This window comes from Bos javanicus, chromosome 14 (genome assembly GCF_032452875.1).
Source record: "Bos javanicus breed banteng chromosome 14, ARS-OSU_banteng_1.0, whole genome shotgun sequence".
Lineage (NCBI taxonomy): Eukaryota > Metazoa > Chordata > Mammalia > Artiodactyla > Bovidae > Bos > Bos javanicus.
The window spans coordinates 1,293,114-1,418,119 of NC_083881.1; the positions used below are offsets into that span (position 1 = coordinate 1,293,114).

The 125,006-nt window shown below is 47.9% G+C and overlaps 3 protein-coding genes and 2 long non-coding RNA genes across 11 annotated transcripts; 2 read left to right on the plus strand and 3 right to left on the minus strand.

Moving 5' to 3' along the window:
- Positions 1-4,544: 4,544 nt before the first annotated feature.
- LY6L (lymphocyte antigen 6 family member L) lies at positions 4,545-10,517 on the minus strand. Of its 5 annotated transcripts, XM_061438398.1 has the most exons (5): positions 9,969-10,517; positions 7,863-8,071; positions 6,459-6,548; positions 6,226-6,342; positions 4,545-5,189 (listed from the first exon to the last, which is right to left on the minus strand). In XM_061438398.1, the coding sequence occupies exons 3-5, from the start codon at positions 6,529-6,531 to the stop codon at positions 4,963-4,965; spliced, it is 417 nt and encodes a 138-aa protein (XP_061294382.1). In that variant the 5' UTR covers positions 6,532-6,548; positions 7,863-8,071; positions 9,969-10,517; the 3' UTR covers positions 4,545-4,962. The 5 variants fall into 5 exon arrangements, with proteins under 5 accessions (XP_061294382.1, XP_061294381.1, XP_061294383.1 ...); XM_061438397.1 differs by lacking the exons at positions 7,863-8,071; positions 9,969-10,517 and adding an exon at positions 7,101-7,856; XM_061438399.1 differs by lacking the exons at positions 7,863-8,071; positions 9,969-10,517 and adding an exon at positions 6,902-7,094.
- A 12,489-nt stretch (positions 10,518-23,006) lies between these two features.
- LOC133260252 (uncharacterized) lies at positions 23,007-30,870 on the minus strand. Of its 2 annotated transcripts, none has more exons than XR_009740703.1 (2): positions 27,363-30,870; positions 23,007-24,533 (listed from the first exon to the last, which is right to left on the minus strand). It is a non-coding gene; the product is annotated as an uncharacterized LOC133260252 (long non-coding RNA). The 2 variants fall into 2 exon arrangements; XR_009740704.1 differs by having other exon boundaries at positions 24,747-30,870.
- A 4,693-nt stretch (positions 30,871-35,563) lies between these two features.
- LY6E (lymphocyte antigen 6 family member E) lies at positions 35,564-40,163 on the minus strand. 2 transcript variants are annotated; one of them, XM_061438402.1, is made up of 4 exons: positions 39,338-39,533; positions 36,877-37,045; positions 36,482-36,601; positions 35,564-36,397 (listed from the first exon to the last, which is right to left on the minus strand). In XM_061438402.1, the coding sequence occupies exons 2-4, from the start codon at positions 36,926-36,928 to the stop codon at positions 36,177-36,179; spliced, it is 393 nt and encodes a 130-aa protein (XP_061294386.1). In that variant the 5' UTR covers positions 36,929-37,045; positions 39,338-39,533; the 3' UTR covers positions 35,564-36,176. The 2 variants fall into 2 exon arrangements, with proteins under 2 accessions (XP_061294386.1, XP_061294385.1); XM_061438401.1 differs by lacking the exons at positions 35,564-36,397; positions 36,482-36,601 and having other exon boundaries at positions 36,930-37,045; positions 39,338-40,163.
- Positions 37,226-91,585, plus strand: LOC133260254 (uncharacterized). The gene is made up of 3 exons (XR_009740705.1): positions 37,226-37,738; positions 37,879-38,778; positions 91,334-91,585. It is a non-coding gene; the product is annotated as an uncharacterized LOC133260254 (long non-coding RNA).
- A 25,206-nt stretch (positions 91,586-116,791) lies between these two features.
- On the plus strand, positions 116,792-120,939 carry LOC133260815 (cytochrome P450 11B1, mitochondrial-like). Its single transcript, XM_061439546.1, has 8 exons — positions 116,792-117,077; positions 117,153-117,338; positions 117,433-117,636; positions 117,908-118,062; positions 119,487-119,653; positions 120,344-120,422; positions 120,497-120,694; positions 120,826-120,939. The coding sequence occupies exons 1-8, from the start codon at positions 116,792-116,794 to the stop codon at positions 120,937-120,939; spliced, it is 1,389 nt and encodes a 462-aa protein (XP_061295530.1).
- The last annotated feature ends 4,067 nt before the right edge of the window (positions 120,940-125,006 follow it).

Sequence of the window (125,006 nt, forward strand, 5' to 3'; positions counted from 1 at the left end):
CAGTGGGTGAGGAGAGTGTCCCCTCCAAGCCAGGGCTGCCTCTGACCCTGTAGCCCCATGCTCTGCACAACACCCTCTGTAGCAGATATGGCACCATCTTCTCTGAATTTACTTCATGACTGAAGGCAAGCATATTTTTTTATATTTATGTGTTATTTCATATATATTTGTTAATTTTTTTCATGTATCGTTCATGTTTGATTCAGCCCCCTTCCCTCACCCTAAATTTTTTAATTTCTTTATATCCTCTGGGGGGTGGTGTGTATGTCATGAAAAATCTTTATATTTGTATGTAAACAAATCGGTCTATCTTTGCTTGCATTTGGATTTTGAATTATACATAGGAAGCCTGTTTCCACACCCAGGTTATGAAGATACTCACATATCGTTTCTCTGGGTATTTGTATAGTTTTAGTTGTCTAATATTTAGTTTATTCTCAGGTATGATGTATGGATTCATGGGTATGGATCCAATTTTGACTTTTTCTATGTAGTCACTTATTTGTTCACAAACCAATTATTTTTTAAAGGTTCATCTTTGCTCCAGTGATTAGAGATTCCTCCTTTATCATACACTAAATTTCCGTATGTTCTTGGGTATATTTCTGGTTTTTTTATTCTACTTCATTTGATTGTCCAGTCACAGAACAGTAACACATTGTTTAAATTTTTTTTTTCTTAGAAGTTATATTTTAACCTCTGGTAGTACTAATTACTCCCACAACTTAATTCTTTTCCTAACTGATCTTGAATGCTTTTGTTTTACCTGTCTTTCAACTTGTCCAATTGAAAAAAAGAACACTGTTATTTTTATGGTAATCACATTAATTAAAAATCTTATAAATTAGAAAGAACTGACATTTTAATGATATCTAATGTAAGGAGTGTTTTTACAATTGTTCAAAGCTACTGCTGCATCTTTTGGGAGTTTGTTGAATTTTCCTCCTTTAGATTGTGCATGTTTTTAGTCAGATTTATTTTTAAATATTAGGTCCCTCTTCTCCAATAGTAAATAAAAAATTCTCTCCTGTTACAGCCTCTGGTTGGCTATCGCCTATGTATAAAATGGCTACTGATTTTCACTTCAGTTTCATGTTCTACTAACTTATTGAATGATTTTTATTGATTTTTCTAGTTTTACCATTGACTTTTCAGGGTTTTTGAGACATACTATTTAGTTGCAATAGGGATTGTAATTCCCGAATTCTCTTGCCTCTACTTGTTTTGCTTGTTTACTTTCGTTTGCTCGTGTCTCAAATACAACGTTAGGGAGTGCCAGTCCTGTCCAGCACCTTCCTATACAGTCAAGCTCCTGCCTCCAGGGCTGATACACACAGAGTCATGATATTGTATCATATGCTGCTGAGTTTGGTTTGTTAATATTTTACTTTATTTAAGATTGTTGCACTGATCCACAAAATGCTCTAATTTCCTTTTTAGTATCATCATCAGGTTTAGCTATCAGTATTATGCTTACTTTGTAAAAGGAACTTGGAAATTTTACTTTTTGGGTCAAATTTGGTAATCTGTATTTTTCACTAGGGAATACTTCATTGCATCTAAATATTTATACCTATTCCATGCAATGACTCTTTGGTGATAATTCAGTCAACTCTGCTAAAGTGATTTATATCCAAGAAAAAGCACCGCTTTGAAATGGACAATTTGTTGAGCTTGACAAATGTAAACACTGATAGAACCACCATCACAGTCAGATAGGTTGTTAGTTCCTTGGTTTTGTGGATCTTCTTTATTTCATTTTGGTTTCCTATTTCACTAAATCACACTCTTGACCTAATTTTGATTTCTTTTGGTTTAATTTTTCTTTTTCCAGGTTCTAGATTTAATCACATGGTTTCTTGATGTTTCAGCACCTCTTCTTTCATTACATAAGCCTGTAATCTATCCATTTTCCTTGCATTGCCCATTTTTTTTTAAAATAGAGCTTTGTCTTGATTTTATCACCCTTCAGTTCAAGGAATTAAAAAAATCATATTATAATTCCTTGTTCAACAGATGAACTAATCAAAATGTAATAATTCAGAAATAGTTGGGATTTAAAAGTTTATCTTCTTTGTTTTAGATGTTTAATTTAAGTGGATATGGTCAGAGAACATGGCCTGTGGGGTAATTTATTGTTAAATGATAAAAATCTGGACATTTGGAACAATGTGAGAGTACGAGACTGCTCTGTTCAAGGTTGAGCAGAAGACCTTGGCGGGGTGGAGGGGGGACAGGTCGTGAAGGAAAGCAGAGTCCTTTGGGCTCTGCGGCGTGTGGCGTTCACATGCAGCCTGACCCGTGGCTGGACCACGGACATGGCGGATGGGAACGTGCAGTGCTTGGGTCTCTCTTTTTAGGGCAAGGGGAGTGGAAGCAGCAGTGGGATGCCCCCACTGCCGGCTTTCCCTCCTAGGGCTTCAGAGTCCCTTTCCCGCCTCCCCACACACACTGCCGTCGGGCTGTCCTGCAGCGCCTTCTTAGAGCCCCGACCTCTTGCGGGCCATCTGGGGGACACTCAGGTTCCATCAGTGGGATCAGGCCCCACGACAGGACTAGGACAGAGAGCACTCTGCAGGCAGAACCGGTGAACAGAGGTCAGGGGATGGGGAATCTATGAACGCTGGCTCACCAAATCCATTTTATAGTTAAAGTTAAGGTAGTACAAACTAAGAGAACCAGAAACTCAATTATGAAGGATGTGGGGCAGAAGAGAAAGGCAAGGCGTGATCAGATGGAGACTGCACTGGGCACGTCTGAGTGTCGGCATGAAGCTGGACACCTGCTGGAATGGAGGGTGTAGCTGGCTTTGAGTTTCCCAGCAGAGACTGTGAAAAAAGACTCCAGTGGCCAAAGAATCTGCGGCAAAAGTCCTGAAGCTGAGGACGGCTGCGGTGGTGCCTGCACATCAGCGGTCCTGCTATTGGCGCAGACCAGCTTCGGGTTGGGTGGCCACGTGTTGCTCAGGCCCCCGGGAAAAGCAGGAAGGTGTGGTGTCAGGAGGCTGTGATCTGGCATTATCTCAGGTCAGAGGGACCGGGGGAAGCCGAGTGGTTGAGGACGGCTCCAGCTTCTCCAACCACATGCTCAGCCACCAGGAAGCAGCTACTCACGGCTCAAGAATACCTTTCTCATGCGGTTGTCAATCATCTTCATCTTTCCTTCACTCAGTCTTTACTCATTTATCCATTTATTCAGGAAAGTTTCTGATTTCTATCTGAAAGTATGCCCAGAAGGCCTACAGTCCCGGGCCCCCTGTCCAGAACAGAGACCAGGATGCTCAGCCCTCAAGGTGCCCATCTTCATGGAGAGGGAAGCAGAGACTGGCTGGCACAGCGGGTCGTGGTGGCCTCTGACCCAGATCACACACAGATTCCTAGCTTGGAGGGAAGACCCCAACTCTACCGGGTGACCATTTCCCTTCTGGACTGGCCTTCTGGACTGGCCTAAACTCAAGAAGTGAGATTCCTTATGCCTCAGTGGGCCAGGAACCTCACGTCGGGAGACGGGAGCAGTAGATGGTGACCAGTCTGCTTGGCCAGTCCAGGGGACCTGGGGGGGTTTAAATTCAGCATGAAAATCCACACCCTGAGTGAGCGGGAGAGAGGCCCCGCTTTAAGGTGGGCATTCTGGGACTCTCATCCAAAGACTTCCGGGTCACCCCGGCAGTCTCCCTAAACAGAGGGGAGCCACGCCCAGACCGTGAACCTACGAAGGCCCCAGAGAACCAAGGGCCAGCCGGCCCATCTTGGTCTATGGGAAGATGGCGAGGAGTTGGAGATTGGGGTCAGGTGTGCAATGGTGAGAGGCAGATGTAAGAACCTGGGGCTGGGCCAGTGTGCAGACCCTGGGTCTGGGGGAAGCGTGCAGACTTGCGGGCAGGGTAAGCCTGAGAAACCAGGCATGGCGAACAGGTGTGTGGACCCAGTGTTCTTCTGGCTCTGGAGGCCTGCGGCCTGGCGACGCTGCCTCCACCCGCTGATTCTTGGTTCCTGTCCTCTGCTGCCTGGTCCTCCAAGACGTCCCCCTGGATGGCCCTTGGGGCCCTGGTGCAGCCTGGACAGCTGTGAGCTTCTCATCAGTTCTGCTAGTCCCAACCTGCTCCCTCTCTGTGCCCTGTCCTGGGTGAGCCCCCACCAAGCCAAGCCTGGACCATCCTGGGCACCTCCAGGCCTTCCATCAGCACCTACCCTGTCCAACCCAGCTGAGCACCAAACATGGGTCCCGTCCACCCCACCACTCAAACGTCCCCTCCACCCTACTGCCCTAGGCAGGCACCACTGAGCCCGGCCGCTGCCCCAGACGCTGACCCTCCCTCTCCACCACTGGCTAGCCGGCCCTCCTGAGGACCTGGACTTGAGCCCGTGGTGCCTGCTCGCCCAGCGCTGGTCCTGTCCCCCATTCGGTGGGCTGCAGCCTAGGTGGACAGCTTTGCGCAGTACTCCCACGCTGGACAGTGCCCAACCACAGAGGTCTGCTGAGCGCTGGCCGAAGAGCTGGAGCCTGGGCACAGCGGGTAGAGATGAGGAGGAGGCAGGAGGGGGTGTGGGCAAGCAGTGACTTTATTGTCTCTGGAAGGAGTGACGGTCACGGTCCCCCTGCAGGACTCTGCCTAAGCCAGGGACAGAGGTGGCCAGGATGGTGGGCGTGGAGAATGCAGAGCGGGTCAGAGCCAGAGCCAGAGCCAGCCTCTGGCTTTCCCCACCTCTTCTCCCACAACACCGGGGCCTGGACCATCCATTCAGGGCAGGGGCTGTTACTCCAAGCTGAGAAATGTGCATTCCCCACCACGGCGGGGGGCTACAATCCCAGGCTGTGTGAGTGAAGGGCCCCTGCTGGGGACAGGAGAGGTGGCCAGGCCCACGGCGAGGTGATGGCACCTCCGACCACCTCGGGGGCATGTGCCACCCAGGGTCTCGAGAGCAACGGGGGCAGGGTGCGCTTTGGGTCGAGGGAAGGTGCTCACAGCAGGACCCAGAGGAGGCCGAGGCTCACCCGAAGCAGGAGCCCCCGTGAGAGGGCCCTGGGGCCCTCCTGCGGGGCGGGGGCCCTGTTGCAGAGAGATTTGGAGCAGCAGTGCCGGACGATCTTGCTGGGCACCCCCGAGTTCGACGGCCATTTGAACTCTATGTTGGTGTTGGGGCACCTAGGGGCACAGCGCTTGCTGAGCAGGGTCTTCACCTGTAGTCCTGCAGGGAAGAGGACAGCATCCGGGAGGAGAAGAGCCCGGGTGGGCGGCGAAGGCCAGTCCCCAAGTGGGCACTGACACCTTCTCCCGACCCTTTCACAGGCCAGGCTCTGCGAAGCGCTGGGAGCACAGCTGCCCAAGGTCACCTTCAAGGTCACAGCAAAGGCAAGGTTCAGGGCTGCTGGCCCTGGTCTGGGCTCTTTCCTGAAACCATGCACAGCCTGGACACCCAGGCAGCCAGGGGCCTGGGAGTCCCGGGGAGATGGGGGAAGCTGAGCAGAGAGAAAAGGGAGGGCAACCGGAGGGCCAGTTGATCCCAGCTGGGGCTCCCGTCCCCTCTTCACTCAGAGACGTGCAGAGACCTTGGAAGGAAGCTCTGGAGGGAAGCAGGGCACTCAGAATAACCCAGTTGCAGAAGAAAAGGTCGTCTTGGAGGAGCCCTCCTCCTCACGCTGAGCTGCTGTGCTGTGTGTGCATGCATGCTGTATCTGCTGCACGCATGGTATTCACTATGTTGAACCTTACTGTATGGTATATATGACAATCACACGGGGCCTCCCAGGTGGTGCTAGTGGTAAAGAACCCATCTGCCAATGCAGGAGATGCAAGACTCGGGTTCCATCCCTGAGTCTGGAAGATCCCCCTGGAGGAGGAAATGCCAACCCGCTCCAGTATTCCTGCCTAGAAAATTCAAGACAGAGGAGCCTGGTGGGTTGCAATCCATGGGGTTGCAAAGAGTCGGACACAACTGAGCGACTGAGCACGCACACATATGACTGTATGCATTGCTTTACATCATATTATGGGCTGCCAAATGGCACCCCAGAGAAGGAGAGAGACCGGCCAGCCCCCCTCCAGAAGCCCTCAGGCTCAACCTTGAGCAGCTGGCCCCTCCCCTGTGCTCAGGATGGGGATCAGGCAAAGGTGGGCGCAGGCCGGGGTCCCCTGAGGGGAGCCTCCATCAGTTCCCCACTGAGACCCCAAAGGATCCAGGGCTGAGTTCCTGGAGTCCCCCTCCACGCGGGCCAAGTACTCACTCAGGGTGATGATCAACGTGTGGGAGACGCAGACCTGGTCAGTGGAGGAGCACATCGCAGGCAAGCAAAACTCCGGGCTCCTGACTTTGAAGCACTGGTAGCAGCTCAGGTTCTTCCCTGTGGGGCAGCACCGGCCCCGCGGAGGAGTGCGCTGCGCACCCAGCTAAGAGCCGTCGCCGCGGGATGTGCCCACCGCCCCCAGGAGCCCCCACAGCTGAGAGGGCCATCCTCACCTGGCTCTCTGGCTCCGCCAGCAGGGTCCAAAGACACCAGCAGAGCCCACAGGGCTAGAACCAGCGCCCCCATGACGCCACCAGCTTAGCCTGCGGGGGAGTGGGCAGGGAGGTGGGGCAGAGAAGGAGGCTTTGCCCAGAGCTCCCCAAGTTGCACCTGCCCATCCCCCGGGTCTCTCCGCCCTGGACCCCTCGTTTAAGGTCAATCAGATCCTAGTTCTCATGGGACACTCTCTCCCACCCTGACCCCTCCTCCTGCCCCTTCCCTTCCCAACTGCAGGGAACTGCCCTTCCAGCAAAGTCAGCCCAGGGAGGGGCTGGGTGCAGGGGCCTGTCAGCCCCTGCTCTGGGGAGGGTCTCCTGGGGTCTGTGAGGATGGCCGCTTCCTGCTGGAGCAGAAAGGGGAGAAGGGGTAGGGAGAAGACGTCTCCCCTGTGGCTCACCCCCTCCGTCAGGCTCCACCCCGCGGTACTTCCTTCTCTTCCTGTAACAAACTCTTCAACCTCACTTGGAGACCGGCGGCTCTCGGGGTCCTGCCTGTGTCCGGGTGTGGCAGGAAAGCTGCCCTCTTCTCTGACCCCCAGGGACCCAGTCTCCCGAGGCTGCACCCTGAACACACAGCCAAAGCCCAGAGGCTCTCACCTGGGTGTCTGGTAGCTAGGTGGGTTTCACACCACTTCCTGCCTGCATGTTCCCCCAGGCCTTTTCTTTTTTCCTTCTTGCCTTTATTTCTTTGATCATGCCCCGCTGAGCACTTGTGAGGAGCAGGCTGGCAGGGTGTGGGTCCCAGATCTAGATTTGCAGCAGGACCCCTGCCCCCAGGGGTCCAGCAGGAGAGTGGGTAGAAGGACAAAGGGGGTGACTACTAGGCAAAGGGGGTTGAGAGGGGTTGCCTCTGGCCCCCAGGTGACGGCTGCGACCACCAGGCCTCGGCACCCCCTTCAGGCCCAGTTTCGAGGGTGTGCAGCTGGTTGGGGTCATTTCCCCTCCCAGTGGTCCAGCCAGAAGGACTGTCCCCCGCCCGTCTTTCCTGGCAGGTCCCAGCCTCCACCTCGGGGGTGGTGGAGCACCCAGAGCCTCCGGTCGGCTCCAGCCCCTCTAGCTGTCCGGCCTTTGGCGGTGCGTGGGCTGGGCTTGGAGGTGGGCCCAGAAGGGGTGGAGCTGCGCCCGCCGGGGGGCGGATCTTGGTTTACATTGTGTGTTTATTCGTTTGTCATTTCATGCAGTAATCCAGTTGACTGTGAGTCTGGGACCTCAAACCGCATGGTGGTGTTGGATGTGGGTGTGATGAAGCAGGCTGGGTGGGCGCGGGGTGGGCGCCGGGACAGCTTTGCAGGACCCCACGCCTCAGGGTACAGTCTCGAGTTAAAGCCTTGGTCCCATTGGCAAAGGGTGAGTCACCACCTGTGAGCTCATGTTTCGGCAAGGTCCCTTCTTCTAGGCCGGGGACGCAGGTCCTGGGGTCTGAGAGCTATCTGCCCGCCAGCGATGTTTCTGCCTTCCTCTGCTGTCCCCGCAGCCCGGTGGCAGCCTCCCTGGACGGCTCCCTGGTACTGCAGGCTGAGAGCAGTGGGAGACGCAGCCTTTCTTCGGAAGCAAGCACCCTTGGCAGGCTTGGTGGCACATGGAAAGAAGGGAGGGAGAAGGGGAAGTTCAGAGCTGCAGCAGCCAGAGAGACTCTTGATGTTGGAGGACACCCACCCCTCCCACCACCAGAGCGCGGACGCAGGGGCAGCTGCACTTCACCGCGCAGCCGGAAGAGGGCGACCCCGCGCCCGCAGGCCGCGACCCAGCGCACGAATCTGCGGGGAGAAGTAAAGAAGATAAAGCCTCGCTCCTGGAAAATGTCCCGGACATCCAGCTAGGGAGCAGAATAAAACTCTCCTGCCCGAATTAAAACATTTGAAAGTGTGAAGGAGCACCTTGCATCAGAACAACAATAGGCAATAAAAAGAAGAAGAGATAAAAAATGACGAACGTGAGGAACGACTGGAGGAAAATCTCCATTTATGGTCTCCGTAAGTAGACCAGCTTAGAAGTGAGCTCACACTTACGAGTTCCAAGGGGGCAGGCACCTGAGACCCTAAGTTGGAAGCTGTAGCATGAGGGCGGGCAAACAAGAGGACAAAACGATCTAACTCCAAACTAAAAGCGCTCACCTGTTCTGGAAAAATGACCCAGAAAAGTGAGCGCTAAGACTACGCTAGTAAAAAATGTAAAAGACACAGAAGCACCCTTTAATGCAAAACCTTCCACAGCATATATGTAAAGAGAGAGAGAGAGAGAGAGAGAAAAGGTTGATATCAGACTTCTCAAGATGCAGAAATTAAAAAAGAAAAACTCAAGAAAATAAAATTTGAACCAAATATTTTAAATATAGTCAAAAATATAATCAAGCATCAATACTATAAGAAAGTTTTTTAAAACTTGAAGTTTGACTTTTTAGTAAAAGGGGAAAAAATGACAATACATGAATTCAAAAATACTGGAGAGGTGGGGTGGGGAGGAACCAAAGCCAACAGAAGAAAGTATGGAGAAGAAAATCATAAGGCTAGAAGCTGAAGTAAATGGTGCAGAGAACAAAACCCAGACATGAGTAATAAAGCAAAAACTTGGTTCTCTGAGAAATTAAAAGAACTAGATAAGCAAACGACTAACCTAATCAATAAAAGAGGGGCAGTACAAATATACAAATAATAAATACTGAGTGAAGCAATTACTGAAAGACAAAATTTTAAACGATAACAGACTATTTCATATACTCTTAAACAAATATGGGACCTCAAACGAGGTGGATAACTACCTAGGAAAATACATGTAAGCAAAATTTATCCCAGTTGAGAGAAAAGCTTTAAGAGATCAGTTTCAGTATAAATAAATATAATAAGAAAGCATCCCAGAAGAAATGGCCCTGATCAGATTATTTCACAATCTGAAATAATTCTACAAAATTCACAAATTCTACAAAATCTTCAAAGACCAGATATTCCTAATGACACAGACTGTTTGAGAACATAAAAGAGACTTCCAAATTATTTTAACAAAGCCAGTATAATACTGATAAGCAACCTAAAAACTGTAAAAAGAAAGACAATTACAAATCAACATCTTTTATCATTGCAAAAATCTTAAAGAAATATTAACAAATAGAATCCAACAGCACATCAAGAAAATAAACGAAGAAAAAGTAGGATATATTCCTAGGATTCAGATAGTTAAATATCATGGAATTTGTTAATGCAATTCATCCTTTTAATAGATATGAAAATAAATGTCATAGGAATAAATCTATAGACTTTGAAATATCTTGGAATAGATTAATTATCCTTCAATTAAAAATATTCAAGAAAAATATAATCTCTTAAAGTCATCACCTTACATTATAAGAAAAGCATTCCCTTCACTACTTGAAATTCAGCCAGTATTCACTGATATAAAATATTAATTAGAGGCTTTAGAATGGAGAACGAATTAAAATCAGGTCCATCTGTAGATGAGGTGGTAGTATACCTGGGAAATCCTGGAGAATAAAGAATACAAATAACAAATTTCGAAAATTAGTAATGAGTCAGGATGCAAGGTAAGCATATAAAACTCAGTAGCCATCAGAGGGCGTTCGGTGTGCGTCAGGACGAAGGAGGCCGGCAGTCTTCTCCCGCGGGACCAAGAAGAAAATACCAGGCGGGTTGCAACTGTCATATTTAAATGTGCTGGGAAGCTGACAGGACCAAGCACCAAGTGGATTGGCTTCCAGAAGTGGGGAACTGAGCCTCCGCGGGCCCCAGCCCCGTCTTGCGGGGGCCTCGCCAGCCACCATCTCGACTGTACCCAAACACCCGGCGGAGCGGCGGAGTCGGCTATGCATGCTCCGTTCTGGGAAAGCGACGCGGCACACGCGCAGGGTCCCGCATGCTGGCGGTGGTACCCAGGGCGGGCCGCGTATAAGGAAGACGGGCACCTGCGGCAGTCCCACAGCTCTCAGGACCAAGTTCCCACCGGAGGAAAGAGGTCTGCTCCGGACACATAGCTGATCTTGCTCTGAAGAGACTCGACAGAGTCTGCAGCAAGGCAGCAGGAGTTGGCAGTGGGAGGCTTAAGGGCACGAAGGTGCGGAAATGCATGTGCCACGCTTTCCGGGATGAGGAGAGGGCCTGCTGAGCCTTCGCTGGAAGCCTGGGAGGAGAGAGATGGGAGGTCGGATGCGCCTTCCTAACTCTGGGGTCCAGCCCAACCTAGCTCGACCCTGATGGAGTTGACCTGGAGAACACCTCGTGCACTTGATCTGGTAAAAGAGGGAACTAGAGACCTTCTAGTAGTCGTGGCCTCTGGCTCTTATTTATACAACGCCGGAAGGTGACAGTAACAATTGGGGGGAAAGACCCAGGGATAATCCAGATAATGGAGTCAGTAGGAAAGGACTTTATGTTAAGTGTGTTCAATAGTAGACTTGAAACTGAGAGTTTTAACAGAGAATGCTACTGCTAAGTCGCTAACAGAGAATAGGACTTTATAAAACATATCGAATAAATATACTGTGTATTGGCCAGGATTTTCCAGAGAAGCAGAACCAATAGAATGTGTATGTAAACAAAAAGTTTATTTTAAGGATGGGGCTCATGACCTCAGGGAGGCTGCAAGTTCAAAAACTCCAGGGTGGGCTGTGTTGGGGAGGAAGAAATTTTCCTCTACCCTTTTGGCTGGCCTAAGAATTAAATTGACATGAGACAGATTAACAGGAGAAAATCAAACAGAAGTGTAATACCATGTCTACATGGGAGAGACCCAGGAGAGCTGAGTAACTCATTGAAGTGGCTGAAGCCCTCACCTTAAATACCATCCTCAGCCAAAGAGAAAAACAGGTTGTTGAAGGCAGGGACAGTCAGTTAAGGGGGAGTGATCAGTAATGCAGATTTAAGTCACTGAGTTCTCCACCAGCATGAGTTTCTAGATATTTGGTCATCCCAAATGGAGATTGCCTTTATACATGTAAATGTTTCTTACAAAAGGTCAACTCCTTACTTGGTTTTCAGAGCCCTTCCCATGTATGCTGTTTCTCAGAAAATAACCAGCTTGAAACAACTAATATGCCAAAGAGACATATTTTAGGGTGGCAAATTCTGCTCCCCTACAGCCAGAAGGCTAGAGACCCAGGAAAAGCTGATGCTACAGTTAAAGTCCAAAGACTGCTGCAGAATTCCCTCTTGTTTGGAGAAAATCAGTCTTTTGGTCTATTCAGACCTTCAACTGATTAGATGAGACCCACCCACATTATGGAGAGCAGCCTGCTTCACTCCAATTTCACCAATTTAAATGTCAGTCCTGGGACTTCCCTGGTGGTCCAGTGGTTAAGAATCCACCTTGCAACGTAGGGGATTTAGGCTCTATTCCTTGGAGGGGGAACTAAGAGCCCACATGCCACAGAGCAACTGAGCCACAACCAGAGAGTCTGTGCACTGCAACAAACAGCCCTGGTGCTGGTGCAACCCCAAATAAATAAATAAATATTAAAAAACGTCAATCTCATCCAAAAATATCCACACGGAAACATCCAGAATAGTATCTGACCACATATTGGAGTACTGTGGCTCAGTCAAGTTAATACACCCAGTTAGCCATTGTATTCAGAAAGTAAAAAATAAAATATCCAAAATTAAGAACTCATTTGGATGAATTAGGAGCAAAAGACACTATGAGCATAGGTAGAGACAGGACAGTATAAAATAGCCCAAAGGAAACTTAGAATAAAAACAATAGAAAAAAATTAATCAGAGCATCAGGGCCTGTGAGATTCAGTCAAATGGTCTAACTTTACATGAGATTGGAGTGCCATAGGGAAGAAAGAGGGGTTAAATAAATACTTGAAGATGTAATATTTTTCAAATTCATAAATGAGAACCCACAGATCCATGGATCGCAGAAAATCCTTAGCAGGATAAGTGCAAAGAATGTCATCCCAGCTGGTGATAATGCAATTGAGATGCTGAAAGCCAAAATGATGGTCTTAGTGAGACGGAGCAGGACAGTATGGTCCTTGCTCCCACCCCACCCCCCGCCACCGCATCGTCTCCCATGCATCAACCTAACAGAGAACTGTGCCCAAGCTGGGCGCAGACCCTGAGACCCCCTCCCTCGCCCGACTTTAAAAGTGCTTTGTTGTAGAGATCAGATTTGTGGCTGCCAAGGGAGAGGGGGTTGGGAGAGGGAAGGATTGGGAGTTTGGGATTAGCACATGCAAACTATTATATATAGAATAGATAAATAACAAGGTCCTACTGTAGAGCACAGGGAACTATATTCAATATCAAATATATGTGTGTGTTTATGTATATATCTGAATATTTGAATATATATATATATCTGAATCATCACATTGTAAATCAACTGTACTTCAACAAAATAAATGTTTTAAAATGCTTTGCTGAAACCCTTTAGGGAGTTCAGTTTTTGAGGAGGATCCGCCTGTTTGCCCTTCTTGGCCCTGCTATAAAACTGTTTGTTTCAAACTCTGACGTTTAGGTTTGCTTGGCCTCCAGGTGTGCTGGGTATGTGGGCTTGCCTTTGGTAACATTGAGGTAAATATGGAAGAATATTTACAGTGTAAAACAACAGCAGCAGCGTCTTGTGGGGTTTATAACATATGCCTATAAATAAGAACTAAGATAACAGAAGTGCGCTGGGGAGTGTCAACTGAAAAAAAAAAATGTGTGACCTAAAATTTGAGAAAGGGAAAGAGGAAAGTGAAAAAGCTGGCTTAAAGCTCAACATTCATGAAACTAAGATCATGGCATCCGGTCCCATCACTTCATGGCAAATAGATGGAGAAACAGTGGAAACAGTAGCAGACTTTATTTGTGGGGGGGGGGCCTCCAAAATCACTGCAGATGGTGATTGCAGCCATGAAATTAAAAGATGCTTACTCCTTGGAAGGAAAGTTATGACCAACCTAGACAGCATATTAAAAAAACAGAGACATTACTTTGCCAACAAAGGTTCGTCTAGTCAAGGCTATGGTTTTTCCAGTGGTCATGTATGGATGTGAGAGTTGGACTATAAAGAAAGCTGAGCACCCAAGAATTGATGCTTTTGAACTGTGGTGTTGGAGAAGTGTTGAGAGTCCCTTGGACTGCAAGAAGATCCAACCAGTCCATCCTAAAGGAGAACAGTCCTGGGTGTTCTTTGGAAGGACTGATGTTGAAGCTGAAACTCCAATACTTTGGCCACCTTATGCAAAGAGCTGACTCATTTGAAAAGACTCTGATGCTGGGAAAGATTGAGGGCAGGAGGAGAAGGGGACAACAGAGGATGAAATAGTTGTATGGCATCACTGACTCAATGGACAGGAGTTTGGGTAGGCTCCAGGAGTTGGTGATGGACAGGGAGGCCTGGCATGCTGCAGTTCCTGGGGTTGCAAAGAGTGGGACATGACTGAGTGACTGAACTGAAATGAACTGAACTGAAAAGTTGAGAATGATGTTTTGTTTGTTGGAATTTCTGAGGATTTCAAGGCCAGAGAACAGCTTCTCAGAGGAGCCAGGATATGTAGGACTTTTTTGTGACAAAGACAAGGTAGTCAGAACTTGAAAAAATTATTGTTAATTAAAGAGGACCAGTTATCTCAAGGAATTTGGTGCTTTTCTCTGTATGGGAAGATGCGAGTCTGGGCTCACTGCGATCATTCCTTTCATAGGCACCTCATCTTCCAGGGCCAATATCCTGTTCTTTTCTGTCGCGAGTCCCCTCAGGGTGCACCGCTGGGGCAGTTGCAGTAGCTAAGGGCTTGGCAGTGGGCATGAGTTTGTCTCTATCCTGAGTTCCTTCAGGGCTCACCTTCGGGGGCGGTGGCAGTGGCTGAGGGCTGTAACAGCCTTTGTTTACTGATACAGCAGCAACATTTTTCATTCACAGGAGGAAGGAAATGAAGTTATGGTCTGCAGGGTTCTTGAGCTGTTCAGGATATGGTGATAGTAGCAATTCGGACATGACAGAGCGACTTCACTTTCACTTTTCCCTTTCATGCATTGGAGAAGGAAATGGCAACCCACTCCAGTGTTCTTGCCTGGAGAATCCCAGGGACGGGGGAGCCTGGTGGGCTGCCGTCTATGGGGTCGCACAGAGTCGGACACGACTGAAGCGACTTAGCAGCAGCAGCATAACAAGTGCATATTGTGATAATCATATAAGAAATATACCTATAAAGGAGAAAAGGAAATATGAAAAATGTTCCATAATTCCGAAAGAATGCAGAAAGAGAAAAAACAGTTGGGAGAAATAAAAGCAAAGGGAAAAGTGGTAGCCTTGACCTGTTAGGTTTTGGCCCAGCCTATCAACACCCAGTGTTGTGGCCAGACCAGCCCTGTGGGTCCTATTAGGGTGGCAGTAACCAGCAGCAGTGTGCGCTGTGCCTGACTGCCCAGTCGTGTCTGACTCTCTGCGATCCCATGGACTGTAGCCTGCCAGGCTCCTCTGTCTATGGGGATTTTCCGGACCAGAATAGCGGACTGGGTTGCCATGCCCTCCTCCAGGAAATCTTCCCAACCCAGGAATTGAACCCAGGTCTCCCACACTGCAGGCAGATTCTTTACCAGCTGAGCCCCAGGGAAGCCCAGCAGCAGCGATGACCCGCAGGGAGCTTTGAAAGGACCAATTGTACTACTCACAAGTCCTGGACTTACCAGAAGCCCCTGAAAGCACAGTGTGGGGTTTTGAGGGGAGACAGTGGGCACTGGCCTGGGGTTCTGCTTTTATGGGGTCGAGGGTGAGGACCTAGGGTCCCCTAGGGTTTGGTGGGATGCTTTTTACTTGTTACTTTGGCTTCCCTGGTAGCTCAGTTCGTAAAGAATCCACCTGCAATGCAGGAGACCCAGGTTCGATCCCTTGGTCGGGAAGATCTGCTGGAGAAGGATAGGCTACCCACTCCAGTAGTCTTGGGCTTCCCTGGTGGTTCAGCTGGTAAAGAATTCGCCTGAAAAGCGGGAGACCTGGGTTTGATCCCTGGTAGGGAAGATCCCCTGGAGAAGGGAAAGTCTACCCACTCCAGTATTCTTGGGCTTCCCTGGTGGCTCAGCTGGTAAAGAATCCACCTGCAATGCAGGAGACCTGGGTGAATAGCTACGCTGAGTTTCTTTGGCAAGCTGATTATGTGGGGTGGAGAAAATAAGGGCAGAATACTCACTGGGGAGGTGAGGGCTTGGGGTCACATTTCCCTGATTTCTTCCCAGCTCCGCCTTCCCAAGGGGGGAGGCCTTCATGCCTGATGGGTACATCTTATCTGCGAGGCTGATCTTACTGAGAATATGAAGAACAAAACATTTTCCAGGACTCTGGAGATTCCACCCTCTTCCCATCTTTCTTCATCTGCTTTGTTTTCTTGTCAACACCCACTGTTTACAGAATGCATGGTTTCCTGCCATGTGTCCCTGTGCCCCACTTCTTCTGCTCACATTCAGCTAACTGCCTGTTCTGACACCACAACTCACTACTCACTTTTTGTGTGTAGACCTGGATTGTGTGAGCTGCTAGTAATACACCATTTGGCAGTGTGTAACCCTTTGTCTCAGGAACGTATAACCCTGCCTTGACTTTTAACAGGTGGAAGAGTCCTCAGAGCTTTCTGAAAGACTGTCACCCCGATTGTAATCCTCAGGTCAGCTCCACTAAACTTCTCTTGTCTTGGAAAGACTGTTGATTGATTTTCCGTGGACAAGAGGACCCTGGGAGGTAGGGCTGGGGGCTCACCCTCACAGCGTGGCCCAGGTCATCCCTGTCCTCCCCTGACCTGTCTCCCCTCCTGTGGACCCAAGGGTTCCTCCTACAGGGACCACAGCTCTTAGCAGGCTCCGGGGAGGAGGGCTGGTCCAGTTGAGGGCAAGTGGACCATGGAGGAACCCGAGTCACAGATCTGAGACCCCACTGGAGAAAGAGTGAGGCCACCTTCCCAGGGTTACTCAGGTGCCAGCCAGTGAAGCGAGCTGGGAGGTCTGCTCCCAGTCGGGGGTGGGGGGTGGGGGCTTTGCAAGGAGTGCTTGGGTGCAGCAGGATATGTGTCGGAGTCCAGCCCCAGTTGGATCCAGGGATTCCCTCAGGATGACGGCGTTGGCGATTAAGAGATAGCAAAGGCTGAGAGATTTATTAGATGCTCAATAATAACTGGTTTACGCGGGAAATCAATAAAGTTCATGACAGCAAACCTGCTCTAACCACGGAGGCCGCAGGCGCCCTCTCAAATAGCGGAAGGTGCCCCACCTTAGGCACCTTCTCGATTGGGTCTTAGAAGCCCAGGCAAATAAGTCGTCGCAGAGGACCCCCGCGCTCCAAATTATTTTGGCATGAAGGAAGAACAGAAGAGAAAAGAAGGAAAAGGAAACAAGAAAGAATGACACGGGCAGGCCAAGCTTTGGTGAGCAAGGCCTGTAGCTTTATTTTCAACAGGGGCTTTTATACCCTAAGTTGCACACAGAGGATAATAGGGGGTGTGAAATCATGCAAAGTCAGCAGTCTTTGATCCTTATCGAAACCAAGGTTTCTTTTCTGCAAACTTATTGTATACAAAGGGTTTAGGTGATTTACATCATCTTCTGGCCAGAAGGCCTGTTAACATTTTATGACTCTGATAAAGGTTTGTCAACCATAAGACTTATTTTCTCTAAGAGTAATTATTTTAAACTTTGGCGCCATCCTCTGAAGGTGTTAGATAAAGTTGCATTTCTACAGGGCAGAGGTGCAGTGGGTTTACAACAAAGGAAAGAATTTATTACCTTAAGGGTCTAAAGTTGTTAACACCAAGGCCACTACTTATTTTTTCTACATACCAACTATATTAATTAATACACTTCCAAGGATACAATACAGGGGATGTGGAAACTTGGCAGCAAGCATTGGCTCAACAATGAAATCTACTAGTTCTATTCTGACAATTTCTAACTCTCCAAGAGGCTCTATACTATTTGAATATCGTAAGCTTCCCGTGCCTCTAGCGGCTGGGAGACTAAACAATCGTATGCATAGCTGTAGGAGTCCGGGTAAACCTGTCAGGCAAGTTAGAGAGCCATCTGAGGGATTTGTGAATTAAAATACTCTTGTCACGCCCAGGAACTTTATTAACTGGAGCTGTAAGTTAACTCTTTTTCAGAGGGAGAGATGGTGGTGGGGGATAGCCCCCTGTAAAGTCAGAGGTGTAGGTGAGAGCACAAAGCAGTAAAGTAGGCAGACTCTGGTTTTGGGGTAAACGCTCAGGCAGGCCCAGAGGGGCACCCCTCGAGTTCTGGCTTGCCTTACCCACCAGAACTCTCCCACATAACCTTGTTATGGGTGGGGACTCCTGTGCTGGCTCCCGGCAGATATGGTGGTGGTGCAGGGACTCGCCAGAGTGGGGAGCCCCTGCACCCCTTCTCTTCTAGGCGCCTGTGACACCCTCGGGGGGGGTGGAGGGCGGGACTCTGCCCATTCCTCTGGGGAGAAGCAGCCAAGGATGCCAATGAGCTGCCAAGAGCTGCCTCCTTCCTCCTACCCCACTCCAGGGATTAATGAGAGGAGGGGTCAGACCCTCTCTGGGTTCAGTAGGATGAGAGCCGCCGAGACCCACCCTACTGGTAGCGACAAAATAGGTGATTAAATAGTTAATCCCACTAGGGGATTGTAAGTAGAAAAATGTGGTGGTGGTTTAGTTGCTAAGTCGTGTCCGACTCTTGTGACCCCATGGACTGTAGCTCACAAGCCTCCTCTGTCCATGGGGTTCTCCAGGCAAGAAGACTAGAGTGGGTTGCTATTTCCTTCTCCAGGGGATCTTCCTGACCCAGGAATCGAACTGGGGTCCCCTGCATTGCAGGCAGATTCTTCACTGTCTGAGCTATGAGGGAAGCCCAGAAAAATATGGCAGACCCCTATAGGTTAATGATCACTCGAGAAAGTAGGTTTGCTTAACCGCAAAACCAAGCAGGCTTGCTTAACAACAAAACCATGCCACAGAAGGACGAGACCTGCCCCCATACGATAAAACGATGGCAGCATGAGACCCACGTCCAGCCCAGTGAGCTCAGTACGTTATGATCCCAGGACATGGTCTCTGAACACATAAAAAACAAGAATTCGTGGACCTAGCTTGACCACAGGGGCAAGAAAACTCCCCTGCTCAAGCTGGAGGAGGAGTTGATGATAGAAGCAGGAAGTCTACTCAAAAGAAAGAAGATTTTCTCCCCCACCCCACTTTCCCTTTGGTTATAAAACTGTAGCCCACTAAGTTCTTGGGGTATGGCATTTCTTGCCTGCCTCCTTGTAAGCCTCACAAATGTCCTATTCTAGTAAATCACGTATCTACCACTTTACTCTCACTGAATCTCTTTACTGAGACATAAGAGACTGTGGTACTGGAGCTCTTCGGAGTCCCCCTGAAATGACACTGTTGTGGAATCCAGAGCCACAAAACACGCCTCGGAGGACACTCAGGGCAGTGGAGTACAGTTTACTACGCCAGCAGGTCCAACGGGGATCAGTTCCCAACAAGGATCCTGATGTTTCTGAGAGGCCCCGTTTCATACCCCCCACTATGTGACTGGTTACATGTTAGCAACCTCTTTGTTGCGTGTGATTGAGTTTTACAGCAAGTAGGTGCTGGGAGAACAAACGATTAAGGTTAAAGGGGGGACAATGACTATACACCAGGGGGTATCTCCGCGGTTAACCTAACAGGCAGCCTGGCCTCCACTAGTCTCCCTTTGTCACGTGTAGGGAGGGAGGCCTCCAGGAGACCTGGTTTTCACTAGCAACGGTGTCCTCACTCTTGGGCAGGGTTCAGGCCCAGGTCACATCCTGTCTTTAAGATGGATGACAGGCTTCAAGATGCAGTGTCTCCTGCTTTCCTCACACGGGCCCCAACACCACCATATATAGGTTTCACTTCCAGCCTCTGAGCCCCTCTCCTGCCCACCCCCAGCCCAGGCCTGGGGGGCTATCCACGTTCCAAGTCCTGACCCTGGGACCTAGTGTGTGTGTGTGTGTGTGTGTGTTAGGGGGTGGTGGGGAGGGGGCCCCAAATGAAAACCGGGCCTGGGGGCTGGCAGAGCTCAGGGCCATTTTCCCAGGGAGAGCCAATCCCAGGCTCAAGTGCCTGCTCCTCTGGCCACCTGTGTCCCCAGTGGCTTCTTCGGCTCCCTATGCAGGCCCGAGGTGGGGGGGGGGCTGTCAGCAGAGGACCTGAGGGTTGAGGGACAGGCAAAGGGGGTGGTCCTGGGGGGACGACCCCTCCAGCCCTCAGGAGGAAGCCAGCTATTAGAAGTGTTACCAGGTCCAAGCTCCCTCTGCTCACTGCACAACAGGCCAATGAATCCGAGGTGTTGAGGCAAGGAAAACGACTTTACTCGGAAAGCCAGCTGACAGGAAAAATGGCAGGCTAGCACCTCAAGATAACCATCTTATTGGGGTCTGGATGCCAGGTTCTTTTATAGATCAGAGGGAAAGAAGCAATAATGAACTAAAGTCAAAAGGCAGAGCAGAGAGGGAGAGGCAGTGGGGAAGTAAAGGGAAAGGGTCTTCAGCCCTGTGAAACAGCTCCAAGGGAATGGCCTGCCTTTGGAAGGGGTGTGTTAATCTCTGTTATTTACAGATGAGCAGGGTCAGATTCTCTCTCCTGCTGCTGCTGCTGCTAAGTCGCTTCTGTCGTGTCTGACTCTGTGCGACCCCATAGACGGCAGCCCACCAGACTCCGCTGTCCCTGGGATTCTCCAGGCAAGAATACTGGAGTGGGTTGCCATTTCCTTCTCAAGCTGAACAAAGGTACTTCAGTTTACAGTTGGGCAGGGGGTCAGGGTCCTCCAGGCAAGCCATTAAGTATCATTATAATAACAAAAGCAACAAAATCAAGTCAAAGAAACAGTTTCCAACGTGGAGTCAGAATGGCAACCCACTCCAGTTTTCTTGCCTGGAGAATCCCATAGACGGAGGAGCTTGGTGGGCTACAGTCCACGGGTCGCAAACAGCTGGACACGATTGAGTGACTTCACTCTCACTTTCACTTCACTTTCAGCAACAGAATCCAGATTGCCAGGAGAAATGTCAATAACCTCAGATATGCAGATGACACCACCCTTAAAGCAGAAAGTGAGGGGGAACTAAAGAGCCTCTTGATGAAAGTGAAAGAGAAGAGTGAAAAAGCCGGCTTAAAACCCAACATTCAAATAAAGGAAGCTCAAGGCATCCGGTCCTGTTAGGTAGTTCAGTTCAGTCGCTCAGTTGTGTCCGACTCTTTGCGACCCCATGAATCGCAGCACGCCAGGCCTCCCTGTCCATCACCAACTCCCGGAGTTCACTCAGACTCATATCCATCGAGTCAGTGATGCCATCCAGCCATCTCATCCTCTGTCGTCCTCTTCTCCTCCTGCCCCAATCCCTCCCAGCATCAGAGTCTTTTCCAATGAGTCAACTCTTCGCATGAGGTGGCCAAAGTACTGGAATTTCAGCTTCAGCATCATTCCTTCCAAAGAAATCCCAGGGCTGATCTCCTTCAGAATGGACTGGTTGGATCTCCTTGCAGTCCAAGGGACTCTCAAGAGTCTTCTCCAACACCACAGTTCAAAAGCATCAATTCTTCGGGCTCAGCCTTCTTCACAGTCCAACTCTCACATCCATACATGACCACTGGAAAAACCATAGCCTTGACTAGACAGACCTTTGTTGGCAAAGTAATGTCTCTGCTTTTGAATACACTATCTAGGTTGGTCATAACTTTCCTTCCAAGGAGTAAGCGTCTTTTAATTTCATGGCTGCAGTCACCATCTGCAGTGATTTTGGAGCCCCCCAAAATAAATTCTGACACTGTTTCCACTGTTTCCCCATCTATTTCCCATGAAGTGATGGGACCAGATGCCATGATCTTAGTTTTATGAATGCTGAGTTTAAGCCAACTTTTTCCACTCTCCTCTTTCAGTTTCATCAAGAGGCTTTTTAGTTCCTCTTCACTTTCTGCCATAAGGGTGGTGTTGTTAGCAGAAGCACACTGATTGAAACTGCCCACCCTGGCCAGGCACCATAGTAACCATTTGCATGAGTTGTTTTAGGACAAGAGATCCTGATAAGGAATACAGAACTAATAAGCTACCACCAACCGGAAGAGTTCGGGAAAGGTCAGAAGGAGACACCGCGTGTCCGTCCATTTCCCAGAATCCCTTTCACTAGCATCCATCTTGGCTGAGCCATGCGTGCGCCACCAGGAAAGACTCTGAATTAGAATGATTGGCCAAAGACCACCCGGAAACTAATCCCATCACCATAAAACCCGAGACTGCGAGCCACGCGTTAGAGCACTTCTCCTGGGTTCCCTTACCCTACTGCTCTCCCCCCGGGTGCCCTTTCCCAATAAAATCTCTTGCTTTGTCAGCAGATGTGTCTCCTTGGACAATTCATTTCCGAGTGTTAGACAAGAGCCCAGTTTCAGGCCCTGGAAGGGGTCTGCCTTCCTGCAACAGAGTCATCTGCATATCTGACGTTATTGTTATTTCTCCCAGCAATCTTGATTCCAGCTTGTGCTTCTTCCAGCCCAGCGTTTCTCATAATGTACTCTGCATATAAGTTAAATAAGCAGGGTGATAATATACAGCCTTGACGTACTCCTTTTCCTATTTGGAACCAGTTGCTGCTAAGTCATTTCAGTCATGTCCGACTCTGTGCGACTCCATAGACGGCAGCCACCAGGCTCCCCCGTCCCTGGGATTCTCCAGGCAAGAACACTGGAGTGGGTTGCCATTTCCTCCTCCAGTGCATGAAAGTGAAAAGTGAAAGTGAAGTCGCTCAGTCGTGTCCGACTCTAGCAATCCCATGGACTGCAGCCTACCAGGTTCCTCCGTCCATGGGATTTTCCAGGCAAAAGTACTGAAGTGGGTGCCATTGCCTTCTCCAATTGGAACCAGTTAGAATAGGGAAAAAGAGTCCAGAATGGTGGTGGCTAAAAGATAAGGAAGAGAAAAGCCCGAGAAAATAGAACAAAGGAAGGTCCGAGGACTGGAGTGAGGACCTCAGGTAAAACAAACACTCCTGGCTGGCCCAATTTACATAGGACAGGCCCGGGGGAGAGAAAGAGGAGCCAAAGCTTTCCACCACCACCTCCCATGCCGCCCCCGCGCTCTGGGGTGCTCTTCCGTTTGCATCTCTAGGTCGACATGCCCTCACGCCTCAAAGATGGATTTTCCTGCTATTATCTAAATAAAATAGAGCTGTAACACTGAGCTGTAACACTGATTTGTCTAAGAGCTATAACACAGTCCATTCAAGACCTGAGAGCTATAACACGGTCTGTCTAAGACCTGAGAGCTATGACATGCAGAGGAGAGCTTTAATGTCCATCACTCCAAATCTTTGTTGTGACAAGACAGAACCGAGGAGCATATACTCGCATGACAGCCCCATCACTTCACAGCACATAGATGGGGAAACAATGAAAATAGTGACAGACATTATTTTCTCAGGCTCCAAATTCACTGCAGATGGTGATTGCAGCCATGAAATTAGAAGATGCTGGCTGTAGCTATGCGTTCCGGGAAACAAACTCACTCAGAAGGACAATGCAGATAGTGGAGTGCAGTTTATTACACCGGTGGGTCCAAGGCAGTCTCCTCTTAGCCAAGGACCCCGACCAGTTTTTTGTGAAAACCTTATATACCCTAAGTGTACGTGCCCAAACCCACCTCTCCAAATTCCCTGAAACTAGTCTGAACAAAGGAAAAGAAAGATACAATCAATGTTAACCCGTGATTCATTTGCTTAAAGCCTAGGTAGTTAACAGTGGACAATTATCAATAGGCCTGTGGTCATATCCCAATTAACATAATGGAATTTACCACTTTGTTCTGATATAGAGATAATTAGCATATTCTTTTAGACAATGGAGAGTCCAAGTACAAGTCCTGAGGCTCTTTTATCCGGGGGTCTGGTTTTCCATTGGTATGCCATTTCTATAGACACCGGGCACAAAGTTCAGAGTCCATTGAGAGGGCGACCATGCGTGTAGCCTAATGTTCACAGCCTGGCCTAAGGTGGAGTCCAGCTATGTCTGTTTCCTTCTTCATTCCCCTCTCTTGATGCTCTTAACTCATATTATGAGCATCATTCATAAGGATATATTGAATACATTGTAAAATCCAGGATCCACAAAGCAGAACTATCAAGGCAACTATAACAATGGTAAATATAGTTTTCCACCAATCGCCCTTCACCCAAGATAGGACCGAAGTCCAGAAAGGAATGTTTTCATTTGACATTGCTTTTACCTGGTTTTTCATGTCATCTAAAGCAGTTGATACATTGTCAGATAAGTCAGGAATGCATACACAACATTCAACCTTAATTATAGCCCAGGTCCCTCCTTGAGGAGCTGTGAGTATGTCCAAAGCCATTCTATTTTGAATTACTGCTTTTCTTATTTGGATTTGCTCTTCATTTAAGGCTTGGATGGCTTTTGTTCTATCTAGGAGGGCCTGTTTTGTGAAATTAGTCAAGGCCTCTACTTTAATCATAATATCTGTTGTCCTAATAGAGGGTATGAATAAGGCAGCAATATACTCATACCATTGAAACACAGATCTTGTCCACCTAGCATGTAAATAAGGTAGATTTACCAGAGGTTGTTGTAGGTTAGGCTTTTGTTACACTGGCATTTATATCAAATGTAACCCTATGACCCGAGTCTATTGACTGTAGGTCTGGCTTACACCCAGAGAGCAAGGAGAGGTTATGATTGTGTCCCAGAGAAGAGCAGAGTGGTTTAAAATCTCCTTGGCGGAGCGGTGACAGCCACCAGGGAAGTCCATCCATCACAGACAGAGGCATAACCCCACACAACAGTGGAGGTATTGTGGAAGTTGGCGTAGGAATGTGCTCGTTGATGAGGCCAAGCAGCAGGAGTTGATTGTGTGGCTTCATCCTGAAGGGGATCGTCCAGGATCTTTTTTTTCCTTCTTATTAAGGATGGTCTTCGTCTTTCGAGGGTCAGCGGGGTCCCTCTGTGCAGTCCACTCAGCGTTTTTGGGTCTGCATGGTATGTTCTCTTCAGCCTCGTGTGATGGATCCACGGGGCAATACCTGCAACTTTAACTGCAGTAGGGGTAGTTAGAATAACATAAAGGCCCTTTCACCAAGGGGCTAGTAAATCATGTTTCCAATCTTTGACCCATACTTGGTCACCAAGCCACTAATCTCATGAATCTGTTCCCCAAGGGGGAACGGCACCCTTTCTTGTACAAACTTAGTTACCCAATTTATTACCTTACCCACTTCCGTCTTCTGTGAAATCCTATCCCCCCTTACCTGAGGCAAATTTGTTGACACCTCTTTTATTATGGGAGGGGGCCTCCCATTCACAGTTTCGTATGGAGAATAGCCTTGGGACCGTGGGGTCATCCTGAGTCTGAGCAGAGCCCTTGGAAGCAAGTCCACCCAGGAGCAATCAGTTTCTATGATCCACTTGGAGAGTCTCTTTAAGTGTCCAGTTGGTTCATTCCACCGTCTCAGAACTCTGGGCCTATGTGCAGTGTGCAGTTTCCATCTTATGTTTAAACTTTTGTTTACTTGTTGTACTACTGCTGCTGCTGCTGCTGCTAAGTCGCTTCAGTCGTGTCCGACTCTGTGCGACCCCATAGATGGCAGTCCACCAGGCTCCCCCGACCCTGGGATTCTCCAGGCAAGAACACTGGAGTGGGTTGCCATTTCCTTCTTCAATGCATGAAAATGAAAAGTGAAAGTGAAGTCGCTCAGTCATGTCCGACCCTCAGTGACCCCATGGAGTCAGCTACAAAAGCCAGGCCATTGTCTGATCCAATACTGGTAGGAAATCCAAATCTGGGAACTATTTCGCTAAGCAGGCACTGGGCTACTTCTGATGTTCTTTCAGTCCAAATACGAAAAGCTCCTACCCATCCCAAGAATGTACATACCACGACCAGCAGGCAATGGTAGTGTCGGTGAGGTTTCATTTCGGTGAAGTCCACTCCCAGGTGTTCAAAGGGCAGCGTGCCTTTCAGCTGAATACCCGGAGGTTTTTGTCTGTGCCGAGAGGCAGCATTGACCTGTGGGCAGGCGGCATGGCCTAGGTGGGTCGCTTGGTGTGTTTGGCTTACCAGAGTGTGTGCCAGCTCCTCCGGGACCAATAATTTGCCACTTGGCAATTCCTACCATCCCTTTTCAGTCTGGATGGCCCCTTCCGCTTTGGCTAACCTGACAGCCACTGTCCTTGTTTTATCAGGCTAGTGCCATCAGTATACAGGACCCAACTAGGGTCTGGACCCTTGTGTTCTTCTTTAAAACAAACCCCAGATACCTTACCTCCTCCTTGTAGATCTGTGCCTTCTTCTTTGACACCCAGTAACCCACTCCAGTGTTATTACCTGGAGAATCCCAAGGACGGGTGAGCCTGGTGGGCTGCCGTCTATGGGGTCGCACAGAGTCGGATACAACTGAAGTGACTTAGCAGCAGCAGCAACCTGCTTCCATCAGCAGCTGGAGCAGTGTTTTTGTCCCTTCCCAACATTTTTCCTTGGTCTTGGCAGCCAGCAGCAGGTCATCCACGTATTGTAGGAGCCAAGATCCATACTCTTTTGGATGGAATGAGTCCAGGTCAGAAGCCAAGGCTTCCCCAAAGATGGCTGGGGAGTTCTTAAACCCTTGTGGGGGAGTCCAGGTGAGCTATTGTTTGGTGCCCCTGACTGGATCTTCCCATTCAAAGGCAAAGATGGGCTGGGGCAAGGTGTAAGCAGAAGAAGGCATCCTTGAGGTCTAGGCGAGTATAAACTTTAGTCCTCGGTGGGAGGAGGCTAAGTAAGGTGTAGGGGTTTGGAACAGTGGGGTGTAAAGTCACAGTAGCCTGGTTGACTCGCCTGAGATCCTGTACAGGCCTATAGTCCTGTCCTCCTTCCTTTCTGACTGGCAGGATCGGAGTATTCCAAGCTGACTGGCACTCTACTAGAATGCCCACTTGTTTCAATCTATTGGTGTGGGGTAGTATGCTGGCCCAGGCCTCTATCGGTAGCGGGTACTGGCGCTTTCTAACCGGGATGGTGCCTGGTTTGAGTTCTACTTTCACTGGGGCTTGATGTTTAGCCAGCCTGGGGGGAGGGGGGGGTGTCTTCCGCCCAGACCTCAAGGAATAATTGAGTTAGTTCTCTATCATGCTCTTCCAGCCCACCCAGTTCTTCCCTTGGAAGCTCATGCAACCTCCACTCATCTTGGGGTGGTACTGAGAAAGCAAATAAGTCACAGTGTTCATCTGGAAGGTGGGCCTCTCCTCAGGGGAGAAAGTCACTTGTGCTCCTAGTTTGGAGAGCAAGTCTCTTCCCAACAGGCGTACTGGGCACCCAGGAATGTAGAGGAATTCATGAATCACTTGGTGCCCCTCCCGCCCCCGCCATATGACAGTTTCTGGGCTGGCAAACCGATTTAATCATCTCTTCTCCCGATACCCCAGTTACAGCAGTAGTCTTTGCGGACAGTGGTGCCACGGGTTTTGTTACTACCGACAGTTCTGCTCCTGTATCCACCATGAAGCCAATGTTTTTGTCCCCCACTTTTAAGGTTACCATGGGCTCTCGGGGACGGCAGCCCTATTTACTTTCCAAGTCAGCAAGCCCCACAGCTGTGGGAGCTTCCTTCCTTGCCTTAGGGCATTCATTCTTCCAGTGGGCAAAACCTCAGCACCAGGCACACTGGTTTGGCTGTAACGGGGCCCAGGGCCTCCGTTGGGACCGGTTGAAGGACTGTCCTGTCCCTGGGGCAGAGGAGGTTTTCCAGAGGGCCCAATATTGACTTTCCCAGAGCAGCAGCTAGCATTGCAAATCTCTTGTGTGTTCTCTTTTGTTCCCTCTGGCTCTCCGGCAGAGCGCAGGCTCTGCTTAATTCCAAGGTCTCCCTCCCCTGCCTGTCAGTACTCACTGGGAGAGGAGGGTATAACTTGGGCGGCTCGGCTGGAGCCGGATCCTGGAAGTGTTGGTCAGAGGCTTCTGCCACCAGGATCGGAGCCCGCCGAGGTGGAGGCTCTACAACCTCTAGGAGAGCTGGCGGAGGAGCCGCGGCTGCTGCAGGAACTTCACCTGGCCCTGGATTGGGCATTAAGGCGGCCTCCGGTCCTGGTGGAGCACAGGGCCCGTGGGTGCGTCCAGTACGGGGGAGAGGCAGGTCATCCTTGTCCAAATCCTGCCAGATCCCAGAGGGAGAAGGGGGATCGGCGTGTCTTCACCTGCCAGTCAGCAAGGCCGAACCAGAACACCATGTGGTCCACGACTATTTCTCCCTTAAAGTCCGTTCTGCCTTGGTGGTCTTGATCAGGTGCGGATGAAAACATAGATGGGTTAAATATCCCATGTCCCAGGCCGTCTCCGGAAAAGCCAATTCATGCTCACTTATGTATCCCCCTCCTTCTAGCCTGAGAATTCCGAGGGGGTCAAGAATTTCACAGCAGACGGGACACGTCCTGCGGGAGGGCAGAATATGAGCATACAAGGGAAAGTTTCCTATTCTAAAAATCCCCTGGCTATCGCTGGTAATAATTTTCCCTGAGATGGCGTGGACACACCTCCTAAATTACCTTTGCAAATTCCCTTCCTAAGCCCTAGCACACTCGTGGCCCTGTGTACCAAGCAATCGCCCTCTGCCTATTCCAGGTCCCTGTGGGTCTGTGCTCCTTCTAGTTCCTCCCAGGGGGGTGATCAGGCCCCCTCTTCCACCCTGCCGGGTGGGTTCCTCCTCACCTGAGTGCTCAGTTTCCCTGCTGCCATCCACTACCTGCTAACGTGAAAGGTCCAGCCGTTGAGACCCAGAATCCTTCCAGAAGGGCGAGGCGTCTTCCCCCCTCTAGAAGATTCAAGCTGCAAGGCCTCAGAGTAGTCTCAAATGGGACTTGTCTCCTCAAAGTGAGGAGTTTCCCGGCCAATGCACCAAATGTTGTAGCCACGCGTTCCGGGAAACAAACTCACTCAGAAGGACAATGCAAATGGTGGAGTGCAGTTTATCACACCAGCGGGCCCAAGGCAGAATCTCCTCTTAGCCAAGGACCCCGACCAGTTTTTGTGAAAATCTTATGTACCCTAAGTGTACGTGCCCAAACCCACCTCCCCAAATTCCTTGAAACTAGTCTGGACAAGGTTAAAGAGAGATACGATCAAAGTTAACCCATGATTCATTTGTCACAAGACTAGATAAAGAGTGGACATTTACCAATAGGCCTGTGGTCATATCCCGATAAACATAATGGAATTTACCACTTTGTTCTGTTACAGAGATAATTAGGATATTCTTTTAGGCAACGGAGAGTCCAAGTCCAAGTCCTGAGGCTCTTTTATCCGGGGGTCTGGTTTTCCATTGGTATGCCATTTCTTTTTTTCTTTTTTAAAATTTTATTTATTTATTGGCCACACTGCGCGACATGTGGGATCTTAGCTCCCCGACCTGGGATCAAACCTGTGCCGCCTGCACTGGAAGCCCAGACTCCTAGCCTCCGGACCACCAGGCGAGTCCCTGGCATGCCATTTCTATAGACACCGGGCACAAAGTTCAGAGTCCATTGGGAGGGTGACCATGCGTGTAGCCTAATGTTCGCAGCCTGGCCTAAGATGGAGTCCAGATCTGTCTGTTTCCTCCTTCACTATGGCCAACCTAGACAGCATATTAAAAAGCAGCGACATTACTTCGATGGACCTTCGGGCTAACCCATGTCCCAGCAGCTCCCATACCTAGCGCACCCCTCATCCGCACTTGGCACCCAGACCTTAAATGCGTTCCTCCCCGGGACTGTCACAGGTTTCTCCAGGGGGCTGTCCTCCCACAGTGCACCCTCTGCTCAGGTTTCTTGTTCAGTCCCTCAGTCGTGTGGGACTCTTTGAGACCCCATGGACTGCAGCACCGCAGGCTTCCTTGTCCATCACCAACTCCTGGAGCCGGCTCAAGCTCATGTGCACTGAGTTGGTGATGCCATCCAACCATCTCATCCTCTGTCGTCTCCTTCTCCTCCTGCCTTCAGTCCTTCCAAGCATCAGGGTCTTTTCTGCTGAGGTTATTTCCTTTTTGTTCAGGGGTCCTAGAAAGTGCCCGTGGTCGGGGTTCAGAGAGGGGAGTCCCACTATGCTGTGGCTCAGTCACCAGCCCAGGGGACGGTCTGGTGTGTCCCACCCTGCCTGCCCCAGACCGAGGGGAGCCAGGCAGGGACCAGAGGAACTCTGAAAGCTAGGGCAGAGCAAAGTCAGGTCCAGCCATAGCTGCTGGACATCCAGGGTCATGAGACAGCCCGCGAGTGAGAGGCCCTAGCCATCGGGTTGGGCCCTTGGAAGTCACAGGCAAGCAGCAGCAAGGCAATGCAGGTGATGCTAAGATTGGGGAGGAGGGGGCGCCGAGTCCTCCCTGGCCTGGGCCGTGGGCACCAAACAGGCATCATGAGAGGAAGCCAGATGCTGGGCAGGACTGTCCGCCTCCCTGGGCCAGCGGGTTCAGGACTCCCTGGGAGGGGCAGGCGAGGGGGCGGGGCCGGACCGGATGGAGCTGAGTTTGGCCGCAGGGAAACGCAGGCATCACACGGGTTCCTGGGCGCTGAGACTGGGGAATCTGGACACCCGACCAGAGTGTGCCTGGACTGGACAGCGCTGCGCCTGGGCAGATGCCGGTGGGGGTGGGGTGGCGGAGAGAGAGTCCTGAGCAGAGCACGAGAGATGCCCCCCTTTCCCCTCCCCTCCCCTTCCGCTCCTGGGGCTCCCTTGCCCCTCCCCTTCCCACCTGCCCTCTCTCGGGCTGTAGGAAATGGAAACTCAAAGCCCTGTGCTCCTCCTCCCGCCCCTGCCCCGCCCAGCCCCACGCAGCCTCCCTCTGCTCCTGCAGAGTCTGGGCCACCTAGCCTCCCCCAACACAGGGGAGGGGCAGCAGGAATCGAGAGAACCGTCAGCTGCTCCCAGGAGGTCTCCAAGGGTCACAGTCACCAGGAGGCTTCGAGGCTCTGAGCCCTGCTTTTCATCTCTCTGTGTAGTTGTGGGTAGAGTAATAACAGACTATTATCACCTGCAAAATAGTCTGCACAGAGATGAAAGCTGAGGTTAGCATGCGTGGGAATAGAGCATTGGTTACACAGCTGTCCTTCCACTGCCGTCTGCCCCTGGGCTCCCGGTGTCCCCTGACTGTGATGGTCACGTCCAGCTGGGCATCTTCCTCTGGCCTGGCCTGTGTTTCAGGACTCAGTCGAGTGTGGGGTCTTCAGTGCAGAAAGAATCCAGCGGGAGGCAGAGGGACAGGAAGGGCAAAGGCTTGTTAGTGTGGGCCACTGGGCGGGGCACTGCCATCAGAGCTGGGTAGGCTACATTGTTTATAATGTAGAAGAAGTTGGGAAGGGAAAAAAGACCATCTTCTTACTCATTCTTGAGTAGATGTCAAACTTTCCTCATCAGCTCCTCCTCCACGTCTGGCAGGGAAGTCTTCTTGTTTCTACATCGTTGAACTGGGATTGTCCTGGTGCTATGGAAATGTGCAAAAAGGCCAAAAAGGCGGTCACTGTCAACTACAAATTGGCACTTGCCGTCTCCAAAGATTGAAGCATGTGCTGCTGCGGCTGCTGACCTCCAACACTCCCTGAAGGAGTTTACATTGGAGATCAAGAATGAGGCATTCTGTACCCTCGGGAAATTGGCACTTCTTCAGTAAGATGTTTTCAGGAGCTGATATTATCAACCCAATTCTTGCATCTCCTCATATCTGGAAAAGCACTAAATTCCCTTATGGTGACATCTGCTTCTCATGACTAGCGAAACCTGCAAAAATATGTGCTTGATTGCAGGAACTCCCTTTCACCAAAATCACATATATATTGATCTTTCCCCACCTGCCTCTTTGGAGCAGTCTCTCAGAGCTCTCTGAGGTGCTGTCTCCTGGGGTGCAGTCCTCATTTTGCCCCAAATAAAACTTCACTTGAAACTCTCACGTTGCGCATTGTTTTAAAGTCGATTTAACAGGATGTGAGTCTCATTTCACCATCGTCTGGGGACATGCCTTGTGTTTCTGTTGTGTGGTTTTTTGCTAAGCAAGCCTGCTTTCTTGAGTGATCATTAACTTACAGAGGTCTTCCATACTTTTTTCTTTACTTATGATCCCTTAGTGGGAGTAACTATTTAATCACCTGCTTCATTTCTTCACTCTGTCCCTGTCACCACCACTGCCCAGCCTTGCTGGTCTCAAAACAGGAGGGAAGTGGGCAGGGCACAAGCTTTAAAAGGATGATACAGCCCAAAGTGAAAGTGTTAGTCGCTCAGTCGTGTCTGACTCTTTGGGACCCTGTGGACTGTAGCCCACCAGACTTCTCTGCCCATGGGATTCTCCAGGCAAGAATGCAGGAGTGGGTTGCCATACCCTTCTCCAGGGGATCTTCCCAACCCAAGGATAGAACCTGAGTCTCTTACATCTCCTGCATTGGCAAGTGGGTTGTTTACCACTAGTGGCACCTGGGAAGCCCTACAGAACTCAAAGACATATTATCATGTATTTCCCCCGAGGAGGAACCAGGGCCCTGCTTTGTATTATCACTGCACTCGTTTGCCTGCTTTTCCTCTGTCCCAGCATCCCTTTGTCCCCTGAAGATCACTGATTACTGACCATGTTCAAGGGCAAGCGCTGTGGCCAGGCTTAGATCACAAAATGGCTTTTCTTATGTCAAGAAAGCCATTCCTGACTCTTTCTCCAGGGACTCCCTAACCTACCTGCTTACACAGTTTCAGTCTTCTTCTGGGACTTTGCTGAGGACTCTATCCTGGGAGATGGCCTCTCAGTAGCTCTGAGGAAATGTTCTGAAAAGGTAGAGGAGAAGTAGGATCTACATGAATTTTTTTGATTGGTAAATACAGGTAGTCAAGTGTTGTTGTTCAGTCACTCAGTCGTGTCTGACTGTTTGCAACCCACGGACTGTAGACCGCCAGGCTCCTCTGTCCATCGGATGCTCCAGGCAAGCACAGTGGAGTGGGCTGCCATTGCCTTTTACATATACCTACTAGCAGGCTGCTAATTAGAGAAAGGAAATGTCTCAAAACTCGGAGAGTGGCACCAGGCCCCTCACCCACAACGTGCATTGAGATAACATTGCCACCAGGTGAGTCATCCTGGGCCATTAAACGATTGATACGAATCTTGAAGAAAGGCAGATTTCCATACAAATATATGGTTTCATTAACATAGATTAGGAGAACATTTGTATGAGTAAAACATACTGGTTTGTTGAGTCATTATTGGTTCTGAGTCTTAGGTGGAACTGACTCGAAGAGAGTCTAGGGTAAATACATAGTTTATTAACATAGCTTAACATAGCTTAAGGAAAACATTTCCATAAGAAAAAGCATTGGTTAGCTCAAGGTTTGAGAAAAGTTCAGTTCAGTTGGAACCAGGTATCATCATGGCAACACAGAATTTAAAAATAAACCCCCTTTTAATTTTGTACAGAGAAGGGAAAAATTGACACTTGTAGTTTGTTTCCTCCTGCTGCTTAAGAGAGAGATGAAAATGTCTGATACTTGGGGCCTATTTCCTCCAGGCCCCCGGACTTCCTGCCTGTGACCCTCACACCCGTCCTTCACTATCTCCCGGAGCTCATCCAATGAGTCGGTGATGCCATCCAACCATCTCGTCCTCTGTCATCCCCTTTTCCTGCCCTCAATCTTTCCCAGCATTAGGGGCCTTCCCAACGAGTCGGCTCTTCGCACCAGGTAGCTTACAGCTAACCACAAAAGACAGACATCTCATGTTAATGATTTTAGTGCTTTCTATGTATGGGAAGTAGCACAAGCTGGAATCAAGATTGCCGGGAGAAATATCAATAACCTCAGATATGCAGATGACACTACCCTTATGGCAGAAAGTAAAGAGGAACTAAAAAGCCTCTTGATGAAAGTGAAAGTGGAGAGTGAAAAAGTTGGCTTAAAGCTCAACATTCAGAAAACGAAGATCATGGCATCCGGTCCCATCACTTTATGGGAAATAGATGGGGAAACAGTGGAAACAGTGTCAGACTTTATTTTTTGGGCTCCAAAATCACTGCAGATGGTGACTGCAGCCATGAAATTAAAAGACGCTTACTCCTTGGAAGGAAAGTTATGACCAACCTAGATAGCGTATTCAAAAGCAGAGACATTACTTTGCCAACAAAGGTCCATCTAGCCAAGGCTATGGTTTTTCCAGTGGTCATGTATGGATGTGAGAGTTGGACTGTGAAGAAGGCTGAGCAGGAAGAATTGATGCTTTTGAACTGTGGTGCTGGAGAAGACTCTTGAGAGTCCCTTGGACTGCAAGGAGATCCAACCAGTCCATTCTGAAGGAGATCAGCCCTGGGATTTCTTTGTAAGGAATGATGCTAAAGCTGAAACTCCAGTACTTTGGCCACCTCATGTGAAGAGTTGACTCATTGGAAGACTCTGATGCTGGGAGGGATTGGGGGCAGGAGGAGAAGGGGACGACAGAGGATAAGATGGCTGGATGGCATCACTGACTTGATGGACGTGAGTCTGGGTGAACTCCAGGAGTTGGTGATGGACAGGCAGGCCTGGTGTGCTGTGATTCATGGGGTCGCAAAGACTCGGACACTACTGAGCGACTGAACTGAACTGATGTATGGGAAGATGCAAGAATTGGGGGTCATTGAAATTTTTCTTTAGACCCACATCTCAGCTATCTAGGGGCGCACGTCCAAAACACAGAAGGCTTCTTCCTGTTCTCCCCACTGGATGGCTGCAATGGGCTGCAATTTAATCCTTGTGGAACTGGACTCGTGGGGAGCAGTATTCTGGTTTTGCTTTTTTTTTGGCCGCACTGCGTAGCATGTGAAATCTTGGTTCCCCAACCAAGGATCAAACCCATGCCCCTTGCAGTTATGTGCAGTCTCCACCACTGAACCACCAGGGAAGTCCTTGAGCTTTCTGCTTTTAGGACTCAGGACTCCAGGGGTAACCAGCATTCCTGGAGGACACTCTGATTTTTTCTCCTTTGTTTCTTGTTTTGGTTTTTAATGCTGGTCTGACCCCTAAATGAATCTCAATATTTTTATCACCCCAGTCTCGACCAGACTGCTGTAATGTGCTTCTAGATCCTTCCACAATACATAGGCTGGGCCTGGATCTCCTTCCCCTCCCCATCCTGCTGGACCACCCCGATTTCTCAGGGCAGACTCCTCCTGCCCTTCCCTGGAGCTCTATCATCGCCTTGGTGCTCAATCTCAAGTGTTGGCTGGAGTCTTCCTTGGTGGCAACGAGGACACTGCCCTCGTGGGCGTCATAGGGCCCGTCTGTGCTGAGCTGCTCACCTGCCCCTGTGACCAAGGCCCAGGACATGGGCCAGAATCCGAGCCCTGCAGTGACCACTGCCCTGCCCTGCTGCACAGTGGTCCTTGGACTTTGGACCCAAGCACATAGGAGCTTCTGGCCGGCCCAGGCCAAGCTCTGCTGCGCTCACTCCCGCCACCCGGCAGTCCTGGATCCACTGCTCCTGGGCCACCAGCCTAATCAAAGAATCCCCTTGGCTTAGAACTCAGGCCCCACTGCAGACCCTGGAGGTCCAAGGCTGGCCGAAGACCACAGTGGGGCTTGCCGGGGAGTAGGCATGAGCAGGGAGGGCTGCCGCCCAGGGAGCAGCACCTCAACCCTTCTGCAGGGGAGTCCCTCCCACACGCCCTTGGGACAGGGGCCTTGCTCCCCCTTACTCAGCTCCTGTGTGCCTCCCCCGACCCGTCCATGCTGTGTGTCCTTTGCAGCCCGACTGGCCCAGATAGCCCTGCCCAAGTCCCAGAAAGTGCGGGGCTGTCTCCTCCCTTCCAATCCCATCCCTCCCTTTGCAGGGTCCTGCCTCCTACCTAGAACTGGGCTACCACCTCCCTTGCCCTGCCCCAGTCTCCCTGTCCACTCCAGTCCTGTCCTGAGGATCAAATGATCCCACCCAGCTGAGGGCAGCTAGCTGTGAACTTGGGTGACCCGGCTCCCCCAGGGCCTCCAAGTGGGCTTCAGGGTGGGGCCCCATCACAGGGAACCGTCAGACCCCTCTACACCTGAGGCTCTGGAGCTCTGCTGCCCCCCTCACTAGGACCCCGACGGGAGGGGTGGTCTCAGGCTGAGGGCCACAGCAGAGCCAGAAAAGGTGGAAACATGTTTATTTGAGGCAGCGAAGCAGCAGGAGTGTGGGGTGGAGGGAGGGGGTGGGCAGCTGTGGGATCTGGGGCAGGAACAGATTCCTGGGTCAGTAGCCTAGACCTGGGAACAGGGGAAGCCCTGTCTCCCCAAAGGCCACCCTCTAAGTGAGTGAAATACAAGGACATGTGCAGAGATACCAGGGACTGGGGCTCTGTGCTGGTGCTTGGGGCTCCAGACACGCTTCTGACCCCCACCCCTCCCCCAAACACACTCACACACGCCCATGGGCACATGGACCACACACCTGTTTACACGGCACATCTTCTGCACTTGGGGGCAGGGAGGGCCTGGGATTAGGAGCCCCCTCTCAGCATGTCCCTGGGACTCGGTTCTGACTCCCGAATCCTCAGGCTCCGTTCCCAGGTCCCCGTGGCAAGGCTGACCTGGAGGTAGGGGGAGCTGACAGGTGTGGGTACAGGGGGCCAGGCCTGCCTGTGGGGACCCAGGGCTGAGAAGGTGGGACTAGTAGGGTGAGGAGTCAGAGGCGGCGGCTTTGAGAACCTCTTGGGTCTGGGCTTTCCTTCCTTCCTGAGTTTTGGGAGCCGGGGCTGGGCAGTCAGGGTCCAAACCGCAGCAGAGCCACCAGCAGGCTGAGCAGGAGCCCCAGGCCCAGCACCAGGGTGCTGGCCCGCGGCCCGCGGCCCGCCGCGCTGATGTTGCACAGGAAGCTCTGGCAGCAGGACGTATCCATGGACGCCACGCCGAAGTTGAGGCTTGTGGAGCCGCAGATCGGGGAGCAGAACTTGTACAGGGAGTAGCCCAAGTCCACCACGTTCTCTGTGCCACCAGAAACGAGACTGTGAGTGGAGGAGGGGTCAGGGGGCTTGGGGGTGAGCCTGGCCACCCAGCACCCGCACTCACTGAGGCCAGCGGATGCAGAGACCGTCACACAGTAACTGTCAGTGTTGGAGCAGATGGTCGGCTTCAGGCAATACCAGTTGCTTTGCACATTCTGGCAGGTGAAGCACACCAGGGAGTGGGCTGCAGGGGAGGGATGCAGTCTCATGCCGGGGAGTCCTCCGGTGCCCCCTCCCGGCCCCGACCCAGAGGCTTGAGGACACCCCCTCTTGCGCAGGCACTGATGGGGCCCCTATGGTACGTGGGGCCCAGGCTGGAGACCTGGAAGGACAAGGACACCAGACCCTGGCCCTGGAGGGGTTCCAGCAATGTCCAAGTGTCGGGGCAGGGGAGGCAGTGAGTGGCACCAGTGACACGGCCACGGCCAGCTTGGAGGCCCGGGGCCCGGGGCACCTCACCTCGCTCCACGCCCAGGAGGGCAGCCAGCAGCAACGGCAGAAAGACCTTCATTCTGGAGGGACAGGCGTCTGGCTGGGCTCTCAGGAAGCTGCAGTCAGCCTTGTTCCAATGAGATGGCGTGCTGGGGGGCGGGCCTTGCTTCTCCCAATGGGGTCCGAGCTGTTGGCCCTGGGGGAACAGTTGGCAACCCCACTTTGTAGATGGGGGGGTGGGAGGTGCCAGAAACAAGGCCAGAGTACAGATGGTCTTTCTGCTCCATTCTGAACCCACCCCTCACTCAGCGCAGACTCCTGGCTGAGACCCTTCCCCAAGTCTGTGGCACTTGTTGCTGGGGGAGGAGGGCTAGAGGTCAGATAAGGGAACTCATTAGGGTTTTCAGAATCTCCCAGAAAGGCAGGCCAAGGGAGTGGGCCCTGCCTATGGTCCTGGCAGCGTGGGTGAGACAGGCTAGGACCTGGGATCCTCTACCAGAATGCTTGCACCTGGACAAACGTCCCAGTGAGCAACACAATACAAAGAAACTGTAAGTGACTAAAAATAACAATGCCTATGCACACCTTGGGCAAAAGGATACAAGAAGTCACAAACAAACTACATTTTTGAGGTGCTGGGAGAACAAGCAGGGCGGTGCTCAGGACCCCCCCACAGCACCACCGAGCAGTGGGACCGACCACCTAAACTACGCCTCCAGCTTCCCTCCACAGACCCGCCCCTGTTGTCTCTCCATTTCAGGACGGAAGCAGCTCCTCTCCGGGAGTGGGTGAGGGTACCTGCTTCTTGCTTTTGCTTCCTTGTGCTGCAGTTTCAGCACCTATAAAGGCTTGTTTGGAATTTTTGTCTGGTCTCTTATCAATTTCTCGAGTTCAAGGGCCCTGGAGGGACGGTGGGTGGTAATATTCTGCATCCAGAACTTTCCATGGGACCAGCGCCATGCCTGCCATGGAGTCCCAGAGCTGAGCTGGGAGCACAGGGCTTATCTAGCTGAGCATCCGCCCAGGCAGCTTCAGTGCTGGGGGAGCCTGTTCAGGGCTCTCCCATTTGTCCAGGGGCAGCACTGAAGACAAGGACCCCAGAAGCATCTGCTGCTCTTGGTGGCTGGAGGGGGGCTCAGGGGGACCCAGCAGTGTGCCACCAGTCACCCCAGTGGGAATAGGCCCAGGCTCAGGCGGACGGGGGTGAGCCCCTGGGGGCTGGCCAGAACACTCCTTTGGGCAAAGATCCTTAGCAGGGGGTGGAGAAAGCTCTCAGAATGCGACCAGCTGGGGTTCTGGACTTCTGTTTCAGGCATGGTGTGGGAGGAGCAGTCTGGTGCTTTCTGCAGGGGAGAGCTGTGGGTGGGGGAGGGCACTAGTTCCTAGGCACTGGGAGGAAGGAGAATGCCAAGGAGAAGACAGATTTTGGGAGGGGCTGGTGAAGACCCGGAGAATGGGCTTCAGGTCTCTCATGCCCAGCTCTGGGCAAGGCCTGACGTCCTGGGGCACAGAGAAGGAGCCGCAGATGTCCAAGAACAGCGCCAAGCCCCCCTGGGGCCTGTGCCCGGATGCAGGCAGTTCAGGGAGGAAGGAGTCTCGGTCTCCTCCTCCATAAAGTGAGAATCCCGCCGGAGGAGCTCCGAGCGGTCCTGAAGGAAGTTCTGGTGCCCACAGCCGCCGGCCCCGGCTGGCACGGCCAGCATCATCACTGACTGCTGCCAGGTTCCTCCTCCCCGCAAGCAGGCTGAGTCCAGGCATTGGACACTAACGCATCCACACTAGTGGGGTCAAGCGGAAGGGAGCCCTGAGAGGAGCCAGTGGGTTTGGGGGGGGTGGGGTTCGGCCAATCGCGGGCTGTGCACTTCTCTGCCAGGCGCACGGACCGGGCTGACCTCTGGCGAAGCCTGGCACTCTGAGCCGGCAAGAGAGGTAGGAGCTGGTCCTGGGCCCCAGGGAAGGAAGGGCGGCCCAGCGCAGGGAGTGGGCTCCTAGGCATCTCCAGTGCTTGCATAATTTATGCCAAGCAAGGTGCTTTCACCTCTTCCAGTGGCAGGCTCCCGTCCCGTGGTCACCCTCCGGGGCTATTAACTCTCTCCTTCCTGCCAGCCGCCAAGATCCCAGCTCTCTCAAGTCTGGAAGGCTGACTCTCCCCAGTTTCCACGTGAGGGGTCGTGGGGGAACCTAGAGTTGGGCGATGGGCCCCCGGCGCCTGCGCAACCCTGGACTACCCAGCCCCGGAGGGCGCCCGCTGCAGTCTCCGTGCTCTCCCGCCTTCGTCCGTCGGAAATATTGGGGAGGGCCGGGGAGCGGGGAGGCCAGGCGGGCAGGCGAGCCCTGGGGCCGGGCTGCTCGCAACCCCGACCCCCAGCCTCCCTCCCGCAGGTTCCTCCCGCCTGCCCAGCGCCCCACTCGCCCGCTCCCCCTCCGCGCCGGGGAGGGCCCCATACCCGCGCCCACGCCCGCCGGGGTCGGCCGGGCCCTGACTTACCGCCAGCGGACGCAGGTCCCCGGCCTGGCGGCGCAGCCCAAACTGCCCCGGAGCGGGAGCCCGCAGCAGCCCTCAGTCGCGGCCGGAGAGGCGGCGCTCGAGCGCGAGAGGCGCGGCTTGCGGCCCAGGCCCCGCCCGCCGGCCCCGCTCCCCCGCGCAGCGCCAGCCGCCGCGGTTCAGTCTGGTCCCCCGGGGAGGGGGCGGGGGCGTTGCGCGCACTCCCGGCAGCCCGGGCAGGGGTGGGGGAGGCCCACAGGTGGCCCGACACTTTTCCGGTGGAACACGGGGGAGGGGAGGCGGCCAAGGAGGCCGAGGCGGCGGTGCCCAGAACCCCTTTTTCAGAGTCGGGTGCGGGCGGCCAGGAGGCTGATAGGAGGCCTTCCCCGCGCCGGCCGTCAGCCGTCCCATGGTGGGGGGAGGTGACAGGATGAGGATCCAGGGGTGGAGGAGGGGGTTTCGGGGCGGTGGTTGTGCACCACAGTGCGGACCGGCTGGAGATCCCGGCCGCACCGGCGTCTAAACCCTCCGCCCAGGAGGACTCATGAGCCCCCTGGGTGCTCCGCTGCAGCCGGCTGGGGTGGGTTGGGTCCCAAAGCCAGCCAAACCTGACCCTCCCAGCGGAGCCCAGAGGCCCCCGGCCATCCTTAGTGAAGCGGGCTCTCCTGGGTTTGGCGTCACTGCCTTTCTGGTGTTCGGTCTCCGGTGCCATTAACTGCCTTTCCTTCAACAACCGTTCATGGAGCATCCCCGGTGTGCGGCTCTGGCCTGGCCTGACGCCTCCCGGGCCTGTGAGCCAGGCCAGCTTCTGCCGTTGCCCCCGCCCTGCTCCTGCTTGTCCCTGGTGGGGATGGAGACCCGAACCGCCTGCCTGCCTGCACTGGGGCTGCCAGGTGGAGCCCCCCCAGGAGTCATACTTCTTACTTTCGCAGCACATTTCCTGTTGGAGCTGTTTTGGTTTTTTTTTCCTTGCACCCTTTCTGGGTGACGTTTGTGGTGACGGGGTTGGGGGTGGGGGTAGGGCACAGGAGAAGTGTCTTCTTAACCATACACCCGCGGAGAGAGATGGCAAGAGGGAGGGGCTGAGGCAGGATGGCAGGGTGGTCAGGATGGGGCAGGGTGGGAAGAGGGACCCTGTAAGAGTGGCCCAGTCCTCTGGGCAGGGCCGGGGTACCCTGGGCACCATGTGATTATGCGTGGATGTGAGTGTATGTGATTGTCTGGTGAGTGGGCTGTGTGTGCAGAGTTCTGCCGGGGATCTGCTTCTTCTGTGGTCTTCTGTGATGTCCAGGTGACAGGAGAGTGGGACGGATCAACTTGGAGAGGCTTCTGGGGCTTTTTCCTTAGACGCTGAAGGTGAGGCGCTGTGTGTCCTGAGATGTCACAGTTCAGGTGTGATGCCATCCTTGGGAACTACACAGCGCTGGGGCCCAGGGACATGCTGTAGGCCGTGGCTCTTGGTTAGTTTCCTTCTGGGCCTCAGGTCTGGGGAGCAGGGACTGCACCAGCTCTGGCCACACTCAACATAACCTGAAAACTGAGGCCAAGAGGCCAGCTGGTTCCCTTGAGCTTGATGCTTGGTTTCAGCCTACACTCCAGTCGGACTTGTCTGATAGGGTGGGGGTGGGGTGGCCTAATTAGCCTGCTGCACTCAGAAGGCCATGCCCTTGAACCCATGGCAGTTCTGGGTTATATCCAGGCCCGGTATCCATAGGCTTGGTATAGCCAGGCTCATCAACCAAACTTATGCCAGGGGGCTTTCCTAAAGGCTCACCCACCCCTGGGAGGGTGGGTGGGGGTGACTCAGGCTCCCTCTTTCAACCTCTTGCTCTGGGGACTTGCTGCTTGCCCACCTGACACCTGCTGGAGTGGCCGGGTGTGTGTTTCCCGCTTCTGCGTCTAGACATTCTGAGGATACATTGGCCTTTCTCTCTGCTTCCCCTCTCCCCTCCCTCCTGTGGACTTAAAGGATATTCACAACCTGAAAGTTGAGAATTCTGTTTTATTTGGCAGGAAGCCTGGGTGTCTGCATCTCAAGTAACCCTGAGAGAACTCCACCAAGGTGGCGAGGGGTGTGTGCCATGTTATATAGAAATTTGCAACAAAGCGCAGGTAGTCTGAACTTCAAAAGATTATTTTTAATTAAAGAAAAGCAGATATTCCAAGTTAAGGAATTTAGCTCTTTTCTATGTATGTAGTTGTTATTGTTCAGTTGCTAGGTGTGTCTGACTCTGTGACCCCATGGACTGCAGTATGCCAGACTTTCCTGTCCTTCACTGTCTCCCGGAGTTTGCTCAGACTCACGTCCATTGAGTCGCTGATGCCATCCAACCATCTCATCCTTTGTCATCCCCTTCTCCTCCTGCCTTCAATCTTTCCCAGCATCAGGGTCTTTTCCAATGAGTTGGCTCTTCGCATCAGGTGGCCAAAGTACTAGAGCTTCAGCGTCAGTCCTTCCAATGAATATTCAGGGTTGATTTCCTGTAGAATTGACTGGTTTGATCTCCTTTCAGTCCAAGGGACTCTCAAGAGTCTTCTTCAGCGTCGCAGCTTGAAACCATCAGTTCTAGGTGCTCAGCCTTCTTTATGGTCCAGCTCTCACATCTGTGCATGACTACTGGGAAAACCATAGCTTTGACTATACAGACCTTTGTCGGCAAAGTGGATGTCTCTGCTTTTTAATATGGTGTCTGTTTGTCATAGTTTTCCCTGCAAGGAGCAAGCGTCTTTTAATTTCATGGCTGCAGTCACTGTCCACAGTGATTTTGGAGTCCAAGAAAATAAAATCTGCCAGTGTTTTCCATTTCCCCCGCTTCTATTTGCCAGATGGTGACTGGAGCCATGAAATTAAAAGAACTTGCTCCTTAGAAAAAAAGCTATGACAAACCTAGACAGCATATTAATAAGCAGAGACATTGTTTGCTGACAAAGGTACGTCTAGTCAAAGCTCTGGTTTTTCTAGTAGTCATGTATGGATGTGAGAATTGGACCATAAAGAAGTCTGAGCACTGAAGAATTGATGCTTTTGAACTGTGGTGTTGGAGAAGACTCTTGAGAGTCCTTTGGACTGCAAAGAGATCAAACTAGTCAATTCTAAAAGAAATCAGTCCTGAATTTTCATTGGAAGGACTGACGCTGAAGCTGAAGCTCCAGTACTTGGGCCACCTGGTTCGAAGAGCCGACTCATTAGAAAAGACCCTAATCCTGGGAAAGATTGAAGGCAGGAGGAGAAACGGATGACAGAGGATGAGATGGTTGGATGGCATCACAGACTCAGTGGACATGAGTTTGAGCAGGTTCTGTGAGATGGTGAAGGTGAATGAAGCCTGACATGCTGCAGTCCATGGGGTTGCAAAGAGTCAAACACGACTGAGTGATTGAGCAACAAAATTTACCATGAAATGATGGGACTGGATGCCATGATCCTAGTTTTCTAATGTTCAGTTTTAAGCCAGCTTTTTCATTCTCCTTTTTCACCCTCCTCAAGAGGTTCTTTAGTTCTTCTTCACTTTCTACCCTTTGGGTGGTGTTATCTGCATATCTAAGGTTGTTGATATTTCTCCTGGAAGTTTTGATTCCAGCTTGTGATTCATCCAGCCCAGCATTTTGCATGATATAATCTGCATAGGAATTAAATAAGCAGGGTGACAATATGTACCCTGCTTATGTGCCATGATGTACTCTTTTCCCAATTTTGAACCAGTTCATTGTTCCATGTTTGGTTCTGATTGTTGCTTCTTGACCTGCATACACGTTTCTCAGGAGGTAGGTAAGGTGGTCTGGTATTCCCATCTCTTGAAGAATTTCCCACAGTTTGTTGTCATCCACACAATCACAGGCTTTAGCACACTTAGTGAAGCAGAAGTAAATATTTTTCTGTAATTTTCTTGCTTTCTCTATGATCCAGTGGATGTTGGCAATTTGATATCTGGTTCTTCTGCCTTTTCTAAATCCAGCTTGTATATCTGGAATTTCTCAGTTCAGGTACTGCTGAAGCCTAGCTTGAAGGATTTTGAGCATTATCTTGCTAGCGTGTGAAATGAGTGCAATTGTTTCGTAGTTTGAACATTCTTTGGCATTACCCTTCTTTGGGATTGGAATGAAAACTGACCTTTTCCAGTCCTGTGGCCTCTGTTGAGTTTTCCAAATTCGCTGGCATATTAAGTGCAGCACTTCCACAGCATCATCTTTCAGGATTTTAAATAGCTCAGTTGGAATTCCATTACTTCCACTAGCTTTGTTTGTAGTAATGGTTCCTAAGGCCCACTTGACTTCCCACTCCAGTATGTCTGGCTCTAATGAGTGACCACATCATCATGGTTATCTGGGTCATTAAGACCTTTTTTGCCCACCAGAAACTCTTGGAGGGCACAAACAAAACCTTGTGTGCACCAGGACCCAGGAAATGAAGCACTGACCCCCACAAGAGACTGAGCCAGATATGCAGATGATATCAACCTAATGGCAGAAAGTAAGAAGAACTAAAGAGCCTGTTGATGAAGGGGAAAGAGGAGAGTGAGAAAGCTGGCTTAAAACTCAAAATTAAAAAACTAAAATCTTGGTATCTAGTTCCATCACTTCATGGAAAAAGTAGAAGTAATGACAGACTTTATTTTCTTGGGCTCCAAAATCACTGCAGATGGTGACGCCATGACATTTAAAAATGCTTGCTCCTTGGAAGGAAAGCTTTGACAGCACAGCATATTAAATACCTAGACAGCGTATTAAAAAGCAGAGACATCACTTTGCCAACAAAGGGCCATACGGTCAGCTAGTTTTTCCAGTAGTCATCTATGGATGTGAGAGTTGGACCATAAAGAAGGCTTAGCTGAAGAATTGATGCTTTTGAACTTTGATACTGGAGAAGACTCTTGAGAGTCCCTTGGACTGCAAGGAGATCAAACCAGTCAATCCTAAAGGAAATCAACCCTGAAATTTCACTGGAAGGTCTGATGCTGAAGCTGAAGCTCCAATACTTTGGCCACCTATGCCAAGAGCCGACTCATTGGAAAAGACCCTGGTGCTGGGAAAGATTGAGGGCAGGAGAAGGGAACAACAGAGGATGAGATGGTTGGGTGGTATCACTGACTCAATAGACATGAGTTTAAAAGTCTGGGAGTTAGTGAAGGACAGGGAAGCTTGACGTGCTGTAGTTCATGGGGTTGCAAAGAGTCAGATGTGACTTAGCAACTGAACACCACCACCACCACCAACTAGGTACTTGCAAGTATGAGCTCCATATATATTGTACATTACTCTGGCTGAGATGTTGATTAGTCAGAGGTTGATTTTCTGCTGCCTCTTGTTTTGTTTTTGAGAGACTCTGTTTCACATTTCATGTTGAATTTGTCAGGGATAAAATTACTTGTGAGATTATGGGCCTGTGTGCTGCTTGTGAGCTTGATTCTTCCAGGAGTCACCCCAGAGGCCTTGTAGCTCATCTTACGTGTCTCAGAGTCTATCTCTGGCAGTCTAAGACCACCATGGTTGCTCAAATTGCTGAATGAATGGCCAGTTCTTATTTGCAGCCCCAGGGCGAATTAATGAGTGGCTTTGCCTGTGTGACCACTGCATGTTTTGAGGACTCAGTCTTCACCCCCATAAATTTCTCAGTCACCTGGGAAAACCTCAACCGGCAGGGGAAGAGTGTTGTCCCTTTTCTTCAGAGCAAAGCTCTCATGGAATATCTTTACTTTTATCCCAACAAATCCTGTTAAGGCAGATGAATTGAGGAAAAGCATCAGATCAGGCCCAACTACTCAGCATAGACTTTTCAGCCTCCTACAATGGAGCAAACTCGGTTTCTTTCAACAGAGCCCTTTATATTCCTCGGTAAACTCAACAGAGCAGGGCAGGTAATTGCTGTAGCCCACCAAACAAAACTCAGGATCATCAATCAGTACGGGAGGTCTGAGAACCAGGAGAGACTCTGTCCATCTGTCTGGACCTTGAGGAGGCCGATGGGCACAGGGGGCCTCTGCTGACCCCAAGGCTCCAGCTCCTCTTGGAGTTCAGGCAGAGGAGAGGAGTCTGCTCTGGGTCCCTTTGTTGTCACCAAAACTGTTGACTAAAAAATAGTCACAACATGAAAGTAGAGAGTTATTTTATTTGGTGGGAATGTTAGGACTTCAAGTCCAGGGGGCAGTTTCTTAGGGCTACAGTAAAGGGATAAGTAGATGCTATGCTATGCTATGCTATGCTAAGTCACTTCAGTCGTGTCCGACTCTGTGCGACCCCATAGACGGCAGCCCACCAGGCTCCCCCGTCCCTGGGATTCTCCAGGCAAAAACAGTGGAGTGGGTTTCCATTTCCTTCTCCAATGCATGAAAATGAAAAGTGAAAGTGAAGTCGCTCAGTCGTGTCCGACTCTTAGCGACCCCATGGATTGCAGCCTAACAGGCTCCTCCGTCCATGGGATTTTCCAGGCAAGAGTACTGGAGTGGGGTGCCATAAGTAGATGATTACATAGTTAATCCTACTAGGGGATTATTTTCTCGATAGGAGGCCCCTGTAAGTAATGATTACTCAAGAAAGCAGGTTTGCTTAACCAAGCAGGCTTGCTTAACGACAAAACCATGCAACAGAAAGAAGCACAAGACATGCCCCCCAAACAAGGAAATAATGGTGGCATGAGTCTCACGTCCTGCCCTGTAAGGTCAGCACATTAATGACCCCTAGGCCATGCTCTCCGCACACAGAAAAAACTAATTTGTGGACCTAGCTTGACCATGTAGGGACAAGAAAACTGTCCTGCCTAACCAGGAGGAGGAGCTGATGATGGACGCATGTCTGCTCAAGAGAAAGGGGGTCTTCCCATCTCCCCTCCCCCACTGCCATCCCCACCCCATCCATATTTTTCTTTTGATTATAGAACTGTAGCTCAGTAAGTTCTCAGGGTGCTGCTTCTCTCATCCACCCCCTTATAAACCTCACAAGTGTCCTGTTCTAATAAATCACTTTATATCTATTACTTGGCCTCTTGCTGAGTTCTTTTCTGTGCTGAGACATCAAGGACTATGGTGCTGGAGTGCTTTGGAGCCCTGAGTCGGACACGACTGAGCGACTTCACCTTCACTTTTCACTTTCATGCATTGGAGAAGGAAATGGCAACCCACTCCTGTGTTCTTGCCTGGAGAATCCCAGGGACGGGGAGCCTCGTGGGCTGCTGTCTCTGGGGTCGCACAGAGTCGGACACGACTGAAGCGACTTAGCAGCAGCAGCAGCAGCAGCAGCAGAATGACATCAGTTGGTTTCATTATGACCAACACATATAAATTCTTGCTGTGTGGCAGGTATTTGATATTTTTGATTCTATCCGTTTCCGCTTTAGGGCCAAAGCCTCACCCAGTTCATGGCATTTATTTTTCAGATGGTTTATTATTAATAGAACTCTCTATAGGAAGGAGAGTTATTTAGGTAATGAAAGCACTGAGTTGCAAAAAGGAATGGCATGTCAAGTGGAAATGCGCTTGATTTGATTAGATGGGAGAGTGACCCTGCCTTCTTTGAGCGGCCCTGAGCAGTAGGGCAAGCACAGAGCAAGGCAGAGAGTCCTTGCTCCCTGCACGTAAGGGGCACACATTAAAACAAGGCAAAAACCCATTCTTCCTGGAGCAAGAAAGGAAAGAACTTTCTTGTCTCTCATTTCTTGGAACAATCACTTTAGAAAACTGGTCATGGTGAATTCTCTCTTGAGAACTGAGCTAACTTGGGATGGCGTTGAATCCTTTACAAGGTGAATTTGGGGTCACCTAGTGTCAGCGCTTCAGGTCAAGTGCGAGGCCAGGTACGGTGGATCTGAAGAAGCCGTGTGAGCAGAGGACCTGTCTAGTTTTGCTGTCTCTCAGCTTAGCAGACAGCCTGTGGTGTACACTGCACTCTGGTGAATGCTGATTCAACAACACGATCCACACACGGAGGTGTTCTGAGTTTGCAGGAGACTGTGCTTTTAATTCTACTTCCCAACTCAGCTGTTATCACCAGCGTGGTTAGGGCACCAACTTCAGTTCCTGGGGGTCCCGGCCTTCAAATGTGTCCCACCTCTACACTGCCCAGTTCCCTCCCCTACAACCCTGTCCTGGCTGGGCTTGGCAGCCCCTTTCTGGGGGAGGCTGGCCGCTCAGCCTCACTGCAGTCACAGCGGAGTCCCTGGTTCCCCTCCCTTCACCAGAGATCGAGGGATCCTAGGTGAGTGTTGCTGGCTCCCAGTGGGTTTTCATGTCTGCCACCACCCTCCAAGGGAGGGCAGGCTGTGGAGGGGCCAGCAGAGACCAGGCCCTGTGACCCTGAGGGCAGCCCTAGGAATTGGCTCTCCCTGCACGGCACCGGTGTTGCCTCCTCCTCCCTCGGAGGACGCCCCCGCCCCCGCCTGAAGGAGGGGCTAGGAAGGTGGGTGGGGAATCTGCCCAGATCTTCCTGTTTCGGGTGGGCAGGGGTGGCTCCTCCCCCACGGGGTCCCCAGCCCATAGCTCGCTTCCTTGGGGCCAAAGGAGCCGCCCACACGTCTTGGTGGCCCTCCCTCTCCACTGTTGCCCAGGCTGGGCCAGGCCCATGGTGGGGCAACATACGGGGGAAAAGGAAGCTGGAGGGCTGCTCTGGCCATGCCCTCATGCATGCCGGTGCTATGGCTCCACTGAGCACACAGCACGCACACATGAGGCCAGCAACCCTGTGCACAGGACACCAACACCACACACAGAGTACACGTGTCCACACAGCACACACAGCACACAGGCACACACAGGACACAGGCACACACAGCACACACAGGCACACAGGCACACACAGGACACAGGCACACACAGCACACACAGGCACACACAGGCACACAGCACACAGCACACACAGCACACACAGGCACACAGCACACACAGCACACACAGGCACACAGCACACACAGGCACACAGCACACACAGCACACACAGGCACACAGCACACACAGGCACACACAGGCACACAGCACACACAGGCACACAGCACACACAGCACACACAGGCACACAGCACACACAGGCACACACAGGCACACAGCACACACAGGCACACAGCACACACAGGCACATACAGGCACACAGCACACACAGCACACACAGGCACATACAGCACACACACAGCACACACAGGCACACGGCACACACAGGCACACAGCACACATAGGCACAGAGACACACACAGCACACACAGGCACACAGCACACACAGGCACGCACAGGCACACAGCACACACAGGCACAGAGACACACACAGCACACACAGGCACACACAGCACATGCACGCAGCTCCCTGTAGTGCCCTGTATGCTGGGAGGCTCTCTCCATGGGTGACCAGAATCCAGGCCATGGAGAGATGTGATGAAGTCAGCCCCAGACAGAATGGGCGCAGAGGGCTGTGGGCTCTTGTTCCTGTCTGGGCAGCGGGTCCATCAGGATAGACAGACTCGAGTCAGCCAGCTGCCCCAAGGTGGCCACCATGCAGGCCTGAGTCCCAGGGCCCAGCAGAATCGGACATTCCCAGGGTGTGCTGTCCAGTGGGGGGTGAAGGGGTGGGACCTGGGACCTCAGTGTGGGTGGTACCTGGAGGGCAAACAGGGAAGGTTGTGATTATCTGAGGGTCTCAGCACAAGGTGGAGAGAAAGCTCTGGAGTGTAAGCTATGGGCATTGGGAGGCTGGGAGTAGCGGGAACCTCTGGGATGGCAGTGGGCTGGGGGGAGGGTGTCTCAGGTGAGAAGACCAGGGGACAGGATGGGGGTGCCGTGCAAGACCCAAGGGAAGGACTGAGGGACAGCGGGGGATTCCAGCCGGGCCTGAGGGTCTGGCACCGGTGTGGAGTTCCTGTTTTGGTCATGGTGCTGTGGTTATGTTAACAGAAGAAGTTAACATTTGTGGAAGATGAGGGAAATGATTCTAGAAACTATTATTTTTGAAATGTCGTTGTCAATACGAACTGATTTAAAGATGAAAAGTTAAAAACATTTTACATAGCTGAAACAGCCCCAGCTGCCATCTGCTGTCCGGGCAGTGTGCTGTCAGGAGGTGGCTAGGAGGGAGGGGTAGCCCTGTACTCAGAAAGCAAGGCTTATAAACATCCCAGGAGACCAACGCCAGCAGGGGTCAGTGATTGCTCGTAGGTGCACCTTGTGTGGTGTGTCTGTGTGTGGGTAAATGTGTGAATCTCTGAGTGTGTGTATGTGTGCATGAGTTTGTATATGGGCATCTGGAGAGATGTGTGTGTGCTGTGTGTGCGCATGTGTGTTACCAAACTCAGGTCCGGCTGCTTGCTGCTCCAGAATCAATGCCCAACAAGCAGTTGTTAATGGAAAGGAAAGTTGCTCGTGCTCAGAATGCTGGCAAGTTGGATGATGGTGGACTCCACATTCCCCACAAACCACCTCCAAAGATACTGCTCCACCACGAGGTTTTTAAAGGGAAGAAGTGCCGGGGTCCAGCCCCGGCTGATCCAGGGTATTCGAAGGAGAGACGGCATAGGCGACCTATTTATTTAAATATTTATCAAAGATATGAAGAGTAATAGAATGAGGATAGCTCAGTGAGGAAATTCAGTGGAGAAAAGAGGCTGAATAATTCAGCCAGAAGGTAAGAGAAAGAACGACATGGTGAGACCAAGTTTCGGTGAACAAGGCCCGCACTTTATTTTCCAAAGTAGTTTTTATACCTTAAGTTATGCATAGAGGATAATGGGGGAAGGGGTAGTCATGCAGCAAGCCAGGCTTTCTTCCTGCAAACTTATCATATGCAAAAGCTTAGGTGATTTGCATCATCTTCTGGCCCGGAGGCCTGTTAACATTTTAAGACCCTTTCTTCAGAAAACTTATTTTTCTCTAAAGGTGACTGGTCAGGAGCCACCCTCCAAAAGCATTAGATAAAGTTGCATTCCTACAGAGCAAAGGTGTGGTGGGCTATAACAAGAAAAAGAATTAACTCAAGGGTCCCAGGTTACAAACATTGAAGCTACTACTTACACCAATTATATCAATCAATACACTGCCAGGGACACAGCAGGTAAGGGATATGGAAACTTAGCAGCAAACATTGGCCCAACAAGTGAAAATCCCTTCACCAATACAATTTCTAATCAATCTTTTAACTACTCAAAAGAATCTGTGTTTACACAGTTTAGAACATCTCGTGCCTCTCACAGTTGGGAGGCTCTGAACAATCACATGTGGCCAGAAAAACCTATTCAGGCAGGCTAGAGGATTTCCAAAGGAGTTTGTAGGTTAAACACTGTCACACCCAGGAATTATTAACTGGAGCTGTAAGCTAACTCTTTTTTCAGAGAGAGGTAGTGGGGGACAGCCCCCCGTAAAGTCAGAGGTGTAGGTGAAAGCACAAAGCAGAAAGTAGGCAGACTCTGGTTTTGGGGGTATATGCTCGAGAATTTCCAGGGGGACTCCTGAAGCTCGATCCCGCCTTTGCGTATGCCAAGCCTCCTTCCTCGTGACCTTTGTCATGGGCGGAGTTCCTCACGCTGGCTCCTGGCAGTGATAGAATTCCAGTTGAGCTATTCCAGATCCTGAAAGATGATGCTGTGGAAAGTGCTGCACTCAATATGCAATATGCACTCAATATGCAATATGCCGGCTCCCGGCAAAGAAGGGAGGTAATCTCAGTGAATCCTCGCGCTGGGGGTCAGGTTGTGGCTATCCCCCGCTGCTGTAGACCTGTCCACTTCTTGTCGTCTCTCTTTAGATGTCATCTTGTTCAGTTTGTCCCAGAGATTACTGATGGGAAGCCAGGGAAGAGATCTGGTCATCAGTTACTTTCTTCATTTTACTGATACTGAAGGAGGAAACAGACAGAACAGGCTCCATCTTGAAAGCAGGACTCCATCGTGAGCTGGACTGTGGACTTTGAGCCCTATGCCCAGTTTCTACGGAAACAACATACCAACTGGAAAACCAGGCCCCCTGGATGGAAGAGCCCCAGGGCGCGTACCTAGATTCTCTGTTGCCTAAAAGAATACTCTAATTATCTGTGTAACTGAATAGAATCATAAATTCTATTATGCTTATTGGGATATTGATAATTGTCCACTGTTAACTACCTAGGCTTAAGGCATATGAATCACAGATTAACTTTGATTGTATCTCTCTTTTCCTTTGTTCAGACTAGTTTCAGGAAATTCGGGGAGGTGGGTTTGGGCACATACACTTAGGGTATATAAGGTTTTCAGAAAAACTGGTCAGGGTCCTTGGCTAAGAGGAGACTCTGCCTTGGGCCCACCGGTGTAATAAACTGCCCTCCACTATCTGCATTGTCCTTCTGAGTGAGTTTGTTTCCCAGAACGCGTGGCTACAACAATACTTTTGATTACAGAAAGAATCAGTAGGTTAGACAAGGTGCTGTGTGATCAATAAATCTGAAAGATAGTCTCATACCAGAGATGAGTAGAGGGGGTTTAAGGTTAATGACAAGACCAAAGGGACTTCCTGCAGAGAACACCTTCCTGTCAAAGCTGCTTACAGGTGTGTGCGTGTGTGTCTGTGTGTGTGTATAGGGGAAGAAGTGCTTAAAAGCCCGTTTCCAAGGCAGGGCTCAGAGGAAGGCTCAATCCCTCCTGCTCTGGTGGGCAGAGCTTGGCACTGGAGACCTGGGTCCTCAGGTGACAGGTGCCTCTACCTCCCTGGGTGGCCAACAGCTGGTGCCTGGACTCCCCCACCCTCCTGTTAAGTATTCAGTGTCCAGAGAGGAGGTGACTCCCAGAGGCTTCCTGAGGAGGGGTCTTAGGACCTCCTTCTGTTTATGATTTACTCAATCATGCCCAATTCTACCCCTTTGGACCAGATCTGGGTGCACCAGGAGCAGGGAGGTGAAATTCGGTGCCTGAGCTTGTCACACCCTGAAAAACAACAGGTAGATATGCTGGGGGGGTGGTCCTGGGGGGCACCCATCACTGCCTGTCCTCTGTGTGCCTGAGACCTCTCAGACTAGTGGCCTACCTCCTATTGATGGTCCTAGAAACACACACCATAGGAGCCTAATCTGGAAAAACTAGATGCCACATCTGTTGTCATGGTGATCTACAAAGGACACCTCTGTATGTAACTTGCCCAACCTTCATGCATGGGGGGTAGTGCTCTGACCTGGGAAGCACACGGCTGGTTTCTACTGGTGTGTCTCATTCCGTGTAGAAGAACAATTTTGTATCTGGCGGTTGATCAGACAGAACCCAGGTCCTCTAAGAAAGATAACTGACAACACAGAAATATAACAGAGAAAACCACTCACTGTGGTACAGGGTCTATGATGGACATTCTTAGTCTTGAAATTACAGACCTACAGAAACTGCTAGACAGTGTCTCAGGAGGCTCTGAGAGCTCCAGTTCTTTAAGTCTCAGTGCACAAAGAATTCAGCGAGAGGCAAAGTGACCGAGAAGTGAGCTATCAGAATAGGATGCTTGTCACACTTTCAATCAGGCAGCGAGCATTGCACTGCCCTGAACATTTATGGGTTGTGTAAGGCTATGGTTTTTCCAGTGGTCATGTATGAATGTGAGAGTTGGACTGTGAAGAAAGCTGAGCGCCGAAGAATTGATGCCTTTGAACTGTGGTGTTGGAGAAGACTCTTGAGAGTCCCTTGGACTGCAAGGAGATCCAACCAGTCCATTCTGAAGGAGATCAGCCCTGGGATTTCTTTGGAAGGAATGATGCTAAAGCTGAAACTCCAGTACTTTGGCCACCTCATGCAAAGAGTTGACTCACTGGAAAAGACTCTGATGCGGGGAGGGATTGGGGGCAGGAGGAGAAGAGGACAACAGAGGATGAGATGGCTGGATGGCATCACTGACTCAATGGACGTGAGTCTGAGTGAACTCCGGGAGTTGGTGATGGACAGGGAGGCCTGGCGTGCTGCGATTCATGGGGTTGCAAAGAGTCAGACACGACTGAGCGACTGAACTGAACTGAACTGAAGGAAAGAGGGGAGGGGGGAAGACCACCTCTTCCTGCTTCCTCAAGTCTTCCATCATCCACTCCTCCCACATGTCAGGCAGGGGAGTTTTTGACTCAAATTGTGCACCCGGAACTGTTGAGTCACTATGGAAAAATTATTTCCAGTCTCAGTACAATGAGGGTCTTTCATTTTGAACTGCCACCTTTCCCTAAACTACTGTTTTCGTGGGCACAGAAATCGGGTGCTAGGGGCCATTAGCCCGTTGCCATCACTGGGCAGGATGCAGGCCTTACTTTCCCACTGCTGTGAATGTCCTTGAGGCGTGGCTTGTGCCTCCATTGCAGGCTTCCATTGCTGAGCAAGCAGGTGGATTTGTTGTCGGCAAGCCTGTTTGATTTGATGGTAAGGGCCTTGCTCTGCTTTATGAGCCAAGCAGGCCCGCATTATTCCAGGATTTCCCCATTGCTTTTTTCTTTTTTTAAATCACTCGTGTATCTGGCTGCATCAGGTCTTAGTACAGCACACGGGATCTTTAATCTTCATTGCAGCACATGGGGTCTTTAGGTGCACTTTGTGAACTCAAGATTGCAGCATGTGGGATCGAGCTCCCTGAACAAGGATGGCACCCAGACCCCCTGCATTGGGAACACGGAGTCGCAGCCACTGGATCACCAGGGAAGTCCCTCCCACTTCTGTCTCGAGGGATCATTAACTTACTGTTGTCTCCCAAAGCCCCTAAGTTTCCTTCTCTATTTATGATCCCCTGGTGGGATTTCCGAGCTAACGATTTGATTATCTGACTTTACCTATCACTACACTCTTTTCAATCACTGAAAAAAATCTCTTGATAATTTGAAAAAACTGCTCGCCCCTTTTGAAAACTGTTTTAAGAAGTCACCTTTGGGTTTGGAAGCATGTGTCAGTCTGCTTTCTGTCCTAAATCGAGGGCAAATGGCCAATTCAGGTTTTAATTCCCACAAATGGTATCAAAGCTGTTTACCAACGTTTTCATTACGTATGGCAAAAATGCTGACCAAGATTTCCCCTGCAGCATCAATTTTCGAAGAGTCACAAATATGGGGCACTGTATTCCCATACGGAGAAGGCAATGGCATCCCACTCCAGTACTCTTGCCTGGAGAATGCCATGGATGGAGGAGCCTGGTGGGCTGCAGTCCATGGGGTCGCTAAGAGTCGGACACAACTGTGCGACTTCACTTTCACTTCTCACTTTCATGCATTGGAGAAGGAAATGGCAACCCACTCCAGTGTTCTTGCCTGGAGAATCCCAGGGACGGGGGAGCCTGGTGGGCTGCCGTGTATGGGGTCGCACAGAGTTGGACGCGACTGAAGCGACTTAGCAGCAGCAGCAGCAGTGTTCCCATAAAGCAAAGTGCCCGGCCAACAGGGTGCCGGTGACCGGAAGGACCCTGGGCCTCACCCTGAGCGCCTGCAGAAGTCTCTGGTGCCTTAGGTGTGACTGACTCGGGGGCTGGTGCTCTCAGCGGCCCCGCGTTCTCATGAGGTGCAGCTCTGGAGGGGATGGGGCGGGGTCCTCCGAGGCCCAGCTGTCTCACAGGTGTGTCTCTCAGCAAGGGCTGCTGCTGGGGTTCTGGGGACCCACTACTTGGCCCGTGGGAGATTTTTGGAAACATCTTTCTTAAAAGTGTCAGGGGCTGACCGGAAGCTCCCTGTGGAGAAGGCGTTTCCTGCTTGGGATGTCCTCCAGACTCAGCTGCCTCTGCTCAGGGCTCGCAGGAGCCCAGCAAGATCTCCACAGCCCAGGCACTTCCTCCACAGGTGGGACTGTCCACATTATCACACCGCTCTCTGAAGCCCCTCTTCCAACACCCTTACACTGGAGGGCCCTGGGAACCCCAGCACTGGGGTGTCCGGGGAGGCCACAGGGGACAGCAGGGTGAGGTCAGGGGAGGGAGACTGGCCCACCAGGCTGGGCGCTGGGGCAGGCTTGCGGAGGCCAGCACGTATGGGGACCCCACATTGAGAGAAGCAGCTCCTACTCCACCATCCCACCCCTGGACATCCCCCCCCACAATCCTGCTGCCCTGTGTGGTGTCCCGGCCCCTCAAGCTTGGGGTCCAGTTGGGGCTGGGGAGACGCTGGAAGGCCAGGTGCTGAGGGAGACACTTCTGGACTTCCAGGCCTCCGAGACCCTGCTCTTCCCTGCTCCCGGCCCCTCCCAGTGTGGGAAGGCTCCCTCCTCTGCCCCACAGGTCTGCGAGGGCCGCTTGTGTTCACAGGTTGTGGTTGAGTCTCCCTTCTTCTCAGCTGAGGGGGTGAAGAAGGCAGAGAAGTTTGGTCCGCTCCCACTCTGCTGCGGAAGAGGAAATGCTTCAGGTGGAGGAGTGGGTACCCCTGACTGCTGTGAGAGCTGACCCCTGCTGGACTGAATGTCGTTTGTATCTGTTCAGTCCAGTCAGAAGTGGTGGGGGTCCCTGTCGCCTGCTTGAAGGGAGGATCTGTTTCAATCCTGGGCAAGTTGAGCTCCTAGGGCCACAGGCATAGATGCGGACGACAGGATGATGTGGAAGGCGTTTATTTTTGCTGAGGTGGACCACAGGCCGCCTGGGGCTGCGCTGGCCAGTGGAGTGGGCAGCGGGTGGTCCCAGGACCGGGCCCTGTGGTGGGCACACATCCCAGGACAGCCTTTGAGTGCGTGTGTGTGTGTGTGTGGGTGCGTGAGGGCATGCTGGGTTGGCGCTGTGCTGGTGAATGACGCCCCTTCCCTTCTGAGTCTGAGCCCCGGGGCTCCTCACAGGGCCAGAGGAGGGTGGGGCCCAGACTGGGAAGGGGCCCTCTGGTCAAGGCTCAGGGGCTGGGCTTTACTCGGACCACCCGTTACACAGGTCCTTTTCACAGCAGGTCACTTTTCACTCTTCAGATTGAGGTTTAGATGTGGCTATCAATCTCTTAATGAACTCTGTAGGTGTCTGGCAGGAAGAGACACAGCCCCTGATATCCAATTCAATCGTGTCTGTGGGCATAAAATGAGGCGTCTGCGGTGGCGTCCCCTCTGACCCTCCTGGGGTTGACCGTCCTAACTCTCTCCCCTGATGCGCTGGGCCCCCTGTTTCCCTGCTGAAATTCCCATCCCAAGCACCACCTCCCCCCGACACAGGTGGCTGCTGGAGCTAGCCCGTCTCTGTACTGATAGGGACGTGGAGGAAGGCTGGTGCAGGGCAGGGCTCTGGCCCAGGGGACACTGCCATTGGCCCCTTGCTTCTCTGAGAAACCCCCTCCGTCAATCCTCCCACTCCGGATGCCAGGGACTCACCGTTTTCTATGGTCTTGGTCAGGTTGCCCGTGTAGCAGACAGTGGAATTTGAGCTGCATTTGCTTGTTGGGCAATGGTTGAGATTGCTAAATTTGCCGAGGTTGCCACAGGATCAGCAACACAGGCTCTGAGCTGGGGTCAGGCAGGGACACGGGCCCAAAGCCAGCTGCAGACCCCCACATAGCAGGACAGAGCTGTGTGGGAGCGTCCCTCTGGGTGACTGCCTCCACGCCCTCTGTAGGAACTGGGGCCCCTTCCCACCCTCTTGGCTCCCAAAGGGCAGACCCCTCCCATGCTCACCACCACAGCCTCTTGCAGGGCATTGCCACCCATGCTGTGTGGGCCAGGTCTTTCAGCTGCCCTGGCACTCACTGAGCTCTGCGCACAGCGCGAGGATCAGAAGGACAAAAACGGGGCCTTTCATGATTCGTGGAGACGACACAGGCCCATGGGCCCATCGGGGCGCCTCTGTTTCAGGCTCTTGCCTCCCCTCCGCAAGACTAGCCCTCCCTGGCTGGCCCCCAGCCCACCTCCCTCCCACGTCTACTCACCAGTGGCTTCAGACTCCTTCTGGCGAGCCAGCATCTGGTGCCCCTTCCCTGGTGGCCCACTGCTATAACCCCCAGAACCCATGAGCCTCACCCATAGGAATGCGGGGTGGGGCTCCCCTGTCCCCGCCCTCATCCACCTGTCAGACCACACCTAGGCCCAGACCAGCAGGAGGGGTGTCCTGTGGGCAGACGTCCAGCCTCTCTCTACCTTACCAGCCCTCATTTGGGGAGATCCTAGGAGGAGGGAACCTGGGCAGCTCCCCAGTCCTCAGAGCTGCAAAACTGAGGCCTCTCAGGACTGTCTATCTCCCGGCCCCTTCCTCCTCTGGGGCCCAAGCCCCCAGTCCCCAGGCTGCCCGCTGTCCTCTGTGCATTCCCCACATGGCTGCAGGGAGCCCCCCCTGGGTACCCTTGTCCTCAAGTTCCCCGAGCACTCGCTGTCTTCCCAGTGAGCCCCTTCATGGCAGCTCTGCCGTCAGAAAGCCCACTGTTGTGCTCACCTGATGAGGGACATGGACCAGGAGGATCCTGCCCTTCTGTGGGACAAAGAGGATGCTGTCGAGGGCTGCTCCAGGCACACGTGGGAGGCAGTGTGTGTCCACCCATCTCCTGAGTTAGCTGTGCCCTCTCAGGCTCCACTTCCAGAGATCTCTGTGGGACCGAGCCTGCCTGTCCATCCTGGTGCTGTCTAAGAGAGATGTTGGCTGGGCGAAGAAAGACTTGGGAGGAAGAAGTGTTTCATACTGCGGTCTCAGAGAGGGGGTTATGGTGTGCGTGTGGACCACAGAGGAGCACAGCCAGAAAGGTCCCCCACGATACAGGTAGACAGAGACAGGACCTGAGAGCAGAGTCTTTCCAGGGCTCAGGGGTTACTTTGTTCCAAGCCCAGGGGCTGACCTGGTCATCCAGTTTCAGCTGGTTTTGAGTGTGAGTTCAGATTAGGACAGGAAGATGCTAGTTGAGTGCTGGAGCAAGAACTCAAAATGGAAGATGCCTTCCCTTTCAGCTCTGTTATGACAATACTGGATACACTGGATAAGTTTGCGGTGTGCAGTATGATTTAACTTACGTGCATTGTGCAATCATGCACAAGACATTTAGTGACATTCAGTCACACAGGTAACAAATTAAGAGAGAGAAATTTTTTTTCTTGTGATGAACGACTTTGCTTTCTTAACTTTCATAGATAACATGCGATGGTGGTAATTATGTTAATCATGTCATACATTACACTCCTAGTACTTCTTTATCTTTCAACTGGAAGTTTGTACCATTTGATAACCTTCATCCAATCTCCCCTCCCCACATGTCTCTAGTAGCCACAAACCTGTTCTCTTTTTCCATGAGTTTATTTGTTTGTGAAGTGTAATTTACGTACAGTACTATGTCAGTCCCCATTGTATGACACGGCGATTTGATATCGCCGTACGTTTCAAAATGATCGGCATAGCACCTCCAGTCACCATCTGTCACCACACAGAGAAGCTGCATAGTTACTGACTCCATTCTCCACGGTGTACATTCCATCCACGTGACTTATTCATTGTGTGACTGGCAGTTTGTCCATCTTAATCTCCCTCATCTATTTCTTTCCTCCTACTCCCTGACAGTCACCTGTGCATGTTTGTTCGTTTGTTTTGTTTTTCAGATTCCATATACAAGTGAATCATACACTATTTGTCTTTGAGTGACTTTTCACTTAGCAGAATACCCTCTAGGTCCATTCATATTGCTACAAATGGCAAGATTTCATTCTTTTTTATGACTAACATCTTCCTTCTCCACTCATCTATTGATGAATGATTAAGGTTGCTTCTATAACTTGCTTATTGTGATTAATGCTGCAACGAACATCTAATCAGTGTTTTCCTTTTCTTTGGGTAGATATCCCGGAGTGTAATTCCTGGATCATATGGCAGTCCTATTTTTAGTATTTTGATGAATCTTCGTGCTGTTTTCCATACTGGTTACACCAATTAACATTCTCATGAATAGTGCATGAGGATTCCCCTTTCTCCACACCCTCACCAACACTTGTTATTTGTTGTCTTTTCGAGGATAGCCTTTGTGACAGGTGTGAGCTGTTATCTCACTGTGGTTTTGATTTGCATTTCCCTGATGAATGGTGATAAGCATCTTTTCATGTGACTGTTGGCCATCTGTATGTATCCTTTGAAAAAATGTATATTAAGGCCCTATGTCCATTTTTAATCTTGTTGTTTATTTTTTGATGTTTATTTGTATGAGTTCTTTGCATATTTTGGATATTAACCCCTTGTTAGATATATCTTTACAAATATCCTCTATTATTCAGTAAGTGCCCTTTTCATTTTGTTGATGGTTTCCTCTGCCATGTGAAAGCCTTTAAGTTTGATTTGTTCTCCTTTATTTTTGCTTCTGTTTCCCTTGTTTGAGGAGACAGATCCAAATTAATATTGTTAAGACCAAGATCAAAGAGTAATCTATGTTTTCTTCTAGGAGTTTTATGGTTCCAAGTCTTATATCTAAGTATTTAATCCATTTTGAGCTAATTTTTGTATTAGTTAGTTCAGTCGCTCAGTCCTGTCCGACTCTTTGTGACCCCACGGACTGCAGCACGCCAGGCTTCCTGTCCGTTACCAGCTCCTGAAGCTTCCTCAGATTCATGTCCATTGAGTCAGTGATGCCATCCAACCATCTCATCCACTGTCGTCCCCTTCTCCTCCCGCCTTCAATCTTTCCCAGCATCAGGATGTTTTCCAGTGAGTCAGTTCTTTGCATCAGGTGGCCAAAGTTTTGGAGTTTCAGCTTCAGCATCAGTCCTTCCAGTGAATATTCAGGACTGATTTCCTTGAGGATTAACTGGTTGGATCTCCTTGCAGTCCAAGGGACTCTCAAGAGTCTTTGTTTGAAATAGTCCATTGAGAAATAGTCTTTGAGAAATAGTCCATCTTGATTATTTTGATAAATGATATTGAGAAAGTTGATATTACTACAAATAATTCTCTGTAGCTGTCCAGTTTTTCCAACACCATTTATAGAAGAGACTGTCTTTTCCTCCATGAATATTTTTGCCTTCTTTATTGTAGATTTTGACCCATAGAAGTGTGGATTCATTTCTATGCTTTCTATTCTGCTACGTTGATCTATTCGTCTATTTTTGTGACAGTACTATACTGTTTTGATTGCTGCAGCTTTGTAGTATAGGATGAAATCAGGAAATGCTATTTTTTTTCTCTCTCTCAAGATTGTTTTGACTATCCAAGGTCTTCTGTGTTTTCATAATGATTTTATAATTATTTATTCTAATTCTGTGAAAATGCCATTGGTGTTTTGATAGGGATTGCACTGAATCAGTAGATAGCCTTGGGGGGTATGATCATTTTAGCGATATTAATTCTTCAATCCATGAGTACAGTATCTTTCCATCTGTTTGTGTCTTCTTCAGTTTCTTTCATCAATATCTTCTAGTTTTCCAAGTATAGGTCTTTTCCCTCCTGTTAGATTTATTCCCAGGTATTTTATTCTTTTTGATGTGAGTGTAAATGTATTCTTAATTTATCTCTGGATAGTTTATTTTTAATGCATAGAAATATAAAAGATTTATGTATACTATTTTTATATCCTGCAACTTTATGAAATTCATTTATGAGCTTTAGTAATTTGGCCACCTCTTGTGAAGAGTTGACTCATTGGAAAAGACTCTGATGCTGGGAAGGATTGGGGGCAGGAGGAGAAGGGGACGACAGAGGAGATGGCTGGATGGCATCACTGACTCGATGGACGTGAGTCTGAGTGAACTCCGGGAGTTGGTGATGGACAGGGAGGCCTGGTGTGCTGCGATTCATGGGGTCGCAAAGACTCGGACACGACTGAGCAACTGAACTGAACTGAACTTGGGAATTGCTGTATGTAGTATCATGCCATCTGCAAATAGTGACAGTTTTGCTTCTTCCTTTCCAGCTTGGAGTCCTTAAACATTTTTTTCTTGTCTACTTGTTGTGGCTAGGACTTCCAATGCTATGTTGAATAAAAGTGTTGAATGTGGGCGTCCTTGTCTTATTCCTGATCTTAGAGGAAATGGTTTCAGCTTTTCACTGTTGAGTCTGATGTGAACTGTGAGCTTGTCATGGGTGCATGCTCAGTCAGTCAGTTGTGTCTGACTCTATGCAACCCATGGACTGTAGCCCACCAGGCTCCTCTACCTATGGAATTTCCCAGGCTAGCATACTGGAGTGGGTTTCCATTTCCTCCTCTAAGGGATATTCCTGATCCAGGAATCGAATCCATGTCCCCTGCACTGGCAAGCAAATTCTTTACCACTGAGCCATCTGGGAAGCCAGCTGAGCTTGTCACACATGACTTTTATCATGCTGAGGTATACCCACATTGTTGACAGTTTATTTTTATCATAAAATATGTTGACTTTGTCAGCATTGTTTCTGCATCTATTGAGAGATTATATGTTTTTTATTCTTCAGGTCGCTAATGTGGTATACTGCAATGATTGATTTGTGGATATGGAACCGTCCTTGAATCCCTGGGAAAAATCCCCCTTGATCGTGGTTTATGATCCTTTAATGTCTTGTTGTATTCAGTTTGCTAATATTTTCTTGAGGATTTTTGCACCTATGTTCATCAGCGATATTGACCTATAATTTTCTTTTTTTGTGTGATATCTTCATCTGGTTTGGTATAAGGGTCATGCTAACCTTGGGGAATGAGTTCAGAAATGTTCTTTCCTCTGCAATGTTTGGGAATAGTTTGAGAAGGATAGATGTCACCTCTTCCTTAAATGTTTGGTAGAAGTCACATGTGAAGCCACCTGGTCTTGGGGCTTTTTTGTTGGGAATTTTCAAATTACTGATTCAATTTCATTACTGGTGATTGGTCTGTTTATGTTTTCTATTTCTTTCTGACTGAGTCTTAGGGAATTGTACACTCTAGCAATGTGTCCATTTCTTCTAGATTATCCATTTTATTGACTTATACTTGTTCATAGTACCTCTTGTGATCCTTTGTATTTCTCTGGTGTCAGTTGTAAGTTCCTTTTCACTTCTGATTGTATTGATTTGGGCCCTCTCTCTTTTTTTTCTTAGTGAGTTTACTTAAAGATTTATCTCTCTTTTTTTTAACTTTCAAAGGACTAGCTCTTAGTTTCACTGATCTTTTCTATTGTTTTAGTCTCTGTTTCATTTATTTCTGCTCTGACCTTTAGGATTTCTTAATTTCTACTAAGTCTGGTTTTGTTTTTTCTTTTTCTCTTTTTTAAGGTTGTTTATATTAGATTTTTCTTATTTTCTAAGGTAGGTTTGTATGGTATAAATGTCCCTTTTATAGCTGCTTTTGCTGCATCCCACAGATTTTGGATTATTGTGGTTTTGTTTTCTTTCATCTCCAGGTGTTTTTGATTTCCTTTTGATTTCTTCAGCGACCCGTTGGTTGTTTTTATAGTATATTGTTTAGCATCTACATGTTTTTATTTGTGTGTGTGTGTTCTTTTTTTTTTTTTTTTGGTAGTTGGTTTTTAGTCTCATAGCATTATGATTGGAAATGACGCTTGCTATGACTTCAGTCTTCTTAAGTTTAGCAACGCTTGTGTTGTGGTTTAGCCTGTGATCTACCCTGGAGGATGCCCCCTGTGTGCTTGATTAGAATATATATTCTACTGCTTTTGGATGCAATGGTCTCTATATATCTATTAAATACTTCTGATCCAATGTACCATTTACGGCTAATGTTTCCTTATTGATTTTCTGTCTGGATCATCAGTTCATTGATGTAAGTGGGTGTTAGAGTCCCCTACTGTTATTGTGTTAATGGCAGTTTCTCCTTTTACGTCTGTTAATGTCTGCTTTATATATTTAGGTGCTTCTATATTGGGTGCATACGTACTTACAATTGTGTTATCTTCTTCTTGAATTGATTTCTTTAGCAAAATAGAGGATTTTTTTTTTAACACACTGCTCCTTCTCTATCTCTGACTCTGTCTCTTCTTCCTTCCTTTCGTCTTTCCCATATTCCCTCTTTCTCTCTCTCCATCTCCCTCCTCTCTAAGGCCAGGGGAAGGATAGAGTCCAAGGCCACCAGTAACCTATACTGGAGTAAAAAGTAGTCTGAGTGCCAAGAAGAAGATGGAGAGTCAAGTGAAACTCAACTTCCCTGGTAGCTTGGTGGTAAAGAACCTGACTGCCAATGCAGGAGACTTGGGCTTGATTACTGGGTTGGGAAAATTCCCTGGAGAAGGAAATGACAACCCACTTCATCACTCTTGCCTCGGAAATCCCATGGACAGAGGAGCCTTGCGGGCTCCAGTCTGTGGGGTCACAAAAGTGTCAGGCACAACTTAGCAACTTAACAGTAGCAACAAGTGAAACCCAAAGACAAGTACATTCATGGCTTGGCCACAAATGAAGGGCAGCACCAACAAGTAACAGTCGAGGATGAAGCCATGACCAAGGCCAGCCTGGAGCCAGGCTGAGGCCACAGGAGCTAGATGCTGGTTTCTGTGCATCATGGCAGGCACCTATAACAGCTTTGAGCCACATTGCAGATCAGAACGTGTACAGTGTTCTGAAGTTTTTTCACCAGCTTGGCATAGTGTACCCCATGTAACCCAGTGTTGGAACAGAAACACTGGAGTGGATTTATATGTGTGTTTCATAAATCTTTATTGTGATAAAATGCACATTATATAAAATTTGCTATTTTAGCCATTTTAAGTATAAAGTTCTGTAGAATTAAGTATATACATATTACTGTGCAGCCATCACTAAGATCCATCTCCAGAATCTTTTCAGCTTCCCAAACTGAAACTCTACATCCACTAAATGCTAACTCCCTATCCTCTCCCCTCAATCTCTGGAAACCATCATTCTATTTTCTGTTTCTGAATTTAACTACTCTAGGGATATCATATATAGAACCATACAACGTCTCTCCTTTTGTGACTGGTTTATTTCCATTAATATGTCTTCAAGATCAACTCATCTGCGTTGCATCATGTGTCAGCATTCTATTCCTTTTAAGGTTGAATAATATTTTGTGAATAGATGGACCACATGGTGTTTATTTATTCATGGACTGGGAGACAGTATTGTTATGGCATCATTATACTACCCAAAGCAATCTACAGACTCACTGCAATCCCTATCAAAAACTCAACAGGCATTTGAGGTGTTTCCATATTTTAGTTACTGTGAATAATATCATTATGAACAGCTACAAATGTCTGTTTGAGAACCTGTTTTTCTTTGGGTTCTGATACCTAAAAGTGGAATTGCTGGATCATATGGTAATTCTATGTTTAATTTTTTTGTGAAACCACCATAGTGTTTTTCATAGCAGTAGACTCGGTTTACATTCTCACAAGCAGGGCATAACAGTTCTAATTTCTCCACATTTTTATTAATTCTAGTGTTATTTTAGATAGCAGTCATCCCAATCAATGCAAAGTGACATCTCCCTGGGGCTGTATTTGCATTTCCTCAATGATTACTGATGTTGAGCATCTCTTCAAGTGCTTTTGGTCATTTGCATTTCTCCTTTGAAGAACAGTTTATGCCAAGTCCTTTGATGCTGCTGCTGCTGATGTTGAACTGCAAGAGTGTTTTTTTTTTAATGTATTCTGGATTTTAGCACCTTATCAGATTTATGATTTGCAAATATCTTCTCTATTCCATAAGCTGCCTTTTCACTATGCTAATTGTGCCCTTTCCTGTATAAAAGTTTTAAAATTTTGATGGAGTCCAGTTTATCTATTTTTCCTTTTGGTGCTTTTGATTTTGGTGTCAGCCAAGAAATCATTGCCAAATGCAGTGTTAATAAGTGGTTCCCCTGTATTTTCTAACAGTTTTGGTTTTCGGCCTGTGATCCATATTGAGTTATTTTTTGTTTATGGTGTAAGGTAAGAGTACAGCTTCATTATATCGTATGTGGATGCCCAGTTTACCCAACACAACTTATTAAAGAGACCACTTTTCTCCACTGAATGATCTTGGCATCTTTGTTTAAAATCATTTGACCACTTACGTAGGGTTTATTTTTTGACTCTCTGTTTTACTCCATTGCTCCATATTCTGTCTTTATGTAGCGCCACATTGGTTTGATTTCTGTACCTTTGTAATAAGTTTTGCAGACAGGAAGTGTGAGACCTCCAACTTTGTTTTTCTTTTTCAAAATTGTTTCGGCTATTTGGGGTCCTTTTCTCAATGTACTTTCAAATTTCCCTCCTGATTTCTTCTTTGACCCATTGGTTATCTAACAGTGCGTTGTTTAATTGCCACGTATTTGTAGATTCTCCAGCTGTCCCTCTGATTATGATTTCTAGTTTCATTCCATTGTGATCAAAAAGATATTTTATGATTTCAACCTTTTAATATTTGTGGAGACTTGTTTTGTAACCTCACATATAGTTTATCCTGGAGGATATTCATGTCCTCTTGATAAGAATATATGTTTTTTATTGTTGGCTGAAGCAAATTTTCTACATCTGTTAGATCCCAGTGACCTGATTGTTGTTGTTCAGCTGCTCAGTTGTGTCTGACTCTTTGCGACCCCATGGAATGAAGCATGCCCGGCTTCCCTGTCCTTCACCATCTCCTGGAGTTTGCTCAAACTCTTGTCCATTGGGTTGGTGATGCCATCCAACCATCTCACCCTCTGTTGTCCCCTTCTCCTCCTGCCTTCATCTTTCCCAGCATCAGGGTCTTTTTCAATGAGTTGGGTCTTCGCATCCCGTGGCCAAAGTATCGGAGCTTCAGCTTCAACATTGGTCCTTCCAATGAATATTCAGGGTTGATTAGCATTGTTAAATCCTGTATTTTTTATAATTTTTAATAGGAGAATAATTACTTTACAATATTGTATTGATTGGGCTTCCCTTGTAGCTCAGTTGGTAAAGAATCTGCTTGCAATGCAGGAGAACTGGGTTCCATTTCTGTGTCAGGAAGAGTCCCTGGAGAAGGAAATGGCAACCAGCTCCAGTATTCCTGCCTGAATAATTCCATGGACAGAGGAGCCTGGCAGGCTACAGTCCATGAGATTGCAAGAGTTGGACACGACTTAGCGACTAAACAAACAACCATTATGTTGATTTCCGCCACACATCAACATGAATCAGTAATAGGTATACATATGTCCCCTCCCTCTTGAACCTCCCTCCCACCTTTGACCGCATGCTACCCCTCTAGGTTGTCACAGAACACCAGATAATATCATGTATTTTTATAGCTTTTATCAGGCTTTAAAAGCAGATAAAGCTCTTCTCTTTTACTTCATGAAAATCTTGCTTAAATTTGGTGTAATTTCTTCATGAAACATGTGATAAAACCCATCAATAAAATTATCTGAGCCTGATGTTTTGACAGCCATTTTTATTTTTCTTTAAGATAGTTATTCAGATTTTCTTTCTTTCTGTTTTCATAAATTGTGTTTTTTTTAAATATTCATTCCATTTAAGTTGTTGGAACCATGACATCAGGTTGTTTAAGAGTGTCAGGCGCTCAGCTCAGCTGAAGAGATGCCTGAAATGCTCTGATTTGGAGCAGGTGACTTAAACAACAGACCAAACGCGATAGCAACATTGACATCTTTAATCAGAAAGGTGCTAAACCAGAGAAGGTGCTGACTGCCCTTTGCTCCATTTTTGCTCATGGAATTGTCCACTGACATGACTGAGTGACCCGAAACTGTTTATTTCCCTCTAAGGTCTGCTTTTGATACTTCCCATACATTTTGATACATTGTGATTTCATTACCACTCGGTTCAAAATATTTTCTACTTTTCCTTGTCTATTTTTGAACCACTGGAATGTTAGGAGTGTGATATTTAATTTAAAAATACTTGGGGATTTTCGAGATCTGAAATGTCTAAAATGGGAGCCTCTAGCCGTTCGTTGCTACTGAGCACACAACACGTAGCTAACGGAAATTCAGGTGCTTTTAAAGTGTAAAACACCTTCAGGATTTAAAAAAAAACAATAATTTCTTTTAATTGGAAGCTAATTACAATATTGTAGTGGTTTCTGCCATATACTGACATGAATCAGCCGTGGGTGTACATGTGTTCCCCATCCTGAACCCCCTCCCGCCTCCCTCCCCATCCCATCTCTCAGGGTCATCCCAGTGCACCAGCCCTGAGCACCCTGTCTCAGGCATCAAACCTGTGCTGGCGATCTGTTTCACATATGATTATATACACGTTTCAATGCTATTCTTTCAAATCATCCCACGCTCGCCTTCTCCCACAGAGTCCAAAAGACTGTTCTATACATCTGTGTCTCTTTTGCTGTCTCACATATAGGGTCATCGTTACCATCTTTCTAAATTCCATATATATGCATTCAGTTCAGTTCAGTCGCTCAGTCGTGTCTGACTCTTTGCGACCCCATGAATTGCAGCACACCAGGCCTCCCTGTCCACCACCAACTCTGCATTAGTATACTGTATTGGTGTTTTTCTTTCTGGCTTACTTCACCCTGTATAATAGGCTCCAGTTTCATCCACCTCATTAGAACTGATTCAAATGCATTTTTTAAAATGGCTGAGTAATATTCTACTGTGTATATGTACCACCGTTTTCTTATCCATTTGTCTGCCAATGGACATCTAGGTTGCTTCCATGTCCTGGCTATTGTAAACAGTGCTGCAATGGACATTGGGGTACATGTGTCTCTTTCAACTCTGGTTTCCTTGGTGTGTATGCCCAGCAGTGGGATTGCTGGGTCGTATGGCAGTTCTATTTCCAGTTTTTTAAGGAAGTTCCACACTGTTCTCCATAGTGGCTGTACTAGTCTGCATTCCCACCAACAGTGTAAGAGGGTTCCCTTTTCTCCTCACCCTCTCCAGCATTTATTGCTTATAGACTTTTTGATAGCAACCATTCTGACTGGTGTGAAATGGTACCTCATTGTGGTTTTGATTTGCATTTCTCTGATAATGACTGATGTTGAGCATCTTTTCATGTGTTTGTTAGCCATCTGTATGTCTTCTTTGGAGAAATGTTTGTTTAGTTCTTTGGCCCATTTTTTGATTGGGTCATTTATTTTTCTGGAATTGAGCTGCATGAGCTGCTTGTATATTTTTGAGATTAATTTTTTGTCCATTGCTTCATTTGCTATTATTTTCTCCCATTCTGAAAGCTGTCTTTTCACCTTGCTTATAGCTTCCTTCTTTAAGCTTTTAAGTTTAATTAGGTCCCATTTGTTTATTTTTGCTTTTATTTCCATTACTCTGGGAGGTGGGTCATAGAGGATCTTGCTGTGATTTATGTCAGGAAGTGTTTTGGCCATGTTTTCCTCTAGGAGTTTTATAGTTTCTGGTCTTACGTTTAGATCTTTAATCCATTTTGAGTTTATTTTTGTGTATGGTGTTAGAAAGTGTTCTAGTTTCATTCTTTTACGAGTGGTTGACCAGTTTTCCCAGCACCACTTGTTAAAGAGATTGTCTTTTCTCCATTGTATATTCTTGCCTCCTTTGTCAAAGATAAGGTGTCCATAGATGCATGGATTTATCTCTGGGCTTTCTATTTTGTTCCATTGATCTATATTTCTGTCTTTGTGCCAGTGCCATACTGTCTTGATGACTGTAGCTTTGTAGTGAAGCCTGAAGTCAGGCAGGTTGATTTCTCCAGTTTCATTCTTCTTTCTCAAGATTGCTTTGGCTATTCAAGGTTTTTTGTATTTCCATACAAATTGTGAAGTTATTTGTTCTAATTCTCTGAAAAATACTATTGGTAGCTTGATAGGGATTGCATTGAATCTATAGATTGATTCAATAAGAATCACTATATTGATTCTTCCCAATCCATGAACATGGTATATTTCTCCATCTATTTGAGTCATCTTTTATTTCTTTCATCAGTGTTTAATAGTTTTCTATATATAGGTCTTTTGTTTCTTTAGCTAGATTTATTCCTAAGTATTTTTTTCTTTTCGTTGCAATGGTGGATGGAATTGTTTCCTTAATTTCTCTTTCTGTTTTCTCATTGTTAGTATATAGGAATGTAAGGGATTTCTGTGTGTTGATTTTATATCCTGCAACTTTACTGTATTCATTGATTAGCTCTAGTAATTTTCTGGTGGAGTCTTTAGGGTTTTCTATGTAGAGGATCATGTCATCTGCAAACAGTGAGAGTTTTACTTCTTTTCCAATCTGGATTCCTTTTCTTTTTCTGCTCTTGCTTCTGTGGCCAAAACTATGTTGAATAGTAGTGGTGAGAGCGGGCACCCTTGTCCTGTTCCTGACTTTAGGGGAAATGCTTTCAATTTTTCACCATTGAGAATAATGTTTGCTGTGGGTTTATCATATATAGCTTTTATTATGTTGAGATATGTTGCTTCTATTCATGTTTTCTGGAGGGTTTTTATCATAACTGGATGTTGAATTTTGTCAAAGGCTTTCTCTGCATCCATTAAGATAATCATATGGTTTATATCTTTCAATTTGGTAATGTGGTGTATCACGTTGATTGATTTGCAGATATTAAAGAATCCTTGCATCCTGGGATAAAGCCCACTTGGTCATGATGTATGATCTGTTTATTATGTTGTTGGATTTTGTTTGCTAGAATTTTGTTAAGGATATTTGCTTCTATGTTCATCAGTGATATTGGCCTGTAGTTTTCTTTTTTTGTGGCATCTTAGTCAGGTTTTGGTATTAGGGTGATGGTGGCCTCATAGAATGAGTCTGGAAGTTTACCTTTCTCTGCAATTTTCTGGAAGAGTTTGAGTAGGATAGATGTTAGCTCTTCTCTAAATTTTTGGTAGAATTCAGCTGTGAAGCCGTCTGGTCCTGGGCTTTTGTTTGCTGGAAGATTTCTGATTACAGTTTCGATTTCCATGCTAGTGATGGGTCTGTTAAGATTTTCTATTTCTTCCTGGTTCAGTTTTGGAAAGTTATATTTTTATAAGAATTTGTCCATTTCTTCCAAGTTGTCCATTATATTGGCATATAGTTGCATAGTAGTCTCTTATGATCCTTTGTATTACTATGTTGTCTGTTGTGGTTTCTCCATTTTCATTTCTAAATTTGTTGATTTCATTCTTCTCCCTTTGTCTCTTGATGTGTCTGGCTAATGGTTTATCTATTTTATTTATCTTCTCAAAGAACCAGCTTTTAGCTTTGTTGATTTTTGCTATGGTCTCATTTGTTTATTTTGCATTTATTTCTGCCCTAATTTTTAGTATTTTTTTCCATCAAAAAAGCAAAATGGCTGTCTGAGGAGGCCTTACAAATAGCTGTGAAAAGAAGAGAAGAAAAAAGCAAAGGACAAAAGAAAAGATATAAGCATCTGAATGCAGAGTTCCAAAGAATAGCAAGGAGAGATAAGAAAACCTTCCTCAGTGATCAATGCAAAGAAATAGAGGAAAATAATAGAATGGGAAAGACTAGAGATCTCTTCAAGAAAATCAGAGATACCAAGGGAACATTTCATGCAAAGATGGGCTCGATAAAGGACAAAAATGGTATGGACCTAACAGAAGCAGAAGATATTAAGAAGAGGTGGCAAGAATACACAGAAGAACTGTACAAAAAAGAACTTCACGACCCAGATAATCATGATGATGTGATCACTCACCTAGAACCAGACATCCTGGAATGTGAAGTCAAGTGGGCCTTAGGAAGCATCACTATGAACAAAGCTAGTGGAGGTGATGGAATTCCAGTGGAGCTATTTCAAATCCTGAAAGATGATGCTGTGAAAGTGCTGCACTCAATATGCCAGCAAATTTGGAAAACTCAGCAGTGGCCACAGGACTGGAAAAGGTCAGTTTTCATTCCAATCCCAAAGGAAGGCAATGCCAAAGAATGCTCACATTACCACACAATGGCACTCATCTCACACACTAGTAAAGTAATGCTCAAAATTCTCCAAGCCAGGCTTCAGTAATACATGAACTGTGAGCTTCCAGATGTTCAGGCTGGTTTTACAAAAGGCAGAGGAATCAGAGATCAAATTGCCGACATATCCACTGGATCATGGAAAAAGCAAAAGAGTTCCAGAAAAACATCTATTTCTGCTTTATTGACTATGCCAAAGCCTTTGACTGTGTGGATCACAATAAACTGTGGAAAATTCTGACAGAGATGTGAATACCAGACCACCTGACCTGCCTCTTGAGAAACCTATATGCAGGTCAGGAAGCAGCAGTTAGAACTGGACATGAAACAACAGACTGGTTCCAAATAGGAAAAGGAGTACGTCAAGGCTGTATATTGTCACCCTGCTTATTTAACTTATATGCAGAGTACATCATGAGAAACGCTGGACTGGAAGAAACACAAGCTGGAATCAAGATTGCCGGGAGAAATTTCAATAACCTCAGATATGTAGATGACACCACCCTTATGGCAGAAAGTGAAGAGGAACTAAAAAGCCTCTTGATGAAAGTGAAAGAGGAGAGTGAAAAAGTTGAGTTAAAGCTCAACATTCAGAAAACTAAGATCATGGCATCTGTTCCCATCACTTCATGGGAAATAGATGGGGAAACAGTGGAAACAGTGTCAGACTTTATTTTTGGGGCTCCAAAATCACTGTAGATGGTGATTGCCTCCATAAAATTAAAAGATGCTTACTCCTTGGAAGGAATGTTATGACCAACCTAGATAGCATATTAAAACAGCAGAGACATTACTTTGCCAACAAAGGTCCATCTAGTCAATGCTGTGGTTTTTCCAGTGGTCATGTATGGATGTGAGAGTTGGACTGTGAAGAAAGCTGAGCATCGAAGAATTGATGCTTTTGAAGTGTGGTGTTGGAGAAGACTCTTGAGAGTCCCTTGGACTGCAAGGAGATCCAACCAGTCCCTCCTAAAGGAGATCAGTCTTGGGTGTTCATTGGAAGGACTGATACTGAAGCTGAAACTCCAGTACTTTGGCCACCTCATGCGAAGAGTTGACTCACTGGAAAAGACCCTGATGCTGGGAGAGATTGGGGGCAGGAGGAGAAGGGGACAACAGAGGATGAGATGGCTGGATGGCATCACCGACTCGATGCACATGAGTTTGGGTAGGGTTCGGGAGTTGTTGATGGACAGGGAGGCCTGGCGTGCTGCGATTCATGGGGTCCCAAAGAGTCGGACACGACTGAGTGACTGAATTGGCTGACTAACTGAACTGAACAGACTTCCTTCTACTAACCCTGGGGTTCTTCATTTCTTCCTTTTCTAGTTGTTTTAGGTGTAGAGTTAGGTTATTTATTTGACTTTTCTCTTAGTTCTTGAGGTAAGCTTGTATTGCTATGAGCCTTCCCCTTAGCACTGCTTTTACTGAGTCCCATAGGTTTTGGGTTGTTGTGTTTTCATTTTCATTCATTTCTTTGCATATTTTGATTTCTTCTGTGATTTGTTGGTTATTCAGAAGCGTGTTGTTTAGCTTCCATATGTTGGTATTTTTAATAGTTTTTTTTCCTGTAGTTGACATCTATTCTTACTGCATTGTGATCAGAAAAGATGCTTGGAACGATTTCAATTTTTAAAAATTTACCAAGGCTAGATTTATGGCCCAGGATGTGATCTATCCTGGAGAAGGTTCTGTGTGCACTTGAGAAAAAGGTAAAATTCATTGTTTTGGGGTGAAATGTCCTATAGATGTCAATTAGGTCTAACTGGCCCATTGTATCATTTAAAGTTTGTGTTTCCTTGTTAATTTTCTGTTTAGTTGATCTATCCCTAGGTATGAGTGGGGTATTAAAGTCTCCCTCTATTATTGTGTTATTGTTAATTTCCCCTTTCATACTTGTTAGCATTTGCCTTACATATTGCGGTGCTCCTATGTTGGGTGCATATATATTTATAATTGTTATCTCTTCTTCTTGGATTGATCCTTTGATCATTATGTAGTGTCCTTCTTTGTCTCTTTTCACAACCTTTATTTCAAAGTCTATTTTATCTGATATGAGTATTGCTACTCCTGCTTTCCTTTGGTCTCTATTTGCATGGAATATCTTTTTCCAGCCCTTCACTTTCAGTCTGTATGTGTCCCCTGTTTTGAGGTGGGTCTCTTGTAGACAACATATATAGGGGTCTTGTTTTTGTACCCATTCAGCCAGTCTTTGTCTTTTGGTTGGGGCATTCAACCCATTTACATTTAAGGTAATTATTGATAAGTATGATCCCATTGCCATTTACTTTATTGTTTTGGGTTCGAGTTTATACACCCTTTCTGTGTTTCCTGTCTAGAGAAGATCCTTTATCATTTGTTGAAGAGCTGGTTTGGTGGCGCCTAACTCTCTCAGCTTTTGCTTGTCTGTAAAGCTTTTGATTTCTCTTTCATATTTGAATGGGATCCTTGCTGGGTACGGTAATCTGGGTTGTAGGTTTTTCTCTTTCATCACTTTAAGTATGTCCTGCCATTTCCTTCTGGCCTGAAGAGTTTCTATTGAAAGATCAGCTGTTATCCTTATGGGAATCCCCTTATGTGTTATTTGTTGTTTTCCCTTGCTGCTTTTAATATTTGTTCTTTGTGTTTGATCTTTGTTAATTTAATTAATATGTGTCTTGGGGTGTTTTGTCTTGGGTTTCTCCTGTTTGGGACTCTCTGAGTTTCTTGGACTTGGCTGGCTATTTCTTTCCCCATTTTAGGGAACTTTTCAACTGTTACCTCCTCAAGTATTTTTTCATGGCCTTTCTTTTTGTCTTCTTCTTCTGGGACTCCTTGGAGAAGGCAATGGCACCCCACTCCAGTACTCTTGCCTGGAAAATCCCATGGACGGAGGAGCCTGGTAGGCTGCAGTCCATGGGGTCGCTAAAATTTGGACACGACTGAGCGACTTCACTTTCACTTTTCTCTTTCATGCATTGGAGAAGGAAATGGCAACCCACTCCAGTATTCTTGCCTGGAGAATCCCAGGGATGGCAGAGCCTGATGGGCTGCCATCTATGGGGTCGCACAGAGTCGGACACGACTGAAGCAACTTAGCATAGCATAGCATCTGGGACTCCTATGATTCGAATGTTGGGGCGTTTGACATTGTCCCAGAGGTCTCTGAGGTTGTCTTCATTTCTTTTAATTCTTTTTTCTTTTTTCCTCTCTGCTTCATTTATTTCCACCATTCTATCTTTCACCTCACTTATCCTATCTTCTGCCTCAGTTATTCTACTGTTGGTTCCCTCCAGCATGTTTTTGATCTCAGTTATTGCATTATTCATTGTTGATTGAATTTATTTCTTCTAGGTCCTTGTTAAACATTTCTTGTATCTTCTTAATCCTTGTCTCCAGGCTATTTATCTGTAACTCCATTTTATTTTCAAGATTTTGGATCATTTTTACTATCATTATTCTGAATTCTTTTTCAGGTAGATTCCCTATCTCCTGTTTTGTTTGGTGTGGTGTGCATTTATCACGTCCCTTTACCTGCTGAGTATTTCTCTGCCTTTTCATCTTGTTTAGATTGCTGTGTTTGGGGTGGCCTTTCTGTATTCTGGTAGTTTGTGGTTCTTCTTTATTGTGGAGGTTCCTCCCTGTGGGTGAGGTTGGACGAGTGGTTCTCAAGGTTTCCTGGTTAGGGAAGCTTGCTTTGGTGTTCTGGTGGGTGGAGCTGGATTTCTTCTCTCTGGGTTGCAATGAAGTATCTAGTGAGTTTTGAGGTGTCTGTGGGTTTGGTGTGACTTTGGGTAGCCTGTATATTAAAGCTCAGGGCTATGTTCCTGTGTTGCTGGAAAATTTGCATGGTATGTCTTGCTCTGGAACTTGTTGGCTCTTGGGTGGAGCTTGGTTTCAGTGTAGGTATGGAGGCTTTTGGATGAGCTCTTATCGATTAATGTTCCCTGGAGTCAGGAGTTTTCTGATGTTCTCAGGTTTTGGATTTAAGCCTCCTGCCTCTGGTTTTCAGTCTTATTCTTACAGTCATCTCAAGACTTCTCTAAAAAAAAAAAAAGAAAAAAGACTTCTCTATCCATACAGCAGCAATGATAAAACAACTAGGTTAATGGAGAAAAGATTCTCTACAGTGTGGGATACCCAGAAAGGTTTGCTGAGTTACATGGAAAAGAGAGGAGGGAGGAGGGAGATAAAGGTGATCAGGAGGAGAAGAGGGGGATTCAAAAGGGGAGAGAGCAGTCTAGCCAGTAATCAAATCCCTATGTGCTCTCCACAGCCTGGAACACCCAGTGAGGTTCATGGAGTTACATAGAGAAGAGAAGAGGGAGGAAGGAGGTAGAGGTGACCAGGAGGAGAAGAGGGGGAGTAAAAAAGAGAGAGACAGATTTAGCCAGTAATCAGTTCCCTAAGTGTTCTCCACAGTCCTGAACACCCAAAAAGATTTACAGAGTTTGGTAGAGAAGAGAAGGTGGAGGGAGAAGATAGAGGTGACCTAGGGAGAAAAAGGAGAGTCAAAATGGGGAGAGGGCAATCAAGCCTGTAATAACACTCTTAAGTAAAAATGGGTACTGAAGACTGGATTCTTAAAGGTACAAAATTGATAACAAATACCAAAAAGCAAAGATTAAAAATCTAGAATAGAGGCTAGACTCTCAAAAATACAATATTAAAAACAAAACAAAACAAAATCACAAAAATTATTAAAAAATATATATATGAAATTTGCTTTAAAAATAGGGTCTTTTTAAAAAACATGGTAATAGTAGGTTATAAAAATGAAAGTTAAAGAGGGTAATAAAGGACTTAAAAATAAAAAAAAAATTTTAAATTGTTTAAATGCTAATAGTAAAAATATATCTAGGAATTTCTCGGAGCTGTTTCGGGCAGTGGGGGGTCTGTTCAGTTTCAGATAGTTCCTTGTTCCAGCTTACATGTCTCAAGGTCTATAGGCCCTTTCCAATGTAGTTGGTGCTAACTACAGGGTTTTAATCAGTTTCACCTGTCACTTTCAAAGCGGTTCCCTCTGTTTCTTTTGGCTTCTTCTGTTTACAAGTCTCTTCAGTGTCTAATTTCTGCCCTGACACAAGGGGGCGAAGGTGGTCACTTATTTAGGCTCACTTGTTCAGTCGTGCTGTGTGGAGGGAGGAACATTGCAAACAAATTCCACTGGCGAGCGTGGGGAGTGCGCGCAGTGTCTGGGCCACACTGGGTTTGTCCCTGCTCACGGCATGTGTGTTTTCCGGGTCTACACTGCTTAGGCTCCAGGTTGCTCTGCAGGGGAGCTGTCTAAAGCAGGCCCTGGGTTGCGTGCATTTCCCAGGTCTAAGCTGCTCAGGTTCAGGTTCTTGGGTACCCCCACAAAGGCACAGACTCGGTTGGGCCAGCGTTTTGTGCCCTTCCCAGGTCTGAGCAGCTCAGGCGACCGGGTGCTTAGTGAGCGCACTCTCCCAGGTGCGCCTTATCACTTCCCGGGTCCCAGCTGCTCGTTTTCCTGGGTGCGCAGCAGGAGCGCCGTCTCAGGTGTGCCGTGTGTCTCCTCTGGGGAGCTGATCTCTGGCCGCGACCCTCCTGGCAGATGTCAACCGTCCAGGATCCCAGGAAGACTTGGTTAGCAACTGGGAGCCTGCTCGCAGTTTGGTAGAGAATGCCTCTCTGGGGCAGAGATTGCCCCTTTCCAGCTCGGGCTGTCGCCTGCCTGCCTCTCTGCCTCCGGTGGGGGATGGGCCGATCCGCTGCTGGCTAGCTCTCCTCCAGTATTCGCTCACTCCTTTATCCTGTGAGCGGCCTGGCAGTGCCTTAGGTTAGAGCTTTTCGCGGGAAAGTTTTCTCTCTCTCTCTCTTCTTTCTCTCTCTGGCTACCCCACAGTTTGGGCTGCTATCTTGCATTAGCTCCCTAAGATTGTACTCAGGGCATTCAGGCCCAGATGCTACTCTAAGCAATGCAGCCCGCACCTCCCTGTTCACCCCCCTGCTTGTTGGTGGCAGATTGCAGCGTCTGGGCTACTTCTCCTCTGGGAGTTGCCATTAGGCACGTAATCTGTGGGTTTTATTTATTTATTTGTTAATTTTTCTTCCTGGTTATGTTGTCCCCTGAGATTCCAAAACTCCCCACAGACCTGCCAGTGAGAGGGTGCTTGGAAACTTCTCTTCTTTCACGACTCCCTCCCCGTGATGGGTCTCCCGTGCCTAACTCTTTTGTCTCTCTTTTTATCTTTTACATTTTGTCCTACCTCCTTTCGAAGACAATGGGCTGACTTTCCTGGTGTCCTCTGCCAGCATTCAGAAGTTGTTTTGTGGAATTTGCTCAGCGTTCAAACCATCTTTTGATGAATTTGTGGGGGAGAAAGTGGTTTTCCAGTCCTATTCCTCTGCCATCTTAGGACAGCTCCCCCCTCCCTAGATTTTTTAAAGACAATTTTTAAAAAAAAAGGAACATGAAATATCTCACATTTGGAAATATCATTAATGTTGTATTTTGGATATATTGGCTTAAATAAAGTACTGATATATTTAACAAATATATTATTTATTTGGCTGTACTTGTCTTAGTTGCAGCATGTGGGCTCTATTTCACTAACCAGGGATTGAACCCGGGATCCTGCATTAATCGGTCAGGGTCTTAGCCACTGGAACACCAGGGAAGTTCCTATTACTAATGTTAATTTCAAATTTCTTTTAACCTTTTAGTGCACCTACCAGAAAGTTTAAAACTGCATTTGTGACTTCCATTCTATTTTTATTAGACAGTTCTATTCTAAATATCTTTGTGTTATTGACTTTGATCTTACTCTGTAAGAAGCTCATCTTTTGAGATTGACAGGTTTCTTATGGACCAGGATATGTCTGTCTTGAACATATTTGATATGTACCTGAAGAGATTGCTTGTTTTGTGGTTATTTGACATCATGTCTTGTAAATGTCAATCAGGTCAAGTTGGCTAATAGTATTGTTCACATCTTTCATATTCTTACTGAAATCTGTTTAAAAATCCTCTTTTTCTATCAGTCTTTGAGAAAGAGGTCTTGTGTATTTGTATGTGTCTCCCTTTATGTCTATTTATTTTTGTTTCTGGTATTTTGAAATTTTGTTATTAGATGCTGTGAATAAAAAATGCTGCCTGCCATATCAGTAAACAAAGGATGTTGCCGCCCTCAACCACTGTAGCCACTCTGGAAGGTGAGCCACGAGGAAACTCAGGATGGAGGCAAATGGGCTGCCAGTTGCCCAGCCCTCAGCTGATGCAGTTCCTTCCCCACAAAGGTGCACCCTGAGGAGACTCAGGATGAGAAAGCATAGGATACTGGCCCTAGAATTTGAGGTGCATATTCAAAGGAATGATTTCAGTGAGCCCAGACTTTTGTATCTTTTGGTATAGAGAAAAGAGCTAAATTCATTAATTTATCAGGTTTTCCTGATATCAAGTTTTCCTTAATGAACAATAATATCTTGATACTCTGACTACCTGATCTTTGTTGCAAAGACTCCTGTATATCCTGGCTTCTCTTCAGAGCAGTCTCTCACAGCTCGCTGTGAAGCTGTCTTTTCAACTTTTCTGAAGTCCTCAGAAAGTGAAATAAATAAAACATTATTCTCAGCTTTAAGCTGTTTATGTGTTTTAGTTGACAGGACATACATCCTAAGGGCTGCTGTGTCTTACTGATAAATTGCTACCTTATCATTATGAAATATCTGACTTTAGTTATACTCTTTGCTTTGGAGTATAAGTACAGTGACAGCTTCCTTATGCTTATAGTTTGCATTTATATCTTTTCTCATTCATTTATTTTCAATCTATTTATTACTGCATTTCAGTTCTCTGCCATTCTCTGCTCAGTTCTCAGCACTCAGCCGGGTGTCCTACATTTCAATTCCTGAACTAACTGTCTGGAGCTGGCACAGGTCCCACAGCTTAAAGGTAAAGTCCCCAGCAAGACAGCCTTATTACAAGTGGAGTATTGGATCTCTATCCTACTTGGCTACAAATTTGGGATGTCCCCTGACCCCCATCCCCATTTTAGTTTTAATGATTTCATAGAACAAGTGAAAGAAATCACCAAAAGCTCTGTACTTAGACTACTGTTTTATTACAAGGATACAACTCAGGAACAGCCAACAGGAGGAGATAGATCAGTTCAGTTCAGTTGCTCATTTGTGTTCGACTCTTTGTGACACCATGGACTGCAGCACGCCAGGCCTCCCTGTCCATCACCAACTCTCGGAGTTTTCTCTAACTCACGTCCATTCAGTCAGTGATTGAACCATCTCTTCCTGTGTCACCCCCTTCTCCTCCTGCCTTCTATCTTTGCCAGCATCAGGGTCTTTTCCAGTGAGTCAGTTCTTCGCATCAGGTGCCAAAGTACTGGAGCTTTAGCTTCAGCATCAGTCCTTCCAATGAATATTCAGGACTGATTTCCTTTAGGATTGACTGGTTAGATCTCCTTACAGTCCAAGGGACTGTCAAGAGTCTTCAACACCACAGATAAAAAGCATCAATTCTCTGGCGCTCAGCTTTCCTTATAGTCCAACTCTCACATCCATACATGACTACTGGAAAAACCTTAACTTTGACTAGATGGACCTTGGTTGGCAAAGTAATGTCTCTGCTTTTTAATATGAATATGCTGTCTAGGTTGGTCATAGCTTTTCTTCCAAGGAGCAAGCATTTTTTAATTTCATGGCTGCAGTCACCACCTGCAGTGATTTTGGAGCCCCCCGCCCACCCCCAAATAAAGTCTCTCACTGTTTCCATTGTTTCCCCATCTATTTGCCATGAAGTGATGGGACTGGATGCCATGATCTTCGTTTTTTGAATGTTGAGTTTTAAGCCAGCTTTTTCACTCTCCTCTTTCACTCTCATCAAGAGGCTCTTTAGTTCTTTTTCACTTTCTGCCATAAGGGTCATATCATCTGCACATCTGGGGTTATTGATATTTCTCCTGGCAATCTTGATTCCAGCTTGTGCTTCATCCAGCCTGGCATTTCGCTTGATGTACTCTGCATAGAAGTTAAATAAGCAGGGTGACAATATACACCCTTCACATACTCCTTTCCCGATTTGGAACCAGTCTGTTCTTCCATGTCCAGTTCTAACTGTTGCTTCTTGATCTGCATACAGATTTCTCAGGAGGCAGGTCAGATGGTCTGGTATTCCCATCTCTTTCAGAATTTTCCACAGTTTGTTGTGATCCACACAGTTAAAGGCTTTGGCACGGTCAATAAAGCAGAAGTAGATGTTTTTCTGGAACTCTCTTGCTTTTTCCATGATCCAACAGATGTTGGCAATTTGATCTCTGATTCCTCTGCCTTTTCTAAATCCAGCTTGAACCTCTGGAAGTTCAGGGTTCACGTACTGTTGAAGCCTGGCTCGGAGAACTTTGAGTATTCTTTGCTAGCATGTGAGATGAGTGAAATTGTGCGGTAGTTTGAGCATTCTTTGGCATTGCCTTCCTTTGGGATTGGAATGAAAACTGACCTTTTCCAGTCCTGTGGCCACTGCTGAGTTTTCCAAATTTGCTGGCATATTTAGTGCAGCACTTTCACAGCATCATCTTTTAGGATTTGAAATAGCTCCACTGGAATTTCATCACCTCCACTAGCTTTGTTCATAGTGATGCTTCCTAAGGCCCACTTGACTTCATATTCCAGGATGTGACTCTAGTGAGTGATCACACCACTGTGGTTATCTGGGTTATGAATATCTTTTTTGTACAGTTCTTCTGTGTATTCTTGCCACCTCTTCTTAATATCTTCTGCTTCTGTTAGGTCCATACCATTTCTGTCCTTTATCAAGCCCATCTTTGCATGAAATATTCCCTTGGTATCTCTAATTTTCTTGAAGAGATCTCTAGTCTTTCCCATTCTATTGTTTTCCTCTATTTCTTCGCATTGATCACTGAGGAAGGCTTTCTTATCTCTCCTTGCTATTCTTTGGAATTGTGCATTCAGATGGGTATATCTTTCCTTTTCTCCCTTGCCTTTCATTTCTCTTCTTTTCACAGCTATTTGTAAGGTCTCCTCACACAACCATTTTGCCTTTTTACAAGTCCTTCTCTTGGGGATGGTTTTAATCACCTCCTCCTGTACAATGTCATGAACCTCCATGCATAGCTCTTCAGGCACTCTGTCTATCAGATCTAATCCCTTGAATCTATTTGTCATGTCCGTGGTATAATCATAAAGGATTTGATTTAGGTCATACCTGAATGGTCTAGTGGTTTTCCCCACCTTCTTCAATTTAAGTCTGAATTTGGCAATAAGGAGTTCATGATCTGAGCCACAGTCAGCTCCTGGTCTTGTTTTTGCTGACTATATAGAGCTTCTTCTTCTTTGGCTGCAAAGAATATAATCAATCTGATTTCGGTATTGACCATCTGGTGATGTCCATGTGTAGAGTCTTCTCTTGTGTTGTTGGAAGAGGGTATTTTCTATGACCAGTGCGTTCTCTTGGCAAAACTCTATTAGCCTTTGACCTGCTTCTTTTTGTACTCCAAGGCCAAATTTGTCTGTTACTCCAAGTATCTCTTGACTTCCTACGTTTGCATTCCTGTCCCTTATAATGAAAAGAACATCTTTTTGAGGTGTTAGTTCTAGAAGGTCCTGTAGACCTTAATAGAACTATTCAACTTCAGCTTCTTCAGCATTAGTGGCCGGGGCATAGACTTGGATTACTGTGATGATATTGAATGGTTTGCCTTGGAAACGAACAGAGAACATTCTGTCGTTTTTGAGATTACATCGAAGTACTGCATTTCGGACTCTTTTTTTTTTCACTATGATGGCTACTCCATTTCTTCTAAGGGCTTCTTGCCCACAGTAGTAGATATAATGGTCATCTGAGTTAAATTCACCCATTCCAGTCCATTTTAGTTCACTGATTCCTAAGATGTTGATGTTCACTCTTGCTGTCTCCTGTTTGACCACTTCCAATTTGCATTGATTCATGGACCTAACATTCCAGGTTCCTATGCAATATTGTTCTTTACAGCATCAGACATTACTTCCATCACCAGTCACATCCACAACTGGGTGTTGTTTTTGCTTTGGCTCCGTCTCTTCATTCTTTCTGCAGTTATTTCTCCACTGATCTCCAGTAGCATATTGGGCACCTACCAACCTGGGGGGTTCATCTTTCAGTATCATATCTTTTTGCCTTTACATGTTGTTCATGGGGTTCTCAAGGCAAGAAAACTGAAGTGTTTTGCCATTCCCTTCTCCGGTGGGCCATGTTTTGTCAGAACTTTCCACCATGATCTGTCCATCTTGGGTGGCCCTACATAGCATGGCTCATAGTTTTATTGAGTTAGACAAGGCTGTGATCCATGTGATCAGTTTGGTTAGTTTTCTGAGATTGGTTTTCATTCTGTCTGCCTTTTGATGGATAAGGATAAGAGGCTTATGGAAGCTTTCTGATGGGAGAGACTGACTGAGGGGAAAACTGGGTCTTGTTCTGATGGGTGGAGCCATGCTCAGTAAATCTTTAATCCAATTTTCTGTTCATTGGTGGGGCTGTGTTCCCTTCCTGTTGTTTAACCTGAGGCCAAACTACAGTGGAAGTAATGAAGATAATGGGACCTCCTTCAAAAGCTCCCATGATGCACTGCAGCACTCAGTGCCCCCGACCCTGAAGCAGGCCACCACTGACCCACGCCTCTGCCAGAGCCTCCTGGACACTCACGGGCAGTTTGGATCAGTCTCTTGTGGGGTCACTGCTCCTTTCTCTTGGGTCCTGGTGTGCCCAAGGGTCTGTTTGTGCCTTCCAAGAGTCTGTTTCCCCAGTCCTGTGTAAGTTCTGGCGGCTCTCTGGTGGGGTTAATGGCGACCTCCTCCTAGAGGGCTTATGCCATACCTGGGTCTGCTGCACCCAGAGTCCCTGCCCCTGTGGCAGGCCACCGCTGACCTGTACCTTTGCAAGAGACAGTCAAGCACAGCTCTGTCTCTGTGTCTGTGGGGGTCTCTGGGTCCTGCTGCTCACAAGGTTTGTTTGAGCGCTCTGAGCGTCTCTGGCTGGTAAGGGGTTTGATTCTAAATGCGATTTCACCTCTCCTACCATCTTGCTGGGGCTTGTCCTTTGCCCTAGGATGTGGGGTACCTTTTTTTGGTGGGATCCAACATTCTCTACTCGACGGTTGTTCAGCAGCAAGTTGTAGTTTTGGAGTTCTCACAGGAGAAGATGAGTGCACATCCTTCTACTCTGCCATTTGCCAGGTTAAGCAGCAGAAACCATTGCCCTTTAGTCTGATAAATTCTCAGCACTCAGATCCAGGGAAGAGCAGTAATTAGTCTGTTCCATATGCTTGAAGGAAAAACAACTAGTGATCTTTATTCTTAAGCCCATGCAATCTGGTCCATGGTAAAACAGCCAGAGGGCATGAAAAAGGGTGGTGACTTATTCCAAGGATCAAGAGAAGCCATAAAGATGTTAAGTATCTTGACCTTTAAATTAATTGGTTAGAAATAATGTGGTTTAAGGAAGGATATAAAAACTGCTGAAAGTCCCACCTTGAGAGGACTCTTTACCTTCTCCAGGCAGGAATGTGGCAGTGGTTTGCAGTTCCCCTCTCCAGAGGATCTTCCTATTCCAGGGATTAAAATTGGGTCTCCTGCATTAACAGGCATATTCTTTACTACAGAGGTTTGCAGAACTCAGGGGAAGGTGAATGACAATAAGACAAAGGTGAGATCATTCGACCCAGAAGCAACTACATTCCAGGCTTCTTCATGGGACATATGTTCAGGAAATGGTGGCACTGGCATGTTCTGAGATAACTGACCTTCCACGTGGGATCCCTTTCCTTCTGGCTGAAGAATACTTCCTCGACATCTTTTTGTGCAAGTTGCTGATGATCAACTCTTGCTTTCCCTTGTCTTCCTTTCACCTTCATTCCTAAATGATATTTTTGCTGCATGTAGATTCTAAGGTTGTGTCATTTTTTTCCTTCTGGCTTCCACAGCTGCTGTCAAGAAGTCAGGTCAGGTGTCATTCCCAGAGACACTCCTTAGAAGGTGGCCTGTCTTTCTCTAGCCAATGACAAGAATTCCTTTTTGTCTGCAGTTTTCTACATTCTCATGAGTCTGTGTGGAGATTCATTTATTTATCCTGCTTGTAATCTATGGGGCTGCTTGATCTTGGATAGGATATATTTTATCAGTCCTGAAGATGTCCAAACTATTATCAATTCAGTATTTGTGCTCACAAATACTGGGCATCTCACAAGGATCTGGGTATCTGCTTTGCTGCTTGGCATATTTCTCACCCTCTCTTCCACATTTTTCACTCTTTCTATTGTGGAGGCTCAGCTGGGGTGCCGAACAGAGAAGTTACAACAGATTTTTACAGACCCCTCTGCTTCCTACTCAGGAGGGCAGGCAGCTGAATTGCACCAGCAAGGAAGGCTGATTCTCCCAAACAGATGTCCAAGCATTCCAAGCATTCGGGAGGAGAAATACTTTCTGGCAGGCAAAGACACAATAGGAAATGACCCACTTGTACATTCTTAGACTGCAGACTGCGTGCATTAGAAGGTTGTGAATTTCAGGACTTCCCTGGCAGTCCGGCAGTTAAGACTCCATGCTTCCAATGTTGGAGGCATGGGTTGGATCCCTGGTCAGGGAACTAAGATTCCAAATGCCACCATACATGGCCAAAAAAAAAAAAAAAAAAACAACAAGGTTGCAAATTCAAACAAGTGAGACATAGCCTACACTTCCTCAGATACAATAGAAAAGAAAACATCAGAGCTCATTTCATGAATAAGGGGAATTACTGCTTTGCGGAGTCCTCGTTTCAGTTACATACAGATGTATTCACATAGTCTGTGTACATGAGTGCTCTGGGTTGCCATGCAAAATATAGTCTTTTTATTCTGGGTCAGGGTAGAAATTATTTTTAAAGATTGAAAAATATTATGCCACCTGTCTCTCTATCCCTGGCAAGATCCCATTTAACACCCCTATTATTTGATCCTGTTACATTTGTTTTAGCCATCACTAGGATGTTGGACAGGCTCTTTCCACATGAGCCATCTGAACACTGCAGCTGTAAGCAGAGCCACTCCACTCATAGCTGACCTGCTGGCCTGACCCCTCAGGGTCCATGGCCCTGTGCTATGCCACCAGTGATTAGCAGAGCAGTTAGGTTTTTGCAGGGCTGAGCCATGAAGAAGCTGCCGTGTCGTGTTCCTGGCTTTTCCTTGTCCCCATCCCAGCTCTGCCCTCTCCTCACCACTTATCAAGAGGTGTCCTCCATCCCATGCAGGCCTGGGCCAGCAGGCTGGGGGCCTGGAGTCACAGGAGGGCGGATAGGGAACTACGGACAAAAACTGCTCACCTTGTCTCAGGCACTAGGACAGCCACTTACACGAGCTGTGCCACAATGAGAGGTCCTGATGAGGAGCAAGGTGCTGTCACCAAACACTAACCAGGAGAATTCAGGAGGGGCCAAAACAGGGGAGACGGCCAACCTCCCAGAGTCCTTCGTCCTGGAGTCCACCTTGGCTGAGAGACACACGTGCCACCAGGAAGGGTCCTGGTCACACCAAGTATGGGCCAAGCAGGCTGCGGGCCAGAAACAGCTCAGGAACTAACCCCATCGAACCGCGAGCCATGTGGCAGAGCAGCACCCCTGGGTTCCCTGAGACTGCTGCCCTCCCTCCCTGGCGTCCCTTTCCAGTAAACTCTCCTGCTCTGTCAGCACGTGACTCTTTAGACGATTCATTTCTGAGTGTTTGACAAGAGCTCATTCTTGGGCCCTAGAAGGGGCCCCTCTTCCAGCAACGTGGGTGACGCTGAGAGCTGAGAAGAAGGGGGCACAGAGCCCCCTAGCCTGGGCCGCAGGCACTCAGAAGTGCCCTGGGAGTAAGATGGGAAGGAAGGGGGCAGGTCACAACCGCTAAAAAAAACGACAGAACCCTTGAGGATACAACAAAAACTGGTCAGAACCTACTAGGCCCAAGATGGTGGAAGATTCAGCCTCCAGTGGACTTGAGCCTCATTTAAAGCTCTGTCGTAGTACATCAGCTAGTTGACACACCTACCGGCGCCAGACAGTTTCAAGGCTGACCATTAAGGCCAAAAAGTGGGTGGCGGCCCAGATATTGGAAATACTCACCCCTTCCCCAAAGTAGCAGGGATACTCCTCCCACTAGCTAGCCTATGAAATTACCCAGCCCCTTAAGAACTAACCACCCCCACAACCGTGGGCCCACTCTCAGTTTCTGAGATAGCCCACACTCCGTGTTCTCTGTGAGTAAATCTGCTTCCAGTCCACTTCAGCTCACTCTTAAATTCTTTCCTGTGTGAAGCCAAGGGCCCTCACTCAGGACCCCGAGCCAGGGACCCACCTAAGACCTGGCATATAACCATCCTCTTGTGTCCCCTTGTCCTGTAACAAGAGGAGGCCAGACGCTAGGTAGGACTGTCCGCATCCCTGCACCTAGCGGGTTCAGGGCTCCCTGGGAGGGGCAGGCGAGGGGGCGGGGCCGGACCGGACCGAGCTGAGTTTGGCTGCAGGGAAACGCAGGCGTCACACGGGTTCCTGGGCGCTGAGACTGGGGAGTCTGGATCCCCATACAGAGTGTGCCTGGACTGGACAGCGCTGTGCCTGGGCAGACGCGGGGTGGGGGGGGGGGCGGTTAGTTCTGAGCAGAGCCCGAGAGATGCCCCCCTTTCCCCTCCCCTCCCCTTCCACTCCTGGGGCTCCCGTGCCCCTCCCCTCCCCACCTGCCTTCTCTCGGGAAATGGAAACTCAGAGCCCTGGGCTCCTCCTCCCGCCCCTCCCCCGCCCAGCCCCACGCAGCCTCCCTCCGCTCCTGCAGAGTTTGGGCCTCCTGCTGCTGCTGCTGCTAAGTCGCTTCAGTCGTGTCCGACTCTGTGCGACCCCATAGACGGCAGCCCACCAGGCTCCGCCGTCCCTAGGATTGTCCAGGCAAGAACACTGGAGTGGGTTGCCATTTCGCTCTCCAATGCATGAAAGTGAAAAAATAAAGTGAAGTCGCTTAGTCGTGTCCGACTCCTAGCGACCCCATGGATTGCAGCCCACCAGGCCCCTCCATCCATGGAATTTTCCAGGCAAGAGTACTAGCCTCCTCCAACACGGGGTAGGGGCAGCAGGAGCCGAAAGGACCGCCAGCCGCCCCCAGCAGGTCCAGCTGCCTCCGAACCCGGTCTTCAAGGGACTCTGCCCTCAAACTCCGAGCAGAGGAAATGCTGGTCTTTGCGGGGTCACAGACGCAGAAGGGTAGTGGCTTCAACCCTCTGAGCTGTTTTTGTTTCAAACCTGTTTATTTTTAACTGAAGGAAAATTGCTTCACAATATTATGCTGGCCTCTACCATACATCAAAGTGAGTCAGCCATAGGTATACATGTGTCCCCTCCCTTTCTTACCTTCCTCCCACCTCCCAGCCATTCCCACCCCACTGAGTTGTTACAGAGCCCCAGTTTGAGTTTTCTGAGTCATATGGCAAATTCCCATTGGTTACCTATTTACACCTGGGACTGTCTATGCTTCCCTGTTAGTCTCTCCATTGGTCCCTGCCCGCCGTGCGTCCACAAGTCTGTTCCGTGACTGTGTCTCCATTGTTGCCTTGTAAATAGGCACTTCAGTACTATCTTTCTAGATTCCATATATGTTAATATACGATATTTGTTTTTCTCTTTCTGACTTACTTTACACAGTATAATAGGCTCCAGGTTCATCCTTCTCATTAAAACTGACTCAAATGTGTTCCTTTTCATGGCGAGTACTATTCCATTATATATGTGTACCAGTTTCTTTATCTGTTCATCTGATGATGAACATCTAGGTTGCTTCCATGGCCTAGCTATTGTAAATAGTGCTGTGGTGAACTTTGGGGTACATGCGCCTTTTACAATCTTGGTTTCCTCAGGGTATATGACAAGTAGTGGAATTGCTGGGTCATATGGTAATTCTACCTCCCGGTTTTTTGAGGAATCTCCATACTGTCTTCCATAGTGGCTGTATCAATTAACATTCCCACCAACATTGCGAAATATACAAGCAGCTCATAAAACTGAATACCAGAAAAACAACCCAATAAAAAAGTGAGAAAAAGACCAAAACAGAAATTTCTCTAAAGACATACAGGTGGCCAATACACATATGAAAAGATGCTCAACATTGCCCATTATTAGAGAAATATAAATCAAAACTATAATGATATCACCTCACACTGGTCAGAATGATCATCATCCAAAAATCCACAAACGATAAATGCTGGAGAGGGTATGGAGAAAAGGGAGCCCTCTTGCGCTGTTGGTGAGCTGGTTTTCACATGTGAAAACTGGAGGCAGCTCTCAGGCTACAGGACACCTTAATGCTCAGAGCCTGAAGCCAGTGCTGCCAGGACCCTGGGGGTTGGAGGTGTCTGCTCTTGTCTTTCAATAAAGCTGTTGGCCTAATTGAAAAAAGAAAAAAAAAAAAAATCTGGAGGTAGCCACACCCATCTTTTCCCAGGGACAGTTCCAAAAACAAATTTAATCACTCCGTAACTGAGCAGTACTCTGGTAATGTGCCAGCCTCAATCCCCTTCTTTTCAGTTTACACCTGACAAAGACTCCCTCCTGGCCCAAACTCAAACCAGGCTCCTCTGAGCCGCTTCTCAACTGGGCCTTGACATTGACCCCAGTCCTGTCTTCAGTCTCTGTCACCTCATTTTAGCAAAGAATCCACAGCATCAGTTTAGTGAGACTCCTCCCACTCTTGACATCTGATCAAGTTCCACTTTCCACATCTAAGTCCTCGGTCTGCCATTGGCAAGAACATCCCCACCCTTGATGTTTCCACTCAGGAAGCTTCCATCCTCTGACCCCTCACCCTATAGTTGGATATAAATCCCCAGCCATCTCTACTATATTAGGAGTTGAGGTCTAGCTCTTGAATAGTCTATCTTGTCAGTTAAACAGCTGTCAGACTACTTTGTCTGTAACAGTCTGGTGCCATGACTTGAAAGAATCCACTGCATCATTGGACCCCATGCCCCTGGGGAGCCTTTGCCTCACTCCTGGCTGGCTGATGGGGGTGGGAGGGGGCCAACAGTGAGTCCATATAGATGGAGAGTTGGTGTTCTGGATGAGGGGCTATCAAAACTGGGTGGAGACAAAGTCTGATTCTCAGGATTCTCTTGAGGCTGGGATAGATCCCAAGGTTTTCTTTGAAAGGTATGGCATTAATTTCCTAGGGACACCATAATAAAATACCACACCCGGGCTGGGTGGCTTAAATAACAGAAATTTATTTTCTTATCGTCCTGGAGCCTAGAAGTCCAAGATCAAGGCATTAGCAGGTTATTTTCTGCTGATGCTTCTCTCCTTGGCCAGCAGATGGCCATGCTGTTCATGTGGTCATACTTCTGTGCCCAACCACCTCTGGTGTCTCTATGTCCTTCCACACTGCCCCTTCTTAGGAGGACATTATTCTGATTCGATTAGGACCCATCCATATGACCTCATTTAACCTTGAATACTTCTTTAAGAACCCTCTGTCCACATAGTCACATTATGAGGTACTGGAGGTTAGGGTTTCCACATATGAATTGAGGGCACCATTGGTTGGACCATGGGAAATCCTCACTGGGGTGTCATTTGGTTTGATTCAGTTCTTTGTTATTTAGGTTGTTCTTTGTTTGTAGACAAGTTGCTGGAATTGTCTTCCCTGGTGCTGTACTTTGATACCTCCATTCTCCATGGAAATTCTCACTCTTTTGTCTTCCTCTGCAGACTCCCACTGGCTACATGGTTGGCCCCTACGGTGCCAAATCAGCCTACTGCACTCCTGTTAGCAAATCCTTCATTAGTAAAAACCTTCACTTTTACTAAGAATGGTTTGAAACCTCAGTGTCCTCATCGGGAAACACAAGGTCTCCCACGGAGCTCCTCCAAGTCTTCTCCCTTCCCATTACCTCCTTTCCCTTCCCTCAGGCTCCTTGAAACCTCTGATACATCCCTCTTCAAACCCTAACGCCCTTTATCCGTTTCTTTGCCTGTTGGATCTTTCCCTTCCCACTCCAGCCCTTAGTTCCTTACAGTCGCTCAAATTTTAGGCTGCCTGTCTCCAGTGGGGGCTCTCAAGAAACCAGGGGCCCTAAAAGCAACCCCCTGAAGCTGAGGAGGTGAAACAGACTGAGTGCTTTATCCCCTCGGAGGGGCTCTGGGGACATCTGGAAGCTGCCTGGGATCTCCCTCAGCAACCTGACCAAAATGTGGCCCATAGCCCCTTAAGACTACATGTCACGCAGAAGAAAATCTTGAAAGTCTCTTCCACAAGCATTGGTGGGAAGCTCTAACCCTCATGGGAAGCAGGTGATCTCACCTCAGATGGTCTCATCTGCCACAAACACAATTCATGTAAAAAATAGAAAGTGGTGACAAGAGCCAATGCTTTTTATAGCCAGTGAAGTCTGCATCCCTGTGTTTATGCCTGATTCATAGCTAGGACTTCAGAATAAAAGCACAGAGATTCTATTTATATCTTCCTGTATGCTTTGGTACATAGTATGCTACGTATAGAGACTTCCCTGGTGGCTCAGACAGTAAAGAACCTGCCTGCAGTGCAGGAGACAGCGGTTTGATCCCTGGGTATACATGTTATTTCCCTACTTCCAGATGATATTATTTATTAAATTACTTTATTAATTAATTTACAAAACTCCACAAAGAAGCTTGCTTTAGTACAATTGACTTAGACATAAATAAATATCAATACTCAGTAGTAGTAGTAGTGTTAGCTGCTCAATTGTGTCCGACTCTTTGCGACCCCATGGACTGTGGCCCGCCAGGCTCCTCTGTCCATGGGATTCTCCAGGCAAGAATACTGGAATGGATTGCCATTCCCTTCTCCAGAGGATCTTTCCGACCCAGGAATCGAACCCGGGTCTCCTGCATTGCAGGCAGATTCTTTACCGTCTGAGATACAGGGAAGATCCAGTCAATACTTACATAAATGAAATATTCCTAAATCTCATAAATATAGAAACTAACCCAAATGCCATTTGAATTCATGTAATTTGAATAAATCTTTGGTAAATAAGACAAGTTTGATATTGTTGGTTTAGCTGAAAAAGAAAAAATAGCTGTGTCATCTGAGTTATCAGAATTAAGGTTCACATGAGCATACATTTTTATTCTATTTATATTTACTAGTCAAATAAGCTAATGTTGAGGAAGGCATGGCAACACATTCCAGTAGTCTTGCCTGGAGAATCCCCACGGACAGAGGAGCCTGGCCGGCTAAAGTCCATGGGGTTGCAAAAAGCTGGACACAATTGAGCGACTAAGCACAGCACAGCACAAGCCAGTGTTGTACCTACTAGATGTTTAAGATTATAAAAATTATAAATTCAACAAATGTACAAAGTAAAGATGTACTAAAAATGAATTACTTGGGCTTCCCTGGTGGCTCAGTGGTAAAGACTCTGCTCGCCAATGCAGGAACATGGGTTCGATTCCTGGTCTGGGGAGATCCCACACACCATGGAGCAACTAAGCCTGTGAGCCGCACCTATTGAGCCCATTGGAGCAAAAACTACTGCAGTCCATATGCCTAGAGCCTCTGCTCCACACGAAAGAAGCCACCGGCCTGAGAAGCCTGCACACTGCAACTAGAGGAGCGCCCACTAGGGAAAAGCCCACACAGCAACAAAGACCCAGCACGGCCAAAACGAAATAAAATTAGTTTAAAAATGAATTTCTTGATGTCCATTAGTTCATGTATATCAAATGAAGCAGTAAAACAAAAAATATATATTTTACTTTTAACTTTTTTCTGTTTTGGAGACTTTGGAGGTACTTGTCCAACAGGTATATGCTGTAAAAAATGGTTAACAGAAAAATAAATTGAATTGATGGTGAGCTTAGTTTAATATCTTATGATATTTTCATGATTACTCCGATTATATTTGTCAATACCACATGTATTAAGTTGATGTAAATAAAATAAAATTTTATGAATTAACTTTTTCAACAATTATTATGTTTTATAGAATGTCTGCTTTAAAAAGTTTCCAAAATCTTTTTGGCACTTTGGAATTTTAGACTCATGCTGAATTAAGTAATAGATATTCATTACATACTCAGATTATTTTTAAGTAGAAACTGCTGAAATATTAAGGTATAAGCATATGTTTGCTATACTTTGACTTCTTGCTTTTAAATACTACAGAAGTTATATATATATTATTGTTAATAAATAATTTTTGCTTCATTGAATAATTAATTGCACTGTGAAGAAGCATAGACCTATAAAATTTGTGAGATAGTATGTATGGTCATGAAATTTGCTAGCTGGCTACAGAAGGCTAGTGTATGATGGCCAGTTCACAATTGTCTACTCCCTAATTTTCTCTGTACAATAAAAGTTATGAGGTTAAAAATAATGGTCAATATATATAAATGAAACTATTAGAAACAATAAGGATGAAAGGAATTAATTTCTTATACAATGTATGCATGGAAAGTAGGATGGACTTTGAGAAGGAAAAGTATACAAGGAAAGTAAGATGCTTTAAGAGAAGTAAAAAGCAACTTGCTCCACAGTAAAAGTCTAATTGTTCCAGACAGAGGAGGAAAATGTAAGACAAAACCTGGATGAGTGCCGAACATGTCAGGTTTGTAGAAAAGGAATTGTATAGACGTAAATATCAGTCAGTTCAGTCGCTCAGTCGCGTCTGACTCTTTGCGACCCCATGAATCACAGCACGCCAGGCCTCCCTGTCCATCACCAACTCCCGGAGTTCACCCAGACTCACGTCCATCGAGTCAGTGATGTCATCCAGACATCTCATCCTCTGTCGTCCCCTTCTCTGCCTGCCCCCAATCCCTCCCAGCATCAGAGTCTTTTCCAATGAGTCAACTCTTCGCATGAGGTGGCCAAAGTACTGGAGTTTCAGCTTTAGCATCATTCCTTCCAAAGAAATCCCAGGGCTGATCTCCTTCAGAATGGACTGGTTGGATCTTCCAGTCCAAGGGACTCTCAAGAGTCTTCTCCAACACCACAGTTCAAAAGCATCAATTCTTCGGCGCTCAGCCTTCTTCACAGTCCAACTCTCACATCCATACATGACCACAGGATAAACCATAGCCTTGACTAGACGGACCTTTGTTGGCAAAGTAATGTCTCTGCTTTTGAATATGCTATCTAGATAGATTTAAATTTTCTTTTAACCGTAAGTAAATTTGAACCGACTGTTACAAAACAGAATGCTATGCACAGTTATCTGTGTAGAACAAAAGAAATCTTATGTTGCATAGTCAAAGCTGGCTAATAAGGATGGATGGGTTTATTTATAACATTTAAAGTGAACTTTAGTATCAGTAGTACACTAATGTGCCGGGAGCCGGCGAGAGACATTCCGCTCGTGACAAAGGTCATGAGGAAGGAGGCTCGGCATACGCAAAGGCGGGATCGAGCCTCAGGAGTCTCCCCGGATATTCTCGAGTATCTTCCCCCCCAAAAACCAGAGTCTGCCTACTTTATTGCTTTGTGCTCTCACCTCTGACTTTACTGGGGGCTGTCCCCTACCACCGTCTCTCTCTCTCTGTCAAAGAGTTAACTTACAGCTCCAATTAATAAAGTTCCTGGGCAATTAGGAGTGTTTAAATCCAAACCCCTCAGATGGCTCTCTAACTCGCCTGACAGGTTTACCTGGACTCCTGCAGCTATGCATACGATTGTTTACAGTCTCCCAGCCTCCAGAGGCACGGGAAGCTTAAGATATTCAAATAGCTTAGAGCCTCTCAGAGAGTTAGAAACTGTCAGAATAAGACTAGTAAGGGATTTCATTGATGAGTCAATGCTTGCTGCCAAGTTTTCACATCCCCTGAATTGTATCCTTGAATATGTATTAATTAATAGTTGGTATGTAGAAAAAATAAGTAGTGGCCTTGGTGTTAGTAACTTTAGACCCTTAAGGTAATAAATTCTTTCCTTTGTTGTAAACCCATTACACATCCACCCTATAGGAATGCAATTTTATCTTTGGAAGATGGCGCCAAGCCTTAAAATAATTACTCTTAGGGAAAATAAGTCTTTGTTGATAAGTCCTTGTCAAGAGTCATAAAATGTTAGTAGGCCTTCTGGCCAGAAGATGATGTAAATCACCTAAATCATTTGTATACGATAAATTTGCAGGAAAGAAACCCTGGTTTTTGATAAGAATCAAAGACTGCTGACTTTGCATCCCCTATTATCCTCTATGTGTAACTTAGGGCATAAAAGCCCCTGTTAAAAATAAAGCTACGGGCCTTGCTCACCAACGCTTGGTCTCCCCATGTCATTCTTTCTTTTCACATTCTGGCTGAAGTCTCCATCTGGAGCGTGGATATCCTCTGCGACCACTTATTTGCCTGGGCTTCTAAGACCCACTCGAGAAGGTGTCTAAGGTGGGGCACCTTCCACTATTCAAGAGGGCGCCTGCGGCCTCCGTGGTCAGAGCTAACCTGGTGTCACGGGTTATATTGATTTTCCACGTAAACCAAGCTACTCAGCCTCTTTTCTCCACTGAATTTTCCTACTGAGCTATCCTCATTCTATTACTCTTTACATCTCTAATTACCATTTGAATAGGTCGCCGACGCCGTCTCCCCTTCGAATACCCTGGATCAGCCGGGGCTGGTCCTCGGCACTAATGTAAAACTAGAAGTTCGTTTTTCCTCTGTTAAAAAGATGACATTTTCTCAGTTTATTCATTTATTGGTTTGTAAAGGAACATTCTTTACCATGTGAGGAATCTGTATTCCACCCAGGAAACAAAAATTCTGTGTTTTATCAGAATAATTTCCTGTGCTGGATGTTGACTTTTATCAGTTCAGTTCAGTCGCTCAGTTGTGTCTGGCTGTTTGTGACCCCCTGGACTGCAGCACGCCAGGCTTCCCGGTCCATCACCAACTCCTGGAGTTTACTCAAACTCATGTCCATTGAGTCAGTGATGCTATCCAACCATCTCATCCTCTGTTGTCCCCTTCTCCTCCCACCTTCAATATTTTCCACCATCAGGGTCTTTTCAAATGAGTCAGCTCTTCACATCAGGTGGCCAAAGTAATGGAGTTTCAGCTTCAACATCAATTCTTCCAATGACTATTCAGGACTGATCTTCTTTAGGATTGACTGGTTGCATCTCCTTGCAGTCCAAGGGACTCTCAAGAGTCTTCTCCAACACCACAGTTCAAAAGCATCAATTCTTTGGAGCTCAGCTTTCTTTATAGTTCATACATGACTCATATCCATACATGACCACTGGAAAAACCATAGCCTTGACTAGATGGACCTTTGTTGGCAAAGTAATGTCTCTGCATTTTAATATGCTATCTAGGTTGGTCATAACTTTTCTTCCAAGGAGCAAGCGTCTTTTAATTTCATGGCTGCAGTCACCATCTGCAGTGATTTTAGAGCCTCCAAAAATAAAGTCTGCCACTGTTTCCCCATCTATTTGCCATGAAGTGATGGGACCAGATGCTATGATCTTAGTTTTCTGACCTTATCATGTTCTTCACTATTTAAGAGAATGAAGTCCTCTCATTTTAAGAGCTAGGTTTTTCTTTGTTTGTTTGTTTGTTTTTTTAAATTGGAGTATAGTTCCTTTATACTATTGAATTGGTTTCTGCTGTACAACGAAGTGAATCAGTTATATGTATACATATAGCTCCCTCTTGGACCTCCCTCAACCCTACCCCATCCCACCTATCTAGGTCACCACAGAGTGCCGAGCTGAGCTCCCAGTGCTATACAGCAGGTTCCCACTAACTGTTTCACACATGGGAGTTTTTTTTTCTTTGCATTTATGTTACTTCCTATATTTATTTGTAAAGTCTTGAGTAGTCACTTTGGTTAAACAAGTAACTAAGTATTGTTTCACAGAGACTTTTGAGCCTAGTTAATCAAGTGTTCAAACCTTTTGACTGACATTTTTAATAACATTGCCTTTTCAAATTGAATCATAAAGAAATCCTGTGGCTCTCAAACAGACATTGCAATTTCCCAGAAAAATCAGAATGGGTTGATTCTTTCACATTATAAAAAAAGAGGTGCCAAAAATAATGAAATTTATTTGATATGTTAAGTTGCACAAAAGCATTGTCAAATAAAAAGAGATATTTAACCTACCCTAGGTTATATCTGTATGGATAAAATGTTATTAACATAAATAATTTAGAAATTTTCTGATATTCCTAGAAGTTTGCCAGGAAATTACTTCCCTGTCTGTCACATGCCCCGGTGCTTCTTTGCCTATTAGACAACTACAATACAATCTTATCAGTCATAATTCCTGCCACTATTTTTAAAGGTCTTACGCCACAAAAATAACTATATTTTCCTGTCATTTGTGTCAGTTTTTGTAATGCACTCTCACCAGGTCTCCGATAGCTATTCTAAGTTTTTGTCCTCCATTGACAGTTTTTATTTCACTCTATTCTTTCCTGGAAGCATCTTTAATCAACTACAGGCCAAAGTGCTTTGTCCTCAATAAAAACGATGGCCTTAGACATTTTATAAACCCACCGGCTTCTCCACAAGAATTCTGGAGAGCTCCACTCAGCCACGTGGTACTGTCTCCGTTAGGCAAGGGATGCCTTCAGACCCCTACCCAGTGCAACTGTTAGCGTCCTTTCCCTGGATTTCTAATGCCAGCCCTCGTTGTTAGGCAGAGCAAAAAATTCTGACATGAGGACGCTAAGACTCTGAGCTCCCAAAGCAGGGAGCACAGGTTTGATCCCTGATCAAGGAACTAGATCCCACATGCCACAAATAGAGTTCAAATGCCAAAGCTAAAGATCCCGCATGCCGCAACTAAGACCCGGCACAACCGAAAAAATAAATAAATAAATATATATATATATATATTTTTAATTATGACATGGGACAGAATGGACAAACAAAAATTATTATGGTTTTGTTTCTAGACGTAAGGAAGGACTATTTTCTATTTCCTCTTTATCTGCGGCTCGTAACAATTTGGAAGACTGTACTTTTATAAACAGAAATGAAACGTTTATTTTTTTCTGCCTGACTGGTCTTCACAGACTGAAAAAACTCCTGTCAGATATTCTTATTTTCATGGCAAGATAATTATTTACATAAGTTCAATAAGAGTCTATCCTCCTTGTAACAGGACATAATTGAAAACATTGGTTACAGAACCAAGTCAAGACATTGACTGGAATGTCATATGAAATAATGTGCTCAGATTCACATGTGGCCAATTTGAAGGAACTGAGGTTGACTTTGGGCTTCCCTGGTGGCTCAGACAGTAAAGAATCTGCCTGCAATCAGGGAGACCTGGGTTCAATCCCCAGGTTGAGAGGATCCCCTGGAGGAGGGCATGGCAACCCACCCCAGTATTCTTGCCTGGAGAACCCCTGTGAACACAGGAGCCTGGCAGACTACAGTCCATGGGTTTGCAAAGATTTGGACATGACTGAGTGACTAAGCACACACACAAGGTTGACTTTATGGACCAATGCTCACGAAGCCCTCTTGGGAGAACATTCCTGGTCTCCAGCTCACAGGGTTGGAGGGGAGATCATTTCCTGGGAGGCCCAGGAAGCAGGATATTCTGGGGTTCTCAAAGAAGGATTCACCCACCTCTACAGGTACTGCAGGCAAATTCTGGTGTCAAGTTATTTTTTTTTCTTCTCTTTTTTAAAAAAATATGTATTCTATCTATTTTTATTAGGCTGAGCCAGATCTTAGCTGCAGCATGTGGGATCTCTGATCTTCACTGTAGCACAAGGGATTTTCAGTTATGGCCAGGGATTGAACCTGGGTCCCCTGCACTGGGAGTGTGAAATCTTAGTCACTGGACCATCAGGTACACCCCCTGACATCAAGTTCTTTGCTTAGCTTCCTAGCTTCAAGAGGCTTTTAAAAGTTTAACTTGAGATCACATGTGGAAGGTTCCAGCAAAGCAAACCCCAACAGGCCCATGTGACCAGTTACCATTTTTGCTGCACTTTTGTGAACAATCAGGCCAAATCTAACGAGAGCAGACTCTTGTAAATGAGAATAATCTAACTTTGATTATCTTTGATTGAGAAGGGGAGTGACTTGGAGAGAAATTTCACATTTCGGTGGAAAACTGTATCACACCCTATGGGTTATCAGATTCTGGTCCTGCTCACCATCTTTGAGGCTTTGAAAGATACCTGCTAACTGGATGGAATCCTGCCAAGTTTGTCAGACCCTACCAGAGTCTTGATTTTTCTAGTGTCCTTCAATATCTGGGTACAGTTCTTCTAATATTTCCAATTTTTCTCCCCCCTCATCTCTGAGAACTAAAAGCTGACTGCCCAGATCCTTACTAAGACTCTAGATTGTCTTGGAGCTAAACTTCTCCCTCAAAATCTAGCAAAGCTTTGTGAAGGAGGCCAGACAGCTAAATGCCAAAAGCTCAGCACTGGAGCCAGTCATGGATGGGCACCTTTCATCCTTAGCTGCTGCCGTGTGGATCTCTGGGAATGCACCACATCTTCTGCCTTCCACTCCAGGAAAAACCCTGGGACAGTGGGCAATTCTACCAAAACCTCTCTGATGTTTCTGCTGCCACCAAAAGCATTCAAACCGCAAACAAGTAAATCTGCCAGTTTGCCACTGACATGCTTATTCCACCATCTAAAGAGATTTGGAGATTTGGCCCAGCATCTAGAAATCATCTCTACTAAGTGTCCTCTGGAACTGGGTTTATAGTCTGCTCAAACCATTAGCCTTTTTTTTTCTTTTATTTTCATAGAGATCCTCCTCATTAAATACCTAATGGCTCATGCCACCCATCATATATTCTCTACTAACAAGTCTCAACATGCTAGTCTTGCTGCTAAGTCGTTTCAGTCATGTCCGACTCTGTGCGACCCCATAGACGGCAGCCCACCAGGCTCCCCCGTCCCTGGGATTCTCCAGGCAAGAACACTGGAGTGGCTTGCCATTTCCTTCTCCAATGCATGAAAGTGAAAAGTGAAAAGGAAGTCGCTCAGTCGTGTCTGACTCTTAGCAACCCCATGGACTGCAGCCTACCAGGCTCCTCCATCAATGGGATTTTCCAGACAAGAGTATTGGAGTGGGGTGCCATTGCCTTCTCCAATGCTAGTCTTAGCTGATCCTTAATAAACAAAAGATAATTGAATGGGAAATGGATACATAGTGTTCAGAGGAAAGAAAAATGTCTCTTATTCTTTGAACAAGAGGAGGATCTCACAAAGACTCTGTCTTTGACCAAATTCTAGACCAGGCCTCACCCTAACCCTAGTCCTGTCTTTGGCCTGCCAAGTCGTTTTACCAAAGAATCATGGTAAGCTCATTTAGCAAAAATCCCCCTGCCCTCAGAATCTCTCTTAGTAATTTTCCATCCACTGACCCCCTCACTCAGCTCATTGACTATAAATCTCCAGCTGTCTTTGCTACATTTGAAGCTGAATTCCATCTCTTAACCCTTATTGCAATAGTCTTAGAGAAAATCTTCCTTACCATTTTAACAAGCATCAGAATAATTTTTATTTAACACATCTACCATAATGCAATATAGTATTATACTGATATTGCTGTAAAATTATAATATGAATATTGATAGTAAAGTGTATTAGGAAACTGAGGTAAAGGCTTCCTAGCCCTACCCCTCCTGCCTTCACCAAATGTTGCTCTATTATGCTCTCACAAATATGTTCTTTTTGCCATAAGAGATCCATGGTCAAAGGTAAGGTAGCCTGTGATACAGGAAAGAATATATCTGGTCTCTGGCTCCAGTTCCAGGCACAGAGCTTCAAAAACCTTTGAAATTTCTGAGTGATAGGAGTGTCTTGTTATTCATAATGAACTCTTTTCCATCATGCCTGAGTTTGTGCTAATGTGATGACTTACGGTGGGCCCTTAGATAGTTTCAAGCAAGTGGCTGGCCACCCGAGGAAGGCCAAGCACATGGTTAAAGGGTCACAACTTTTAACCAGATCCCTGACCTCCGGGGAGAGAAGATGGACCAGAAACTGAGCTCAATTGTATGACAACGAGTTAATCAATTATGTGTGTGTAACAAAACCTCAGTGAAATCTCCAGCTTTATTGAAGTTGAAGTGGGGAGACCTTCCTGGTTGTTGAACCCACTGATATGCTGGGAAAGTGATGTTTCTGCTCACAAGGTGAGAACTTTGTCCTGTGTATCTTCTCCCAGGTCTGCAGCAGACCCGGGAGGCACAGCATGTGGCCTAAGTCTTCCTAGTCCTCTAAGGAGATTGCCATTAGCCCCACCATAGAGCCACTGAGCAGACAACCCACAAACTGGAGAACAATTATACCAAAGAAGTTCTCAGACTGTTACAAAAGTTCTAGGGCCCTCAACAGATTCCCCAACCTGGGGATCTGGCAAAGGGACTGAAAACCCCCAGGAAATTTGACTTTGGAGGCCAGTGGGATTTGATTACAGAACTTCCACAGGATTGGAGAAACAGACTGTTGGAGGGCACAAACAAAACCTCGTGTGCACCAGGATCCAGGAGAAAGGAGAGTGACCCCACAACAGACTGAGCCAGACTTGCTTGTGAGTGTCCAGGAGTCTGGCAGAGGCATGGGTGGACAGTGGCCTGCTGTGGGGTCAGAGGCTCTGAATACAACAGTGCCGGCATAGTCCTTTTGAAGGAGGTCGCCATTACCACGTTACCCCAACCGTAGTTTGGCCTTAGGGCAAACAACAGGGAGGGAGCACAGCCCTGCCCAACAGAAAATTGGATTAAAGATTTACTGAGCATGACCCTGCCCAACAGAACAAGACCCAGATTACCCCAGAGCCAGTCCTTCCCATCAGGGAGCTTCTACAAGCTTCTTATCCATCAGAGAGAAGACAGAATGAAAACCACAGTCACAGAAAACTAACCAAACTGATCACATAGATAGATCACAGCCTTGTCTAACTCAATGAAACTATGAGCCATGCTGTGTAGGCCAACCAAGGTCATGGAGAGTTCTGAAAAAACATGGTCTAGTGGAGGAGGGAATGCCAAACAGCTTCAGTATTCTTGCCTTGTGAACCCCATGAACAGTATGAAAAGGCAAAGACAGGACACTGAAAGATGAACTCCCCAGGTCAGTAGGTGCCCAATATGCTACTGGAAAAGAGTGGAGAAATACCTCCAGAAAGAATGAAGAGACGGAACCAAAGCAAAAACAATGCCCAGTTGTGGATGTGACTGGTGATGAAAGTAAAGTCTGATGCTGTAAAGAGCAATATTGCATAGGAACCTAGAATGTTAAGTCCATGAATCAAGGTAAATTGGAAGTGGTCCGAGAGATGGAGATGGCAAGAGTGAACATCAACATTTCAGGAATCAGTGAACTAAAATGCACCGGAATGGCAAATTTAATTCAGATGACCATTATAATCTACTACTGTGGGCAAGAATTCTTTGGAACAAATGGAGTAACCCTTATAGTCAACAAAAGAGTCCGAAATGCAGTACTTAGGTGAAATCACAAAAACAGCTGAAGGATCTTGGTTCGTTTCCAAGGCAAACAAATCACTTAATATCACAGTAATCCAAGTCTATGCTCCAACCAGTAATGCTGATGAAGATGAAGTTGAACAGTTCTATGATGACCTACAAGACCTTTTAGAACTAACACCAAAAAAATATGTCCTTTTCATCATAGGGGACTGGAATGCAAAGTAGGAAGTCAAGAGAAAAGACCCTGGTGCTGGGAAAGATTGAAGGTGGGAGAAGGGGACTATAGAGGATGAGATTGTTTGATAGCATCACTGACTCGATGGACATGAGTTTGAGCAAGCTCCGGGAGATGGTGATGAACAGGGAAGCCTGACATGCTGCAGTCCATGGGGTCTCAAAGAGTCAGACATGACTAAGTGACTGAACTGAACTGAAAGACACATTCCAGGAATTCAGGACAATGGAGCAGGATGTTTACTGAAAACAAGACCAAGGTCTCAGAGTTCTACACTGACTGCCTAGTAATTTCTACCTCACTAGTATATGTGGAACACTTAATTGAGCCATTAGTGTTAAGGCTACTCTTGTCTATTTTTGTTGCAGTTATTTCTGCTCTCAGAGAATACACTGAGAACGCATCCCAAGCCTCTTCACCTTCAGGGAAGTGGGTTTGAGACTTTTTCTCTTGTCTCCTCATGAATAAGTCCCTTTCTCTGCTGCAGAGCTCAGCATCTCACCAATTGGCTTGCTGTATGTCAGGCAAATGTTTTGGTAACAGAGGTTGCAGGTGGGGATTTTGCCTCTGGGGCCTCCCACGCAGGTGCCTTTTCCCTCAGGGTCTGCTCTTCTTCTGGGCAAGAGTCCAAGACACCTGTTCACAAGAATGGCCCCCATCAGGCAGGAGTGGGATTCCCTCTAAAGGGGCCCCTGGACAAGGGACATTGGCTGCAGAACCAAACTAAGAAGGAGTCACTTTTGTCGGGGACAAAATGGAGTTGGCCAGTGCAGGTACATTAAAGAAATGAAACCTCATCTCACTGGATGCAAGTTGCAGGAATTTACAACTCTCCCTGGGATCAACAAAGGACATCAACCAATCCCCAACACCAAGTCTGTTCATGCCATTGGGTGTCCTGTTTCCCTGACTCAGCGAACCTGATCCCAATAAGAAAGAAGGCCATTAGGCAGCCAGTTAGCTGGAAAAGACAAATAACTTCTGTATTCACCTTACAAAAGTCTCTCAGCTTGTGAGCTGCTCAGAGCTCAAGGCTCCTGTGCCCTTGAATCTCTTGGCTCACAGGTCAAAATCTTGGCAGCAAACTCATCTTTCTGCTCTATTTTACTCGATGCACTGAGTTTTATTTTTGACAGAGCCCTGTGTTAACATCTGACATACAGCAAGCCAAATGATGAGATGCCAAGGTTTGCAGCAGAGAAGAGTTTATCCACAATGTAGTCAAGTGAAGAGATGGGAGGGTAAGTTTCAGATCACATTCCTCAAAGGTAAGGAAGTTGGGATATTTGTGGAGTAAAGAAGCAGGGTGGTCTTAGGTGTGGGGAGAGGTGATGGAAGCAGGGAAATGGTGAGGTGATTGGTGCTCTGTGCAGGTATATCTGAATTACTTGCTTTTTCGTGGGATGCATGCTTACAAATGGAGGTGCTTAGCTGTTGGGAGCCGTGTTAGGCATTACTGACAAAATGGAAGCACAGCCCCAACCCCCTCTCCTCATCCCACAGGCACGGTCCCGGGATGAAGGAGTTAGGTTTTGTGATTCTGACTTGCTCTTTCCTTTCTTTGGTTGAGTTGGCTGGAAAGAATGTTAAGATACTTAATGTTCTTGAGAGAAGCATGAGAAAGCACAAAGCCTTCTGCAGTTGTGCCCAGAAAATAATATATAAAGCAACCATTGACATTTGTTCAAGGATTTTTACAAAGAATGTCCCGGGATGAGCACATAGGCCGTAGCTTGAGGCCATGGGAAGGATTGTTATCTGAGACCTGTGTGAGGGATATGTTTATGGCAAAGGAAGTTTGCTGAGTTTAGGGTTTAGGAATAATTAAGAATAGTTAGAAGCCTTTTTAGGAGATAGTGAGCTTAGGATACTAGGGGCAAGCAGGATTTAGAAAGATAAGAAATAAACTGAGGAATGTGGTATGCAGCCCAGACATAAGCATGAGTTACAATGTAATCACAAGTAAACAGGATTCTGACAGAATCACAGAAGCAGGAACTCTGTTTGAAGGGCAACAATGAGACAACAAATCTGGGTGAGGGGGAACTGAAAATGTCAAACCTCTGACCTAATGCTTTTGTCAAAGTATAAAAGAAGACCTGATGCTTGAAATAAACATGTAGTCCTGTACCTCGAGTCAGAGGTTACATCATTCTTTGCCAACACCGCTTATCCCTTTAGGCTGATTCCCTGGCTGCTGGAGCTGGACTCCGGCACTTAGCCTTATCCAAAGGTGGAGTTTTTGACCCTCTGGTATCAAAGATTGTTCTATGGATACCTGTGCAGACCCAGTTTTAGGGCCTGTGGCACCAACCAGTCTTAGCCAGCTCAAACTGGTCAAGAGTTGACTCTTAAGTTCCTAAAGAACAACTTAAGCCCCATTACTACAGCAAACGTATGTCAGAGGTGTTATCTACTGGGGTAATTAAGGAGTCTTGTGATATATTAATATTACCTAGGCTACTTGAAACTTGGAGGCTGTGGTATTAAAGACAGGGAGAAAATAGTTAATGTGAGCTTAATCAGTGAAGACAGGCTACAAGCAGACGGCTGTTCTGAAAGGCAAGCTCAAGAATTTGAGCTGTCTTTTCTGATACCCCTTTCTGCATCATATGCCTCAACATGCAAGTCCTGAAATCATGGGGGCTGGCCTTGGCCAAGTAGGGCAGAGCCTGGGGATGGAGAGTGCCTCTGTGCCTTGACCTTCAAGACTTAGCTCCTGGGCCCCCTCCTGCAAGGATTGAGGACTGGGACCACTGAGTGACCCCCTGAGTGCTGCCTTTAATGAGCTGGGTGGTCAGAGATGAGGCATCCAGTTAAATTTGAATTTCAGATGAACAACAGACAACTTTTTAATATGAGTGTCTCACACAGCATTTTAAAAACTCAAAATTAATGGAGCACCCCAGCTTATTTTGTTCATTTAAAAAACACGTTTATTCATTTGGCCACTCCAGGTCTTAGTTGTGGCACATGGGATTTTCAGTCTTCACGTGGGCACGTGGTATCTTCAGTTGCAGCATGTGAACTCTTAGTTGGGCCATGGGATATATAGTGCCCTGACCAGGGGTGGAACCCACGTGCATTGCATTAGGAGTGCAGAGTCTCACTGTAGCACAGTGAAGTCCCCCAGTTTCTTTATTTTTGCTAAACTTGGCAACACTATCCCCATGCCCTCAGAGCTTGGCACAGACCCAGGGATCCCTACAATCTAGAGACAGATTCCTCTGCCAAGCACTGGACTAAGGTGCAGCAACTGGAACACATTGCATGGGAGGAGAAATAATTCTCCTCCCTTACCAGGTTCTGGGAAGAAAACACTGTAATGAAAGACAGACTAACTGGAGAAAAACCAAGTGAAGTTTAGGAACATGTACACAGATAATCACGATGGTGTGATCACTCACCTAGAGCCAGGCATCCTAGAATGTGAAGTCAAGTGGGTCTTAGAAAGCATCACTACAAACAAAGCTAGTGGAGGTGATGGAATTCCAGTGGAGCTATTTCAAATCCTGAAAGATGATGCTGTGAAAGTGCTACACTCAATATGCTAGCAAATTTGGAAAACTCAGCAGTGGCCACAGGACTGGAAAAGGTCAGTTTTCATGCCAGTCCCAAAGAAAGCCAATGCCAAAGAATGCTCAAACTACCACACAATGGCACTCATCTCACATGCTAGTAAAGTAATGCTCAAAATTCTCCAAGCCAGGCTTCAGCTATACTTGAACCGTGAACTTCCAGATGTTCAAGCTGGTTTCAGAAAAGGCAGAGGAAATCAGAGATCAAATTGCCAACATCTGCTGGATCATGGAAAAAGCAAAAGAGTTCCAGAAAAACATCTATTTTTGCTTTATTGACTATGCCAAAGCCTTTTTCTGTGTGGATCACAATAAACTGTGGAAAATTCTGAAAGAGATGGGAATACCAGACCACCTTGCCTCTTGAGAAACCTATATGCAGGACAGGAAGCAACAGTTAGAACTGGACATGGAACAACAGACTGGTTCCAAATAGGAAAAGGAGTACGTCAAGGTTGTATATTGTCACCCTGTTTATTTAACTTCTATGCAGAGTACATCATGAGAAACGCTGGGCTGGAAGAAGTACAAGCTGGAATCAAGATTTCTGGGAGAAATATCAATAGCCTCAGATTGATTCCAAAGAGTTGACTCATTGGAAAAGACTCTGATCCTGGGAGGGATTGGGGGCAGGAGGAGAAGGGGACGACAGAGGATGAGGTGGCTGGATGGCATCACTGACTTGATGGACATGAGTTTGGGTGAACTTCGGGAGTTGGTGATGGACAGGGAGGCCTGGCGTGCTGCAGTTCACAGGGTCGCAAAGAGTCAGACCCGACTGAGCGACTGAACTGAACTGAACTGATGGGTGTATATGTATGCGTGTATATTCAGTCAGACTTTTTAGTGTTATAAACCTCTGCCTCTACGATGGGCTTCTGCAGTTCTGTGGAGATTTCCTTTTTTTTTTTTTTCCCCCATTTTCATTCTTCTTTGATTTTTTACTTTCCTCTTTTTCCAATTTTCAATTTTCAATTTTTGAAACATATCATATATTTTCTACATGTATTCCTTCTTTGCCTTTCTGACTATTCTGTTCCCCTTGCAGTTACGCTTTAATGTATGTAAATCTTCATCTACCTCTATTTAACTGTGCACATCTATTCTTTCTTTTCTTTCTTTCCTTTCTTCTCAACATATCTGTGAGTTGTGTTTTCATGGTTTTATTCCCCACTCGGCACCTTGCTTTAGTTTTGTTTTCCAGTTCGTGTTTTAGTTAGTTTTCTTAACTGGTAAATATAATTTTTAATTTCCTTTGTTTGCCGGGTCAGTCTACTGTATTTTATTTTTGCTGGACTATTTTCATTAGCTCTTGGGTGTATATGTGTACATTCCATTATTTTAATCCTTATATGCCTGATTTTGTAACTGCCAAACCCCATTTGTGTGGGGTTATTTGTTTGTGGATTTTTGTTTTAATCTCACTGAATGCCATAACAAACCACTTGCAGAATCTTGTTCCTGACCAGAGATCAAGCCTTGAGCCTTTGGAGTGGGAGCACTGACTCCAAGACCCTAGACTACCAGAGAACTAGCCCAAGGGAGTATCAAATGGTGTGAAGTCACACAAAGGAAACCACTTGAATACAAGACCCAGCATCACCCAACCACCAGTAGCACCCTGGGCAACATGCCTCATCTAAATAACGAACAAAACAGAAATACAAACCCAATCATCAGCAGACAGGATTACCGCTTCACTCAGCCTTGCCCATCAGAGGAAAAACAAACAAACAAAAACTCAGCACAAATCTCACCCAAAGAAAAGCTTACACAAACCACTGGACCAACCTTAGGAAGGCAGAAACCAAAAGGAAGAAAGAATTCAACCTTGAATTCTCCTGGGAAAAGGAGACCTCAAACACAATAAATTAAAAAAAAAAAATCATGAAAAGGCAGAGAAATACTACACATATGAAAGAACAAGCTAGAAACACAGAAGTCCAAATGAATGAAGAAGAAATAGACAAACTACCTGAAAAAGAATTACAAATAATGATAGTAAAGATGATCAAAAACCTTGAAGACACAATGGAGAAAATGCAAGATTCAATCAACAAAGACCTAGAAGAATTAAAGAATAAACACACAGAGGCAAACAACACAATTACTGAAATTAAAAGTATTCTAGAAGGAATCAATAGCAGAATATCTGATGCAGAAGAACGAATCAGTGAGCTGGAACATAAAATGGTGGAAATAACTTCTGAAGAGCAGAATAAAGTAAAAAGAATGAAAACCACTGACGACAGTGTCAGACACCTCTGGGACAATATTCAACTCACCAGCATTCGAATTATAGGGATCCCAGAAGAAGAAGAGAAAAAGAAAGGGTATGAGAAAATTTTTGAAGAGATTATACTTGAAAATTTTCCCAACAAGGAAAATGAAATAGTCAATCAAGTCCAAGAGGCACAGAGTCCCATACAGGGTAAACCCAAGGAGAAACACGCCAAGACACATACTAATCAAACTAACAAAGACTAAACACAAAGAACGCATATTAAATGCAGCAAGGGAGAAGCAACAAGTAACATACAAAGGAAACCCCATACGCTTAACAGCTGATCGTTCAGCAGAAACTCCGAAGGCCAGAAGGGAATGGCAGGATATATTTCAAGTACTGAAAGGAAAAAAATCTACGACCAAGATTACCGAGCCCGCAAGGATCTCATTTCTTAACAGAATTCAGTACCATCAGACCAGCTTTACAACAAACGTTAAAGGGACTTATATAGCCAAGAAATGCAAGAGAGGAAAAAAGATCTACAAAGTCCCAAACAATTAAGAAAATGGCAACAGGAACATATATATCAATAATTACTTTAAATGTAAATGGACTAAATGCTCCAACCAAAAGATACGGACTGGCTGAATGGGCACAAAAGCAAAACCCATATATATGCCGTCCACAAGAAACCCACTTCAGACCTAAAGACACATATAGACTGAAAGTGAGAGGATGGAAAATTATAGTCCATGCAAATGGGAAGCAAAAGAAAGCTGGAGTAGCAATCCTCATGTCAGACAAAATAGACTTTAAATTAAAGAGGGTTACAAGAGATAAAGAAGGACTCTACATAGTGATCAAGGGCTCAATCCAAGAGGAAGACATAACAATTGTAAATATCTATGCACTCAACATAGGAGCACCTCAGTACATAAGACAAACACTAACAGACATAAAGGAGAAATTGACAGGAACACAAGAATACTAGGAGACTTTAACACCCCACTCTCACCAATGGACAGATCATCAAAACAGAAAATTAATAAGGAAACACAAGTCTTAAATGATACATTAGATGAGATGGATCGCCTTGATATCTTCAGGACATTCCATCCAAATGCAGAAGAGTACACCTTTTTCTCAAGTGCACATGGAACATTCTTCGGGATAGACCACATCTTGGGTCACAAATCAAACCTCAGTAAATTTAAGAAAATTGAAATTGTATCAAGCATCTTCTCTGACCATGATGCTTGAGACTAGATATCGATTACAAAAAAAAAAAACAAAACCGTAAGAAACACAAACACTCAGAGATGAACAACACGTTTCGAAATAACCAGCAGGTTACTGAAGAAATCAAAAGGGAAATCAAAACATTTCTGGAAACAAATGACAATGAAAACACAACTCAAAACCTATGGGATGCAGCAAAAGCAGTTCTAAGAGGGAAGTTTATAGCAATACAATTCTACCTCAAGAAACAAGAAAAACCTCAAACAGACAAACTAAATTTACACCTAAAACAACTGGAAAAAGAAGAACAACCCCCCCCACCACCCCTCCAGTATTAGTAGAAGGAAAGAAATCATAAAGATCTGAGCAGAAATAAATGAAAATGAAATGAAAGAAACAAGAGTAAAGATTAACAAAACTGAAAGCTGGTTCTTTGAGAAGATAAACAGAATCAAGAAAACTTTAGCCAGAGTCAACAAAAAAGAAAAAGAGAAGAATCAAATCAACAAAATTAGAAATGAAAAAGCAGAGGTTACAACAGACAATGCAGAAATACAAAGGATTATAAGAGACTATTATGAACAACTATATGGCAATAAAATGGATAACCTGGAAGAAATGGACAGATTCTTAGAAAACTTCAATCTTCCAAGACTGATCCAAGAAGAAATAGAAATTATGAACAACCCAGAAATAAACACTGAAACTGAAGCTTTGATCAAAAATCTCCCAAAAAACAAAAGCCCAGGGCCAGATGCTTTCACACGAGAATTTATCAAACATTTAGAGAAGAGCTAATGCCTATCCTTCTAAAATGATTTCAAAAAATTGCAGAGGAAGGAACACTTCCAAACTCATTCTACGAGGCCACCATCAATTACTCTGATACCAAAACCAGATAAAGACAAGACGAAGATAACTACAGGCCAATATCACTGATGAACATAGATGCAAAAATCCTCAACAAAATGTTAGCAAGCAGAATTCAGCAACACATCAAAAAGCTCATACACCGTGATCAAGTTGGGTTTATTCCAGGGATGCTAAGACCTTTCAATATATGCAAAGCAATCAATGTGATACACCATATTAACAAACTGAAATAAAAAAATCATATGATCATCTCAACGGACACAGAAAAATTCTTTGACAAAATTCAGCACCTATTTATGATGAAAGCTCTTCAAAAAATGGGCACAGAAGGAACCTACCTCAACACAGTAAAGGCCATATATGATTAGCCTACAGCAAACATTATTCTTAATGGTGAAAAATGAAAGCATTTCCCCTAAGATCAGGAACAAGACAAGGGTGTCCACTTTCAGCACTATTATTCAACATAGTTTTGGAAGTCCTACAGCAATCAGAGAAGGAAAAAAAGGAAAGGAAACAGATAGGAAAAGAAGAAATAAAGCTCTCACTGTCTGCAGATGACATAATACTGTACATAGAAAACTCTAAAGATAGTATCAAAAAACTACTACAGCTAATCAGTGAATTTAGCAAAGTTGCAGGATACAAAACCAATACACAGAAATCATTTGCATTTCTATATACTAACAATGAAAAAATCAGAAAGAAATTAAGGAATCAATCCCATTCACCATTGCAACAAAAAGAATTAAGTATCTGGGAATAAACTTACCTAAGGAGACAAAAAACTCTATACCGAAAATTATAACACACTGATGAAAGTAATCAAAGATGACATGAACAGATGGAGAGATATTTCATGTTCCTGGGGAGGAAGAATCAATATTGTGAAAATGACTGTACTACTAAACACAAACTACACAGTCACTGCAATCCCTACCAAATCACCAATGGCACTTTTTCACAGAACTAGAACAACAAATTCATACGGAAACACAAAAGACCCCGAGTTGCAAAAGCAGTCTTGAGAAAGAAGAGTGAAGGTGGAGGAATCAACCTTCCTGACTTCAGATTATACTACAAAGCCACAGTCATTGAGACAGTATGGTACCGGCACAGAAACAGAAATATAGACCAATAGAACAAGATAGAAAGCCCAGAAATAAACCCATGCACCTAAGGGTACCTTATTTTGACAAAGGAAGTAAGACTACAGACAGGGGCCAAAACAGCCTCTCCAATAAAGGGTGCTGGGAAAACTGGACAGCTACAGGTAAAAGAATGAAATTAGCACACTTCCTAACACCTACACAAAGATAAACTCAGAAGGGATTAAAGACCTAAATGTAAGGCCAGGAACTATAAAACTCTTAGAGGAAAACATAGGCACAACACTCGATGACATAAATCAAAGCAAGATCCTCTATGACCCACCTCCTAGAATAATGGAAATAAAAACAAAAGTAAACAAGTGGGACCTCATAAAACCTTTTGCACAGCAAAGGAAACTATAAGCAAGGTGAAAAGACAACCCTCAGAATGGAAAGAAAATAACAGCAAATGAAACAACTGAAAAAGGATTAATTTCCAAAACATACAAGCAGCCCATACAACTCAATACCAGAAAAACAAACAACCCAATCAAAAAGTGGGAAAAGGAACTAAACAGACATTTCTCCAAAGAAGACATACAGATGGCTAACAAACACATGAAAAGATGCTTAACATCGCTCATTATAAGAGAAAGGCAAAGCAAAACTATACTGAGGTATCACCTCACACCACTCAGAATGGCCATCGTCAAAAAGTCTACAAACAGTAAATGCTGGAGAGGGTGTGGAGAAAAGGGAACGCTCTTGCACTGTTGGTGGCATTTAAATGGATACAGCCACTATGAAAGACGGTATGGAGATTGCCTAAAAAACTAGGAATGAAGCCACCATATGACCCAGCAATCCCACTCCTTCCTCAGGCGTGAACCCTGAGGAAACCAAAATTGAAACAGACACATGTACCCCATTGTTCACTGCAGCACTATTTACAATAGCTAGAACATGGAAGCAACCTAGATGTCCATCAACAGATGCATGGATAAAGAAGTTGTGGTAAATATACACAATGGAATATTATCCAGCCATTCAAAGGAACACACTTGAGTCAGCTCTGATGAGGTGGATGAACTCAGAATCTATTAGGCAGAGTGAAGTGAGTCAGAAAGAGAAAGATAAGTATCCTATCCTAACACATATACATGGAATCTAGAAAAGTGGTACTGAAGAACTTTTTACAGGGCAGCAACGGAGAAACAAACATAGAGGATAGACTTATGGACATTGGGAGAGAAGAGGGTGAGATGTATGGCAAGAGTAACATGGAAACTTATGTTACCATATGTAAAATCGACAGGCAACGGGAATTTGCTGTATGGCTCGGGAAACTCAAACAGGGGCTCTGTACCAACCTAGAGGGGTGGCATGGGGAGGGAGATGGGAGGGAGTTTCAAAAGGGAGGGGATATATGTAAACCGACAGCTGATTCATATTGAAGTTTGACAGAAAAGAGCAAAATTCTGTAAAGCTATTATCCTTTAATTAAAAAAAAAAGTTTTAAAAAAAAAAAAAAGACAATGACACCCCAGGGCTTCCCTGGTGGCTTACAGAGTAAACGGTCCACCTGCCTGTGCAGGAGACACCAGTTCAATCCCAGGTCCAGGAAGATCCCGCATGCCGCAGAACAGCGAAGCCTGTGCGTGCCACAATTACTGAGCCTGCGATCGAGAGTCCAGGAGCGGCAACTCCTGAACTCCTCCAGCCCAGGGGCCCAAGCTCTGTAAGAAGAGACGCCAGTGTGATGAGAAGCCATGCACCACAACCTGAGAGCAGCCCCCGAGATGCAACTAGAGACACGTCTGCACAGGAACTAAGACTCCGCACAGTCAGAAATAAATAATCACGTAACAGTGAGAACACGAGAAGGAAAACCCTAGGAATAGACATACCTAAGGAGACAAAAGACCTCTACTTTGAAAACTGTAAGATCCTGATGGAAGAAATCAAAGATGACACAAACAGAGGGAACGATATGACCATGTTCTTGCTTCAGAGGAATCAATATTGTCAAATTGTCTCTCATACTCAGAACCACCTACGTATTCAATACAATTCCTAGAAAATTACTAATGGTATTTCTCAGAGAACTAGAACAAAAAATGTTTGAAATCTGCATGGAAATATACAAGTTCTGGAACAGCCAAATCAATCTTCAGAAAGAATAGTGGAGCTGGAGGAATCACACTCCCAGACTTCCCACACTCCCAGACTGTAGCCATACTTCATACAGTCCTCAGAGAGAGTAAGGTACTGGCAGAAAGAGAGAAATACAGATCAGTGGGAAAGGATAAAAATCCCCAAATAAAGCCACGCATCTACAGTAAATTAATGTACAGTGAAAGGGGCAAGAATATAAAATGGAGAAAAGACAGTCTCTTGACTAAGCAGTGCTGGGCAAACGGGACGGTTACACGTAAAAGAATGGAGTTAGAACGTTTCTCATACCACATACAAACATAAATTCAAAATGTATTCACGACCTAAACATAAGACCGGACGTTATAAAACTTCCAGAAGAAAACATAGGCAGGACACTTTTGACATCTATCACAGCGATCCCTTGCGGATCTGTCTACTAGAGTAATGGAAATAAAACAAAATTAAACCAGGTCGAATCTCTTGCAATGCAAGAGACCTAGGTTTGATCCCCATGTTGGGAAGAGGTCCGGGGGAAGGGCATGGAAACTCAGTATTCTTGCCTGCAGAATACCATGGACAGAGGAGCCCGGTGGGCCTCAATCCATGGGGTGGAAAAGAATCGGACGCGACTGAGCGACTAACGCGTTCACTTTCTATATATTCACATATAGACTATGCATATATTCATACATATTATGCATGTGTATATATACATATATATTTCTATATGTTCATATATATCCGCGTGTATATATATGGATATACACCACTTCTTCCTCATCCAATCCTCTGCTGATGGACACTCATGCTGTTTCTATATCTTGGCAGCTGTAAATAATGGTTCTAACATCTTCCCAAATTAGCGTGTTTACTTTTCTCAGCTATGTACCCAGGAGTGGCCATCCTGGCACGTTGCTCGTCTTTTTCTGTTGCACACAGACTGTTACTAACAGCATGGACCTTGCAGATGCTGAGATCTGTGAGGTCCAGTGCATCAAGTAGGGGGCCCCTGCCTCCTCGAGGAGGTGCCCCGTCTATCCTGGCTGGGCTCACACTGCAGTTGGCAGTCCACTCCCCTCAGAGGACGGCAAAGAGTTCAGATATCGAGGCCAGAGGATCCTGTGGTTCGACCTGTGTGGGCAGGTTGAGGCAGGGCCTGGGCCACTGCTGGGGTTCTGGTTGACTCCCCCGGCCCAGGGAAAGAGGGGAAGGAGTCTGAGAAATGTATTGGGGCGCAGGCTCTGAGCCTGCAGTTGGGGTAGGAAGGACCAGGGATGAAGTGTGGAGAATTCGGTACCCAGCACACCGGGGAGGAGAAGGGTACTGCCTGGGAACAGCCTGATACCGATATCAGGGCTCCTGGGCACTGATCTTGCCCTGGGACGCCCACTGAGCGGTGCTGTTCTCCCGCAAGACCCAGGCCTGGCCCCACCGGGGGAGACCATCAGGCAAGGCCTCCCCTCTCAGGGCCCTGGGCCTTCTGGGGCTAAGCTGGGTCCTCAGCCACAGCTGTTCCTCGGGGGACGACAGCCCGGCTGGCTGGCCCTCAGCACAAGAAGAGGTCTGCCGGGGGTGGGCTCAGGGCCCATGCAGAGGCAGAGTCCCACCTTCGGCAACATGGGGACCAGGGGCCCTGAGAGCACTCTCGGGTCTTCCTCTGTGAGGAGTCATTGTTTGAAGATTCCCCTGGGACCTGCACCTTTCTCTGAAGCTTGGCCGGTCTAGGAAGTACCAAGAGCTCGGCCCAAGTTCAGGAGCCTTTGGTACTAGTGCAGGCAGAGGCCACACAGACAGGAACAGGTTCAGGAGGCTGGCCAGGGTGGGCTGGGCCGAGGCAGCGGCACCCCAAGGGCAGGCTGGGGCTCCAGGCTGCGTCTCAGCCCGAGGACAGCTCTTATGCCACCTGGGGCTGAGGCCCATCGTGCATCTCGGCTTGATGAAGGACCTTGGCAGTTCTGACTCATGGCCACAGCTGAATATCCCCCAAGGAAGTGTCAAGAGAGGGAATGAGTGAAAGTAGAAGAACAAGGAACACTCAGATCTTCAGCCACCCTGCTAGAAGCCCCACGCGTTCCCTGTCCTACCTCCAGAGCCTGCACGGCGGTGTCATCAGGGCACCATCCCCAAATCAGGGCTGGGGCTCCTGGGCACCTCTGCAGAGGCCCAAGCATGAGGGCCCTGGGGTCCTGCTGACACACGGGGGACCTGGGGTGGGCACAGAAGACCTGCTGTCAATCTCCTGCTTGAAAGCAGGGCCAGGGACAGCAAGACTGACCTCCTCGGAGAGCTGCCAGGGGTGGGTGAGACGACACGGGGTCTGAAACTATGGGCCCCCGAGCACAGGGAGGGCTCCAGCTGTGTGCCTGCTGGGACCATGGGAGGGTGTGGGGCCCATGACCACACCCCTGTCATAGACTTTCCCCACCCTGGGAGCTGCTCATATTCCAGGAAGAAAGAAGGATGTGGGCCCTGAGCACACACCCCATGGGGGCAGAGTCCTCTCACCTTTCTGACTGAGGAGGGGCTTGCAGGCCAGCCTCGCCCTCCCTGCCAGTGACCCCGTCGTCTGGGTTTTCTGCTCCTCAGCTGGACCAGCCAGGCCAGACACACGGGGCCTCGGCCACAAACTGCCCTGGACGCCAGTGTGCCAGTGGGGTCTTTGCATCCCCTAAGTGCCCCCTGTGGGACTGCAAGCCCCCATTGGGAGGGACCCTGGCTGGCTCCTGCCTCCACCCCTGGACTCAGCATCCGGCCCCGGCAAGAGTAGGCAAAACCCGGGGCTGCAGGAGATGAGAGCCCAGCCCTTCCCACTGCTCCCCGTTAAGGTCCTTGTAGAAGAGAGATGAACATACCCAAGGTCCCCTTTCATCCCTTGCGAAGATAAGACACCCATTCATCTTGCGCCTGTTCCACACTGGAGGGGGAGCCTCTTGCCGCCACCGCCACCCCTTTGGGTCCCTGCTCCAACCCTGACCCGTTCCCAAGAGCCACCCACCAGCAGGCCTGGGTCACTGCCGGACCCGGTGCCATCCATCTCCCTCCTCCCGCTGGAGGCCTTCAGCCTGAGCGCAGCCCCAGGCTTCCTGGTCTGGCCCAGAGCCAGTCTGGCCTGTGACGTGATCAGATTGCTTGCGCTAGCAGGCCCGGTGAGATAAAAGGAAGGGGCTGAGGGGGTGGGGAGCAGCAGGATGGCACTGTGGGCAAAGGCCAGGGTGCGGATGGCAGGGCCCTGGCTGTCCCTGCACGAGGCACGCCTACTGGGCACCAGAGGTGCTGCAGCCCCCAAGGCGGTGCTGCCCTTCGAAGCCATGCCCCGGTGTCCTGGCAACAAGTGGATGCGGATGCTGCAGATCTGGAAGGAGCAGGGCTCTGAGAACATGCACTTGGACATGCATCAGACCTTCCAGGAGCTGGGGCCCATTTTCAGGTAAAGCTCTCCCCGCTCACCTCAGCGAGAACACCCTCACGTTCTGTCCCCCTTGGTGCCTGAGTCCCACTGGGCCAGGGCTGTGCCACATCCCACTGCCCACATCCCGGCAGGGGCACCCGGCCGTGGGAAAGGGGTAGGGAGGGGGCTCCTTGGGGCAGTTGTGCGTCTCAGCCACCGCAGACTGGGGCCCTTGTCGAGCAGGAGCCCTGGGCGGCTCGCTGCTGGGAGCACAGACCGCAGACCCCAGAGGAGAGGAGGCTTCAGTGAGACCGCGGGAGGGCCCGCCTGCTCTGATCCAGCGCCTGGCTCTATGGAGCGGGGACCAGGCAGGACACGGCCCCTCAGCAGACCGCAGAGCTCTGCCCCACAGGTACGACGTGGGAGGGAGACACATGGTGTTCGTGATGCTGCCCGAGGACGTGGAGAGGCTTCAGCAGGCGGACAGCCGTCACCCTCAGCGGATGCTCCTGGAGCCCTGGCCTGCCTACCGACAGGCTCGCAGGCACAAGTGTGGCGTGTTCTTGCTGTGAGGGCCGGTGGGGGTGCGGAGGGAGGGGCAGGGCGGCCTGGGTGCAGAGAGCACGTGGGACGGGGAGGGCCTCAAAGCGAGCCTGCCCGAGGCCCACCTGGGTGGCTGGGGAGATGGTGCCCACCGGCTCCAGCTCCCAAGGGCTCGGCTTCCTTCCTCACAGAAGCCTCCAGGCCCAGAGGGGGCCTCGAGGGGAGGTGCGTGTAGCAGGCAGGGGGCCTGCGAGTCTGCAAACACCCCAGCAGCAGTCTCAGCCAGAAGCCCCCATCTCAGCCTGGGTGAAGTACACGAAGCTGCCCCGAGGAAAGAGGTGCCACCACGATCCCAACGGAGTCAGCCTGCCCCTGACGACCAGCAGGCGGCTCCCTGTCTGGCTGGTTTCACTCTGGAGAGAGGAAGGTGGGGTGCAGGTCGGGGCCACTGCTGACTGACACCCTGACACTCTGCTCCCTGCTCTACTGCAACGGGCCCCAGTGGCGTTTGGACCGACTGCGGTGAACCCAGACGTCCTCTCGCTGCCAGCCCTGCAGAAGTACACGCCCTTGGTGGATGGCGTGGCCAGGGACTTCTCCCAGACCCTGAAGGCGAGGGTGCTGCAGAATGCTCGGGGGAGTCTGACCCTGGACATCGCGCCCAGCATCTTCCGCTACACCATCGAAGGTGTGGGCTGGGGAGGCAGGCGCACCTCAGGGCGTGGGGGGAGCTGGCCCTGAGGCCCAGGCTGCCTGGGGCTCAGGAACCCCTCCTGCCACAGCCAGCACCTTAGTCCTTTACGGGGAGCGGCTTGGCCTTTTGACCCAGCAACCAAACCCTGACAGCCTGAACTTTATCCACGCGCTGGAGGCCATGTTGAAGTCGACCGTGCAGCTCATGTTTGTGCCCAGGCGCCTGTCACGGTGGATGAGCACCAACATGTGGAGGGAGCACTTTGAGGCCTGGGACTACATCTTCCAGTATGGTGAGGGCCGGAGCCCGGGCAGTGCGGTGACTAGGGATCCCGGGGCCTCCTCCACTCACCACAGTCGCAGAAGGACTGAGGTCCCGGGAGGGGCTTGTGGCTTCGTTATGGTCCCAGACCCATCGGCAGTGATGCTGGCCTGGGCGGGCCTGAGAACTGGGGCAGGACGTGGAGAATTGGGGGTATGGAGGAGGGTAAAGGGCAGGAGGATGACAAAGAGCAGTGCTTCCCAGCGCCAGACCCGGGGCTTCTGTCGCTATGCATCCTGCAGCCAACAGAGCCATCCAGAGAATCTATCAGGAGCTGGCCCTCGGCCACCCGTGGCACTACAGCGGCATCGTGGCAGAGCTGCTGATGCGAGCAGACATGACCCTGGATACCATCAAGGCCAACACGATCGACCTCACTGCTGGGAGTGTGGACACGGTCAGGCCAGCACCCAGCCCTTCCCATAGAGCAGGGAGCTCCCCTGCCTCCAGGCAGCCTCCTCCCAGGGCAAATGTCTCCTCCACGCCCCTCCCCAATCTATGCCTCCAGCTTCCCAAAGGGAAGGAGTCTATGGTGACCCACATGAGAAACCAGGCTCCAGACAGAGTGTAGAGTGGCCGGAGGCCTGGGTACCTGCAGCATCAGAGGTCCCCGGGGTCCTGGGGGGAGGGGAAGATCTGAGGTTCGGCTGCAGAGTCACACTAGAGACCTTTTCCAGGGACAGAGACAATCCTTTGGAGGTGACTGGCTAATGGGAAAGGGCAGCAGGAGTCTCCAGCTTGTGGGGGAGAGAGCAGGTGGCAGGGAAGCCAGCCCAGGGGGCGGGCCAGGCCCAGGGTGTACAGTGCAGCTGAAGTGTCCTGCCTCTAGACCGAGCCTCCCTCTGCCAGCATCTCTGAGGGCCAGGCACCCAGGCCCTGAGCTGAGGTGCGGGCTTCAGGTGGAGACACTCCCTGAGCCGGGGCTGTGATGCAGCCATAAGGTGAGAGAGGGTGGGCCAGGCATGTGCCTGCTCTGGGAAGGCTTCCTGGAGAAGGAGGGCTTTCACTGAAATTGGAGAGACCACACAGAAAAGGAGGCCTGGAGGGCAGCAGGCCAGGCCCTGCAAGAGCTGGCAGCGAGGAAAGGCCATGAGGCTGAGTGGAGGGAACAAGGCAAGCGGGCAGAGGAGGGCAGACAGGGTCAGGGCCTCTGTCAGGAAGGGCCTTGCACACCCGGCCTGTATCCCAGGCTAGAGGAAGCCAGTGTGAGGAGTGTTTCGCTCAGGCATCCAGTCCCTCACGGGCCACAGGGCAGAGCGCAGTACGGACTACAGCTCAGAGAGCCCCAGGGAGGCCGGATCTGCATGGCAGGGGATGCCAGGGGCAGGTTACATTGGGGACGACATTTAGGAGATACCGTGCTGCCCAGGTCTCCGGTTGGATAGCGGGCACTGCTCTTTGCACGTGGAAATGATCCAGGAGGAGGCAACGGCTGGGAGTCTGGGCGGCCGGTTCCTGCTAGGACCCTGTGAGCGGACCTGCCGGTGGATGTCCTGATGGACCTCAGCTCCTCAACTCTGCCCACTTAGTAGATGCCAAGAGTGAGCCCCTCCTGGACCCAAAGGAGGAAGAGAACCTCAGGTTCTGAGGTGGCCAGAGGAGGCCTGGGTCTCAGTGACGTTGGGGACGCCTCCCCTGAGGGATTGAGGGAAAGCCGACGAGCTAGTTTTAGAATCTCCAGGACTCCAGGTTGGGCTTTGTGGTCTCTGAGCATGCACGTCCCCTGCCCCAGGGGACCACCATCTTTCTGGGAGGGGCTCCGGAGTGGAGGGACATGGCCTATGCCGAGTTCTGAGCCCTGGCCCTCTGCGCCCCCTGCAGACAGCCTTCCCCTTGCTGATGACTCTCTTTGAGCTGGCTCGGAACCCGGAGGTGCAGCAGGCCCTGCGTCAGGAGAGCCTGGTGGCTGAGGCCCGGATCTCAGAAAATCCCCAGAGGGCCATCACGGAGCTGCCTTTGCTGCGGGCGGCCCTCAAGGAGGACTTGAGGTAGGCGAGATGGACCTGGACTTCCCCACGGCCCTGGCCCCGTGCCTGCAGAGCCCTCTTGCTGGGCTTGACGACGGATCCTGGGGCTGACAGCTCCTTTGCCCAGGGGTGCATGCCCCTGTACCTCCTCTTCTTCTCCCTGGAGGGGAGCCTGGTGCTTCTTCCTCCGGGATCCCTCCTCAGTGTCCCGGGGCCCTCATCAGTCACGTCCTCGCTAGCCTGGGGAGCTTTGGCTTACTTGGGAGATGGAAGGAAGGAACGCCTCAGGATCTGGGCTTCCCAGTGCCAGGAGTGACCTGTGACGGCCCGGGGTTGGGAGGCTGCCCTCAGGCTATACGCACTGGGCTAGGAAGGCAACGGCACCCCACTCCAGTACTCTTGCCTGGAAAATCCCATGGACGGAGGAGCCTGATGGGCCGCAGTCCATGGGGTCACGAAGAGTCGGACACGACTGAGCGACTTCACTTTCACTTTTCACTTTCATGCAATGGAGAAGGAAATGGCAACCCACTCCAGTGTTTTTGCCTGGAGAATCCCAGGGACGGGGGAGCCTGGTGGGCTTCCGTCTATGGGGTCGCACAGAGTCGGAAACGACTGAAGTGACTTAGCAGCAGTAGCAGCAGGAAGGCTGCAGAGGGTGTCTGGTGACTGGTCACAGCTTCGGACCCTGGTGGATTCCCCTGTGTGCAGGCTGTACCCCGTGGGTATCACCGTGGAGGAGCAAGTGAGCTCGGACCTGGTGCTGCAGAACTACCACATCCCAGCTGGGGTGAGTGAGGCCCTGGAGCCCTACCGACCTTCACCCAGACGCCAGCTGACATCGGCCCCTTCCCGCTGCTGCAGATGCTGGTGAAGGTCCTACTCTATTCCCTGGGTCGAAACCCCGCCGTGTTCGCCAGGCCTGAGAGCTATCACCCCCAGCGCTGGCTGGACCGCCAGGGCTCTGGAAGCAGATTCCCGCACCTGGCCTTTGGCTTTGGCGTACGCCAGTGCCTGGGGCGGCGCGTGGCCGAGGTGGAGATGCTGCTCCTGCTGCACCATGTGAGTGGGCCGCGAGGGGCACAGGTGGACAGCCTGGCCGGGGACCCCTGGCTTCGTTCTGGGGCGCCCAGCCTCAGGGCCCTGGAAGGCAGGGCAGGCTGGGGCCAGGTGGAACCCTGCCTCTGTCCTAGGTGCTGAAGAACTTCCTGGTGGAGACACTGGAGCAAGAGGACATAAAGATGGTCTACCGCTTCATACTGATGCCCTCCACCCTGCCCCTCTTCACCTTCCGGGCCATCCAGTAGTCGTGTCAGCACACTGCCGGGCCACCCACCCTACAAGCCCCTCTGCCGGACCCCGGCCACACCTCTTTCTCCTACAGGCCCTGACTTTTGAGTCACACCACTGTGCAGCCAGCACTTGCACTCATGGAACAGCACAGGCCCCCGCGGGTCAGGCTTGCTGGCCTGTGCAGCAAGGCCAGGGCAGAGCTGGGGATGAACCTTGGTGGCAGGTCCTGGTCGCATGCCCAGTCCCACCAGCTCTTTCTCCAGCAAGGAGTGCTGTCTGAGGGCCCTTGACCCCAGTCACCCCAGCACTAGCCCCAGGCCCCTCGTGTGGCCATCCAAGCGATGGGCCTCAGACTGTACCGTCTGCCTCCCTGTCCACTCTTTATACCTCCTGTGCTCAATTCTGCTCCAATGCAAGAGCTGACAACTTGGGCGTGCCCTGTCCTGATGGCTGCCATTTCAAGTGCCGTCCCCTTTGCCTCCAGAGCTCTGGCATGGACTTGCCTTCAAGCTGGGTTGTTATCTGTCTACCTAGCCTCTTGGGCTCACCCTGGCAGTGCCGGTCCTCTGTGATTGTGGCTGAAGTGCCCAGCCCAGGCCTGAATAGGCAGGTCGTGAGTCAGGTTTCCTAGAGGAGACACTGCCAAAAGCCCACCTGGACATCAGGGTCAATGATACTCATCTGAGAGCACGAGGGATGGTGAACCCCTCTGGCACGAGGCAGGCCGGCCATAGAGAAGCCTCTAGAAGAAGGGTGTGGGGCCACCTCTGACTCCCTTCAGTAGAGCCAGTCTGAAGTGCCCACTACCCTCTCACAGTGACCCACACAGGGACCACCTTGATCTCAAGGCCCGAAGAGGTTTGAACCACTGACAGCCAACTGGGATCCCCTCGTTGGCAGGAGCAGGCAGTCTGTCCCATCCCACCTAGGGCCAGGTGACACCCCAGGTAGAAAGTGGGCCCAGAGGCAGGATGAAGGGTGGTGGGGTCTCTCCACTCTCCCGCCCTCACCACCCCCAGTTCATCTGCTGAGGCACAGGCAGGCCGAGCAGGCAGCAAGGTGTGAGGAGTCGTGTTTCTGGCTGCACCAGCCCTGCCCCTACTGAGGGCTGGGGGGTCTCTCCACTCTCCCTGCCGTCAGTGAACCGCCCCCCAGGGCATCTGTTCAGTGCCAAGATCCCTGGAGGAGGACAAGAGCTGCACACCCCGTCACCACTCCAGTCCATCCGTGGGCAAAGAGGCCTGCGGCCGCCAGTGTGATCTTCTCCCACCCCAGACAGGACTGTTGAAAGGGACCCAGAGATTCATGGAGGGAGGAGGTTCCAGACTCTGTGGTCACACAGGCACAAGCTGGAGCCCTCGCCCAGCACACAGGTCCAGCCTTCATTCCCTCTGAGCCCTGAGTTCTTCTTATGGCAATTCTATAGAATTACCATTTCGCTGGGCCCCCTGAGGCACCGTGAGATGGGTTTTCGGGAAGTGCTGAGTTTTCTGGCTCAATGGGCACTCAACCTATCCGATCCTTCTCCCACCACTCAGTGGCCCTCCTCTGCAACGAGTGGAGCAAGTGTGGTGACAGGAAAGGAGTGAAAACCTAGTCCCATCATGGTGAGTGTGTGTCATTCTGCGGAGCTTGGCACATGTGGATGCTTGATTTTCACGGCAGCCCGAAGAGGCACGTGCTACCCTCATTCCCATTTTGCAGGTGAGAAAACCGGGGCTCAGAGGATTCGCTCATCTGGCAGAGTCTCATGGCGCTTCCATGGAAGGGGTGCTGCCTGAAGCCGTGAGGACCGTCCGATCTCTAAGGCCCTCGTTAAGGAACTTGGTTTGGTAGTGCTCACGGACATCGTGGAGACAAACTCCAGCTAAGCATCTCTGTCTGCTTTCCAGATCCTCTCCTGGATTTCTGTTTCTCCAGATTTCCTCTTTCAAGCCTATGGAGGGGCCCCTTTTTCTTGATCTGGCGTGGAATTTCCCGTCTTGCTGTGTGAGGATCTGTCCGGCTCTTTCTGACAACCTTCCAGGTTATTGCGGTCTCGAGTCTGCTGTGTGATCCTCATGATTCTTGCGCCTCTTCGGGTCTTTCAGTGTAGCTGCAGTAGTGCCTTTAAGAAGCCCGATGCCAGGAACTGGAGCGCCCTCTGTGCTCCCTGCTGCTGGGGTCTGCCTCAGGGCCCTGCCATCTCTTGCCCAGCGCTGTCGCTGTCCTGGAGCCACTCTGTGCTCACTGCTCAGCCCGGGTCTCCTCTGGGCTGACTAGTGTCAAGCCTAAACCCCCTTGAGGGCCTTGTCTCGGTTCTCGGGAGGGAATGGGGATCCGGGGCTTTGTCCTCAATCCACCTTGCAAAGCTAGGCTCGCTGCTCGCCTGATGGTGCTGAGGGCAGCTTGCCGTGTTGGTGTAGTGTTTTCAAGGTCTCACCTCCACGTGGGGCTCTGTGACAGCCTACAGGGGAGGGAAGGGAGGGGGTGGGAGGAGGTTCCAGAGGGAGGGAACCATGTATACCTGTGGCTGCTTCATGCTGAGATATGGCAGAAGCCAACACAACACTGGAAAGCAATTATCCTCTGATTAAAAATAAATACATTAAACAATACATGCAGTGACAGGTGTTTCAAGTTCAGCCTTCTTTTAAAAGCCTGGCCTCTCCGCGGGGTTCCAGTTGCGATTCCTAATCTCACTCTTGTCCTGTGCTTCAAGCCTTTCCCTGGGAAGTGGGGCCAGCAGACCTTAGGCTCAGTGGCTTGGCCCCAAGCCTCCCCTGGCGGCGCTGTACTGGCTTCCGTGCTCCCTCCTCCCTGCTCCTGGTCTCACCTTGCTTCCTGGTCCTGAAGACATCCTGCCCTTTTACAAGCACAGAAGTGCACTTTCTACATGTTCTGGATTATGTAGAGTTGCTGGAGTGGGGGGATTTTCAGAGTATTAGCTTGATCCTTGCTCGAACCCGAGGACCCTCAGTGGCTCATTTAAGCAGACAGCTGGTGTCTGGAAGCTTTCTGTCTGTGGCTGCCCTGGGGGATGACCGAGCATCCCACAACTGTCACGTCTCCACAAAGTGTTCTTCAGCTTTCTTGCGGGAGGAGTTGCCTACCTTACAGGAGGGGTCTTAGGTGTTTGTAGAACCCTGGACACCGGTCGGATTGCGGGCCAGTTTCAAATGGCTAAATATCCCCTTTCATTGATCACTTAACACGTGCTTATCAATAGCCAAAAGTCCGTTCATCGTAAGAGGACAATGAGCCCATTAGTAGCATAGAAAAGAAAATTCACATCCTGCCCACCTCTATAGACACAGAGGAGCATTTAACCAAATTCAATACCATTGCTGTGCTAAGAGCTACGGCACAAACCAGGAGTGGAACAAGGGCATCTATGAGAACCCAGGGCTAACACCATACTTCATTGTGAAAAACAGGCTGCTTTCCTCCTCAGACCAGGAACACGAGGTCTGCTCTCACCACTGCCAGTCAGCCCAGTCCTGGAGGTTCTACCAGAGCAGTTTGGCAACTAGAAGTCATCCAGACAGAAGAGGAAGGAAAACTGTCTCTACGGATGGATCAGATGATCCTGCTTACAGACCACCCGAAGGAAATCACTTCAAAGGATGATTTCTAAGAAAGCTTGCAGCAGTATTTCAAGATCCAAGTGCCGGGTATAAAAATCTATTGCATTTCTCTTCACTTGTAATGACGAAGGAAACACATTCCATTTATAAGAGTGTCAAAAAGAGGGAAACACCTAGGAATTAGTTCAGCAACAGATGATCAAATCTGTCCTGGGAAAACCACAAAGCACCACTGAAGAAATGAAAGACGGCTAGAGTTGTAAAGCCTCCTGCATCCATGGGTCAGAAGAGAGCATATTGCTACCAGGACAATTCTCCTCACATCAGTCTCCAGGTTTGATGTAATCCCAGTGAAATTTCCGGGCTTCCCTGGCAGCTCAGGGATAAAGAATCCACCTGCAATGCAGGAGATCCAAGTTAATTCCCTGGTCTGGGAAGATCCCCTAGAGGAGGGCATGGCAACCCATTCCAGCATTCTTGCCTGGAGAATCCCATGGACAGAGGAGCCTGATGGG

Coding starts and splice junctions, on each gene's coding strand:
- LY6L (XM_061438398.1), bottom strand. CDS start 6,531: ATGGGGGCGCTGGTTCTAGCCCTGTGGGCTCTGCTGGTGTCTTTGGAC. Junction 6,343..6,458: donor TGGCGGAGCCAGAGAGCCAG/GTGAGGATGGCC, acceptor GCTGCCCCACAG/GGAAGAACCTGAGCTGCTAC. Junction 5,190..6,225: donor CACGTTGATCATCACCCTGA/GTGAGTACTTGG, acceptor TCTTCCCTGCAG/GACTACAGGTGAAGACCCTG.
- LY6E (XM_061438401.1), bottom strand. CDS start 40,082: ATGCTCCATGAACGGTTGTTGAAGGAAAGGCAGTTAATGGCACCGGAG. Junction 37,046..39,337: donor GGGACCTGCGTCCGCTGGCG/GTAAGTCAGGGC, acceptor CTGTTCCCCCAG/GGCCAACAGCTCGGACCCCA.
- LOC133260815 (XM_061439546.1), top strand. CDS start 116,792: ATGGTGCCCACCGGCTCCAGCTCCCAAGGGCTCGGCTTCCTTCCTCAC. Junction 117,637..117,907: donor GGACTACATCTTCCAGTATG/GTGAGGGCCGGA, acceptor TGCATCCTGCAG/CCAACAGAGCCATCCAGAGA. Junction 120,423..120,496: donor ACTACCACATCCCAGCTGGG/GTGAGTGAGGCC, acceptor CCGCTGCTGCAG/ATGCTGGTGAAGGTCCTACT.